The sequence below is a fragment of the Anguilla anguilla genome, chromosome 12 (genome assembly GCF_013347855.1).
Source record: "Anguilla anguilla isolate fAngAng1 chromosome 12, fAngAng1.pri, whole genome shotgun sequence".
NCBI classification, from domain to species: domain Eukaryota; kingdom Metazoa; phylum Chordata; class Actinopteri; order Anguilliformes; family Anguillidae; genus Anguilla; species Anguilla anguilla.
Genome location: NC_049212.1, coordinates 41,320,685 through 41,464,573, shown reverse-complemented (window position 1 = coordinate 41,464,573; position 143,889 = coordinate 41,320,685). Strand labels below are relative to the sequence as shown.

The window sequence follows — 143,889 nt, the reverse complement described above, 5'->3', positions numbered from 1 at the left end:
TTTTCAATTTTGAACCCACAGAGAGGTAATCTGGCTATCAGGACCACCGCAAAAGCTGATATACAGATGGATAAAAGCCAGGTAAAAAGCAGTAATTTCACAACCTTTTGAGGTGTGACGATGGAGTGGTAATTGAGTGGCTTGCATATGGCGACATACCTGTCATAAGCCATCACTGTTAATGTAGTAAATTCACAGGGAATGTAGCTGTACAATACAAAAATTTGGCCCAGACAAGCTTCATACGAAGTGACACTCAAGTCAGATGAAAGGTCCACCAATATTTTAGGATAAAATGCAGAGGCACCCCATAGCCCGTTTATACACAAGTTACAGAGAAATATAAGCATGGGCTCATGGAGCGTTTTCTCCAAAATAATTGTCACAATCAAAGTCAGGTTTACTAAAATTGTAAAAAGATAAACAATATGAATTACAGCAAAGTAAGCCTGCTTGCTTGACTTAAACTCATTCAGTCCTTGTAGAACAAACAGTATTTTAGTTGAATTCTCCATGGTAATTTAATAGTAGGAAAAAACAGAAGATCAGCAATAAGCAGACTGCTTGTTCGTACAAGCGCTTGTGGTCTTCCTATTCCAAAATCATCTCTCTCTGATATTACCCATTCAGGATGCTTGCCATTTGATGCTTGTCATAATATAATCATTTCCTGATGTTCAAGCCAAGGGGCTGAAGACTTCATTTGGTTCCTAACAGTACAGAGAAAGCAACGCGCAGAAACATTTACTCTCTGTGCCCACTGTATCGGGCTTTATATCTGGATTGTGTAAATGGCCTTTGAGATTTGACAGCCAATCACCGACCTCACCGAATCTGCTTAATGAGTTGAAGTCCTGAGAGAGAAAAAGAGAAAAATAACACAAGCAAGAGTTAAATGTGATGATGATGAAATACTTTATTAACAGCATAAGTCAAGTGTTGTCCATTGCAAGACCAGCCTGCCCCGATTCTGCACTGCTCTAATTTAGAAGGGGCAGCCACATGTTTTTGAATTTTTTATTCAAGGCACAGTATGTATACAGTTCTCAGGGTTTTTTTAATCCTTTGTATGCTACAGTGTATTATAAACACTGTTGGTTGCCGCATGGAGAGAGAACGAGCGCACACACACAAACACAAAATTAAATAAATGACACCTTCACCCTCCCCCCTCACGGGGTCCAGACAAACACAATCAATTAAACAACAAACTAAAATAATAAAGACAATAAAGATCACTGCAACTGACAATGCAATCTAAATATTTTACTCTTTTGCGTGGATATGAACAGCAGCCTCAACACAGGGGAAAAAGAGACCCATTCCGGTTTGCATCTGTCTGGGTTTTCCCAACTCCAAATGCACCGTAAGGACGTTTTCATACATAAGGCCAACACAACCCATGGCCCGCAAAGTTTTGCGTAAAGGTAAAGAATAATGTACACCAAACAAGGCCACTAGACCGAGATAGGCTTAAATTACTTCTATACACCTATAGAAGTATATAGAAGAATATCTACATCTGTGCTGCGTCTAGCAATCCTATTGTTCTGCTGTTCAGAAATAATTTTAGTGCTGTTGTCACTTTTATGAAAACATATGTAGGTGGGATATTGCTTTTCAAAGAACAAACATTCACTTTAAAGAATGTCTTTTTCGGCTGCAAATCCTGAAGATTCTCTGGCGGATCTGGTTCAGTTTCAGACCATAGATGAGGGGATTCAGTATCGGTGGAACAACGAGGTACTCCACGGACATGAAATTGCGGAGAGCGTGCAGACGGCTGGTGGGACCATAGCGAGCGTACATGATGTCAAATATGACTGAGACTGTGAAGTTGATCAATGCGACTAAATGGGGCAAACAGGTCTGCATGAACTTATTCCGTTCTTCCTGCGATCGCACAGCGGCTTTGACAATATTAATATAAGAAATCAAGATCAGCACTACCTGTGAAACGTGAAAAACCGAGAGAATTGTCCCGTATACGTTGTTGCTAGTGGCGTCCACGCATGACAGCTTTACCACGGCCCAGGCTGTGCAATAAATCTTGTCGATGTTGAATCCACAGAGGGGCAGTCTGGCCACCAAACCCGCCACAACAACTGATTCACAGATGGACAAAAGCCAAGTTAAAATCAGCAATTTCATAACCTTCCGAGGTGTGATGATGGAGTGGTAACTGAGCGGCTTGCATATCGCGATATACCTGTCATAAGCCATCATTGCCAACGTCGTAAATTCGCAGCAGGAATAGCTGTATAATACAAAAATTTGACTCAGACAAGCTTTATACGAAGTAACACTCAAATCAGATGAAAGGTCCACAAGTATTTTAGGATAAAATGTACAGGCACCTAATATCCCATTTACACACAAGCTACACAGAAAAATAAACATGGGCTCATGAAGCGCTCTTTCCAAAATAATTGTCACAATCAAAGTCAGGTTCGCTAAAACTGTAAAAAGGTAAACGAGAAGAGTGAAAGCAAAATACGTGTGTTTGCTAGACATCGTCTCATTCAGTCTTTGTAGAACAAACACTATCGTAGTGGAATTATCCATGGTGGTTCTACAACAGTTGCGTATAAAGCACCGGGGAGATTCAGAGCAGTTCTTGTGCCAGTTTTTCCGGTGGCAATTTCTCCTGCACCGCAAACAGGGAAAGTACAGACGATCAGCAATAAGCAGACTGCTTGTTTGTACAAAGGCTTGTGGACTTCTTATTCCGAAATTATCTCGCTCTGGTATTACCTGTTCACAATGCTTGTCATTTGAATAAATTTCAATGAACTATATAGCTGAAATGTCCTACAAATTTTTTTTGAAATGAACATCAATAGCTTCATATATCAAAAAATAATATCACTTTCCGATGTTGAAGCCAAAAGGCTGACGACTTCATTTCGTTTCTAACAGTATAGAGAATGCAGCGCACAGAAAAATTTAATGCCTGTCCCCACCGTATCGGGCTTTATATCTGGATTGTGTAAATGGCCTTTGAGATTTGCCGGCTAATCACCGTCCTCTTCGAATCTACCTAATGAGCTGAAGTCCTGAGAGAGAAAAGTAACACAGGAAAGTGTTAAATATGATGATGATGATGATGATAATGATGAATTAGACCTACTTTATTAACTGCAAAAGAGGAAATTCACATTATCCACAGCGCGGGAGAGTACATTAAAATAGAGACAGGCTGCAAAGCACAGCACAAGAAAAATGAAAATAACGACTTAAAAAAACACAGGAGGTCAGGGCTGGCACAAACTCACAACTGTGTAGTACACACAATTTTAAGAAAAACACGTTTTGGAGATACACAAATACCAAGCTACTCACATATGCAAAGCACTGTGTAAAAGTCATATATTAAAATTAGCCCTTCAATTAAAAGTACTGATTTCAACATTCGCTGAATTTAGTTCTAAGAAGCAATATTGGCTATCTTAGCTCACACAAATTAAACAAACTGTATTCCAGTGCAATGCTACCTAATGCTACCTGAATTATTTTAAGCAACTGTGGTAAAAGCAAGGAAATATAAGCAATTGAATTAGCAATTGGATTGAGCTGCCGACGGCAATGCATGATTCCAGACATCATTTTCACAGCTATTGCAACATCCCTTTTAACACCTATTGCTACATCCCCTTTAACATTAAAATAAGAGACCTGTTGGCTGCATGGATCTGATGGAGTTTATTTTTGTTGTCTGCGGTCATGATTTGAGCAATTTAAATATATTTGATGCATATCAGACAACTTGAAGACTACTTAGTGAGCATCAAAAAACAATGTCATTCTATTATTTTATTCTTTTCTTTCACAGTTATCATACAGCAACTGTAAAAGCAAAATTAATTATTTGTGATTCTTTTCTTTGTTTTAATTGTCAGATGTACTTTTGTACATGAAAATTTTTAATAAAAAAAAATTGGAATCTCCAATGTCACTTGAACTTTGCAGAAGCATCCTCCATATACGGGCCCTGCTGCAAACTTAGGTGTGTGAAAACAATCCGTGATTTTCATCTGGAGCAAATGCCTTCCAGCCAGATGCTTCTTTTCATATCACAGTCACAATCATACACATGCGCAGAGCAAAAGTGGAAGAGGCCCAATCATACACATGCGCAGAGCAGGAGTGGAGGAGGCCCAATCGTACACACGCGCAGAGCAGGAGTGGAGGAGGCCCAACCATACACACTCGAAGAGCAGGAGTGGAGGAGGCCCAATCATACACACGCGCAGAGCAGGAGTGGAGGAGGCCCAATCATACACACTCGTAGAGCAGGAGTGGAGGAGGCCCAACCATACACGTGCACAGAGAGAGCAAACCACAGGCACCTGGAAGGCCAGCAGGAGTCGCTAGATCAATGAACAATGCTACACCCCTACTGACTGTATCCTGCTCATATCCTCTCATATCCATACCCATTATGCACCGCCCCGTGCAGCTGCCAACCACAGTCGGCACTGGCAGAGGCCAGATCTGATCCAAGATCGTGGTGCCCACTCATGTGCTGCAAGCCGCAGTCAGATGTATTTAAGGATAATGGTAATACTGCAAGTAATCCCTGTTCCTGGATTTTGGCTGAGTTGAATGTGGTTCCATTGTTTGTCTGAAAGCAATGGGTGGTCTAAGCTTCAAAACTTTGCTTGATGTTTTAAATTCTGAAACTTTTACACTTGTTTCATTTCGCTAAGATCTACAATGAGTCTTACGGTACTGAGCACAGACCCTCACTTCTGATGTTTCTGTGATACTGAAAAAAACAGTTCTGCATTCATCCTTCTTCTGACTTTTTCAGCGTGCTTCTGTCTGTCTGTCAGAACTGTATTTTGTCCCAGCTCTCGGAGCTGAGCTGTGGGAATGTAAATGACTAAATGGACTACATTTATATAGCGCTTTTATCCAAAGCGCTTTACAATTGATGCCTCGCATTCACCAGAGCAATTACGGGTCAGGTGTCTTGCTCAGGGACACTTCGACATGCCCAGGACGGGAGATCGAACCGCTCTTACCTCCTGAGCTACGTCGCCCCGTTAAGCTACGTCGCCCCGTTAAATGTCCCTCTTAAATGAATGATGTTGAGTCTCAGGATACTTGTGTTTTATTGTGACTTTCCATCAGACTGCTGTCAGTTGAGCATCCTTATTAGCTTTTAGTAGAGTAGTTGGAAGGTGTTCATCTTGTACTGTGCCAAATAGCCTCACAAAGTCAAACCAGGTCAAGGTCAAACCAGAATTTCTTTATTACATGCCCGCAGCATATTTCTGCTGGCAGTACCTACTAATTACATTTTAAAATCTTGGGACTTTTCCGGTGCAGTGCAATAATGTGCCCATATAAATGTGAATGGGAAATATTTATTTTTGATTATTTTCCATGATTATTTTTGTGATATTATTTTCAGCGTATCTAAAAAAGTCATTTAAAGCAGCCAAAACGACAGCATGCCCTGCTCCAAGGTGCCAAGACGAATCCAATAATAATGCAAATTATTTACATGTACAGTATAAGACCTAATATATATTAAACACTGTGTTGGGGAGTAGTTTAACTACATGTAGGTAAATTAGCAGTTTAATTGTCTTTTGCAGCAGTTTCTTGGTAACAAACTATATTCTAATTTGTGTAGTGGTCGCAGTTGTTATTATCTATTTCATAAGTTTGAGGTGCAGTTAAATACAATAAATACTTTTGGCCCTAAAATATATATTTTTCAAATCCCTTTGACCAAATAATCCTCCTCTTTCTAATCCTGATTGGTGAGAAGCACTCTGCTCCACTATAATTGCCAATGGTGAACTGCCAATTGCCACACATTGCTGGTTTTCCACACTGAGCTGTATAGTTTTTCTCCCCGTGTGCAAATAGAAGGCATTGCTCACGCCATGTCTGGGCGACATGATAATGATAATTTTTTACAACGTAGTTTGAGCTACATTTTTGAGTTCTTGAAGTTTTACATGCAATATTTCTGTTTAGGGTTACTTTGGTGCAGTTCAGCTTTCAGTATGATGTAATTGGTAGTTGTGCAGCAACACGTTCAGAGTAGTTTCCCCAGCACTGACTGAACACCAAATTCAAGTATTAATAACAGACCTCATTAAAAATATTGTTCTACGTTTCTGTTAGTGTATCAAAAATATACATCTTTTTTCAGTGATATTTTTGTAAATAGCTAAGAGAAAAAATAATTTAGGAGAAACACCAGAACATTCTGAGTTTTATTTTTTTCACTGCAACTTAAAATACTATCTACATATTTTACTGTCTTGAGTGGATTTGAACAAAAGGATTCTAACTGAAATGAGTCTAAACACAGGGAAAAACGAGACTCATTCCAGTTTGCATTTGTCTGGGTTTTCCAACTCCGAATGTGCCGTAATGACAGTGATTTTACACACAAGGCAAGGCAAAGCAAGGCAAGGGAACTCAACCCATGAGCCACAAAGTTTTGCGTATAACGAAAACATAATGTAAGCCAGACTAAGCCACTAGACCAAGAAGGGCCTATATTACTACCGGGAATATCTAAAACTGTGCTGCATCTTAGAGTCATTTTGTTCACGTGTTTAGAGATATTCCTTTTATCCTGTTGTCATTTTTATGAAAACATTTGTAGACGGGATATTATTTTTCCACCCTGGACAAAGTAGAAACATTCACTTTAAAGTACGACTTTTCTGGCTGCAAATCCTAAATATTCTCCGGCGGATCTGGTTCAGTTTCAGGCCATAAATGAGGGGATTTAGGATCGGTGGAACGACGAGGAACTCCACGGACATGAAATTGCGGAGAGCCAGCAGACGATTGGGGGGACCATAGCGAGCGTACATGAGGTCAAAAAAGACGGAGACAGTGAAGTTGGTTAATGAGATTAAATGGGGCAAACACGTCTGCATGAACTTATTCCGTTCTTCCTGCGATCGCACAGAGGCTTTGATGATATCAACATAAGAAATCAAGATCAGCACAACCTGTGCAACGTGAAAAACCGCGAAAATGGACCCGTACACGTTGCTGATCGTGGTATCCACACATGACAGCTTTACCACTGGCCAACCTGTACAATAAATCCTGTCGATGTTGAATCCACAAAGAGGTAGTCTGGCTATCAGGACCACCGCAAAAGCTGATTCACAGATGGAAAAAAGCCAGGTAAAAAGCAGCAATTTCATCACCTTCCGAGGCGTGATGATGGAGTGGTAACTGAGCGGCTTGCATATCGCGATATACCTGTCATAAGCCATCATTGCCAACGTCGTCAATTCGCAGCAGGTATAGGTGTATAATACAAAAATTTGACTCAGACAAGCTTTATAAGACGTAACACTCAAATCAGATGAAAGGTCCACAAGTATTTTAGGATAAAATGTACAGGCACCTAATATCCCATTTACACACAAGCTACACAGAAAAATAAACATGGGCTCATGGAGTGTTCTCTCCAAAATAATTGTCACGATCAAAGTCAAGTTCACGAAAATAATAAAAAGGTAAACAAGTAAAGTGACAGCAAAGTATGTGTGTTTGGTAGACATCGTCTCATTCAGTCTTTGTAGAATAAACATTATTGTAGTGGAATTTTCCATGGTAGTTTTGTAACAGTTGCGTATAAAACACCGGAGAGGTTCGGAGCTGTTCTTGCGCCAGTTTTTCCGATGATAATTTCTCCTGCACCACAAACAGGAATAGTACAGAGGATCAGCAATAAGCAGATGTCTGTATTGTACAAAGGCTTGTGGACTTCGTATTCCGAAATTATCTCGCTCTGATATGACCTGTTCACAACGCTTGTCATTTGAATAATTTTCAATGAACTATATAGCTGAAATATTCTACCAAATTTTTTGAAATTAACATCAATAGCTTCATATTTCAAAAAAATAATATCACTTTCCGATGTTGAAGTCAAAAGGCTGACGACTTCATTTGGTTTCTAACAGTACAGAGAAAGCAGCACGCAGAAAGTCTGAATGTCTGTCCCCACCGTATCGGGCTTTATATCTGGATTGTGTAAATGACCTTTGAGATTTGCTGGCTAATCACCGTCCTCTTCGAATCTACCTAATGAGCTGATGTCATGAGAGAGGATAATAACACAGGCAAGTGTTAAATATGATGATGATGATGATGAAATAGACCGACTTCATTAATCCCCAGTGTTTAATTTTAAAAGGGGAAATTCACATTGACCACGGCGCAGGACATTACATTAAATTAGAGACAGCCTACAAAGCACAGAATGAGGAAACATTAAAATAAAAAACTTAAAAAAAAAACACACCGGGGGTCAAGGGCTGGCACCAGCACACACCTATACAGTTCATACAATCTGAAGAAAAACACGTTTTCAACATGAAGAAATGCCAAGCTATACTCACACATGCAAAGCAGTGTCTACAAATCTTTCATTCAAATGAGCAAAATTGAGGCATTCTATTAAATGTATTGATATCAAAATTCCGCCAAGTTATAAGAAACAATATTTGCTATATTAGCTGACACAAATTAAACAAGCTGTATTCCAAAGCAATGCTACCCAATGCTTCCTAAATTATTTCAAGTGATGTGGCCCTGTGCGAGCACTCATACAGTATACTAATGGGGCAAACATATGTTTGGATATATCTGTAACATTTAATATTTGTTTAATGGGCCTCAATATTTTTGTTGGTAAATGTGCATGTTATATGCTGCTAGGGACATGTCCCCAAGGTGATAATGAGCCCAGTATTCTATGTATGTATGTATGTACATATGCATGTACGTATGTATGTATGTATAGAATTTATTTCACAATCAGTATATATTTTCAGTTGCAAATATAAAACAATGCCTACATTTTGTAAAATGAACTTGGCAACCAAGTACAAACATACCCATTCTGAAGTGTAAGTATTCACCACCGGTTTCATACATTCATTTAAATGTCTTATTCTTTGAGGCTAATTTTGTCATTTGACACTTTGATATGACACAAAGTTTGAATTACCACGTCAGATAGTAAGATGAAAAAAAAAAAACAGAGCCAAGTTGATTGAAATAATTTAGTAAGCATTGGATAGCATTGCTTTGGAATACACTTGTGTGAGCTAAGATAGCCAATATTGTGTCTTGTGACTTGGCCTAATTTTGATATCAATACTTTTAATGGCAGGCCTTTTGCATTTGTGGTACTTTATTTCTACCTAAATTACAAATATAATGCAATCTGGTTAGTATTGCAAATGGTACAACTGTCTTGCTTCATTTAAGCCATTTTCCAAGTCTCTGTGATGCTCACACCTGGGGTTATATGACCTTAAAATAGAACGCACCCTAAATTGGTGAGTATTGACCATATTCGCATCTGTGTGGCGGGAATTATTTGCTGAAAAAAGTCAAACCTTGTTTAAATTTCTTCAGTTGCATACAACAAACAGCTAGTCTTTTACAGTGCAAACTGGTAAGCTATCCAGTGTTGCCAACTTTCATGAGACAAATTAGCAACTTTGTTATCGAAAGTGAGCCAAAACGAGAGAATGATTGTGAACAGAGGATAGCTGAATTAATAAGTTTGCTCGTGTCATTGAATAATAGTAGCCCATCCATGGCCTAAATGTGAAAAAAGCAACATTACTTGTCACATTTCCAAACAAGCATTCAGGAAACAAAATAAACAAACCCTAAAAACCACAAGCTGTGACTTCAGATTTTTTTCAAGCATCTACAGCATTACATTACATTACGTTTATTTAGCAGACGCTTTTATCCAAAGCGACGTACAAACAGCATGCCCTGCTCCGAGGAGCACACGCTGCTGGTTCTCCACACTGAGCTGTATAGCGAGTGGTTTCCTCTGTGTGCACAAAGAAGGCATTACACACATGCAGGCCATGTCTGGGCAACATGATAATGATCATTTTTTTTACCAAGCAGTTTGAACTACATTTCTTTTGACTTATTGTGTTTTTACAAGCAATATTTCTATTTAGGGTCAATTTTGTGCAGTTCAGCTTCCAGAGTGGAGTAACTGGCTACTCTGTACAGCCACACTTTCAGAGTAGTTACCCCAACACTGATTGTACACCTAAATTCCAATAAAGTCCAAATAACAACAGACCTAATAAAAAAAAACATTGTTCTACATATCTATTACTATATCAAACATATACATCTTTTTTCAGTGATATTTTTCTAAATATCTAAGAGGAAAAACTAATTTGGAGAAACATAGGAACATTGTGAATTTAATTATAATCACTGCAACTGACAATGCAATCTAACTATTTTACTCTTTTGCGTGGATATGAACAGCAGCCTCAACACAGGGGAAAAAGAGACCCATTCCGGTTTGCATCTGTCTGGGTTTTCCCAACTCCAAATACACCGTAAGGACGTTTTCATACATAAGGCCAACACAACCCATGGCCCGCAAAGTTTTGCGTAAAGGTAAAGAATAATGTACACCAAACAAGGCCACTAGACCGAGATAGGCTTAAATTACTTCAATATACCTATAGAAGTATATAGAAGAATATCTACATCTGTGCTGCGTCTTACAATCCTATTGTTCTGCTGTTCAGAAATAATTTTAGTGCTGTTGTCACTTTTAAGAAAACATATGAAGGTGGGATATTGCTTTTCAAAGAACAAACATTCACTTTAAAGAATGTCTTTTCCGGCTGCAAATCCTGAAGATTCTCTGGCGGATCTGGTTCAGTTTCAGACCATAGATGAGGGGATTCAGGATTGGTGGAACAATGAGGTACTCCACGGACATGAAAGTGCGGAGAGCGTGCAGACGGTCGGTGGGACCATAGCGAGCGTACATGATGTCAAATAGGAATGAGACTGTGAAGCTGATCAATGCGACTAAATGGGGAAAACAGGTCTGCATGAACTTATTCCGTTCTTCCTGCGATCGCACAGCGGCTTTCACAATATTAATATAAGAAATCATGATCAGCACTACCTGTAAAAGGTGAAAAACCGAGAAAAAGTACCCGTATACGTTGTTGATTGTGGTGTCCACGCATGACAGCTTCACCACTACCCAAATGGTGCAATATATCTTTTCAATTTTGAATCCACAGAGAGGTAATCTGGCTATCAGGACCACCGCAAAAGCTGATATACAGATGGATAAAAGCCAGGTAAAAAGCAGTAATTTCACAACCTTTTGAGGTGTGACGATGGAGTGGTAATTGAGTGGCTTGCATATGGCGACATACCTGTCATAAGCCATCACTGTTAATGTAGTAAATTCACAGGGAATGTAGCTGTACAATACAAAAATTTGGCCCAGACAAGCTTCATACGAAGTGACACTCAAGTCAGATGAAAGGTCCACCAATATTTTAGGATAAAATGCAGAGGCACCCCATAGCCCGTTTACACACAAGTTACAGAGAAATATAAGCATGGGCTCATGGAGCGTTTTCTCCAAAATAATTGTCACAATCAAAGTCAGGTTTACTAAAATTGTAAAAAGATAAACAATATGAATAACAGCAAAGTAAGCCTGCTTGCTTGACTTAAACTCATTCAGTCCTTGTAGAACAAACAGTATTTTAGTTGAATTCTCCATGGTAATAGCAGGAAAAAACAGAAGATCAGCAATAAGCAGACTGCTTGTTCGTACAAGCGCTTGTGGTCTTCCTATTCCAAAATCATCTCTCTCTGATATTACCCATTCAGGATGCTTGTCATTTGATGCTTGTCATAATATAATCATTTCCTGATGTTCAAGCCAAGGGGCTGAAGACTTCATTTGGTTCCTAACAGTACAGAGAAAGCAACGCGCAGAAACATTTACTCTCTGTGCCCACTGTATCGAGCTTTATATCTGGATTGTGTAAATGGCCTTTGAGATTTGACAGCCAATCACCGACCTCACCGAATCTGCTTAATGAGTTGAAGTCCCGAGAGAGAAAAAGAGAAAAATAACACAAGCAAGAGTTAAATGTGATGATGATGAAATACTTTATTAACAGCATAAGTCAAGTGTTGTCCATTGCAAGACCAGCCTGCCCCGATTCTGCACTGCTCTAATTTAGGAGGGGCAGCCACATGTTTTAAAATTTTTTATTCAAGGCACAGTATGTATACAGTTCTCAGGGTTTTTTCATCCTTTGTATGCTACAGTGTATTATAAACACTGTTGGTTGCCGCATGGAGAGAGAGCGAGCGCACACACACAAACACGAAATTAAATAAATGACACCTTCACCCTCCCCCCTCACGGGGTCCAGACAAACACAATCAATTAAACAACAAACTAAAATAATAAAGACAATAAAGATCACTGCAACTGACAATGCAATCTAAATATTTTCCTCTTTTGCGTGGATATGAACAGCAGCCTCAACACAGGGGAAAAAGAGACCCATTCCGGTTTGCATCTGTCTGGGTTTTCCCAACTCCAAATGCACCGTAAGGACGTTTTCATACATAAGGCCAACACAACCCATGGCCCGCAAAGTTTTGCGTAAAGGTAAAGAATAATGTACACCAAACAAGGCCACTAGACCGAGATAGGCTTAAATTACTTCTATACACCTATAGAAGTATATAGAAGAATATCTACATCTGTGCTGCGTCTAACAATCCTATTGTTCTGCTGTTCAGAAATAATTTTAGTGCTGTTGTCACTTTTATGAAAACATATGTAGGTGGGATATTGCTTTTCAAAGAACAAACATTCACTTTAAAGAATGTCTTTTTCGGCTGCAAATCCTGAAGATTCTCTGGCGGATCTGGTTCAGTTTCAGACCATAGATGAGGGGATTCAGTATCGGTGGAACAACGAGGTACTCCACGGACATGAAATTGCGGAGAGCGTGCAGACGGCTGGTGGGACCATAGCGAGCGTACATGATGTCAAATATGACTGAAACTGTGAAGTTGATCAATGCGACTAAATGGGGCAAACAGGTCTGCATGAACTTATTCCGTTCTTCCTGCGATCGCACAGCGGCTTTGACAATATTAATATAAGAAATCAAGATCAGCACTACCTGTGAAACGTGAAAAACCGAGAGAATTGTCCCGTATACGTTGTTGATAGTGGCGTCCACGCATGACAGCTTTACCACGGCCCAGGCTGTGCAATAAATCTTGTCGACGTTGAATCCACAGAGGGGCAGTCTGGCCACCAAACCCGCCACAACAACTGATTCACAGATGGACAAAAGCCAAGTAAAAATCAGCAATTTCATAACCTTCCGAGGTGTGATGATGGAGTGGTAACTGAGCGGCTTGCATATCGCGATATACCTGTCATAAGCCATCATTGCCAACGTCGTAAATTCGCAGCAGGTATAGCTGTATAATACAAAAATTTGACTCAGACAAGCTTTATACGAAGTAACACTCAAATCAGATGAAAGGTCCACAAGTATTTTAGGATAAAATGTACAGGCACCTAATATCCCATTTACACACAAGCTACACAGAAATATAAACATGGGCTCATGAAGCGCTCTTTCCAAAATAATTGTCACAATCAAAGTCAGGTTCGCTAAAACTGTAAAAAGGTAAACGAGAAGAGTGAAAGCAAAATACGTGTGTTTGCTAGACATCGTCTCATTCAGTCTTTGTAGAACAAACACTATCGTAGTGGAATTATCCATGGTGGTTCTACAACAGTTGCGTATAAAGCACCGGGGAGATTCAGAGCTGTTCTTGTGCCAGTTTTTCCGGTGACAATTTCTCCTGCACCGCAAACAGGGAAAGTACAGACGATCAGCAATAAGCAGACTGCTTGTTTGTACAAAGGCTTGTGGACTTCTTATTCCGAAATTATCTCGCTCTGATATTACCTGTTCAAAATGCTTGTCATGTGAATAAATTGCAAAGAACTATATGGCTGAAATCCTACAAATCTTCAGATTGAATATAAAAACGTTAATATATCGAAAAATAATATAAACACTTCCTGATTTCAAGCCAAAGGGCTGAAGACCTCGTTTGGTTTCGAACAGTATAGAGAAAGCAATGCGCAGAAAGGTCGAATGCCTGTGCCCACCCTATCGGGCTTTATATCTGGATTGTGTAAACGACCTTTGAGATTTGCCAGCTAATCACCATCTTCACCGAATCTGCTTAATGAGCTGAAGTCCCGAGAGAGAAAACAAAAGAAAAATAACACAATACACAGCAAGAGTTAAATGTGTTGATTATGATGATGACATAATTTATTAATCCCAAAGAGGGAGATTCATACTTTTTTTTCATCCTCTGTATGCTACCATGTATCATATAGAGTGTGGTCTGCAAGTATTTGGGCAGTGACACAATTTTTGTTATTTTAGCTCTGTACTCCAGCACATTAGACTTTAAAGGAAAGGATGGATATGAGGTTAAAGTGCAGACTGTTAGCTCTGATTTGAGGATATTTGCAAGTTTACTGGGTGATCTGTGTAAAATTTATAGCCTTTTTAAATAAGTAGTCCCCCAATGTTAGGGGACCATAAGTAATTGAACAAATTAACATAATCTTGAAGAAAGTCATCATGCTTAGTACTTATCTTGCATTCCATGAGTGCCCAAAGTCTGCAACCCATAGACATCACCAGATTCTGGGTGCCCTGGTGATGATCTGCTAGGCCTGTACTGCAGCCTTCTTCTGTCCCTATTTGTTTCAGGGTTTTTTTGCCTTCAGTTTTGGTTCCTTTCCTTCTCCAGACCTCTCCTCTTTCCATCACTTTGGTTCAGGTTAAAAGTGCCATCTTTCCACCAATAGTGTACCTACAGCAGTGGCCTCCAACCCTCGTCCCGGAGAGCTACAGGGTCTGCTGGTTTTCACAGTGACTCCGCACTTCATGAATAAATTAGAGCAGTTGATTACACAGTTAACTCAACTGACCTGGTGTCTTGGGTCTCAATTATGTGCTGATTTTTAGGTGAAAACCAAAACCAGCAGACCCTGTAGCTCTCCAGGACCAGGGTTGGAGACCACTGACCTACAGGAACTGTTAAAGCAGCAATAATGGAACACAGTTGTACAAGTAGCCAATTTGGGTATAGCTTGTAACGTTTGTCTAAAGATAAATTCTTCATTTTCATATATATTTATTTTTCAGTTAGTAACGTATATAGTGATATACAGTGCTGTGAAAAGGTATTTGCTCCCTGAATGGTTTCAGATATTTACACAAAATATAACATTCAACAAAGGGAATCTGAGTAAACACAAAACATATTTTTAAAATCATTATTTCATTTATTCAGTGAAAAAAGTTATAAAACACCCATATGAAAAACATTATTGCCCCCTTAAACTTAACTGGTTGCACCACCTTTACCAGCAATAACTGAAACCAAATGCTTTGTATAATTTGATCGGTCTTGCACATTACTGTGGAGGAATTTTTGCTCACTCTTCTTTGCAGAACTGCAGAGTTTTCTCTTGTGTGGATTCAAATAGCAGCCTCAACACAGGGAAAACGAGATTCATTCCAGCTTGCATTTGTCTGGGCTATCTGAATTGACCATAAGGACAATGTTTTCATACACAAGGCAACATGACCTATGACCCATAATGTTTTGCTTAAAACTAAAACATAATATCAGCCAAACTAGTCTACCAGACCAAGATAGGCTTACATTACTAGGAACATCCAAAACAGTTCTGCATCTGTAAACCCTTTTGTTCCTTGCTGTCTACTGTTCATTTTTGTCATCTTGTCTTTTTATGAAAACATTTCTACAATAGGTGGGATAGTACACCGGTATCTCTGCTTGGTGTTTTCTGTTATGTCTCTTTCTGTGTATTCATAGCAGGGTGTGTATTGTGCATGCATGCATCACCAATGCAGTCAGTAAGTTTTTAATATTAAATATCACCCTTGTACAAAACACAAGAGCTGATGTTTGAATCAATTCAAATCACATCAGTGCAATAACATTTACTCTACAAATATGTGTGTGTGTAACGGCAAAAAAAACCCTTCAAATAGTGTTCCTTGCAGAATTATTCACATTTTGTGACATAATATGCTGCAGATTTGTTGTAACTTTCATTTAAATTCCATCTGATACTTTTAAAAGTGTGTCAATGATTTTTTCTGTGGATTATTAGGGGTCCAAGCAGCGAAGCTGGTGGAACCCTATTGTATCTGTTAGGATTATTATTAGGGGTCCAAGCAGCGAAGCTGGTGGAACCCTATTGTATCTGTTAGGATTATTATTATTATTATTATTATTCTTATTATTTTTCTCCGGTAAAAGTATCTGAGGCTCAGCAACCATAAGTCCTGGAGCGACCAAATTTGGCTGGTGGGTTTCTATGTGCCCCCACTACTCAGGCACTAAAAATCACGTACGTCGGTCAGATGGTGGCGCTATAACAAAGGGTTTTGCGTAAAAGGCCATAACTCCCACACCATAAGTCCGGTCAACACAAAACTTCATCAACATATGCATGTGAACGTGCTCTATACCTTTGCCATTGGGACCACCTGTGTCCGCCATATTGTTTGCCCGCCATTTTGACTTTTTAGTTGGGGCGTGGCAGTTTTCTCCGCTAAAATGTCTGAGGCTCAGCAACCATAAGTTGTAGACCAACTAAATTTGGTACGTGCGTTCCTGTGGCCCCCCACTACCCAGGCACTAAAAATCACCTATGTCGGCCAGATGGTGGCGCTATAACAAAGGATCATACTTTAAAAGGTCATAACTCCCACACCGTAAGTCAGATCAACACAAAACTTCATCGACTGATGCATCTGAATGTGCTCTACAACTTTCCTATTGGGAGCACCTATGTCCGCCATATGGTTTGCACACCATTTGGACTTTTTCATTAGGTGGGGTGCGGAAAAGCTGGAGCTCCAAATCCAAACGATTACGACATCGAGTAAACTTCTTTACGGCAAGCGACAACCAGTTTTCTCTAGTTTTTATCAGTGAAAGCACGGTCTGACACTGCCACCTAGCGTGCATGCTAAGATCGGCTACCCAAAGTTTCTTAGTAAAAGCTTTCTGAGAGGATGAATAATTACTTTTATTTGGCATGGATCCATTTGAAGACAGTATCGGGTGAGTTCGTTTAGTCTTTGAATCTGTCATTATGCTGAGAAACAGCTAAACCATTTTATTTATTGGTTGTGAGTTTCTGTGAAAACGCGCGAAAACACGCTGGTCTGATGAAACAATGACGGTAGCCTAATACATATATTGTCCGCTTCGTTCCGTTGCTATCATAACATAATGACCTACAGCTGCAGTTTCTCGCTGCATTTACTAATATTGAATATAAACAAATGACGCAATTTATGCTGTAAATCGTATCCTCAATTTAATCTCTAAATCGACTGTAAGTTTAGGGTTGTAACTAGGTAGTTGTTTCGTAGGTGACTTAACTCGTCTTAACTATTGCCGTAGGGTCTTGTTTTTTTCACTGAGGGGACGGTCTGACCGTCGGGAAGCATTGGAAGACAGTGACCGTGAGTTCGTTTAATTTTTATAATTTAAAAAAAAATAATTTTTTAGGTTCTGAGTTTCTGTGCAAACGCGCGAAAACACGCTGGTATAATGGAACAATGACGGTAGCCTAATACATATATAGTCCGCTTCGTTCCGTTGCTACCATAACATAACGACCTACAGCTGCAGTTTCTCGCTGCAATCACTAATATTGAATAAAAACAAAAGACGCAATTAATGCTGTAGTCTGCCAATGTCTAAATAAATAATACGGTCCATTTGAAGACAATATCGGATGAGTTCCTTTAGTCTTTAAATCCGTCATTATGCTGAGAGAAATCGTATTCTCAATTTAATCTCTAAATTGACTGTAAGCTTAGGGTTGTAACTAGGTAGTTGTTTCGTAGGGGACTTAACTCGTCTTAACTATTGCATAGACTGCGTTGTTGCTGTTCTTGTTTGTGTTAGTGTTAATCAGTTTAACCTACAGGGTCCAAGTTGAACCATACAATTGTTCCCTGCACTTAAAACGGTAGGCTGCTGCCCTCTAGGGTTTTCGATATACTTGTCCCTGGTTATGGTTATACATTTTGTTGTACGTCGCTCTGGATAAGAGCGTCTGCCAAATGCCTGTAATGTAATTTAATGTTCCGTAGCAACAAGATAAACCCCACGTTAGCCCTAAAATATGCCAATACAGCAGTGAAAACGCTGCTCACTGAATAACGACATAAACGAGACAAAGTTTTTTTTCAAAATTATGCCATGTCATTTTACATTCAATATCTAGGACTAAACATTGAATAAATATACAATCTTACCATTGGTTTTACGCGTAGAGATGTCCCTTTTGCGACTGAGTGGTCATATATTGTCTTGGACAATCCGTTTGTGATTCCTGTTGCTTACGGCGTTGTCGCCGTTTTTCGTACAATCTGGCTTGAATGACAGTTCATTTATTCAGTAGGTGAGAGTATAAGCTTTCTAACGATGTATAACATGCATGATTTTTCATTTGGAATAGCGTTTTATAGTTCAGCGCAACGGAATATTTTCTTATCGCATTCACTGTGGCGTAGCATAAAAGACGATTCACCTAACTAAACGTTGTCAACGATTTTCATAATTTCTTGTAGAGTACTATTATTATTGAGGACTTCATGGCTTAGCTAAGCAATTTCTTTGCTGATAGACCTATCTGAAACCGTTTTCTGACGCAAAACAGAAGCGGATAGGACTTTGTCATTGATTTTCTGTCTCTATACTAGGCTACTAAACACAGATAAAATGTCATGTTGCTATGTAAGTATTACTGCTCAAAATATTTCGGTTATATACGTTCTTTTCGTTATATACCTTCTTTTTGAAATTGGGTGTCTTTAAATAGGTTAGTGGTATTATATAATGTGGATTTTTCACACTGCAATGTAAGCGTTAGTGTAATAGTTTTTGTGACCCATGGAACAGTGATTACGAGAGTGTTGGAACGTTGCTAAAATGTGGTGGACGGTTGAAAATTATTTTCGTCCCATCTCCATCCGTCATTAGGCTATGCTGAGAAATAGCTAAACCATTTCTATTGATAGTAATTGAGTTTCTCTGCAAACGCGCGAAAACACGCTGGTATAATAAAACAATGACGGTAAATATAGCCTATATATGTAGTCCGCCTCATTCCGTTGTTACCATAATATAACAAACTTTCTTGTGTCTACAGCTGCAGTTTCTCGCTGCAATTACTATTGAATATAAACAAAAGACGCAAATGCTGTAGTCTGTCAATGTCTAAATAAATAATAAGGGATTCTTCGCGCAGCACGCATGCTAGCAGGAATGTCCAGTTGATTTTTCGTTTCGTTTTTTTTAATGTCGTATTTATTAGGCTATATGAAATATGTATTATTATCCTATCTGTCTCTGAGGCGCTCTGAAATGTGCATTCTCTGCTAAGCTGAGCAATGGATTGGTATATGTGTCTGACATAGTGTTGCACAGTACACCGACACTTCAGCACTTTTTCGGTACTTAAAAAAAAAAAAAAAAAAGAAACGGTTCGATATTAGTATTTTCCGACGTTCGGTAGTTTTGCGTCAAATGTAAAAGCCAGGGACATGAGTCTCCCGCATTACCGATTGAGAGGATGAAAAGTTATGATTTGTCAGAATCTTCGCTAGATGGCAGTAGCAACTAAGGGTGGCAAGTGAGGTGACCTGTGCTTGTGCATTTTTCGTGGTTGATTCAGCGCAAGCTTAGACTCAGTTCACTTCAGTAGCAATACCTGTTCTTATTTGTAAATATTTTCTTATAGGAAGATGCTGTATTGTTATTGAAATGTACTGTTTTTATATATATTTTAAAGTGAAAGACCTGTTTACAGATAATTCACTTTACAATTGTTAGATTTTTGAAATATATTTAATATAGTTTTCTATGGTTTAGTGCTGTAACACTACTGTCCTATGCTTATTGATATGTTGAACAGGCTTCAACTTAAAGGTTGTTAATAAACAGGGTTTTTAATAAACCGTGAATTCGAAAATGAGGTCATCCCTTGTGGACATTATGTTTCTGATCTATTAAGGTATTTTCAGTATCGTTAGGTACCGAGTATTGAATCAGTATCGTTTCAGTATCAATTATCGTGATACTACACCTGGTATCGGTATCAAAGTCAAAATTTTGGTATCGTGACAACACTAGTGACGCCTTTTTTAGTTGCGGCGCAGAAACACTGCAGCTGTGCATACACGCCGGACCATCTAAGTGTTACGACATGCCATCTAAGTGTTACAACATAGTAAAAGCCTTTACAGGAAGCGGCCAGGACACATCCATGGGGACGTAACTAAGTCATCCGACAGCGTCTCTTAGCACAAAATTGGCCGTAAGTCATCAATATTTCATACGATCATCGTGATATTCAGTAGATATGTTGGGTGAAGGCGTATGATCATGAGGACAAAGCCATTTTAAAATCGCTCCATAGGGGGCGCGATGCTGCCAATGCTTGGACCCCTTCCAACGCCGCTTGCGGCTTTAATTCTTATTATTTTTCTCCGCTAAAAGTGTCTGAGGCTCAGCAACCATAAGTCCTGGAGCAACCAAATTTGGCAGGTGGGTTTCTATGTGCCCCCACTACTCAGGCACTAAAAATCACGTACGTCGGCCAGATGGTGGCGCTATAACAACGGGTTTTGCGTAAAAGGCCATAACTCCCACACCATAAGTCCGATCAACACAAAACTTCATCAACATATGCATGTGAACGTGCTCTATACCTTTGCCATTGGGACCACCTGTGTCCGCCATATTGTTTGCCCGCCATTTAGACTTTTTAGTTGGGGTGTGGCAGTTTTCTCGGCAAAAATGTCTGAGGCTCAGCAACCATAAGTTGTAGACCAACCAAATTTGGTAGGTGGGTTCCTATGGCCCCCCACTACTCAGGCACTAAAAATCACCTATGTCGGCAAGATGGTGGCGCTATAACAAAGGATCATACTTTAAAAGACCATAACTCCCACACCGTATGTCAACACAAAACTTCATCAACTGATGCATCTGAATGTGCTCTACAACTTTCCTATTGGGAGCACCTACGTCCGCCGTATGGTTTGCACACCATTTGGACTTTTTCATTAGGTGGGGTGCGGAAAAACCGGAGCTCCAAATCTAAACGGTTACGACATCGAGTAAACTTCTTTACGGCAAGCGACAACCATGGCGACGCAAGTAATCCGACATCGTAGGTCTAGTTTTTATCAGTGAAAAGACGGTCTGACAGTGCCACCTAGCGTGCATGCTAGGATAGGCTACCCAAAGTTTTTCAGTAAAACCTTTCTGAGAGGACGAATAATTACTTTTCTTTGACATGGATCCATTTGAAGACAATAACAGGTGAGTTCGTTTACTCTTTAAATCCGTCATTATGCTGAGAAACAGCTAAACCATTTTATTTATGGGTTCTGAGTTTCTGTGCAAACGCGCGAAAACACGCTGGTATAATGAAATAATAACGGTAGCCTAATACATATATAGTCCGCTTCGTTCCGTTGCTACCATAACATAACGACCTAGAGCTGCAGTTTCTCGCTGCAATTACTAATATTGAATATAAACAAAAGACGCAATTCATGCTGTAGTCTGCCAATGTCTAGATAAATAATACGGTCCGTTTGAAGACAATATCGGGTGAGTTCGTTTAGTCTTTAAATCCGTCATTATGCTGCGTGAAATCGTATTCTCAATTTAATCTCTAAATTGACTGTAAGCTTAGGGTTGTAACTATGTAGTTGTTTCGTAGGTGACTTAACTCGTCTTAACTATTGCTTGTATTTGTGCATGGACTGCGTTGTTGCTGTTCTTGTCTGTGTTAGTGTTAATCAGTGTAACCTACAAGGTTTAAGTTGAACAATGCGGTTCTTCCCTGTCTTAGAACGGTAGGCTGCTGCCCTCTAGGGTTTTCGACACACTTGTTCCTGGTTATGGTTATACATTTTGTTGTACATCGCTCTGGATAAGAGCGTCTGCCAAATGCCTGTAATGTAATGCAATATTCCGTAGCAACAAGATGAACCCGACATTAGCCCTAAAATATGCCAATACAGCAGTGAAAATGCTGCTAACTGAATGACGAAATAAGCGAGACTAACTTTTAAAAAAAAATTACCACGTCATTCTACAGTCAATATCTGGGACTACACATTGAATAAATATATAATCTTACCATTGGTTTTACGCGTAGAGATGTCCCTTTTGCGAATGAGTGGCCATATATTGTCTTGGATAATCCGTTTGTGAAATGTCGGATTTTTTCTAAAATAGCTGTGCGTAATACCACACCTGTTGCGTACGGCGTTGTCGTTCTTCTTAGTCCAATTTGGCTTGATTGACAGTTCTTTTATTCAGTAGGTGAGATTATAAGCTTTCTAACGATGTATAACATGTCTGATTTTTCTTTTGGAATAGCGTTTTATAGGTCAGCGTTACTAGAACTCATCTCATCTGCCAATGTCTAAATAAATAAATTAAACGGTAGGCTTCTTTGCGAGCAGCACGCAATTCGCGAGTTGATATTCAGTCTTTCTTCCGTTTTTTCTCAATGTCGTATTTATTATTTGAAATGTGCATTCATGTGTTATTATTCTATCTGTCTCTGTGGCGCTCTGAAATGTGCATTCTCTGCTAAGCTGAGCAATGGATTGGAATATGTGTCTGAGGTAGTGTTGCACGGTATACCAAAACTTCAGCACTTTCTCGGTACTTAAAAAAAAAAAAAAAAAAAAACGGTTTCGTATTTGAATTTTCCAACGTTCGGTAGTTCTGCGTCAAATGTAAAAGCCAGGGAAATGTGTCTCCCGCATTACTGATTTAGAGGATGAAAAGTGTAGTTTGTCAGAATCTTCGCTAGATGGCAGTAGCAACTAAGGTTGCCAAGTGAGGTGACCTGCGCTTGTGCATTCTCTTCCCTGATACAGCGCGAGCTTTGACTCAGTTCACTTCAGTAGCAATAGGTGTTCCAATTTGGAAATATTTTATTATAGATAGATGCTTTATTGTTATTAAAATATGCTGTTTTTAAATCTATTTAAAGATGAAAGACCTGTTTTAAAGAGTATTTACTTTACAACTGTTTAATTTTTGAAATATATTTAACATATTTTTCTATTGTTCAGTGTTGTAACACTATAGGCCTATGCATATTAATATGTTGCAGAGACTTCAACTTACAGGTTGTTAATGAACCAGGTTGTTAATAAACCATGAATTAGAAAATGAGGTCAACCCTTGTGGACATTACGTTTCTGATCTATTAAGGTAATTTCAGTATCGTTAGGTACCGAGTATCGAATTAGCACCGTTTAAGTTTCAAGTATCATTTCAGTATTGAGTATCGTAATACTAAACCTGGTACCAGTGTCAAAGTCAAAATTTCGGTATCGTGACAACACTAGTGTGACGCCTTTTTTAGTTGCGGCGCAGAAACACTGCAGCTGTGCATGCACACCGGACCATCTAAGTGTTATGACATGCCATCTAAGTGTTACGACATAGTAAAGGCCTTGACGGGAAGCGGCCAGGACACATCCATGGCGACGTAACTAAGTCATCAGCCAGCGTCTCAGCACAAAATTGGCCATAAGTCATCTATTTTTTATACGATCATCATGACATTCAGTAGATATGTTGGGTGAAGGCGTATGACCATGAGGACAAAGCCATTTTAAAATCGCTCCATAGGGGGCGCGATGCTGCCACTGCTTGGACCCCTCCCAACGCCGCTTGCGGCTTTAATTTGATATTGTATTTGTACTGGTTGATTTGTGTTTGTGTGGTACATGTTGCTTCTGAATAAAAGGAATGTAGGACAAGAGTGAATTTGATTGTAATTTTTTCCTGTTGCTAATGTTTTTTTTTTTTGCAATGATGTCAATGTCCATATGCAGTCTTATTTAATTTTCAGGAAGTTACTTTAATTAATTTTTACATTTCTTTCTCTGGTGTTGATCTTTTGAAGTATTACTGGAAACAATTCTTCCATTTATCCACCAATTCTTTTCCCAATATGTTATCAAAAATTTCCTCTATCAAATGTGTTGAATATCCATGCGCCTGGACAGTGTGCACATAAGCAATATATATGCAGTTTGAGACTAAAATTGTGTAGGCTACTGTGTGCGAGACAATTAAACTCAGTCGTACCAGAGTTTTCAAACAGAATCACAATAAATATTAATCCATCTTACTGTTGAATTATGTCGGTAGTAAATGAGACAACTGAACTGATAACAATTCAATGCCCATATATCAGCTCGAAATGTAAAATTCAATCAAGCACAGTATTCATTTCAGATTCTCAGGCGGATCTGACTCAGTCTCAGGCCATAGATGAGGGGATTTAGGAGCAGTGGACACCCAAGGATGAGATGGCAATGGCAGGTTCAATAAGTGACATTTATTGACCAATGAGCACACAGGAAGAGCTCCTTATAGGCAGTCCAAGAGAACTCTGAACTGTCTGATACATCCATCTTTTATTGGTAACAATCTGAATCCTCACACATTGGGCACGCTCATAGAATGTGTCCACCAATAACTTCTCTCCACTGTGATCTTCAAACACAACTTTCCGCTGATTACCTCATCTGGCCTTAAAGTAGCTGTGCCTGTCTGCACAATGCGTCATAGGATAGAGAGAAAAGAATGATAACAAAGAGTAGGTTTCCCCAACACTGACTGAACACCAAAATTTAAAAACCTAAATAATGGATTACTAAAAAAAAAAAAAAAAAAAAAAAAAAAAAAATTTAAACATTGTTGTCATTTGTATAGGTGGTGATATTTTTGTAAATATCTAAGAGACTGACTAATTTTGGAAAAACTCAGGAACATTATGGATTTTATTGTTATCACTGCAACTTAAAATGTAATTTACACTTTTTATCCTCTTGAATATGAATAGCAGTCTCAACACAGTGTAAAAAAATGACTCATTCCAGTTTGCATCGGTCTGGGTTTTCCCGCTCTGAATATATTATACGTGCCATGTTTTCATACACAAGGAAACAGCCCATACCGCACAAAGTTTTGTGTGAAACTAAACAAGACCAGGTTAAAACCTAGTATACGGCTGGACCTAACACACGTGATCTGGCCGATCTGGTGTAACTTCATAACTTGGCCGACCAATAGTGTAACTTCATCACTCAGTCACAGACATTTGCATTTGTAATGTAAACCAAACAAGACCACTAGAGCAACACAGGCTTCTATTACTTCCGGGAATGTCTGAAACTGTGCTGCATCTTAGAATCCTTTAGTTCTGCTGTTCAGATAATTATTGTATTGTTGTCATCATATTGTTGGAGGGGAGATATCGATTGTCCTACCTGAACAAAGTACAAACATTCACTTTAGAGCGCGTGTTTTCTGACTTCTCATTCTAAAGATTCTCTGGCGGATCTGGTTCAGTTTCAGGCCATAGATTAGGGGATTTAGGAGCGGTGGAACAATGAAGTGCTCCAGGGACATGAAATTGCGGAGAGCAAGCAGACGGTCGGTGGGACCATAGCGAGCGTACAGGAGGTCAAAAAGGAAAAAAAATGAGAAGCTGGTCAGTGCGATTAAATGGGGCAAACAGGTCTGCATGAACTTACTCCGATCTTCCGGTGAACGCACAGAGACTTTTATGATATTAACATAGGAAATCATGATCAGCAATACCTGTAAAAAGTGAAAAGTCATGAGAATGAACCCGTATACGTTGTTGATTGTGGTATCCACACATGACAGCTTCGCCACTGCCCAAATGGCGCAATATATCTTTTCAATCTTGAATCCACAGAGAGGTAATCTGGCTATCAGGACCACCGCAAAAGCTGATATACAGATGGATAAAAGCCAGGTAAAAAGCAGTAATTTCACAACCTTTTGAGGTGTGATGATGGAGTGGTAATTGAGTGGCTTGCATATGGCGACATACCTGTCATAAGCCATCACTGTTAATGTATTAAATTCACAGGGAATGTAGCTGTACAATACAAACATTTGGCCCAGACAAGCTTCATACGAAGTGACACTCAAGTCAGATGAAAGGTCCACCAATATTTTAGGATAAAATGCAGAGGCACCCCATAGCCCATTTACACACAAGTTACAGAGAAATATAAGCATGGGCTCATGGAGCGTTTTCTCCAAAATAATTGTCACAATCAAAGTCAGGTTTACTAAAATTGTAAAAAGATAAATAATATGCATAACAACAAAGTAAGCCTGCTTGCTTGACTTAAACTCATTCAGTCCTTGTAGAACAAACAGTATTTTAGTTGAATTCTCCATCGTAATAGTAGGAAAAAACAGAAGATCAGCAATAAGCAGACTGCTTGTTCGTACAAGCGCTTGTGGTCTTCCTATTCCAAAATCATCTCTCTCTGATATTACGCATTCAGGATGCTTGTCATTTGATGCTTGTCATAATATAATCATTTCCTGATGTTCAAGCCAAGGGGCTGAAGACTTCATTTGGATCCGAACAGAACAGAAAAAGCAACGCGCAGAAACATTTACTCTCTGTGCCCACTGTATCTGGCTTTATATCTGGATTGTGTAAATGGCCTTTGAGATTTGCCAGCTAATCACCGTCCTCACCGAATCTACTTAATGAAATCCTGAGAGAGAAAAAGAGAAAAATAACACAAGCAAGAGTTAAATGTGATGATGATGAAATACTTCATTAACAGCTTAAGTCAAGTGTTGCAAGACCAGCCTGCCCCGATTCTGCACTGCTCTAGTTTAGGAGGGGCAGCCACATGTTTTTAAATTTTTTATTCAAGGCACAGTATGTGCCATACAGTTCTCAGGCTTTTTTCATCCTTTGTATGCTACAGTGTATTATAAACACTTTTGGTTGTCGCATGGAGAGAGAGCGAGCGCACCCACACAAACACAAAATTAAACAAATGACACCTTCAGCCTCCCCCCTCACAGAGTCCAGAAAAACACAATAAATTAAACACTACCTCAGGAAAAATCGGACTCCGTATTAACACCAAAAAGACGAAGCTCATGGGCATCAACACAGACACACCTGAGTTTTTACAGATAAATGGCCAGGACATCAATGAAGACCAACAACTTTATCCACCTAGGAAGCACCGTAGATGACAGAGGAGGCACTGATGCAGACGTTATGTCTCGATTAAATAAAAGCAGAGCTGCCTTTGCCATTTTAAAGCCAGTATGGAGATCAAATAATCTCTCACTCAAAACCAAAATAAAACTTTTCAACTAAAACATCTATTCTTCTATATGGCTCGGAATGCTGGATAATCACAAAAGAAATAACAAAAAAAAAAAAACCTTCATCCACAAATCCCTCAGAATCATCCTGAAAATCAGATGGCTCATGAGAATAAAAAAGCAAGACATTCGAGACCACTGCAACCAGGAGGACATCATGGTGCCAGAAAAAGGTGGAACTGGATTGGACACTGCCTGTGGAGAACATCACAATCAATCCCAAAAAGAGGCCTTATACTGGACCCCTGAGGGGAAGAGGAAAAAAGAATGACCAGGCGACAAACGGCTGAAGCAGAGCCACAGGACAGACTCGGGCACAGGTGGAAGGAAGCATCCAAAGTGGCCCAGGACCGGAAGAGATGGAAAATGGGAAAGTTGTTTTTTGATTATTCTCCATAATTATTTTCCTGATATTATTGTCAGTATATTTAAAAAAAAACGACATTTAAAGCAGTCAAAATTATGACCTGCTCTGCTTCGAGAGGCTGAAAGGAATCCACCTCCAAATCATTTAAATGTACAGCACCTCATATGTACTAAACACCAAAATTTGAAAGTCTAAATAACAACAGACCTTGTTAAAAAAACATTGCACTCAGGGATGCACCGAAATTTTTGACCGAATGTGTGTGTTTTTAAAAACATTTTTTTATTGTAACAAAAGTATAGAAGTAAATGTGACGCTGTTTCGTTGCTCTCCTGCGGCTATTGATGACGCATTCAAACAGTGCCGGTGAATTCAGTGTCCTCGAAGCGAACTGATTCCCCTGTCCGTGCACGCGCATCTCACGCTTTGACTTTCATTTCAAACAGCGCCTTTTTGTGTGCATTTAGAACGGCTAATACACGCAGCATGTAGCTAGTAGCCTATTTATACAGTTATTAGGTATTTTACATTTCCCTTGATTTGTCAACAATCGACATTGACTTATGTTTTGAAATTACGTTAGGTAGAAATGAAATATATATTCCACCGTTAGGCTACAGGTGAACATTTGTGGTTGGAAATCATGTTGGCTGAATGATGTGTGTTTTCTCTGTTTATTTGTTTTTTTAGTTATTGTATTCTTGTATTGTACAAAGGAAAATAATAAAGATCTTGAATTACCTCCCAAAAAGAATTTCACTGAATATTATTCTAGTATATCAGCTTTCTGTGGAACACTCCTTGCCCTCCATGTTCATTACCCCCAAACCAAATGCACATATGTGGCATATCTGGTCTCCAATGCATACTTTATAAAGCATTTTAGGCAGGTGTCAACTGGCTAATATGCACAGAGAAATGCGTTATCCTGGCTGAAGGAAATGGATCCCCACCCACTCTATACTGACAAGGAGGATCATAGCCATCAAATTCACACAGGTGGCATATCTGGTCTCCACGGGTATACTCTATAAAGCATGTTATGCTGGTGTCAATAGAGAATACAATAATATACATAGGGAGGCATTATCCTGGCTTGAAGAAAATTGTTCCCCATCCATCTTTTATTGATGTTTTTATTTTTTTGGTTTGTTGGTTACCAGTTTAAACATTACATTTAATGGTGGTTTTTTATTTATTTATTTATTTATTTTCAGTTATTGTATTCAGTATTTGGTATTCGGCCAAGTGTTTCCTTATTTTCAGTTTCGGCCAAGAATTTTAATTTTGGTGCATCCCTAATTGTACTACTTATTTACTCCTATATCAAAGATATATATTTGGATGACATTTTTAGAAGTATCTAAAATGAGGACTCATTTTGGAAAAACACAGGAACAAACTAAGAATTTTATTTTTTCGCACTGCAACAAATAGCAGCCTCAACACAGGGAAAAAAGAGACTTATTTCAGCTTGCATCTGTCTAAGCTATCCAACTCTGAACCGCTCAAGCGGACAATGTTTTCATACACAAGGCAACATAACCCATGACCCACAAGGTTTTGCGTAACACTAAAACACAATATCAGCCAAACTAAGCCACTAGCCCAACATAGGCTTACATTACTTCTGGGAATATCTAATATCTGCTTCTGAGAACCTTATAGTTCCTTACTGTCGACTGTTCACTGATCATTTTTGTCATCTAGTCATTTTTATGAAAACATTTCTGCAGCAGGTGGGATACTGCATTTGTTCCTCTGCTAGGTGTTTTACATTATTTATCTTTCTGTGTACTCACAGAAGGGTGCGTATTGTGCATGGATGCATCACCAATGCAGTCAACATGTTTAAAATAAAAATAACACCCTTGCACAAAACACAAGAGCTGATATTTGAAACAATTCAGATCATATTCGTTCACTCTACAAATGTGTGTGTGTGTTATAATGGGAAAAAACCCAATGAAATACTGTTCCTTGCTTAATTATTCCCATTCTGTGACATAATTTGCTGTAGTTTTGTTGTACTTTCCGTTAGTCTTAAACTGCGTGGTTTAATATGTTTCTATTAAAGTATGATTTATTTTCTGTGGATTATTTGATATTTTATTTGCACTGGTTGATTCATATTTGTGTGGTTCATGTTGCTTCTGCTAAAAAGGAATGTGGGAGAAGAATGAATTTGGTCATAATTTTATCCTGTTGCTAATGAGTGTTTTTTTTTTTTTTTTGCAATTATGTTGATGTCTATATGAGGTCTTATTTCATTATCAGGAAGAAGTTTTGTTCATTAACTTTTAATTTTGAAGTTTAATAAATAATCATTTTCCTCTAAGTTATAATTTCAAATTTTTTCTTTCTCTGATGTTGATTGCTTGAAAAATTCAGGAAAACAATTTTTCCATTTTCCACCAAACATTTTTGTCCAATATGTTATCAAATATTTTCTCTTTGAAATGTTCACTTCACAAGAAAAATTAACCTATTAATAAAGATGTAGGTAGTAAATTAGATGACTCGACTGATAACAATTCAAATGTCAATATATCACCTCGAAATGTAAAATTCAATCAAGTACAGATTTTTATAAAAATCTATGTTTTCCAGCCTTGACAGGAAAGTAGTCACAATATTCATTTCAGAGCATGTATTTTATGGGTGGAAATTCTAAAGATTCTCCGGCGGACCTGGTTCAGTCTCAGGCCATAGATTAGGGGATTTAGGAGCGGTGGAACAAGGAGGTACTCCAGGGACATGATACTACGAAGTGCGTGCAGACGGTCGGTGTGACCGTAGCGAGCGTACATGAGGTCAAAAAGGAATGCGATCGTAAAGGTACTCAATGCAATTAAATGGGGCAAACAGGTCTGCATGAACTTACTCCGATCTTCAGGAGATCGCACAGAGACTTTTATGATATTAACATAGGAAATCAAGATCGTCACTACCTGTGCAACGTGAAAAGCCGAGAGAATGGTCCCATATACATTGTTGATAATAGTATCCACACATGACAGCTTCACCACTGCCCAAGCTGTGCAGTAAATCTTTTCAATTTTGTATCCACAGAGGGGTAGTCTGGCTATAAGGGCCACCACAATAACTGATTCACAGATGGATAAAAGCCAGGTAAACAGCAGCAATTTCACAATCTTCTGAGGCGTGATGATGGAGTGGTAATTGAGCGGCTTGCATATCGCAACATACCTGTCATAAGCCATCACTGCTAATGTAGTGAACTCACAGAATACATAGCTGTATAATACAAATATTTGGGCCAGACAAGCTCCATACGAAGTAACACTCACGTCAGATGAAAGGTCCACCAATATTTTTGGATAAAATGTAGAGGCACCGCATATTCCATTTACACACAAGTTACAGAGAAATATAAGCATGGGCTCATGGAGCGTTTTCTCCAAAATAATAGTCACAATCAAAGTCAGGTTCACTAAAATTGTAAAAAGGTAAACAAGTTGAGTAACAGCAAAGTATGTGTGTTTGCCTGATATTGTCTCATTCAGTCCTTGTAGAACAAACAGTATTTTAGTTGAATTCTCCATGGTAGTTTAATAGCTGGAAAAGTACAGAAGATCAGCAATAAGCAGACTGCTTGTTTGTACGAAGGCTTGTGGACTTCCTATTCCGAAATCATCTCGCTCTGATATTACCCATTCACGATGCTTGTCATTTGATGCTTGTCATAATATAATCGTTTCCTGATGTTCAAGCCAAGGGGCTGAAGACTTCATTTGGTTCCTAACTGTACAGAGAAAGCAACGCGCAGAAACATTTAGGCTACTGTCTGTGCCCACTGTATCGGACTTTATATCTGGATTGTGTAAATGGCCTTTGAGATTTGCCAGCTAATCACTGTCCTCACCGAATCTGCTTAATGAGCTGAAATCCTGAGAGAGAAAAATAGAAAAATAACACCGACGAGATTTAAATGTGATGATGATGATGATGAAATAGACCTGCTGAATCCCCAAAAGGGAAATTCACACTGTTGCCAGCACAGAACATTACATTAATATAGAGACTCAGAGGACAAAGTACAGAAACCTTTAAAAAAAGAACAACTTTAAAAGTCAAACAAACAAATAGGGGGTTGGTGCTTCCCACAACGCGCAACTGTACAGTTTATACAATGCCCTTAAAAATAGGATGTATGTATGTATTTAGCATGCATGAAAAGTGGTTTGTATAACGCATATGTTACGAGTTTGATTTTGCGCTTATCTTGCGTGAGTGTTTCGTCTTTCTGGTTCATCATTTGACTGGCCGTTTCTGTCTCTGGTCACTCGATTTGAAAAAGGCATCATCTGCCCCCAACCAGTAGAGACTAGCTCTTTGAACTCGTGCTTTGTATAGTGATTGCTTTGTTCAACTTCATGTATGTGACCTTATTTTTTTGTTTGATTCCAATTCCCGTCTAGCCCCACTGCTTTGTTTTCTGATTAGATCTCTTGTATGACCACTGACTCCTTCCCTTCGACTCCGATTCTTGCCTTAGCTCTTCTAGTTTGTTTGCCCCGTGATCGTGTTTCTGACCATTCACTCTCATACTTGATTCCGATTCTTGCAAAGCCCCTCCGCTTTGTCTGCTGTTTGGGTTTTTTGTTTGACCAATTGCTTGTTCTTGATCTCAACTCTCGTTTTGCTCTCTGCTGGCGCTCCGGCCAGTTAGTGCCTTCCCAGCTGGACCACAAATACTTCCATAGGGACACACGTTTGTTATTTTGCATTTATAAATGTTGAAGGTACTCTGGGTGGAGATTTAGCACTCCATTGTGGGTACGCTATTCAGACTTTTGGTTTCAGACTATCGGCTAACTGTCTGAAGTTCAGTGTTTAAAGCCGCCTCATGCCCAATACCCTTCGAAGACCAGCCAGCTTTCAATTAGATTTGGATAGGCTGATATGGACTGGAGTTACTGGTAGTTTGCAGTACATTTCTCTTAGTCATTTCCCTTACATATTTGCAATATGACCATTTTGTTAATTCCACATTTCTACATAGCTAACTGAGTTGGCTAACATTAGTATCAACTCAAACCAGATGCCTTATTTAAAGTGACAATCTGTTCGAGAATAAAGCTGAGCTGGGTGCTAAATTAGCAATCAGAACAAGAAGAATAAAACAAAAACAAAGGAGATTTCATCAAACAGGGCATAAAGGCTGAAGGAACATATGAGGAAGCGTAATAAAATAATAACAATGCTAATCCATACTGCCGTATTCTTTTAGTTTTCTCCTGCATGACGTTTTCCGAAATCAGACATCAGACATCAGACAATCAGACTCTGCTCCACATACCCGGCTTTATTCTGATCATTATAATATATTGATGAACTCGATGGCAATGTAAATAACGGTAACGTTAAGGCCAGTTCAGATCAATAATTCGCAACGAGGCGAAACGGTTTTAGAATGTTGCAGAGATTGCAGCAATGCGAACTGGCTAGTAGCAGAGCCGTTGCCTGCCCTGAGGTTTTAAAAGACCGTCCTTGTCAAATCGCCAAGTGTAGTTTTAGAACGTTTACAATCAGACGTCTGGGAATTTTGCAAGTTGCACCCAGTCTCGTTGCGAATCATTGATCTGAACTGACCTTAAGTTAGCTACACTGCAACGTTGCAAGGTAGCATTGCATTCGAGAGACGGTTTGCGAGGTCGGTACCGGTCGGTAGCGTTAGCTAGCGTTTTTTCTAATTGTTAGCTGACATGAGATTGTGTTAATTACATTAGCTAGCTAGCTAATGCAACGTTACCTGATATGAGAGATGGATACTGTGTGCAGCGTTGTCTAAACTAATGTTGTCTTTCTTGACATGGTCCGGTAGCTAGCGTTAGCTGTGCAAATAGCTATGTAATTTAGTAGTTACATTGTCAATAAATGTAATACGAAATCTACATCAACAAATAATATGATCTCTCATGTTACACAAAAACTTTTTAGGGTTCCATAACTCCCCCAACCCCTCCTTTCTCTGTTATTGTAACGCATGCAGACACCGGAAAAAACAGTACGCCGCTCACACACAAGTGAGTTGAAGAGCCAGCCTGTTGTGTTAGTTCCGCCTACCCTCTCAGGCGGACCAACCGCTGATGGGTGATGAAAAACGCGTCACTAACTGTGCGCCGCTTGTGATTTTTTCCCAGGAATGTTGCCACAGACATTAAGTTTTTTAATCATGAATTATGATAATAATTGTATAAATTAATATAAAAATAGGCTCAATCACCATTGTGTTACCTAATGCAGTGATAGATAGTGACTTAAAAGATATTTATTTTAATGAAAATCTTCGAGATTATTACTTTAAACTTTGATGCTAGCAATCAGTAGATTACCAAAACAACCACAATGTACTAGATAGTTCTATTTATGTCAAATATATTACTAACTAGAAAAAATTGCTTGGAGCTAGCTGGCAAGTACTAATTTTATTATTTCTTCTCTTTAAAAGCTGTATAAATGGATGCAATGTAAATGCTATGGAAAAGTTGTGTAAGTTTCTTTGAATAAGAGCGTCTGCTAAATGCCTGGAATGTAAGGTAAAGTCTGTGAAAACTCGTTTCCCTGTGTGGGGGCCGCAGGGACGATGCCGGATGCAGTCTAGCAAAGGCAATAGGGGGCGCGTGCGTGTTTATGAATCGCAATGCAGATGTTCCAAAACCACACCCCTTAGTTATGGTGATATTCCAGGGCGCCATGAATCAATTTAATTGGATAATGTATTTTCGTGCGGCATGATCGATGATTATACAGCTTTTATTTATTTACTTTTTTTACTTTAGACTAGTTACTGTTGCTGCAACGCTCTCCATAATACTGCTGTTTGTGTTAGTTAGCAAGCGTCTTTTTTTGAGATAGTGTCTTCTGTTTTCTTTGGTCGCGTTGAACAAAGCATAGACAACTAACCCCAAATGGTTGTGACTTGACTGATAAAACTCAAACATAAAGACGCTGCTCAAGCCGTTGTTGACTGCTCCACAGCCTAGGCTTCATGCTAGTAAGAAATAAAAGCATATATGATTGCCAAAGCCTGACTGTTCGTGCTTACACATAAATAACATTGCATATCATGGGCTATTACAACTCGAGCCCCCATAAAACATTTCTACTAAATGTGAATCACTGGCGTATGGCAAAATGGAGATAGTAAGCTGCAGTGGAGTGCAGTACATACAGGCAGGCTCCCTGTCTAACAGTCAAATGGTATCTGTAGAAAAATACATTTGTTTTCTGAAATAAAGACTAGATACCTGCATTTAAGGAAGCAATTTAACATGCCTGACTAATCGGAAAACACCTGCGCAGCAATTTGTCCCAAACGTTATGGTGCCCTGAAATGGGGGAATGTGTTTAAAAGTGCTGTAATTTCTATGACTTGCCTGTTTCTGTAAAAAGAAACAGTATGGTACCCGTAGAAAATTAATATTAAACCGACTACTTTATAATTAACCAGCTAATTAGCTTTTCACATTTTTCAATTTCTTCACCTTGTTGAGGAAATGTCGAGTTTGATTGCTTAGATGGTGTTTTCCTGCTGTTGACGAACTGACCAAACAACGCTCTCATCTGTGCGAATGAATGTTGTTCCAATGAAACTGCTTTGCAGAGGCTTAGAACTGTAGTCAACAGCTAAGGGACGTGGTTACAGCAGTAGTCGGTTGCGGGGGGAAAATCACGCGTGGCAAATGCTCTTTTCTTGATTGTGTTACAAGCTCAAAATTATGCATGGGGCTCAGACTGGCGTAACACATTTATTTTCTTTGTTAAAGATAAATAATATAAAATATTATCAGGGCGTGTATTTAACCTGAATTGATCTGATCACTTGCATCATATACTGACAAATTTTCTAGAATCACAAAGCTACCAATGCGATGCTTCTCTTAAACAAAACAAATAATGACTCTAACTCGTATACAATAACCTGTAATCAGACATTCATAGCATCAAGTTCACTGCTCTTTGGTTTACAGATCAGATAAAGGTAATATAAGTAGGCTATTCCTTAGTGAAATAGATATTTTTTTAAAACTGGTACACTCTTCTTTTTAAAATAACAGATAACCTCTTAATGTGACACACTCTGTGCCCTTACTGCGTGACACCCTGCACTCTTTCTGTATGAAAACCAGGCTATACTAAGGGGCAGAATATGTCATAGAATTATACAGGCTATCACATTAATCTCGTATTGTTCATATTAATCTCCATTAGTCTACGGATGCTATCACATTAATCTATAGTTATTAATATGAATCTCCATTAGTGTACTGGTGACAGGTTGATTCACTAACTACCGATATGTAGACCTACAGAACAAGTACCCATTCAGCTCGTCACGGTACTCATTGTTGCTATGTTACGAACTGCACCGATACACATAGCACGAGAACCCCTCGCCTCGTTTGCTAGGCGAGCCTAGCTGCAGTGATGTGCTACTATAAACCAAGCTATCAGTTAGCTAAGATAGAACCAAAATGAATTCATTATCTACGGCAAAAAAGACTATTAGTGCTCTAGTCTGCTAACGCTGATAATAAAAATACAAGCAGAGGCTTATTTTACATTCATTCCTCAGTGATAGTACTGCATTTTCTTTGGTGAATGCAACGTTAACATGACTCGTTTCGTCAGCAATCGCCATTTTACTGTCGTTGCTAGTCTAACGTGGTGATGCTAAACTACGGTCAAACTCAGCATTTCCTTTCTTAATGATTACCGTTACTATTCATTCAAGTTTACAATGTCATTACATTATTAGATGGTATTTATGGTCCACTTACCTGTGTAAAAGATAATACAAAATATTATCCGAGCGGGTATTTCACCTGCAGTGAACCGATCACTCGCATACTGACGAAGTTTCTAGAATCACGATGCTACCAACGCGATTCTGAAATACTAGTCTCATTGCGCCCTCTGTTGGCCAGGCGTAAGTAGACCATCTTTTACCAGTAATGACGTAACAAAAAAATAAAAACTAGCTACATGCTTGATTTACTGAAAATATTTTCGCTGCACCTGTTTCAGTCACTAGCTTACATGAGTAGGCTACTCTTTGGCATGACTAGAATTAATTTGGCAAGCTGATATCAAATGATTTTGCACCTCCCGATGGTCACCTTGTCGACATACAAAACATTAAATAAAAACAATATAAAGTGAAGTTTAAAAGCTAAGAAGGGGAAATGAAAAAGGCAAATAAAAAGTTGGCACATTCAAAAAATATGATCAAATTTTATTAAGGTCCACGGGGTCCATAACCATTCAAAACAAAATTGTTGTTATCAATCAGGGTGAAATTTTGGATAGTTTCTTAATTTTTTATGATGTGGAGCAATTTTCAGTTAACATCTGAACAAATTAACAGAAGTTCTCAGCACCCAGAGTGACACTGCAGGATAATGGTATAATCCCAGAGTGTTGGGCTTAGAAGTAGCAGATTCTCACGCAGGGCAATGTCACTATATCTCCGGGAAAGCTACTTAACCTGCAGGCCTACTGCCGCAATGAATATCCATCAGTATGAATGGACGGTAAAAGTAACATGTTAGTTGCCGAGTAGGCCTAATGTAAGCTGAGTTAGTTGCGTTATAGGCTATATATCACTTTGACAGTCATAAATATTTAAATGTGAACTCCCTTTCAATGTCTCCTTTATTCAAGCTGTGGAAATTTCACAAAATATGAAACCGCATAGGCTATATTACGCAATTTACAAAAGCCATTGGTATATTTGGGTAAGAGAATTATTCTACGCACATTTTCTTAAAGCAATACCTACAGTTGGAATTCTTGTGGAAAACCCCTCCTCAAATCGCACTGCCAGGGCCATGGTAGTGGTTGAACAGTTTTTAGGACTAATGCTTGTGGTCGGCGGCTGACAGCAGCACGTGCTGGGCAGCTGTGCCGGAGGTAGTCTAATAGGCTACACACAATTCGGGCTCTACGTCTTTTCGTTCGGTTCAGCGTCGTCGTCCAATTGTCCCTTGTTCATTCACTAACTAAATCATAATTCCATGAGTAAAAATAAATGTGTGCGATACGCAGTCTACTTTTAGGATACACAGAGGTATTTTTTTTACAGCATATGATTATTTTTCATTTTGATTTATTGAATATCACATTAATTCACTTTCTTACGGATGATATAGGCTAGTATTTGTAATTTAACAGCGAAAGGTCACCGTTGGATATAGGATACATTCGTTTTTAACATCCAGGCGCTCGGAAGGTGCGCGCCTGACCATTTATCTGCGCGTGGAAGACCTAACGTAGGACACGGATTGCGGTTTTTAACCATGAAGCAGTTTCACTGTGCAAATACCGAGGCTAAAATTGTACAGGCTACAGTCTGCCAGGCACGTACCTGTATGTGCGAGAGAATGAATTAAAGTAGGCTATACAGGGTTTGCAAACGGAATTACTTCACAAGAAAAATTAATCCATCTTCATGAAGATGTAGGTAGTAAATGAGACGACTCAACTGGTAGCAATTCAAACGCCTATAGCTATATCAGCTCCAAATGTAAAATTCAATCACTCGCGGATTTTCAAAAAATCTATCTTTTCCAACCTGGACAGCAAAGTAGACACACTTCTTTATTTCAGAGCATGTATTTTCTGGATGCAAACTCTAAAGATTCTCCGGCGGATCTGGTTGAGTCTCAGGCCATAAATGAGGGAATTTAGGAGCGGTGGAACAATGAGGTAGTCCAGGGACATGAAATTGCGGAGAGCCTGCATACGGCTGGTGGAACCATAACGAGTGTTAAAGAGGTCAAAACCGAGTGCGATGAAGAAGTTGGACAGTGATATTAAATGGGGCAAACAGGTCTGCATGAACTTACTTCGTTCTTTCGGCGATCGCACACATGCTCTGACGATATAAATATAGGAAATCACAACCAGCACTGATTGGCAACTGTGATAAAACATGAGAATGTACCCGTATATGTTGTTGATAGTGGTGTCCACGCATGACAGCTTTACCACGGCCCAGGCTGTGCAGTAAATCTTTTCGATGTTGAATCCACAGAGGGGCAGCCTGGCTACCAGGGCCGCCACACCAGCAGATTCACAGATGGATGAAAGCCAGGTAAAAACAAGCAATTTCATCACCTTCCGAGGCGTGATGATGGAGTGGTAATTGAGCGGCTTGCATATCGCGATATACCTGTCATAAGCCATAATTGCTAACGTAGTATATTCGCAGTATACGTAGCTGTATAATACAAAAATTTGACCCAGACACGCTTTATACGAAGTAACACTCATGTCAGATGAGAGGTCCACCAATATTTTAGGATAAAATAAAGAGGCACCAAGTATACCATTTACACACAAGTTACACACGAATATAAGCATGGGCTCATGGAGCGTTTTCTCCAAAATAATTGTCACAATCAAAGTCAGGTTCGCTAAAAGAGTAAAAAGGTAAACAAGAAAAATGAGGATGAAGTATGTGTGTTTGCTTGACACCGTCTCATGCAGTCCTTGTAGAAAAAACAATATTTCAGTTGAGTTCCCCATGGTACTTTTATAGCAGACGTGTAAAAAACGCCGGAGAGGTTCCGAGATGTTGTTGCATCGCCTTTTCCGGTGATAATTTCTCCTGCATCGCAAACAGGAAAAGTACTGACGGTCAGCAATAAGCAGTCTGCTTGTTGGTACGTAGGCTTGTAGCCTTCCTGCTCCGAAAACACCAAGCTCAGATATTACGTGTCCACAATGGTTGTCGTTTGAATAAATTACAACGAACTATAAGGCTGAAATCCTCCAATTGCTCTTGAAATTAACATGAATACTTTCATATTACGAAAAATAATATTAAAAGTTCCTTATGTTCAAGCCAAAGGGCCGAAGACTTCATTTGGTTTCTAACTATATAGAGAAAGCTACAGGCAGAAACATTTAATGCCTGTGCCCACCGTATCGGGCTTTATATCTGGATTGTGTAAATGGCCTTTGAGATTTGCCAGCGAATCACCGTCCTCACCGAATCTGCTTAATGAGTTGATGTCCTGAGAGAGAAAACTAGAGAAAAATAACACATGCAAGAGTTAAACGTGATGATGATGATGATGATATAGTTATATATATAGTTTCACCAGTGCAGAACATTACATTAAAATAGAGACTTAGAAGACATACAAAGCACATCCTAAGCAAACATTAAAATAACAACTAAAAAACAGACACTCTGACAACTGTACAACTGTACGAATAGAATGTGTGTACTCCGCATGCATGAAAAGTGGTTTGTATAACGCATATATGTCCACGGTTCAGTACCTGTTGCCTTACAAATAAGACTCTTATGAGCATACCGTAAAACTGGCACAGGGCTGTAGTGCTATAAGATTGCACCGGAATGCCATTCTGGCACTTATTTTTAATAGTAAAAAAAAGGTCATTTAAAAATGAACAACAAATTGTCAAAGCATCAAATAAAATCAATAAATGATATTAGGCCTATTTCCCTCGACTAATAAATTGTCTTAAAAATGATTTCATAGGGTATTTCATTCATGTTAACCCCACAGATAGGTCTACACCTGCGACCACCATCCGTGAGCCTTTATTCAACTTTTAAATATAGACGGTAATTATCGTTCTACATCCTAATGTGCTGTTGGCATGTTTTGAGATTTTTGGTATTTAGTTAATTGCATTTGTTCAGGGTAAACTTAAATTTTTTTTTTTTTTAGAAAATTTGTCCTTGTTTTTAAAATGCTCCATTTCGCATTTCTATATTTAACAGTGTACCATATAGTGTGCTTTTAATTACAGTTTTGATATAGCCCAATAAAACATGCATGTTATAAAGACACGTGTCCATCCCATCTTTTTACTTTTTTGTTGCACTTAATTTCAATGTAGCATTCTGTTGATCGCTGAAGTGATATATTGTATTCAGTTTTTAACTCATTCTACCTACTGTCTGGCACCTACAGCGCAGCCTGTCGTTTATCGGAACTAATTGGCTGCTTTTGAAGGTGACGTCATACAATACTGCGCTCTGGCACAAAAAAAAATAAAAATTAAAAAATAGCACTACACCACTGCCTAGAGGACATGATTTGACTCTACATGCCAGCTCAACCACTCCACACTGTTTCACTGGGAAAACTTGCCCTCCCTGCCATCCGGGTGAAAGGTTCTCGCTCGCTGCCAAATAAATATAATGCAATGTAAATCTTTCGGTATCAATTCGCTCAAATTCTCTCCATAACTCAGTTCAGCCCCCTCTCATGAGCAATTACTTAATTCAGTCTCTTTTCAATATCAGTTTTCTCAAATAACACCAATTCCACAATCTATGTGGTGTTTGTATTCAATTTATATGGATAATACTACGGGAAAATAATTACTATAGAGTATGAACATGGATTTTGCAAGTAATGAATGACTGACAACAGAATTATTTTTAAAATCTATATTTAGATTCTTTGATTTTCTATGTTTCTGACTTTTCACGGTAAAAAAGTTAAATTATCATTTTCATAAGAATTTATAATCCGTAAAATTAATTTCAACAGTCTCTGAAACTACTGCAAACCAAAAATGCTTTACTCACCGAGGTACAAGTTTATGTGAAACAAAATAAATGCTACAGAAAAAAAAACAACATATGCTTGCCATTACCATTTCTTTGTCTAGGAACCCCAAGGATGAGATGGCAATGGCTGGTCCAATAAGTGACATTTGTTGACCAATCTGCACACAGGGAGAGTTTCTGAAGGGCAGTCCAAGACGCAGTCCTGAACTGTCTGATACATCCATCTTTAATTGGCAAGAATCAGAATCCCCACACATTGGGCACGCTCATAGAATGGGTCCACCAATACCTTTCACCACTGTGATCTTCAAACACAACGTTCAACCTCATCTGGACTTGAGGTGGCTGCAGCTGTCTGCACAATGCGCCATAGGATAGAGAGAAAAGGATGATAGCAGAGACTGAACACCAAAATTCAAAAAGTTAAATAACAACAGACCTCATTAAAAACATTGTTCTATATATTTATTGCTTTATCAAAGATATATATATATATATATATATATATATATATATATATATAGGTGATATTTTTGTAAATATCCAAGAAAAGGACTTAAGAGACTAAGCGTAAAAAAGAGACTCGTTCCAGTTTGCATCTGTCTGCTTTTTCCCGCTCTGAATGTACTATAAGTGCCATGTTTTCATACACAATACAACGCAACCATTACCCCACAAAGTTTCGCGTGAAACTAAAAAAATAATGTGAACCAAACCAGGCCACTAGAACGAGATGGCTTCTATTACTTCCGGTAATATCTACAACTGCGTGGCATCTTTGAATCCTTTAGTTCTGCTGTTTATAGATAATTATTGTATTGTTGTCATTTTTATGAAAACATTTTTTGGGGGATATTGATTTTCCGATCTGAACAAAGTTCGAGCCGGCCGTACCAACAAACATTCACTTCAGAGTATGTGTTTTCTGGCTGCACATTCTAAAGATTTTCCGGCGGATCTGATTCAGCCTCAGGCCATAAACTAGGGGATTTAGGAGCGGTGGAACAATGAGGTAGTCCAGGGACATGAAATTGCGGAGAGCATGCAGACGGTCGGTGGGACCATAGCGAGTGTACATGAGGTCAAAACCTTGTGCGATGAAGAAGTTGGACAGGGCAATTAAATGGGGCAAACAGGTCTGCATGAACTTACTTCGTTCTTTCGGCGATCGCACACATGCTCTGATGATATAAATATAGGAAATCACAACCAGCACTGCTAGTGAAAGTTGAATAGCCATGATAATGTACCCGCATATGTTGTTGATAGAGGTGTCCACACACGACAGCTTTACCACGGACCAGGCTGTGCAGTAAAGCTTTTCGATGTTGAATCCACAGAGGGGCAGTCTGGCTATCAGGCCCACCACAACAACTGATTCACAGATGGATGAAAGCCAGGTTAATAACAGTAATTTCATCACCTTCCGAGGCGTGATGATGGAGTGGTAATTGAGCGGCTTGCATATCGCGATATACCTGTCATAAGCCATCACTGCTAACGTACCATATTCGCAGTACACGTAGCTGTATACTAGAAAAATTTGACCCAGACACGCTTTATACGAAGTAACACTTAAGTCAGATAAAAGGTCCACCAATATTTTAGGATAAAATATGGAGGCACCAAGTATACCATTTATACACAAGTTACACAGGAATACAAGCATGGGCTCATGGAGCGTTTTCTCCAAAATAACTGTCCCAATCACAGTCAGGTTCGCTAAAACAGTAAAAATGTAAACAAGAAGAATGAGGATAAAGTATGTGCGCTTGCTTGACACTGTCTCATTCAGTCCTTGTAGAAAAAACAGTATTTCAGTTGAATTTCCCATGGTACTTTTAGCGCAGATGTGTAAAAAACGCCGGGGAGGTACCGAGATGTTCTTGCATCGCCTTCTCCGGTGATAATTTCTCCTGAAGCACATACAGCAGAAATACAGACGGTCTGCAATAAGCAGTCTGCTTGTTGGTACGTCGGCTTGTAGGCTTCCTATTCCGAAATCACCAAACTCGGATATTACGTGTTCACAATGGTTGTCGTTTGAATAAATTACAACTAACTATAAGGTTGAAATCCTCCAACTGCTCTTGAAATGAGCATAAATACTTTCATATTTCAAAAAATAACATACAAATGTCCTGATGTTCAAGCCAAAGAGCTGAAGACCTCGTTTGGTTTCTAACAGTATAGAGAAAGCAGCGCGCAGAAAGATTGAATGCCTGTGCCCACCATATCGGGCTTTATACCGTCCTCACCGAATCTGCTTAATGAGCTGTCCTGAGAGAGAAAACAAGAGAAAAATAACACATGCAAAATGTGATGCTTATATAGTTAATTAATCCTCAATAGGGAAATTCCCATTGTCACCAGTGCAGAACATTGCATTAAAATAGAGACTTAGAAGACATACAAAGCACATCCTGAGAAAACATTAAAATAATGATTTAAAATGACAGGCACAGGGGATCTGACAACGGTAACTACAGAACTACACAACACCCTTAAGAATAGAATGTGTGTACTCTGCATGCATGAAAAGTGGTTAGTATAATGCATATACACCGATCAGCCTCAACATTAAAACCACTTGCCTAATATTGTGTAGGTCCCCCTTGTGCCGCCAAAACAGCTCTGACCCGTCGAGAGTTTTTAAAATCATGTGGAAATAATTCACCCTCTAACAATATCTTAGCTTTTTATAGCCCTGTAGCGACAAATCATTTAATAAACTACCAATAGTCTAATAACTCCCAATAATGTAATCCATTTCAAATTTTTTATGTAATAAAAAGCCATAATGTAATATGTAGTAGTCGTAGTAGTAGGCTAGTAGTAGTAGTAGTGTACTTTATTGATCCCTGGGGGGCATTTGCACTGTTGCAGCATCAAAGACAACAAAGTTACACAATCAGATACAAATTTAGAGTAGATACAAAATATCAGATACAAATATACAGTAGATACAAATATATACAGAAATCCAAATACACCAGAGGACACCTTCAGAGGTGGAGTCCATGCCTCGATGGGTCAGAGCTGTTTTGGCGGCACGAGGGGGACCTACACAATATTATGTAGGCGGTTTTATTGTTGTGGCTGATCGCTGTATGTCCACAGTTCAGTACCTACTGCCTTGCAGATATGACTCTTATGAGCATACAGACAAAAATACACAACATTATATTCAGGGCAGAGAGTTTGCTATTCAGTTTGCAGTGACACAGTTATAAAAGGCTGTACAGTTACTTGCTGCACCCGTTTAGATTGAAATACACTGGTTCAGGATCCGATTTATATTTGAATGGTATACAAAAGACAACAACATGAGCACAATCCGGGGTTGTTATTATATTTGAGGGTGTGATTTGAGTGTATGAATTCAGGGTGTGGTTTCTAAGAAGAACATACATTATAAACAAAGTGATTATTTGAAAGTGTAGTAATATACACATACAAATCAAGAAAGCTTATCTACTTAAGTAGATAACAAGAATGTTAACTGATGAAAATAAAATGACTGCAATACAGCTATATTTAAAAGGCATCTTATTGTGAATCTGAACATAGCAATAACATTTATACAGTGCTATAACTATGCTAACCTGCAGTAGCCACTTAGATGCAAACTGTAGCAGGTGTGGAAGAACATGTTGTTTAATCATTGTTTTACATTATATACTCAAACATATAAGTGATTAGGAATATATTCTTTTAACAGTTTTCATGTATCATAACTGTCAGGGTTCTGTGTTTTCCCTGTCTTTCCTTGTTGGGCCGCCAGATGGCGGCACTTCTGTTTTGTGTCCTGCTCCCCCTGTTTAATTGTATTATTGTTCAATTATTGCTTTTTGGTTGTCTCGTTTTCCCTTCCCCCTCTGTGGCCTGATTGTTCATTGTGCCCTCCTGTGTCTCGTCAGTGTTGTGTCTATTTAAGTTTCCCTTCTCCCTGACTGAGGTGCTGGATCCTTGTTGGTTGTTTGTTAGTGCGTGCCTCTGATCGTGTTCCTGCCCCGTGTGTTCCTGCCCATGTTCTGTTTTCAACGTGCTTTTGGTCTTTTGTATTTTCTTGTTTCCTGCGTTTTTTGAAGTGTTTCTTTGTTTTGGTGAGTTGCCCTGCGAGGCTTTTTGTTCTCTTTTTCTCCTGGAGTTGTTTTTGTCTTTGTTCATCCTATTTTGGAGTTTTGTGTTTTTTCCCCTCACTCTGCGTTTGGGTCCATTCCCTCGCCCACCCTGACAGAAGGATCCAGCCACTTCTGAACCCAGCTGAGTTTTTTTTTTCCTTCTCTTCCCCCCCCCCCCCTCCCGTTTCGAGGTTTTGTTTTTTAGTCATGCCACCGGTGTGGAGCAAGCCGGTGGTGGCTGGGGGGACCTCCGGGCCAAGTCCTGCCGTTGGGCAGGCCCCCCTGTCCAGTAGACAGTGGGCGGACAGACTCTTTGACACATGCCAGGGGTCGCGCCCACTTTTGGACTACGCGAGGGAGTTCCGCGCTGTAGCCGCACAGGCGGACCTGCCGCAGTCTATAGTGTGCCAGTTGTTCAGGGACAACATGAGGGGACCCCCTCCACGGCGGGCTAATTTACTCTGGCCTGGAGGGGTGTTGTGACTTTGAAGTCCTGTTTGCAACGGCACTCCACTGGGAGGAGTATCTCCGGGGGGCCGCGGATATGCCCCCTCTGGCAGAGAGGTACTCCCAGCCCAGTGCACCGGAGCCCGCCGTCCCTCAGGAGCTGCTCTGCCCGCTGTCCCGCAGGGGCCACCACCGCCTGCTCCGCCCGCTGTCCCGCAGGGTCCGCCTGCTCTGCCCGCTGTCCCGCAGGGGCCGTCTGCTCTGCCCGCTGTCCCGCAGGGGCCGCCTGCTCTGCCCGCTGTCCCGCAGGGACCGCCTGCTCTGCCCGCTGTCCCGCAGGGGCCGTCTGCTCTGCCCGCTGTCCCGCAGGGGCCTCCAGAGCCGCCTCGAGCCCCGGAGAGACCTCCAGAGCCGCCTCGAGCCCCGGAGAGGCCTCCAGAGCCGCCTCGAGCCCCAGAGAGGCCTCCTGCGCCGTCTGGAGTACCACTTCCCAAGTGGTACTCCAAATACCGTACCTCCGCTCGGCCAATAGCACACTTCTTTGGGTTAGCCGTGAGCCCTGCCTGCCTTAAGGATTCAAGCACTGCCCCCACATGCTGCAAATGCTGCTCCCAGCTCCTGGCTGTGCTCCATTTTGTCTCCTCTGTGCAGTGTGTTTAATTTGAGCCCCCCGCATGGGCCACCACTGTGGCAAAAGAGTGCCACCCCTCCTAAACCAAACACGCTCACGGGAGACACTGTTTTCGTTTCTAGCACTTCCGTGCTATTTTATTTAAGCTCTTGGCTTGTCTTCGTACAATCAGTAACAACAGGGCTTTTTTTTCTCGCCGTCTTCTCACCGGCGCTCCTCTCACTTCCTCCGGCTTCCGGTCATGCTTTTAAAAACCCCAGGCTCACTGTTGAAAGCAATCAGAGGCAATCAGCGCAATTAAACAATTAACAATTATCGGCGCTGATTACCTCCAGCTGACAGTTGTGACGAAGGGTCCGAGAGCCGCTCCTCTCACTCTCTCTCTCTCTGCAGCCGACGCTCAAACCACGCCCACCCCACCACAATGCTCTTTATTAAAATGCTTAAATCTCAAGCATGAGATAATGAAATGTGCTTTGAGATACTTTATGCTGTGACAATTCAGGACAATTCCATCAACAGGAGATGGCCCCCCCGTCCAACTTTCTTTCTCTCAAGGTGCAGACTAACTGGGCCCAGAGTCTTATCTTAGTTCTGCTAGCAAACTAAAATGTCAAGGTTGCAAGAAAAGAAAATGTCTGTGTTAATTATGAAGAAGAGGTAATGTCTGAAATGTTTTTTTTGCAGGAGAAGTGTGGCACGCAACCAAGTGCAGAACATAAAAGAGAAGATTCCCTATTACATTACATTATAGGCATTTAGCAGACGCTCTTATCCAGAGCGACTTACACAACTTTTACTTAGCACTTTACATTGTATCCATTTATACAGCTGGATATATACTGAAGCAATGCAGGTTAAGTACCTTGCTCAAGGGTACAACGGCAGTGTCCTTACCCGGGATTCGAATCTACGACCTTTTGGTTACAAGCGCAGTTCCTTACCCACTGTGCCACACTCCGTCCTATTAAAAGCGTGCAGTTTCTTTGTTATGTTGAGATCGTTGCAGTATGCCGGGGATCTCGTCAGTCCACACATACTGTCCTTGTGCTCCGGCAGACTCTGTATTAAAGCGCTTGTGATTTGAATTTATCCTTGCTTTCAGTGGTGAGTGTTTTAATCCAACATGTGTGAAATTCACCAACCAAATCTGCTGAGGAAATGGCAAAAAGGTTTTCCTCCACAAAGGCTTAAACACTCACTGTAGTAAGCTAGGCAGCTATGCTAAAAAGAATACACAGGATGCTGCCTTCTTGTATGGTCTGCACATGCACGTTGTACGGTCTGTGCATGCACGCTGTAATGCAATTATAAACGTAGACTGCATCACAAATTTATTTAATCATGTATTTAATTTTTATATATTGGTTTTGTTTTACTTATAAATGGTAAATTTATAGTGCTTTTATCCAAAGCGCTTTACAATTGATGCCTCTCATTCACACACACACACACACACACACACACACACCAACGGTGAAAGGCTGCCATGCAAGGTACCAGTCAGCTTGTTGGGAGCAATTAGGGGTTAGGTGTCTTGCTCAGGGACACTTCGACATGCCCAAGGTCGGGGATCGAACCGGCTACCCTCCACAAACCTCTAACAAACTTTTGACCCACTGAAAATCTGATAAAGTACAAAAAAGCTTAAATAAATCTGTCTCTTAGCTATTATTTTGAAATGACCTCTTATGGAAATAAAGTAGATACCCTACTTGACTTAACAAAGAAAATGTATGATAACACAAAATGTGGAGTTGTGAAAAACTGAGTTTGAATATCTTTAGCCTAGGTGTATGTAAACTTTTGGCCTCAACTGTACATAGCAAATATATCTTTTAATTTATGTGACTGGGACATAATCTTTAAATATATAACCTATAAGGAAAACAAAACCAATATATAAAAATTAAATACATCAGAAAATAAATTATATATATAAATAAATTCATGTGATGCAGTCCACGTTTATAATTGCATTACAGCATGCATGCACAGACCGTACAACGCGCATATGCAGACTATACAAGAAGGCAGCATCCTGTGTATTCTTTTTAGCATAGCTGCCTAGGTTACTACAGTGAATGTTTAAGCCTTCTACAGTTTGAATCTAAGTGGCTACTGCAGGTTAGCATGGTTATAGCACTGTATAAATGGCTGATAATGTTATTGCTATGCTCAGATTCACTATAAGATGCCTTTTAAATATAGCCTAACTTTATTGCAGCCATAGTTAATTTTCATCAGGTAACATCCTTGTTATCTACTTAAGTAGATAAGCTTTCGTTTTTGTAAGTGTATATTACTACACTTAAATAATCACTTTGTTTATAATGTATGTATATACCATTTACTTTTTAGCAACCACACCCTGAATTCATACACTCAAATAACTATAATAAATAAATATCATAACAGCCCCAGATTGTGCTTATATTGTTATCTTGGTAAATGGACTGCATTTATATAGCGCTTTTATCCAAAGCGCTTTACAATTGATGCCTCTCATTCGCCAGAGCAGTTAGGGGTTAGGTGTCTTGCTCAAGGACACTTCGACACGCCCAGGGCGGGGTTTGAACCGGCAACCCTCCGACTGCCAGACAATCGGTCTTACCTCCTGAGCTATGTCGCATCTTTTGTATGTCATTAAAATATTAACCGGATGTTCGGATTCTGTGTATTCTTACCGATACTCCAATGTAACAGCAAGAGATCCTGAACCAGTGTATTTGAATCTAAACAGGCGCAGCAAGTAACTGTACAGCGTTTTATAATTGTGTCACTGCAAACTGAATAGCAAATTGTCTGCCCTGAATAAAAAGTCCTGTGTTTTTGTCTGTATGCTCATAAGAGTCATATCTGTAAGGAAACAGGTACTGAACTGTGGACATATATGTGTTATACAAACCACTTTTCATGCATGCAAAGTACACGCATTCTATTCTTAAGGGCGTTGTGCAGTTCTGTAGTTACAGTCGTCAGATCCCCCGTGCCTGTCCTTTTAAGTCGTTATTTTAGTGTTTTCTTAGGCTGTGATTTGTATGTCTTTAAAGTCTCAATTTTAATGTAATGTTCTGCACTGATGACAATGGGAATTTCCCTATTGAGGATTAATTATCTATATAAGCACCATCATCACATTTTGCATGTGTTATTTTTCTTTTGTTTGCTCTCTCAGGACTTCAGGTCATTAGGCAGATTCGGTGAGGACTGCGATTAGCTGGCAAATCTCAAAGGGCATTTACACAATCCAGATATAAAGCCAATACGGTGGGCGCAGACATTAAATGTTTCTCCGTGTTGCTTTCTCTATGTAGTTAGAAACCAAATTAAGTCTTCAGTCCTTTAGCTTGAACATAAGGACATTTTATATTAATTTTCGAAATATGAAGGTATGTATGTTAATTTCAAGAGCAGTTGGAGGATTTCAGCCTTATAGATCGTTGTAATTTATTCAAACGACAACCATTGTGAACATGTAATTTCCGAGCTTGATGATTTCGGAATAGGAAGCCTACAAGCCTACGTACCAACAAGCGGTCTGCTTATTGCTGATCGCCTGTACTTTTCCTGTTTTCGATTCAGGAGAAATTATCACCGGAAGAGCCGATGCAAGAACGTCTTGGAACCTCCACGGCGTTTTTTACACGTCCGCTATAAAAGTACCATGGGGAATTCAACTGAAATACTGATTTTTCTACAAGGACTGAATGAGACAGTGTCAAGCAAGCGCACATACTTTATCCTCATTCTTCTTGTTTACATTTTTACCGTTTTAGCGAACCTGACTGTGATTGGGACAGTTATTTTGGAGAAAACGCTGCATGAGCCCATGCTTGTATTCCTGTGTAACTTGTGTATAAATGGTATACTTGGTGCCTCCATATTTTATCCTAAAATATTGGCGGACCTTTTATCTGACTTAAGTGTTACTTCGTATAAAGCGTGTCTGGGTCAAATTTTTCTAATATACTGCTACGTGTACTGCGAATATGGTACGTTAGCAGTGATGGCTTACGACAGGTATATCGCGATATGCAAGCCGCTCAATTACCACTCCATCATCACGCCACAGAAGGTGATTAAATTACTGTTATTTGCCTGGCTTTCATCCATCTGTGAATCAGTTGTTGTGGTGGGCTTGATAGCCAGACTGCCCCTCTGTGGATTCAACATCGATAAGCTTTACTGCACTGCCTGGGACGTGGTAAAGCTGTCGTGTGTGGACACCTCTATCAACAACATATGCGGGTACATTCTCATGGCTCTTCAACTTTCGCTAGCAGTGCTGGTTGTGATTTCCTATATTTATATCATCAGAGCATGTGTGCGATCGCCGAAAGAACGAAGTAAGTTCATGCAGACCTGTTTGCCCCATTCAATCGCTCTGTCCAATTTCTTAATCGCACACGGTTTTGACATCATGTATGCTCGCTATGGTCCCACCGACCGTCTGCATGCTCTCCGTAATGTCATGTCCCTGGACTACCTCATTGTTCCACCCATCCTAAATCCCCTAGTTTATGGTCTGAAACTGAACCAAATCCGCCGGAGGATCTTTAGAATGATAAGTCCGAAAACACATGCTCTAAAGTGAATGTTTGTACTTTGTTCAGGCAGGAAAATCAATATCCGCCTACAGATGTTTTCATAAAATGACAACAATACAATAATTATTCTAAACAGCAGAACTAAAGGATTCAAAGATGCCACACAGTTTTAGATATTACCGGAAGTAATATTAGCCTATCTTGTTCTAGTGGCCTGCTTTGGTTTACATTATGTTTTTTACTTTCACGCAAAACTTTGCGGGGTATGGGTTGCGATGCCTGGTGTATGAAAACATGGCCCTTATAGTACATTCAGAGCGGGAAAACCCAGACAGATGCAAACTGGAATGAGTCACTTTTTTATCCCGTGTTGAGACTGCTATTCATATTCAAGAGAGTAAAAAAATGTTGATTACATTTTAGGTTACAGTGATAAAAAGAATTATTAATGTTCCTGTGTTTTTCCAAAATGAGTCTTTCTCTTAGATATTTACAAAAATATCATAAGGCAATAAATATATAGAACAATGTTTTAATGAGGTCTGTTGTTATTTAACTTTTTGAATTCTGGTGTTCAGTCGTTGTTGGGGAAACCTAGTCTCTGCTATCATTCTTTTCTCTCTATCCTATGACGCATTGTGCAGACAGGTGCAGCCACCTCAAGGCCAGATGAGGTAATCAGCGGAAAGTTTTGATTGAAGATCACAGTGGAGAGAAGTTATTGGTGGACACATTCTATGAGCGTGCCCAACGTGTGGGGATTCTGATTCTTGCCAATTAAAGATGGATGTATCAGACAGTTCAGGACTGCGTCTTGGACTGCCCTTCAGAAACTCTCCCTGTGTGCAGATTGGTCAACAAATGTCACTTGTTGGACCAGCCATTGCCATCTCATCCTTGGGGTTCCTAGACAAAGAAATGGTAATGGCAAGCATATTTGTTTTTTTCTGTAGCATTTATTTTGTTTCACATAAACTTGTATCTCGGTGAGTAAAGCATTCTTGGTTTGCAGTAGTTTCAGAGACTGTTCAAACTAATATTTCGGATTATAAATTCTAATAAAAATGATACTTTAACTACAGTGAACATAAACTGTCATGGTTCTGTGTTTTCCCGTCTGTGTTTCCTTGTTAGGCCGCCAGATGGCGGCACTTCTGTTTTGTATCTCTTTTGTTTTGTTTAATTGTATTATTGTTTTCAATTATCCCATTATTGTTTGCTGAGTGTCTCGTTTTCCCTTCTCTCTCTGTGGCCTGATTGTTCATTGTGCCCTCCTGTGTCTCGTCTGTGTCTGCCTATTTAAGTTTCCCGTCTCCTGAACTCAGTGCTGGATCCTTGCTCGTTGTTGTTGATTGTGTCTGGTTGTGTTCGGTCGCGCATGTTCCTGCCTTGTGTATTCCTGCCCACCTTCTGGTTCCCTTGTGTTTTTGGATTTTCTGCTTTTTCCTTGTTCCTGTGTTTTGAAGTTTTGAAGTTTGTCTGTGTTTTTGAGAGTTGCCCTGCGAGGCCTTTTGTTCCCTTTTTCTAAAGTAAAGTCTTTTGTTCTGGTCTTTTGGAGTTTTGAGTTTTTCCCCCTCCGCATTTGGGTCCTAACCCACGCACGCACCGTGACATAAACAATAAGAATCTAAATGTAGATTTTTAAAATAATTCAATTGTCAGTCATTCATTACTTGCAATTTCCATATTTATACTATATATTAATTATTTTCCTGTAGTATTATTTATAAAAATCGAATGCAGACACCACATAATTTATGGAATTGTTATTTGAAAAAACTGATATTGAAAAGAGACTGAATTAAGGAATTGGTTATGAGAGGGGACTGAATTGAGGGAGTAATGTACAGAATTTATTTGAGCGAATTGATACTAAAAGATTTACATTGCATTATGTTTATTTGGCAGACACCTTTATCCAAAGCAACATACAATAAGTGCATGCCGAAGGTCGTTAGCACAACTGCAAAACACAGGTCCGATAAGGTATGATACTCATTATGTAGCACTCATCCATACCCACAATAGAGTCCAGTTCACACAGTAAGCACAGGGGAGGTCGAAAAAGTTTTGGTAGGTCAAACTGGAAGACATGACAGCGAGCTACATCATCAATATAAGTGCTGGATGGAGATACAAATGTAACATGAAAGTGCTAAAAGAACAAGATAAAAGGATACAAGTGATAAGAGTGATCCTAGATTGGGAGTGCCCTGCAGAGTAGTGACAGTTAGTCCAGGTGCAGTCTGAAGAGATGTGTATTCAGACCATGGCGTAAAATGAGCAGGGATTGAGTGGTTCACAGAGGAATGGAAAGTTCATTCCAGCACTTGGGAGCTCGGATGGAGATCTGTGGTGGGGACGAGCGAGAACCTTTCACCCGGATGGCAGGGAGGGCAAGTTGTCCCAGTGAAACAGAGTGGAGTGGCTGAGCTGGCATGTAGGGTTGAATCATGTCCTGCAGGCAGTGGTGTAGTGCTATTTTTTTTCAGCGCCGGAGCGCAGTATTGTATGACGTCACCTTCAAAAGCAGCCAATTAGTCCAGATAAACGACAGGCTGCGCTGTAGGTGCCAGACAGTAGGTAGAATGAATTAAAAATCGAATACAATGTATCACTTCAGCGATCAACAGAATGCTACATTGAGATTAAGTGCAAGAAAAAGTAAAAAGATGGGATGGACACGTGTCTTTATAACGTGCATGTTTTATTGGGCTATATCAAAACTGTAATTACAAGCACACCATGCGGCACACTGTTAAACAAAGGAATGTGAAATGGAGTATTTTAAAACAAGGACACGTTTTCTTCTTCTAAAAAAAAAAAGAGTTTATCCTGAACAAATGCAACTAACTAAATACCAAAATCTCAAAACATGCCAAAAGCACATTAAGTGATGACTAACGAGAATTATCGTTCGTATTTAACAGTCGAAGTCACACAGACGGTCGTAGGCACGGATGCAGACGATTTGATTGCATGTAGTTAGTCACACAGACGAGTTTAAGACAGGACAGCGCAGGATTGGAGAAGAATGCGGCGATGTAGACCAGCCAGTTTGAGAAGACAGTGAGAGAAGCCGAGTGCAAGATAAGCACCGTCCAGAACTACGGCGCAACTTGGCGAAATACATTTTTTGTTGATTAACGCGCATGGCAGTTGGTTGAAAATAGTTACTTCATGCTACAATCATGATAACGGCAATGACTGCTGTGAAGTTTAGGTAGCAAACAACAAGTCTGAAGCATTTCGACGCAATGTACATATAAATACGCTCAGATCGCCTAGTTTCACTCGCTGTGGCCAAGCGGAATCGATATAAATATATAACGTTAAAAGATTTAATTAAAAAATCTTCTACTGTGAGTGTTGCCGTTTATTGAGGGCGTGACGGAAAATTTCGGTGCGACTGACTGTAATCGAATGTTTTTCACATTTACCATTCGATTGAGCAAGTAGCCTACCATTCACAGTACATTTTTGCTGTGAGATTGTGCTACCTATTTTACACGAACCTTGCACGGCGATCAATAAAGGCTAACAGCACAGTACCACTTACTTCTTGTCACTTGTACCACCACTGTAATGAATTAGAAAAAAGGCTACAAACTACCTTTTCTATGAGAAATGTGTTCGTACTACATAGACTATGGCAAGTCCTCACCCCTGTAACGTTATTTGTTATCCTCTGAGTGTCCATACATCTGTATCGGTGGTTGTAGCTGTGTGTTCTTAGCACCTACTCATCCGTGCAGGACAGCATCCGTACGCGCTAACTAGGTTAACAAAAGTAGGCGATCCGTACGTGCTAACTAGGTTAGCTAAAGTAGGCGAAACGCGAACATGTTAGGGTTAGCTAAAGTAACGTTAGGCGATAAAGCTGTGCTTAGAAATGTCATTGTTTCTTTTCAAGTCTAATGTGCTGGAGCCAAAACGTCCAAAAAAGTGTCGCCAACCAAATACAGTTCAGGCCAAAAGTTTACATACACCTAGGCTAAAGACATCGACACTCAATTTTTCACTCAACTCCGCACATTTCATATTACCATACATCGCCTTTGTTAAGTTAATTTCGGTATCTACTTTATTTGCGTTGATGAAAGTAGGAGCCCACTTGACAACCCCAATGACGTGTCTGGACAGCCTTTCTCAACATCGGAGTAGCGTAGGTCAGTGTTTAAGTCTTCCATCACCACCGGGAGCACGGGAGTTTTAAGAGGTGGCACTTTGGATTTTAACATCACGTCCTGTGTATTTGAAAACATTCATCCTGGAATCATCCAGTGACTGCCGTGAATAGAATGGCTGACAACAAGGGAAAGACCATGTGACTGCTGGAAAGACAGCTGACAGGAGGAAATAGACCCCAACTGGGGCAGGCATGGGCCAGCTACCCATGTCAGCAGGATCCAATACTTCTTAGTATTTCGGAGACACCCGCTAATGGCTACGAACAGAACTAAAGAAAGAATACCCCTAGAGTCTGCTAGAGTGGGGGTGGAAGAAGACTCATGGACAGATAATATTGCTATAGACCCAGGAACGGAAAAGACCATGAGGAAGACAAGCACTCAAGAACCATGTGCATCACCAGCATCCGAGAAAAGGCTTCAGGTCTGTTCCTGTGGCTGGAGGAAAATAACATCTTCAAAGGGCTTGAAAATACATCAAGGAAAGAAAGGGTGCTTGAGGAAGGGAAAACAGGGACCTCGCATTGATAAGTAGTTCCTGAGAAGTCAATCAAGTCAGTCGAATGAAGTCCAGCGACTGGAGTCTCACCAAAGTTCGCAGGACATCAGCCCCCCTGAGGAAGGAAACTCAAGCACAGTGACGGAGGCAGAGGAATGTATGGAGTCCATCCAGCTAAGAAAACCAGCAACGGAGAGAAAGATCAGCGGAAGCAAACCCCGGGTGAAATGGCCTGGAGCCTCGGAGAAGTAAGAATGGGAGACCATAAATGCAGACCTGACCAGTGTCCTACAGGGGATGAGGGGAACAGTTGAAAGAAAGCTTGACAAGATGGGGGACATCATCTATGGCTACGGAGCAGAACGATATGGAATAAGGAACAAAAAGGAAAAGGTACCAGCATTGGAAAGCAAGTCCAGACGACAACAGGAGATGGAACACCTGATCAGGGAGAGAAGGCAGCTCAAGAAGCAGTGGAGAAAGGCTTCTGATAGTGAGAAGGAGGGCATCACCATTCTCCAGGGAAACATCAAAAGCCGTTTAGCAACCCTGAGACGAGCAGAGAACCTGCGGAAATCATGAAAAAAGAACGAACGAGCAAGATCACGTTTCTTCAAGGACCCCTTCAAGTTCGTGAAATCACTTTCCACCGAAGAAAAGGGAGGAAACCTGAAAACATCAAGGCAGGAGCTGGACGAGCATCTGGAAAGAATGTATGTGGATGATAAGAAGAACGTGCAGACAGCTATTCCAATGGACATCCCACCAATCGAACAACCTGAGCACCAGATGGACATTAATCCTCCAAAGTGGAGTGAGGTGGAGCAGGCAGTAAAGCGAGCAAGAGCATCATCAGCCCCAGGGCCAAATGGGGTTCCGTATCGACTCTACAAGAGTGCTCCTGATGTTCTTCGCTTCCTGTGGAGGCTAATGCGAGTGGCTTGGGAGAAGGGAATCATACCCAAAGCATGGCGCAGGTCAGGAGGAGTCCTGATTCCGAAAGAGAAGGAATCCACGGATATCAGCTAATTCCGCCCTATCAGTCTCCTCAATGTAGAGGGTAAGATTTTCTTCAGCGTTATAGCTCAGAGGATGACCAGCTATCTGAAGAGAAACAACCTTGTGGATACAACAGTCCAAAAAGCAGGCATCCCAGGGTTCTCTGGATGCCTCGAACACACCAGCATGATTTTGTCAGGCTGCGTGGGGGGGTTTGGACCCAAATGCAGAGGCAAAAATGCAAAAACTCAAAATGAAGGGAACAAAAAACTTTACTAACAAACGGGAACAAAAGGGAACAAAAAGCCTCCCAGGGCAACCTTCAACAAACGAAGGCAAACAAACATAAGAACAAAGAAAATCCGGAAAATACAAACGCGGGGGAACCAGAACATGGGCAGGAAGGCATGGAGCAGACTTGAGGAGGGGAGCACAGAACAACCAGACATAACCGCAAGAATCCAGCACCTGAGTCAAGGGAGGGGGAAACTTAAATAGAACACACTGACGAGACACAGGAGGGCACCATGAACAATCAGGCCACGGAAGGGGAAGGGAAAACGAGACAGCCAGAAAACAATGATTGGACAATTGGAAACAATCATACAATTAACACAGGGGGAGCAGGACACAAAACAGAAGTGCCGCCATCTGGCGGCCCAACAGGGAAAACGCAGACCGGAACGCAGGACCATGACAGATTTGGCATCAAATCCAGACGGCTAAGAAAGAGAAGAGTGATCTACATGTCATTTTCCTTGACCTTGCCAATGCATTCGGATCTGTCCCTCACAGTTTCCTCTGGGCATCCTTTGACTTCTTCAGGATACCAGAGACCATTACAAACTTTGTCAAGGCCTATTTCCAAGATCTGCAGCTCTGTTTCACCATGTCAGACTTTACCACCACGTGGCACCGCATGGAGATTGGCATAATGGCAGGGTGTACTATCTCCCCATTGGCTTTCACCATGGCGATGGAAGTCATCATAAGGGCCTCCAAGTGGGTGGTGGGTGGCGAGCGGCTGAAATCTGGAGTCCGTCTACCACCCATCAGGGCTTACATGGATGACATGACAACCATGACAACAACAGCACCTTGCACCAGGCGCCTTCTAGGGAAGCTTCAAGAGAACATCACTGGGGCCAGAATGAAATTCAAGTCATCCAAATCAAGAAGCATCTCTATAATCAAAGGTAAACTGACGAAACAAAGGTTCTTCATCGATCAAGAACCTATCCCAACTGTCTCAGAGAAGCCAATCAAAAGTCTTGGAAGATGGTATGACTCAAAACTGAAGGACACTGATCAGGCACACGAGCTTAGGCAAGAAATCACTAAAGGTCTGGAGAACATCGACCGATCTTTGCTGCCTGGTAAGCTGAAAATCTGGTGCCTGCAGTTTGGGTTACTACCTCGCCTTATGTGGCTACTAACCATGTATGACATCACCCTCACAAGAGTCGAGAAAATGCAAAGGACGATCAGCTCTTATGTGAGAAAATGGTTAGGTGTTCCTCTATGCCTGAGCAGCATAGGCTTGTATGGTCAGGGGCTACTCCAGCTGCCTCTCTCTAGCCTCACAGAGGAGTTCAAATGCGCTAAAGTGAGACTAGAGATGACCCTGGCAGAATGAAGAGACACTGTGATCCGAGCTGCTGCCCCAACCCTGGCAACAGGAAAGAAGTGGATGGCTAAGAATGCGGCACAGCAGACAAAATTTGCTCTCCACCATGGTGACATCGTGGGCCAAGTCCAACATGGAAGAAGTGGCTTGGGGCTTGGCGGAAAACGACCTTGCTGGAACAAGGCATCCTCACTAGAGCGGCGGAAGTTGGTCGTGGCCGAAGTCCGCCGACAGGAGGAGTCGAGTAGGTGTGCCAAGGCTGTGTCGCAAGCTAAACAGGGCCAGTGGATGAGATGGGAGAATGTGGAAAAACGGAAGATCAGTTGGAAGGACATGTGGGAGATGGAGTCGAGCAGGATAAGTTTCCTCATTCGAGCAAACTACGATGTCCTTCCTACCCCTAAAAATCTCAACCAATGGCTGGGCAAAGATCCATCATGCCCCCTGTGTTCAACACCAGCTACACTTAGACACATCCTCGCTGGGTGTAAAGTGAGCCTCTCCCAAGGACGGTACACCTGGAGACACAATCAAGTGCTCAAGTGCCTGGCAGCAACTCTGGGAAGCAGGAGAACAACGAACAATGCCTTGCCGCCCAGAACAACCAACCCAGTCATGCCAATTGCCTTTGTTCGGGAAGGGGAACAACTGAAGATCCCACCAAGGGCCAGGTTTGGACAGCTGGAGGTAGCCCGGGACTGGCAGATGCTGGTGGACGTAGGCCAACGGCTTACAGTTCCATCAGAGATAGCCATCACCAACTTGAGGCCTGATCTGGTCCTGTGGTCCAACTCTCAGCGCATGGTGTACTTTGTGGAGCTCACAGTCCCTTGGGAGGATGCTGTGCAGGAAGCCTTCGAAAGAAAGAAACTGCGATATACAGAGCTTGCAGCAGAGGCAAAACAGCGGGGCTGGAGCGCAAAGATCTGCCCTGTAGAAGTTGGATGTCGGGGCTTCGTGGCAACATCAACTATAAGACTGATGAGGGACCTGGGAGCGGACAAGCCCTACGCCAGGCCATCAAGGAAACATCAGGGGTGGCAGAGCGGAGTAGCCAGTGGCTCTGGCTGAAGAGAAAAGACCCCAGCTGGTCTCCCAAATAAGCCGGCTAGGCAGATGCAGAGGGGGGTGGTTCTGGGACGCCAGAACGCACCGCTGAGCCTACTGGAGACGTCGTGGGCCCAGTCAGCGAAACGTTGATGAAAGTAGGAGCCCACTTGACAACCCCAATGACGTGTCTGGACAGCCTCTCTCAACATCGGAGTAGCGTAGGTCAGTGTTTAAGTCTTCCATCACCACCGGGAGCACAGGAGTTTTAAGAGGTGGCACTTTGGATTTTAACATCACGTCCTGTGTATTTGAAAACAAGCATAAGAGCTCATTTCAAAATAATAGCTGAAGACAGATTTATTTCAGATTTTATGTACTCTCAGATGTTCAGTGGGTAAAAAGTTTTTTGTTTTTTTTTAGTATTTGGTGGCATTGCCTTTAGATTGTTACAACTTTGGAGGTATGCTTAGGATCATTGCCCTGCTGGAAGTGCCAGTTGCGGCCAAGTTTTAACTTTCTAGCTGATGACTTGAGGTGTTGCTTCAGCATTTGTAGATAATCCTCCTTCCTCATGATGCCATCTACCTCAAGGAGCACATCAAGGCAACATCAAGGTCCTGCAGATTCCTCCTATACAACATCAGGAGGATTCGACCATACCTGACGACGCACTCCACCCAGCTGCTCGTCCAGGCTACGGTGACCTCTCGCCTTGATTACTGCAACTCTCTCCTTGCAAACCTGCCAGCTTGTGCCATACAGCCACTACAGATGATTCAGAATGCCGCTGCCCGGCTCATCTACAACCTCCCCAAATTCTCCCACGTCACTCCTCTGCTGCGATCACTTCACTGGCTACCGGTCGCTGCCAGGATCCGATTCAAAGCCCTGACCCTTGCCTACACTGCCGCCAACAGGACAGCCCCCATCTACTTGCAGGACATGACTCAATTCTATGTGCCTGCTCGACCACTCCGCTCTGCAGCAGCAGGGCGTCTTGTAACCCCTCCCACCCGCCCAAAGGGATCACAGAGCTTCTCCACCCTAGCTCCCCAGTGGTGGAACGAACTCCCCATCCCTCTCCGAACCTCCCCCTCACTATCCATCTTCCGCCGTGGCCTGAAGACTCATCTCTTCAGACTATACCTAGAATAACCACCACCATGCTGTGTATATATATATATTAAAAAAAAAAAAAAAAAAAAAAAAAAACCCTTTTCCTTGTCACTTGTTACATGTTGCCCCATCCCTGCACTTCTTGGTAAATTGTATTTGTCCTAATACTCTAGCTTAATCTTCTGCCTAGTTTGGCTTTGCAGATGTTAGACCAGGATAGTGTTCATTGTTCTCAGCTAGAAATAGCTGTACAAAATAAGTAATTGTACCTTACTGAACCCGTGTTCAGCAGTTGTCTACGATCATGAAAATGCACTTCTTGTACGTCGCTTTGGATAAAAGCGTCTGCCAAATGAATGTAATAATCTATTTTCTGAAGTGCACCAGTCCCCAGCAAAACACCCTGTGGCACCGATCGGTTTGTGGGAGAGGTTCAGGGCAGTCTGAGGACCAAGCCTACTAGTTAAGTAGGCACACGCACCTAGAGTGTATCAGTAATTAATCCAGGTATTTAAAGTGTGCTTTCTGCCCAGTAGGGGTCTGTGACCGAGAGAGACATGAACCAAGAGAGAGAGAGAGGAACGTACTAGCAGCGGAAAAGGCTGGAAAGTGTTGTGTAGTTTTATTATTTTGTCTTTGTTATTTTACTTTGTTGTGTTGCTTTATGTTTACCCCGATCCTGTGAGGGTGAAGGGCGAAGCTGTTTTTGCTTGTTTTGTAGTGAATTAATTCCCTCTTTCTCCAAAGTGTTTAATGAAGTTCGGAATATCCTGGATTCTCGTATCTCTCTGTGTCAAACTCTTCTGTTCAGAAAAGCAGTGTGTCACAGTGTGTGGCGACATAGCTCAATAGGTAAGAGCGGTTGTCTGGCAGTCGGAGGGTTGCCGGTTCAATTCCCCGCCCTGGGCGTGTCAAAGTGTCCGTGAGCAAGACTCCTAATCCCTAATTGCTCCCAACAAGTTGATTGGTGCCTTGCATGGAAGCCTTTCACTGTTGGTGTGTGTGTGTGTTTGTGTGTGTGAGAATGAGAGGCATCGATTGTAAAGCGCTTTGGATAAAAGCGTTTTATATATAAATCCAGTCCAATTAACATTTACCCCTACAACATGATGCTGCCACCCCCTTAGATGAAAAGCCTCACCCTTTTTCCATACATAGTGGATTTTCCAGTGATTATGAATATGAATATTGCAAGTAATCAATGACTGACAATAGAATTATTTTAAAAATCTATATTTAGAATCTTTATGATTTTCTATATTTCTGACTTTTCATTGGAAAAAAGTTAAATTATCAATTTCATAAGAATTTATGAACAGTAATATTAGTTTCTAAAACTACTGCAAATGCACAAATGGTTTACTCACCGAGGTACAAGTCTATGGGCAACAAAATAAATGCTACAGAAAAAACAAATATGCTTGCCATTACCATTTCGTTTTCTGTGAACCCCAAGGATGAGACGGCAATGGCAGGTTCAATAAGTGACATTTATTGACCAATCTGCACACAGGGAGAGCTTCTGAAGGGCAGTCCAAGATGTAGTCCTGAACTGTCTCATACATTCATCTTTTATTGGCTACAATCAGAATCCCCACAAGTTGGGCACGCTCATAGAATGTGTCCACCAATAACTTCTCTCCACTGTGATCTTCAAACACAACTTTCTACTGATTACCTCATCTGGTCTTGAGGTGGCTGCACCTGTCTGCACAATGCGCCATAGGATAGGCAGAAAAGAATGATAGCAGAGACTATGTTTCCCCAACTGACTGAACACCAGAATTCAATAACTTAAATAACGGACCTCACTAAAAACATTGTTCTAGGTGATATTTTTGTAAATATCCAAGAGATGGACTAATTTTGGAAAAACTCAGGAACATTATGAATTTTATATTTATCACTGCAATTTAAAATGTAATCTACATTTTTTACACTCTTGAATATGAATAGCAGTCTCAACGCGGTGCCTTTTAAATATAGCCTAACTTTATTGCAGCCATAGTTAATTTTCATCAGTTAACATCCTTGTTATCTACTTAAGTAGATAAGTTTTCGTTTTTGTAAGTGTATATTACTACACTTAAATAATCACTTTGTTTATAATGTATGCATATACCATTTACTTTTTAGCAACCACACCCTGAATTGATACACTCAAATAACTATAATAAATGAATATTATAACAGCCCCGGATTGTGCTCATATTGTTGTCTTTTGTATGTCATTAAAATATTAACCGGATGTTCGGATTCTGTGTATTCTTACCGATACTCCAATGTAACAGCAAGAGATCCTGAACCAGTGTATTTGAATCTAAACAGGCGCAGCCTGTACAGCGTTTTATAATTGTGTCACTGCAAACTGAATAGCAAACTGTCTGTCCTGAATAAAAAGTCCTGTTTTTTTGTCTGTATGCTCATAAGAGTCATATCTGTAAGGAAACAGGTACTGAACTGTGGACATATATGTGTTATACAAACCACTTTTCATGCACGCAAAGTACACGCATTCTATTCTTAAGGGCGTTGTGCAGTTCTGTAGTTACAGTCGTCAGGTCCCCTGTGCCTGTCCTTTTAAGTCGTTATTTTAATGTTTTCTTAGGCTGTGATTTGTATGTATTTAAAGTCTCAATTTTAATGTAATGTTCTGCACTGATGACAATGGGAATTTCCCTTTTGATGATTAATTATCTATATAAGCATCATCATCACATTTTGCATGTGTTATTTTTCTTTTGTTTGCTCTCTCAGGACTTCAGGTCATTAGGCAGATTCGAAGAGGACTGCGATTAGCTGGCAAATCTCAAAGGGCATTTACACAATCCAGATATAAAGCCAATACGGCTGTTGCTTTCTCTATGTAGTTAGAAACCAAATTAAGTCGTCAGTCCTTAAGCTTGAACATAAGGACATTTTATATTAATTTTCGAAATATGAAGGTATGTATGTTAATTTCAAGAGCAGTTGGAGGATTTCAGCCTTATAGATCGTTGTAATTTATTCAAACGACAACCATTGTGAACATGTAATTTCCGAGCTTGATGATTTCGGAATAGGAAGCCTACAAGCCTACGTACCAACAAGCAGTCTGCTTATTGCTGATCGCCTGTACTTTTCCTGTTTTCGATTCAGGAGAAATCATCACCGGAAGAGCCGATGCAAGAACATCTCGAAACCTCCACGGCGTTTTTTACACGTCCGCTATAAAAGTACCATGGGGAATTCAACTGAAATACTGTTTTTTCTACAAGGACTGAATGAGACAGTGTCAAGCAAGCGCACATACTTTATCCTCATTCTTCTTGTTTACATTTTTACTGTTTTAGCGAACCTGACTGTGATTGGGACAGTTGTTTTGGAGAAAACGCTCCATGAGCCCATGCTTGTATTCCTGTGCAACTTGTGTATAAATGGTATACTTGGTGCCTCCATATTATATCCTAAAATATTGGTGGACCTTTTATCTGACTTAAGTGTTACTTCGTATAAAGCGTGTCTGGGTCAAATTTTTCTAATATACAGCTACGCGTACTGCGAATGGGGTACGTTAGCAGTGATGGCTTACGACAGGTATATCGCGATATGCAAGCCGCTCAATTACCACTCCATCATCACGCCTCAGAAGGTGATGAAATTACTGTTATTAACCTGGCTTTCATCCATCTGTGAATCAGTTGTTGTGGTGGGCATGATAGCCAGACTTCCCCTCTGTGGATTCAACATCGATAAGCTTTACTGCACTGCCTGGGACGTGGTAAAGCTGTCGTGTGTGGACACCTCTATCAACAACATATTCGGGTACATTCTCATGGTTGTTCAACTTTCGCTAGTAGTGCTGGTTGTGATTTCCTATATTTATATCATCAGAGCATGTGTGCGATCGCCGAAAGAACGAAGTAAGTTCATGCAGACCTGTTTGCCCCATTCAATCGCTCTGTCCAATTTCTTAATCGCACACGGGTTTGACCTCATGTACACGCGCTATGGTCCCACCGACCGTCTGCAGGCTCTCCGCAATGTCATGTCCCTGGACTACCTCATTGTTCCACCCATCCTAAATCCCCTAGTTTATGGCCTGAAACTGAACCAAATCCGCCGGAGAATCTTTAGAATGATAAGTCAGAAAACACATGCTCTAAAGTGAATGTTTGTACTTTGTTCAGGCAGGAAAATCAATATCCGCCTACAGATGTTTTCATAAAATGACAACAATACAATAATTATTCTAAACAGCAGAACTAAATGATTCAAAGATGCCACACAGTTTTAGATATTACCGGAAGTAATATTAGCCTATCTTGTTCTAGTGGCCTGCTTTGGTTTACATTATGTTTTTTTAGTTTCACGCAAAACTTTGCGGGGTATGGGTTGCGATGCCTGGTGTATGAAAACATGGCCCTTATAGTACATTCAGAGCGGGAAAACCCAGACAGATGCAAACTGGAATGAGTCACTTTTTTATCCCGTGTTGAGATTGCTATTCATATTCAAGAGAGTAAAAAATGTTGATTACTTTTTAGGTTACAGTGATAAAAATAATTATTAATGTTCCTGTGTTTTTCCAAAATGAGTCTTTCTCTTAGATATTTACAAAAATATCATAAGGCAATAAATATATAGAACAGTGTTTTAATGAGGTCTGTTGTTATTTAACTTTTTGAATTCTGCTTTTCAGTCGTTGTTGGGGAAACCTAGTCTCTGCTATCATTCTTTTCTCTCTATCCTATGACGCATTGTGCAGACAGGTGCAGCCACCTCAAGGCTAGATGAGGTAATCAGCGGAAAGTTTAATTAAATTAAATCACAGTGGAGACAAGTTATTGGTGGACACATTCTATGAGCGTGCCCAATGTGTCAGGATTCTGATTGTTGCCAATTAAAGATGGATGTATCAGACAGTTCAGGACTGCGTCCTGGACTGCCCTTCAGAAGCTCTCCCTGTGTGCTCATTGGTCAACAAATATCACTTATTGGACCAGCCATTGCCATCTCATCCTTGGGGTTCCTAGACAAAGAAATGGTAATGGCAAGCATATGTTTTTTTTTTCTGTAGCATTTATTTTGTTTCACATAAACTTTTACCTCGGTGAGTAAAGCATTTTTGGTTTGCAGTAGTTTCAGAGACTGTTCAAACTAATATTTCGGATTATAAATTCTAATAAAAATGATACTTTAACTACAGTGAACATAAACTGTCATGGATCTGCGTTTTCCCGTCTGTGTTTCCTTGTTGGGCCGCCAGATGGCGGCACTTCTGTTTTGGTAAATGGTAAATGGACTGCATTTATATAGCGCTTTTATCCAAAGTGCTTTACAATTGATGCCTCTCCTTTGCCAGAGCAGTTAGGGGTTAGGTGTCTTGCTCAAGGGCACTTTGACACACCCAGGGCGGGGTTTGAACCGGCAACCCTCCGACTGCCAGACAATCGCTCTTACATCCTGAGCTATATTTCCCCTGTTTTGTGTCCTCTTTAATTGTATTATTGTTTCCAATTATCCCATTATTGTTTGCTGGGTGTCTCGTTTTCCCTTCCCTCTCTGTGGCCTGATTGTTCATTGTGCCCTCCTGTGTCTCGTCTGTGTCTGCCTATTTAAGTTTCCCGTCTCCTGAACTCAGTGCTGGATCCTTGCTCGTTGTTGGTTTGTTGTTGATTGTGTCTGGTTGTGTTCGGTCGCGCATGTTCCTGTCTTGTGTATTCCTGCCCACGTTCTGGTTCCCTTGTGTTTTTGGATTTTCTGCTTTTTCCTTGTTCCTGTGTTTTTTTGAAGTTTGTCTGTGTTTTTGAGAGTTGCCCTGCGAGGCCTTTTGTTCCCTTTTTCTAAAGTAAAGTCTTTTGTTCTGATCTTTTGGAGTTTTGAGTTTTTCCCCCTCCGCATTTGGGTCCTAACCCACGCACGCACCGTGACATGAACAATCAATAAGAATCTAAATGTAGATTTTAAAAATAATTCAATTGTCAGTCATTCATTACTTGCAATTTCCATATTTATACTATATATTAATTATTTTCCTGTAGTATTATCTATATAAATCGAATGCAGACACCACATAATTTATGGAATTGTTATTTGAGAAAACTGATATTGAAAAGAGACTGAATTAAGGAATTGGTTATGAGAGGGGACTGAATTGAGGGAGTAATGGACAGAATTTATTTGAGCGAATTTATACTAAAAGATTTACATTGCATTACGTTTATTTGGCAGACGCCTTTATCCAAAGCAATATACAATAAGTGCATGCCGAAGGTCATTGGCACAACTGCAAAACACAGGTCTGATAAGGTACGATACTCATTATGTAACACTCACCCATACCCACAATAGAGTCCAGTTCACACAGTAAGCACAGGGGAGGTCGAAAAAGTTTTGGTAGGTCAAACTGGGAGACATGACAGCGAGCTACATCATCAATATAAGTGCTGGATGGAGATACAAATGTAACATGAAAGTGCTAAAAGAACAAGATAAAAGGATACAAGTGATAAGAGTGATCCTAGATTGGGAGTGCCCTGCAGAGTAATGACAGTTAGTCCAGGTGCAGTCTGAAGAGATGTGTATTCAGACCATGGCGTAAAATGAGCAGGGATTGAGTGGTTCACAGAGGAATGGAAAGTTCATTCCACCACTTGGGAGCTCGGATGGAGATCTGTGGTGGGGACGAGCGAGAACCTTTCACCCGGATGGCAGGGAGGGCAAGTTGTCTCAGTGAAACAGAGTGGAGTGGCTGAGCTGGCATGTAGGGTTGAATCATGACCTGCAGGCAGTGGTGTAGTGCTATTTTTTTTTCAGCGCCGGAGCGCAGTATTGTATGACGTCACCTTCAAAAGCAGCCAATTAGTCCAGATAAACGACAGGCTGCGCTGTAGGTGCCAGACAGTAGGTAGAATGAATAAAAAATTGAATACAATGTATCACTTCAGCGATCAACAGAATGCTACATTGAGATTAAGTGCAAGAAAAAGTAAAAAGATGGGATGGACACGTGTCTTTATAACGTTTATCCTGAACAAATGCAGCTAACTAAATACCAAAATCTCAAAACATGCCTGTTGAATCGGCTAAACGTTGTAAAACTCTCAAGGCATGGACGACAAGAATATAGTTGCATAGCGTTTACTGAAGTTAACTTGCAAAACACAACAGACGGAATCACAACGCAGTAATCATTAGGGACATGCTTTCTTCCTGGACGGCGCCATCTTAGTTAAAGTGCGCATGTTCCAGGCGCGCGCCTAATAGGCTCAAATGTGCAGGGAACGTGCACTGACAAACGTAACCCCAATACATCACACCCCTTCCCCCCCACTTTAGGCCTGAAAGCGCCGAGGATGAACTCGCTGGCGGGTTGGCCGTTGGGGTTGAGCAGGGAGAACTGGGAAATCAGCCACAGCTGGAGAACTGGGAGGCGCCTGCGGCAGGGGCTGAGTCTTTTCTTGAGTAGCCTCAACCTGTGTGAGGTCTGACACTGGCAAGCTTGTGTGATAGTATTCCAAGGGCCATTCCAGTACACCACTGGCAGAAACAGGTGCTGCATCAGGAGCTGGGGACATCCGTCCCCTGAGCTGGTCCACATGGCGTCTGTGCACTTGGCCATCTGCTGTTTGTACTCTGTACGACAGTGGTCCTGTAGCCTCCACGACTGCTCCCGGTACCCATTTTGGGCCTCCTCCATAGTGTCGCATATGTACAGCCTCTTTCCTTGAACTGCCACAGCGTACCTTGACTTTTACTTGCGGCCTTTTCTTGTTTTTCTTGCATTTCCGCCCCAAAATCTGGGTGAAGGCGATCAAGGGCCGTGGTGAGGTGGCGACCCATCAACATTTCAGCTGGGCTCTTTCCAGTGGCTGAGTGTGGCGTTGTGTGTTGGGCCAGGAGAAATCGAGCCAGCCGTGTCTGCCAATCTCCCTTCAGGATTCTTCCTAATGCCTCTTTCGTTGTTTGCACCATACGTTCCGCTTGCCCATTGGATGAGGGGTGGTAGGGCGCCACCGTTACATGCCTGATGCCGTTTCTTTCCATGAATCCTTTGAATTCCGCCGAGGTAAAAGCTGTGCCGTTGTCCGACACAATTACATCAGGCAAACCGTGGGTTGCCAGCAGCTGGCGCAGTGTGGTGATCACTGCAGCGGATGACATGGAATTCATCAACGCCACCTCCAACCACTTTGAATGTGAGTCCACCACAATAAGGAAGACCTTCCCCTGGAATGGGCCAGCGAAGTCGACATGAAGTCGGGACCACTTCCTTGAGCTCCACTCCCAGGGATGCACAGGTGTTCTCGGAGAGTTATGTCGTGACATCTGGCATGTAGAACATCTCTTCACCACCTCCTCCACCTGAGCATCTATGCCCGGCCACCACACGTAGCTGCGCGCAAGACCTTTCATGCGCACAATGCCGGGATGTGCGTCATGGAGTAGTGCCAGCACCTCCTCCCTTGCCAGTACTGGAACCACCACCCCATTGCCCCAGAGCACACAGTTCTTGTGAGCAGACATTTCATGGTGGCGCGAGAAAAAAGGACTGAAACGCTTGTCACTGTTTCCATCTGGCCAGCCCTGCAAGATCCATCTCAACACACGGGAGAGGACAGGGTCTTTCACCGTGAGGGCTGCTATCTTCTCAGCATGCACCGGAGCGTCTGGAACGGCCTCTAGCAGTAAGACCTCAAGCGGCTGTGGAATTTCCGTAGTGGTCGAAGGCAACGGCAAGCGGCTGAGGGCGTCTGCATTGGCCACCTGCCTGCCAGGCCAGTAACACAGCTCATACTGGTAGGCGCCCAGAATCAGACTCCACCGCAGCATGCGAGGGGAGAGGACCTGGGGCATCGGCTTGGAGTGATGCAGCAATCCGAGCAAGGGCTTATGATCTGTGTGGACCACAAATGGCCGGCCAGACAAGTATTGGTGGAATTTTTTGACAGCAAAGACGACAGCTAGTGCCTCCTTGTCCATTTGGGCATAATTTCGTTCTGTCGAGGTCAGGGTGCGTGAGGCAAAACACACAGGTGCTTCCCGGCCATCTGGCTCAACATGACTCATCAGTGCCCCAAGCCCATAGGGCGAGGCATCGCACACCAGCACCAGTGGCTTCTTTTCATCATAATGTGCAAGGATGCCATCAGCCTGCAGTAGCAGCTTAGCTTGCACATAGGCTGTTGTATGCTCTTCGGTCCATCTCCATGCTGCCGACTTGTCCAGTAAGCGGTGCAGCGGCTCAAGGACAGTGGCTTTATTGGGGAGGAAACAGTTGTAAAAATTCAGCAAACCCAGGAAAGCCTGGAGCTCGGTCTTGTTGCTTGGCGTGGGAGCGTTCCGAATAGCCGCCACCTTCTCACCCGTTGGACTTATTCCATCTTTTGTCACCCGAAATCCGAGGTATTCCACTTCAGGGACTGCAAAGCTGCATTTTTCTTTTTGGAGTCGCAACCCACTCTCGGCAAAATGGCGTAGCACCTCATCAAGGCGTGCATCATGCTCATCTTGTGTCCGGCCTGCAATGAGTGTGTCATCAAGGTAGGGCTTCACTCCTGGAATACCTGCTAGTAGTGTATCCATAAATCGTTGAAAAATGGAAACAGCTGTACACACTCCAAACTGTAAGCGCAAGGCATGGAGCAGACCACGATGTGTGTTGATGGTCAGTAATTCCGCTGCGTCATTGTCCAACAGGAGCTGTTGGTAAGCTTGTTTCAGATCCAGTTTCGTGAAAACCGTACCACCGGCTAGAGCTGCAAAGAGCTCACTCACAGTGGGTAGTGGGTAGACATCTGGCTTAACAGCTGTGTTGACGGTGCAACGATAGTCGCCACACAGCCTAAGGCTACCATCCTTTTTTGTGACTGGTACTATCGGAGTGGTCCACCTTGAGTGTTTCACTGCCATGAACACACCTTGCTCGACTAAGCGATCTAAAGCCTCGTCTACCTTTGACCGCAATGCAAAAGGCACCGGACGAGCTTTGAAAAACTTGGGTGCTGTGTTAGGATCCACTTCAATTGAGACAGGAGGACCCCGACAAGCCCCAAGCTCCTCAGCAAAAACTTCAGCATACTTTGCCAATATAGCCGCTGTGGACTGCTGGCGGACCTGGTACACACCTGTAACCTCTATGCCCAAGGCGCCAAACCAGTCACATCCAAGCAAACTGGTCCCGCGACCTTGAATCACCAGCAAGGGCAAGGTGCACTCCATCTTCTGGTATTTCACGTCAACAAGCACCTTACCTAACACGCTGAGGGGTGCACTCGACCACTGTTTCAGAACACAGTCGTCGCTGATTAATTGAGGGGTTCCTTCAGGCCAGAGGAAATGAAATGTGTCTTCACTTATCAATGAACAAGCGGCTCCAGAGTCCACTTCCATTTTCAGTTTCCTACTGTTGATTGTGACGGTGGCATGGTATGGCACTTTCTTCTGAGGTACTTCATGCTCAGTCACACAGTTGATAAGATAATTACCCTCAGTTTCCACACCTGGATAATCAGTTTGCTGAGGTTGCACTTCAACTACACACATTTCATGTTACCATACATCTCCTTTGTTAAGTTAATTACGGAATCTACTTTATTTGCATAAGAGCTCATTTCAAAATAATAGCTGAAGACAGATTTATTTCAGATTTTATGTACTCTCAGATGTTCAGTGGGTAAAAAGTTTTAACTTTCTATCTGATGACTTGAGGTGTTGCATTTGTAGATAATCCTCCTTCCTCATGATGCCATCTATTTTCTGAAGTGCACCAGTCCCTTTTTCAGCAAAACACCCTGTGGCACCGATCGGTTTGTGGGAGAGGTTCAGGGCAGTCTGAGGACCAAGCCTACTAGTTAAGTAGGCACACGCACCTAGAGTGTATCAGTAATTAATCCAGGTATTTAAAGTGTGCTTTCTGCCCAGTAGGGGTCTGTGACCGAGAGAGACATGAACCAAGAGAGAGAGAGGAACGTACTAGCAGCGGAAAAGGCTGGAAAGTGTTGTGTAGTTTCATTATTTTGTCTTTGTTATTTTACTTTGTTGTGTTGCTTTATGTTTACCCCGATCCTGTGAGGGTGAAGGGCGAAGCTGTTTTTGCTTGTTTTGTAGTGAATTAATTCCCTCTTTCTCCAAAGTGTTTAATGAAGTTCGGAATATCCTGGATTCTCGTATCTCTCTGTGTCAAACTCTTCTGTTCAGAAAAGCGATGTGTCGCAGTGTGTGGCAACATAGCTCAATAGGTAAGAGCGGTTGTCTGGCAGTCGGAGGGTTGCCGGTTCAATCCCCTGCCTTGGGTGTGTCAAAGTGTCCGTGAGCAAGAATCCTAATCCCTAATTGCTCCCAATGAGTTGATTGGTACCTTGCATGTAAGCCTTTCACTGTTGGTGTGTGTGTGTGTGTGTGTGTGTGTGTGTGTGTGTGTGTGAGAATGAGAGGCATCGATTGTAAAGCGCTTTGGATAAAAGCGTTATATATAAATCCAGTCCATTTAACATTTACCCCCACAACATGATGCTGCCACCCCCTTAGATGAAAAGCCTCACCCTTTTTCCAGTGATTATGAATACGAATATTGCAAGTAATCAATGACTGACAATAGAATTATTAAAAAAATCTATATTTAGAATCTTTATGATTTTCTATATTTCTGAATTTTCATTGGAAAAAAGTTAAATTATCATTTTCATAAGAATTTATAAACAGTAATATTAGTTTCTAAAACTACTGCAAATGCACAAATGGTTTACTCACCGAGGTACAAGTCTATGGGCAACAAAATAAATGCTACAGAAAAAACAAATATGCTTGCCATTACCATTTCATTTTCTGTGAACCCCAAGGATGAGATGGCAATGGCAGGTTCAATAAGTGACATTTATTGACCAATCTGCACACAGGGAGAACTTCTGAAGGGCAGTCCAAGACTCAGTCCTGAACTGTCTCATACATTCATCTTTTATTGGCTACAATCAGAATCCCCACAAGTTGGGCACGCTCATAGAATGTGTCCACCAATAACTTCTCTCCACTGTGATCTTCAAACACAACTTTCTACTGATTACCTCATCTGGTCTTGAGATGGCTGCACCTGTCTGCACAATGCGCCATAGGATAGAGAGAAAAGAATGATAGCAGAGACTATGTTTCCCCAACTGACTGAACACCAGAATTCAATAACTTAAATAACGGACCTCACTAAAAACATTGTTCTACGTATTTGTTGCCATATTATATATATATATATATATATATATATATATATATATATATATATATATATATATTAGGTGATATTCTAATCTAATCTAAGAGACTGACTAATTTTGGAAAAAATCCGGAACATTATGAATTTTATATGTATCACTGCAATTTAAAATGTAATCTACATTTTTTACTGTCTTGAATATGAATAGCAGTCTCAACACGGTGTAAAAAAAAAAAGAGACTAATTCCAGTTAGCATCTGTCTGGGTTTTTCCGCTCTGAATGTACTTAAAGTTCCATGTTTTCATACACAAGGAAACACAGCCCATACCCCGCAAATTTTTGCGTGAAACTAAAAAATAATGTAAACCAAACAAGGCCAATAGAACAAGACAGCCACATATTACTTCCGGGAACATCTAAATCTGTGCTACATCTTAGAACCCTTTAATCCTGCTGTTCAGAGATTGTAGGCTATTGTTGTCATCTTTATGAAAACATTTGGAGGGGGGATATTGATTTTCCTACCTGAACAAAGTACAAACATTCACTTTAGAGCACGTGTGTGACGGTACGGGTGCTGGGACCCAGGTGCAGAGTGGAAAAAACACGAAACTCAAAGGGGAGAAAATTAACAAAGACTTTACTTACAGAAAGGTAAACACACGGAACAGAAAAGGACACGAAGGGCAAAAACACAAACTCAAAAAATCTAAATAAGGCAAACAAACAGGGAACAGAAAGGACACGAAGGGCAAAAACACAAACTCAAAAAATATCTAAATAAAACAGAAAACAAGAGGAACTCACAAACATGGGCAGGGCAGAACACAGGCAGGTAGCAGACAAGGGCAGGTCAAACAAAACACAAGTCAGAACAAACACAGGCAGGTACATACGCTTGAAACCAACAGATATCGGGAACAAACACAGGCAGGTACATACGCTTGAAACCAACAGATATCGGGAACAAACACAAGGAACCAGCACCCGAGTCAAGGGAACAGAGAACTTAAATAGACAGGGGTAACAAGACACAGGTGAACTCAAAAAACAATCGAACCAGAAGGAGGGGATAAGACAGGTGGGAACAATGATGGGATAACGAGACAATGAAACAATCATACAATTAACAGGGGGGGAGCAGGACACAAAACAGAAGTGCCGCCATCTGGCGGCCCAACAGGGGAAACACAGACAGGAAAACAGGACCATGACAACGTGTTTTCTGGCTGCACATTCTAAAGATTTTCCGGCGGATCTGGTTCAGTCTCAGGCCATAGATTAGGGGATTTAGGAGCGGTGGAACAATGAGGTAGTCCAGGGACATGAAATTGCGGAGAGCCTGCAGACGGTCGGTGGGACCATAGCGCGTGTACATGAGGTCAAAACCCAATGCGATGAAGAAATTAGTCAGTGCGATTAAATGGGGCAAACAGGTCTGCATGAATTTACTCCGTTCTTTCGGCGATCGCACACATGCTCTGACGATATAAACATAGGAAATCACGACCAGCACTGCTAGTGAAATGTTAAAAACTATGAAAGTGTACCCAACTATGTTGTTGATAGAGGTGTCCACACACGACAGCTTTACGACGGCCCAGGCTGTGCAGTAAATCTTTTCGATTTTGAATCCACAGAGGGGCAGTCTGGCTATCAGGCCCACCACAACAACTGATTCACAGATGGATGAAAGCCAGGTAAATAACAGTAATTTCATCACCTTCTGAGGCGTGATGATAGAGTGGTAATTGAGTGGCTTACATATCGCGATATACCTGTCATAAGCCATCATTGCTAACGTGGTATATTCGCAGTTTGTGTAGCTGTATAATACAACAATTTGACCCAAACAAGCTTCATACGAAGTAACACTTAAGTCAGATAAAAGGTCCACTAATATTTTAGGATATAATATTGAGGCACCAAGTATACCATTTACACACAAATTACACAGGAATACAAGCATGGGCTCATGGAGAGTTTTCTCCAAAATAATTGTCACAATCAAAGTCAGGTTCGCTAAAAGAGTAAAAAGGTAAACAAGAAGAATGAGGATAAAGTATGTACGCTTGCTTGACACTGTGTCACTCAGTCCTTGTAGAAAAAACAGTATTTCAGTTGAATTCCCCATGGTACTTTTATAACAGCTGTATAATAAACGCCGTGGAGGTTCCGAGATGCTCTTGCATCGGCTTTTCCGGTGAAAATTTCTCCGGCATAGCAAACAGGAAAAATACAAACGGTCAGCAATAAACAGACTGCTTGTCTGCACATAGGCTTGTGGGCTTCCTATTCCGAAATCCCCTAGCGGATATTACGTGTTCACGATGGTTGTCGGTTGATGAAATTACAACGAACTATGAGGATGAAATCCTCCAATCGCTCTCGAAATAAACATAAATAATTTCATATTTCGAAAAATAATGTAAAATGTCCTGATGTTCAAGCCAAAGCGCTGAAAATTCTGTTTGGTTTCTAACTGTATGGAGAAAGCAACGCGCAGAAACATTGATCGTCTATGGCCACCGTATCGGGCTTTATATCTGGATTGTGTAAATGGCCTTTGAGATTTGACAGCTAATCGCAGTCCTCTTCCAATCTATCTAATGAGTTGAAGTCCTGAGAGAGAAAACGAGAAATATAACGCTGGCAAGAGTTAAATGTGATGATGATGATGATGATGTAGTTAATTAATCCTCAAAAGGGAAATTGACATTGTCACCAGAGCAAAGCATGACATTAAAACAGAGACTTAGAAGACATACAAAGCACAACTTAAGAAAACATTAAAATATCGTCTTTAAAAAACAGATACAGGGGGTCTGACAACTGTAGATTAGTGTAACTGTTCAACGCCCTTAAGTACAGTATGCATGTACTCTGCATGTATGAAAAGTGGTTTGTATAACGCATATATGTCCACAGTTCAGTACCTGTCGCCTGAGAAATATGACTCTTATGAGCATACAGATAAAATATGCATCTGTTGCATTGCATTAGGCCTTGTTTTAGACTGCTCTCAATGGGTGGGGTGGCGGGTGGTGGTGATGGTGGTGGTCACACATTTTGGGCGGGGGATTTTTTATTTACTGTTTGCCATACAGTTTACAGTGATGCAGAATTATAAAAGGCTGTAGAGTTACATGCGGTGCCCATTTAGGTTGTACTACACTGGTTCAGGATCTCTTGCTGTTACAGTGGGGTTTCGGTAAGAATACACAGAGTCCGAACATTCGGTTCATATTTTAACGACGTACAAAAAAGTACGACACGAGCACAATCCGGGGCTGTTATTATATTTGAGGGTGTGATTTGAGTGTATGAATTCAGGGTGTGTTTTCAGGGTGTGGTTGCTAAAAAAGATAGGGATATATACAAACATTATAAACGAAGTGATTATATGAAGGTGTAGCAATATACACATACAAATAAAGAAAGAGTATCTACTTAAGTAGATAAGATGCTCTGAAGATGCATCTTTTCAGACTGTACCTGGACTAACTGTCACTACTCTGCAGGGCACTCCCAATCTTTGGATAAAGTTGTCTGCCAAATAAATGTAATGCTATTTAAATCTTTTAGTATAAATTCTGTCATGTTCTGTGGTTTGTCTGTGTTTCCCTGTTTGGGCCGCCAGGTGGCGGCACTTCAGTTTTTAGTTCTGTCTTTTTACCCCGTTTAATTGTATTATTGTTTAAAATTATTATATTATTGTTTTTGGGTTGTCTCGTTTTCCCTTCCCTCTCTGTGGCCTGATTGTTCATTGTGCCCTTCTGTGTCTCGTCAGTGTCGTGTCTATTTAAGTTCCCTTCACCCTGACTCAGGTGCTGGATCCTTGTTTGTTTGTGTGTGCCTCTGATTGTGTTTCTGCCCTGCGTGTTTCCTCCTGAGAGTAGCTTCCTGTGTTCTTGCCCACCTTACGTTTTTACGTGCTTCTGGATTTTTGGATTTTCTTTGTTTCCTGAGTTTTGAAAATTTACTTTGTGTTTTTTAAGAGTTGCCCTGCGAGGCCTTTTGTTCCGGATTTGTTCGTTCTGTTTCTTAAGTAAAGTCTTTGTTCCTTATCGTTTGGAGTTTTGAGTTTTTTCCCCTCACTCTGCGTTTGGGTCCTAACCCCCCACACACCTGACAAATTCGCTCAAATAAATTCTGTCCATAACTCAGTTCAGTCCCCTTTCATATCCAATTCCTGAATTCAGTCTCTTTTCAATATCAGTTTTCTCAAACAACACTAATTTCATAAATGATGTGGTGTTTGTATTCAATTTTCATAGCTATTATGGGAAAATTATTAATATATAGTATGAATATGAATATTGAAAGTAATCAATGACTGGCAATATAATTAGTTTTAAAATATATATTTAGATTTTTAATGATTTTCTATGTTTCTGACTTCACTGTAAAAAAGTTAAATTATCATTTTCATTAGAATTCATGATGCGTTATATTCGTTTGAACAGTCTCTGAAACAACTGCAAAACAAAAATGGTTTTCTCACCGAGGTACGAGTTTATATGAAATGAAATAAACTGTTATAGAAGAAACAAACATGCTTTTCATTACCCTTTCTCTTTCTGGGAAACCCAAGGATGAGATGGCAATGGCAGGTTCAATAAGTGACATTTATTGACCAATGAGCTCCTCATAGGCAGTCCAAGAGAACTCTGAACTGTCTGATACATCCATCTGTTATTGGCTACAATCAGAATCCCCACAGTTTGGTCACGCTCATAGAATGTGTCCTTCAATAACTTCTCACCTCTCTGATCTTCAAACAAAACTTTCTGCTGATTACCTCATCTGAACTTGAGGTGGCTGCGTCTGTCTGCACAATGCGTCATAAGATAGAGAGAAAAGAATGATAGCAGAGACTGTTTCCCCAACACTGACTGAACACCAACATTCAAAAAGGTAAATAACAACAGACCTCATTAAAAACATTTTTCTACATATTTAATGCCATATTAATGAAACATATATATGGTGATATTTTTGTAAATATCTAAGAGAAACACAGGAACATTATGAATTGTATTTTTATCACTGCAGTTTAAAATACAATCTACATTTTTTACTCTCTTGAATATGAATAGCAGTGTCAACACAGTTTGCATCTGTATGGGTTTTCCAGCTCCAAATGTACAATAAGGGCAACGTGTACATGCACAAGGCAACATAACCCATGCCAAACAAAGTTTTGCGTCAGACTAAAAAAAAGTAATGTAAACCAAACAAGGCTACTGTACCCAGATGGGCTTATATTAATTCTCGGATCTAAAAATGTGCTGCATCTTGGAATCCTTTAGTGTCGCTGTTCAGAGATTATTTTTGTCCTGTAGTCATTTTTATGAAAACATTTGTAGGGGGATATTGCTTTTCCTGCCTGGACAAAGTACAAATATTCACTTCAGAGCATGTGTTTTCCGGTGGCAAATCCTAAAGATTCTCCGGCGAATCTGGTTCAGTCGCAGGCCATAAATTAGGGGATTTAGGAGCGGTGGAACAATGAGGTAGTCCAGGGACATGAAATTGCGGAGAGCATGCAAACGGTCGGTGGGACCAAAGCGAGTGTACATGAGATCAAAACCCAGCGCGGTAAAGAAGTTGGACAGTGTAATTAAATGGGGCAAACAGGTCTGCATGAATTTACTCCGTTCTTTCGGTGATCGCACACATGCTCGGACGATAAAAATATAGGAAATCGCGATGTACAATGCTAGCAAAATTTGAAAAACAATGAGAACGGACCCGACTATGTTGTTGATAGAGGTGTCCACACATGACAGCTTTACCACGGACCAGGCTGTGCAGTACATCTTTTCGATGTTGAATCCACAGAGGGGCAGTCTGGCTATCAGGCCGACCACAACAACTGATTCACAGATGGATGTAAGCCAGGTAAATAACAGTAATTTCATCACTTTCTGAGGCGTGATGATGGAGTGGTAATTGAGCGGCTTGCATATCGCAATAAACCTGTCGTAAGCCATCACTGCTAACGTAATATATTCGCAGTATATGTAGCTGTATACTACAAAAATTTGACCCAGGCACGCTTTATACGAAATAACGCTCAAGTCGGATAAAAGGTCCACCAATATTTTAGGATACAATATAGAGGCACCAACTATACCATTTACACACAAGTTACAAAGGAATACAAGCATGGGCTCATGGAGCGTTTTCTCCGAAATAATCGTCACAATCAAAGTCAGGTTCGCTACAAGAGTAAAAATATAAACAAGAAGAATGAGGATGAAGTATGTGCGTTTGGTTGATACTGTCTCATTCAGTCCTTGTAGAACAAACAGTATTTCAGTTGTATTGTCCATCGTACTTTTATAGCAGATGTGTGAAAAACGCCGGGGAGTTTCCGATGTTATTGCATCGGCTTTTCTGGTGATAATGTCTCCTGAATCGCAAACAGGAAAAGTACAGACGGTCTGCAATAAGCAGACTGCTTGTTGGTACGTAGGCTTGCAGGCTTCCTATTTCGACATAATCTAGCTCGGAAATGACATGAAATGTTCACAATGGTTGTCGTTTGAATAAATTACAACGATCTATAAGGTTGAAATCCTCCAACTGTCCTTGAAATTAACAAACATCTTCATATTTCGAAAAATAATATAAAAATGTCCTTATGTTCAAGCTAAAGGACCGAAGACGTAATTTGGTTTCTAACTATATAGAGAAAGCAACACGCAGAAACATTTAATGTCTGCGCCCACCGTATCGGGCTTTATATCTGGATTGTGTAAATGCCCTTTGAGATTTTCCAGCCAGTCACCGTCATCACCGAGTCTACCTAATAAGCTGATGTCCTGAGAGAGAAAACAAGGGGAAAATAACCCTGGCAAAATGTGATGATGATGCTTATATTGTTAATTAATCCTCAAAAGGGAAATTCCCATTGTCAGAACATTACATTAAAATAGAGACTTTGAAGACATACAAATCACAGCCAAAGAAAACATTAAAATAACGATTTAAAAAGACAGACACGGGATCTGAAAACTGTAACTACAGAACTGCACAACGCCCCTAAGAATATAATGTGTGTACGTTGCATGCATGAAAAGTGGTTCGTATAACGTATATATGTCCACATCTCAGTACCTGTTGCCTTACAGATATGACTCTTGAGCATACAGACAAAATACATCTGCTGCATTGCCACAGTTTTGGGGAGGGGGACTTTCTCCATTCAGGGCAGAGTGTTTCCCATACAGATTGCGGTGACACAATTATAAAAGGCTGTGCGGTTACTCCCTGCGCCCGTTTAGATTGAAATACACTGGTTCAGCATCTCTTGTTGTTACATTGGGGTATCGGAAAGAATACACAGTCCGAACATCCGGTTTCTGTTTCAAGGACATACAAAAGGCAACGACATGAGCACAATCCGGGGTTCTTTTTATATTTGAGGGTGTTATTTGAGTGTGAATTCAGGGTGTGTTTGCAGGGTGTGGTTGCTAAGAAAGAAGTGGTGTATACATACATTATAAACAAAGTGATTGTTTGAAAGTCTAGTAAGATACACATACAAATAAAGAAAGCTTATCAACTTAAGTAGATAACAAGGATGTTAACTGATGAAAATAAATAATGACTGCAATAAAGCTATTTTTAAAAGGCATCTTATTGTGAATCTGAACATAGCAATAATATTATCAGCCATGTATACAGTGTTATAACTATGCTACCCTGCAGTAGTCACTTAGATGCAAAGTGTACAAGGCTTAAACACTCACTGTAGTAAGCTAGGCGGCTATGCTAAAAAGAATACACAGGACGCTGCCGTCTTGTAATACACTTATAAACGTGGACCGCATCACGTGAATATATTTTCTTATGTATTTTATTTTTATATATTGGTTTTGTTTTTCTTATAGATGATATGTTTAAAGATTACGCCCAGTAGTTTATATTGAAAGATATATTTGATATGTACAGCTGAGGCCAAACGTTTACATACACCTAGCCTAAATATATTCAAACTCCGTTTTTCACAACTCTGCACATTTCATGTTATCATACATTTCCCGTGTTAAGTCAATAAAGACATCTACTTTATTTCCATAAAAGGTAGTTTCACAATAATAACTAAGAGACATATTTATTTCAGCTTTTGTGCGCTATATCAGATTTTCAGTGGATCAGAAGTTTGCTAGTATTTGGTGGCATTGTCTTTAGACTGCTTAGCTTGAATCAAGCGCTTGGAGTAGCCTTCAACAAGCACATAATGATCTCAAAATGATCCTTAGTATACCTTCAAAAGTTGTAACAAAATGACTTAAAGACAACAACGTGAAAGTATTGGAGTGGCCATCACAATGCCCTGACCTGAATCCCATAGAAAATTTGTGGACTGAAAAAGCGTGTCCGAGCCAAGGCCCACAAACCTGACTGAGTTACACCAGTTCTGTCAGCAGGAATGGGCAACAATATATATATATATAATACCTAAAAGCAGAAATAAATCTGTCTCTTAGCTATTATTTTGAAATGAGCTCTTATGGAAATAAAGTAGATACCTTAATTGACTTAACAGAGGAAATATATGGTAACATACATTAATATTGTAGCTTGTTCTTCTGCCTAGTTGGCTTGGTAGAGGTTAGGTCAGAATTGTGTTCACTGTGTGAACTAAACCATGTTCTTTGCTAGAAATAGCTGTACGAAATGAGTATTGTATCTTATTGAACCTGTGTTTTGTAGTTGTCCATGACCATGAAATGCACTTTTGTATGTCGCTGTTGATCACTTAATTGTGATGTTGGCATGTTTTCCGCTTTTGGTATTCAGCTAGGGCCTAATTGCATTTGTCCTGCATAAAACCGTTCAAACCTGCGCATGTTTAAAATTTCAGAGCGTGGACTATGTTGGAAGTCGCGTCAGTAACTCCGCCCCCTAATTTGCCTGGAAACCCGTATATTGCAAGACAAAAACAATATGGTGGAGACGGCGTCCTTAACGAAACAATGGCATGGGGCTGGAGGGAACAAGTGGATAAAGTAGGCGCCGACACAAAATCCAGGAAACATTACGCATCGTTTGAAGAAGGGGAAACACTGAGCATAGCCAGATTTAAGTTTCGTCGCACTGAAGCCCGCTGATGTTTCCTGGATGCCATTTCTTTATTGACTGCAGTTGTTCAGCCAGGAGTCACGGGTATGTTACTGCAGTAATTAGGGGTCCAAGCAGCGAAGCTGGTGGAACCCTATTGTATCTGTTAGGATTATTATTATTAGGGGTCCAAGCAGCGAAATTCGAATTCGAAAATGAGGTCAAGTGTGTATTTATGTGTTATTATTCTATCTGTCTCTGAGGCGCTCTGAAATGTGCATTCTCTGCTAAGCTGAGCAATGGATTGGAATGTGTGTCTGACGTACTGTTGCACAGTATACCGAAACTTCTGCACTTTTTCGGTACTTGATAAAAATGAACGGTTCGCTATTTAAATTTTCCGACGTTCGGTAGTTTTGTGTCAAATGTAAAAGCCAGGGAACTGTGTCTCCCGCATTACTGATTGAGTGGATGAAAAGTGTAATTTGTCAGAATCTTTGCTAGATGGCAGTAGCAACTAAGGTTGGCAAGTGAGGTGACGTGCGCTTGTGCATTCTTCGTGGTTGATACAGCGCAAGCTTAGATTCAGTTCACTTCAGTAGCAATAGCTGTTGTAATTTGTAAATAATTTATTATAGGAAGATGCTGTATTGTTATTGAAACATGCAGTTTTTAGATATATTTTAAAGTGAAAGACCTGTTTAAAGTTAATTTATCTTACAACTGTTTAATTTTTGAAATATATTTAATATAGTTTTCTATGGTTTAGTGTTCTAACACTATAGGCCTATGCTTATTGATGTGTTGAACAGGCTTCAGCTTAAAGGTTTTTAATAAACCGTGAATTTGAAAATAAGGTCAACCGTTTTGGACATTATGTTTTTGATCTATTAAGGTCAGATCAGTATCGTTACGTACTGAGTATTGAATCTGTAGCGTTTCAGTATTGAGTATCGTGATACTAAACCTGGTATCGTTATCAAAGTCAAAATTTTGGTATCGTGACAACGCTAGTGTGACACCTTTTTTAGTTGAGGCATGGAAGCGCTGCAGCTGTACATACACACCGGGCCATCTAAGTGTTACAACATAGTAAAGACCTTTACGGTACGCGGCCAGGACACATCCATGGCGACACAACTCAGTCATCCGACAGCGTCTCCGCACACAATTGGCCATAAGTCATCAAGGTTTTATACAATCATCATGATATTCCGTACATATGTTGGGTAAAGGTATATGATCATGAGGACAAAGCCATTTTAAAATCGCTCCATAGGGGGTGCGATGGTGCCAATGCTTGGACCCCTCCCAATGCTGCTTGCGGCTTTAATTTAAGAATGTTTTCATTAATTTGTAATATGTTTCTTTTCTGTTCCTTTTGTAGAAGCAGTGTAGCTGTTTTAGTTTGTGCAAATTTCGCAACGGGAACAACTAATCTTTAAGACTGATGTCTCTATTTAGCCAATATACTGGATTGCTCTCTGTACTCTAGGATCTAAAGACCTATGGATTGGTACCAAACTGCTGCTGCAAAAGGTTTTGCATTACTGCTTTCTGAATACACCCAAGTTTTAATCTTCGGATTAGTTTAAAATCGATAAATCCAAAGATTAAAACTTGTTAGGTAAAAGCTGTTCCTTTTTGTAATTCTGGCTGGTTGTGTTATCAATTGGAGAGGGGACCTGCATTACACCTGAGGTACATGCTTTCCCTTGGTGTTACAATAGGCCTAATTGTTTTAAAAAACTCAATTTAAGTTCTCGCTCGTCCTGAACACAGACTATCACCAACCTAGCTCCCAAGTGGTGGAATGAACTTCCCATTCCTCTGTGAACCACTCAGCCCTTACTCATTTTACGCCATGGTCTGAAGACACACCGCTTCAGACGGTAGCTGGATTAACTGTCACTACTCTGCAGGGCACTCCCAATGTAGGATCACTCTGATCACTTGAATCCTTCTATCTTGTTCCTCTAGCTTCTTCATATTACACTTCTATCTCCATCCAGCACTTATTTTGAATTTACAGCGTAATCTAGATGTTGTATCTCACTGTCATGTGTCTCAGTTTGACTTACCATAACTTTCTGACCTAGCCTATGCTTACTGTGTGAACTAGACTTGTTTTTCATCACTATGGATGACTGTTATACACTGTAATGAGTATTGTACCTTATTGGACCTGTGTTTAGTTTTTTTGTTCCAATGACCTTCAGCATGCATTCATTGTACATTGCTTTGGATAAAGCTGTCTGCCAAATAAATGTAGTGCAATGTAAATCTTTTAGTATCAGTTCGCTCAAATTCTGTCCATTACTCGCTCAATTCAGTCCCCTCTTCTAACCAATTCCTCAATTCAGTCTTTTTTCAATATCAGTTTTCTCGAATAACACCAATTCTATAAATTATTCAGTGTTTGTATTTTATTTATATAGATGATACTATGGGGAAATAATTCATATATAGCATGAACATGAATATTCCAAGTAATCAATGACTGACAATGAAATTATTTTAATAATATATATTTAGTTTCTTGTTTATTTTCTATGTTTCTGACTTAAATGATCATTTGCAGTATAATTTATAATCAGTAATTTTAGTTTTTAGATCTACTGCAAACCACAAATGGTGTACTCATGAGGTACAAGTTTTTATGAAACAAAATAAACTGCTACAGAAGAAACATCCCATGCTTACCATTACCCTTTCTTTTTCTGGGAACCCCAAGGATGAGATGGCAATGGCAGGTTCAATAAGTGACATTTATTGACCAATGAGCACACTGGGAGAGCTCCTCATAGGCAGCCCAAGAGAACCCTGAACTGTCTGATACATCCATCTTTTATTGGCAACAATCCAAATCCCCATACGTTGGGCACGCCCGTATAAATGTGTCCACCAATAACTTCTCACCACTGATCTTCAAACACAACATTCCGCTGATTACCTCATTTGGCCGTGAAGTGTCCAAAATTCAAAAAGTTAAATAACGGACCTCATTAAAAACATTGTTCTACATATTTATTTCCACATATAAATTCATACGGTGATGTTTTTGTACATATATAAGAAACTGACTAATTTTGGAGAAACATTATGAGTTTTATTTTTATCACTGCAACTTAAAATGTAATCTACCTTTTTTACTCTCTTAAATATGAATAGCAGTCTCAACACGGGCGGAAAAGAGACTCATTCCAGTTTGCATCTGTCTGGGTTTTCCCGCTCTGAATGTACCATACGGGCCACGTTTTCATACTCAAGGCAACACAGCCCCATACCCCACAAAGTTTTGCGTGAAACTAAAAAATAATGTAAACCAAACAAGGCCAATAGATCACAAGAGAGGCTTATATTACTTCTGGGAATGTCTAAAACTGTGCTGCATCTTAGAATCCTGTAGTTATTCTGTTCAGAGAATTTATTATATTGTTGTTATTTTTGTGAATACATTCGTAGCGGGGATATTGGTTTTCCTGGTTGAACAAAGTACAGACATTCACTTTAGAGCATGTCTTTTCTGGCTGCATATTCTAAAGATTTTATGACGGATTTGGTTCAGTCTCAGACCATAAACTAGTGGATTTAGGATCGGTGGAACAATGAGGTAGTCCAAGGACATGAAATTGCGGAGACCATGCAGACGGTCGGTGGGACCATAGCGCGTGTACATGAGATCAAAACCTTGTGCGATGAAGAAGTTGGACAGTGCGATTAAATGGGGCAAACACGTCTGCATGAATTTACTCCGTTCTTTAGGCGATCGCACACATGCTCTGACTATATAAACATAGGATATCACGACCAGCCCTGTTAGTAAAACGTTAAAACATATGCAAATGTACCCGAATATGTTATTGATAGTGGTGTCCACACACGACAGCTTTACTACGGCCCAGGCTGTGCAGTAAATCCTTTCGATCTTGAATCCACAGAGGGGCAGTCTGGCTGCCAGGCCGACCACACCAACAGATTCACAGATTGATAAAACCCAGGTAAATAATAGTAATTGCATCACCTTCTGAGGCGTGATGATGGAGTGGTAATTGAGCGGCTTGCATATCGCGATATACCTGTCATAAGCCATCATTGCTAACGTGGTAAATTCGCAGTTTGTATAGCTGTATAATACAAAAATTTGACCCAGACATGCTTTATACGAAGTAACACTCAAGTCAGATAAAAGGTCCACCAATATTTTAGGATAAAATATAGAGGCGCCCAGTATACCGTTTGCACACAAATTACACAGAAACACAAGCATGGGCTCATGGAGCGTTTTCTCCAAAATAATCGTCACAATCAAAGTCAGGTTCGCTACAAGAGTAAAAATGTAAACAAGAATAAAGAGGATGACGTATGTGTGTTTGCTTAACACTGTCTCATCCAGTCCTTGTAGAACAAACAGTATTTCAGTTGAATTCTCCATGGTTCTTTTATAGCAGATGTGTGGAAAACGCCGGAGAGTTTCGGAGATATTCTTGCATCGGCTTTTCCGGGGATAATTTCTCCTGCATCGCAAAAAGGAAAAATACAGGCGATCAGCAATAAGCAGGCTGCTTGTTGGTAGGCTCCATACGCTTGTAGGCTTCCTATTCCGAAATCATCAAGCTCGGAAATTACATGTTCACAATGGTTGTAGTTTGAATAAATTACAACGATCTATAAGGCTGAAATCCTCCAACTGTCCTTGAAATTAACAAGCATCTTCATATTTCGAATAATAATATAAAAATGTCCTCATGTTCAAGCTAAAGGACCGAAGAGTTAATTTGGTTTCTAACTATATAGAGAAAGCAACACGCAGAAACATTTAATGTCTGCGCCCACCGTATCGGGCTCTATATCTGGATTGTGTAAATGCCCTTTGAGATTTTCCAGCCAATCACCGTCATCACCGAGTCTACCTAATAAACTGATGTCCTGAGAGAGAAAACAAGGGGGAAATAACACTGGCAAAATGTGATGATGTTGATTATATTGTTAATTAATCCTCAAAAGGGAAATTCCCATTGTCAGAACATTACATTAAAATAGAGACTTTGAAGACATACAAATCACAGCCTAAGAAAACATTAAAATAACGATTTAAAAAGACAGACATAGGGGATCTGACAACTGTAACTACAGAACTGCACAACGCTCCTAAAAATATAATGTGTGTACGTTGCATGCATGAAAAGTGGTTCGTATAACGTATATATTGTAACCCGAATATTTGGAAGAGGCTGTTCTCCAAGTCTCGGTCTAGACGAAGGTGTAATGAACTGGGCTACAGTGAGTATCGTCAGGTATAACATTTAATGGAAGTAGCCAACATGGCAGGAGCAGTAGCACATCAGCATGTTACAAACACCATCATCCTTCCCCAAAACTAACCATCCCAAGATGTGTTCCCTAATTAAGGTCCCAGGGGGAACACAAGAGGGGGAACTTAAATATTTAATGAAGACTGAATACAATATATGTATAAATGGAAATGTATAGACTTAAGAGTTCAATGTAAATATTTCAGTATTACCAGTTACAAAAATGACAATTAAGATTTAAATAATACACATGACTGATACAAATAAAGGTTACAATATGTCCACATCTCAGTACCTGTTGCCTTACAGATATGACTCTTGAGCATACAGACAAAATACATACTGCTGCATTGCCACAGTTTTTGGGAGGAGGACTTTTTCATTCAGGGCAGAGTGTTTCCCATACAGATTGTGGTAACACAATTATAAAAGGCTGTACGGTTACTCCTTGCACCCGTTTAGATTGAAATACACTGGTTCAGCATCTCTTGTTGTTACATTGGGGTATCGGAAAGAATACACAGTCCGAACATCCGGTTTCTGTTTCAAGGACATACAAAAGGCAACAACATGAGCACAATCCGGGGTTCTTTTTATATTTGAGGGTGTTATTTGAGTGTGAATTCAGGGTGTGTTTGCAGGGTGTGGTTGCTAAGAAAGAAGTGGTGTATACATACATTATAAACAAAGTGATTGTTTGAAAGTGTAGTAAGATACACATAAAAATAAAGAAAGCTTATGAACTTAAGTAGATAACAAGGATGTTAACTGATGAAAATAAATTATGGTAAATTGACTGCATTTATATAGCGCTTTTATCCAAAGCGCTTTACAATTGATGCCTCTCATTAGCCAGAGCAGTTAGGGGTCTTGCTCAAGGACACTTCGATATGCCCAGGGCGGGGTTTGAACCGGCAACCCTCCGACTGCCAGACAATCGGTCTTACCTCCTGAGCTATGTCGCCCCACCCCAATTATGACTGCAATATAGCTATATTTAAAAGGCATCTTATTGTGAATCTGAACATAGCAATAACATTATCAGCTGTGTATACAGTGTTATAACTATGCTACTCTGCAGTAGTCACTTAGATGCAAAGTGTACAAGGCTTAAACACTCACTGTAGTAAGCTAGGCGGCTATGCTAAAAAGAATACACAGGATGCTGCCATCTTGTATGGTCTGCACATGCGTGTTGTAATACACTTATAAACGTGGCCCGCATCACGTGAATATATTTTCTCATGTATTTTATTTTTTATATATTGGTTTTGTTTTCCTTATAGATTATATATTTAAAGATTACGCCCCAGTAGTTTATATTGAAAGATATATTTGATATGTACAGCTGAGGCCAAAAGTTTACATACACCTAGCCTAAAGATATTCAAACTCCGTTTTTCACAACTCTGCACGTTTCATGTTATCATACATTTCCCGTGTTAAGTCAATAAGGGTATCTAATTTATTTCCATAAAAGGTAGTTTCACAATAATAACTAACAGCTTTTGTGCGCTATATCAGATTTTCAGTGGATCAGAAGTTTGCTAGTATTTGGTGGCATTTTCTTTAGACTGCTTAACTTGAATCAAGTGCTTGGAGTAGCCTTCAACAAGCACATAATGATCTCAAAATGATCCTTAGTATACCTTCAAAAGTTGTAACAAAATGGCTTAAAGACAACAAAGTGAAAGTATTGGAGTGGCCATCACAAAGCCCTGACCTGAATCCCATAGAAAATTTGTGGACTGAACTGAAAAAGCGTGTCCGAGCCAAGGCCCACAAACCTGACTGAGTTACACCAGTTCTGTCAGCAGGAATGGGCAAATATATATATATATACATATACATAATACATAAAAGCAGAAATAAATCTGTCTCTTAGCTATTATTTTGAAATGAGTTCTTATGGAAATAAAGTAGATACCGTAATTGACTTAACAGAGGAAATATATGGTAACATACATTAATATTGTAGCTTGTTCTTCTGCCTAGTTGGCTTGATAGAGGATAGGTCAGAATTGTGTTCACTGTGTGAACTAAACCGTGTTCTTTGCTACAAATAGCTGTACGAAATGAGTATTGTATCTTATTGAACCTGTGTTTTGTAGTTGTCCATGACCATGAAATGCACTTTTGTATGTCGCTTTGGATAAAAGCATCTGCCAAATAAATTTAATGTAAAATGAAATGCGTGGAGTTGTGAAAAATTGAGTTTGAATGCCTTTAGGTGTATGTATACTTTTGGCCTCAGCTGTAAGTATTTGGACGGCGACACATTTTCTGATGTTTTGGCTCTAGCGCATTAGACTTGAAAAGAAACAATGAATAAGTGCAGTCTGCTAGCTATGATTTTAGAGTTTTTGCACCCTTACTTGTTGATCACTTAATTGTGATGTTGGCATGTTTTCCGCTTTTGGTATTCAGCTAGGGCCTAATTGCATTTGTCCTGCATAAAACCGTTCAAACCTGCGCATGTTTAAAATTTCACAGCGTGGACAATGTTGGAAATCGCGTCAGTAACTCCGCCCCCTCACTTGCCTGGTAACCCGTATATTGCAAGACAAAAACAATATGGTGGAGACGGCGTCCTTAACGAAACAATGGCATGGGACTGGAGGGAACAAGCGGATAAAGTAGGCGCCGACACAAAATCCAGGAAACATGACGCATCGTTTGAAGAAGGGGAAACACTGAGCATAGCCAGATTTAAGTTTCGTCGCACTGAAGCCCGCTGATGTTTCCTGGATGCCATTTCTTTATTGACTGCAGTTGTTCAGCCAGGAGTCACGGGTATGTTACTGCAGTAATTATGGGTCCAAGCAGCGAAGCTGGTGGAACTTTATACGGGCACGCCCGTATAATGTGTCCACCAATCACTTCTCACCACTGATCTTCAAACACAACTTTCCGCTGATTACCTCATTTGGCCGTGAAGTGTCCAAAATTCAAAAAGTTAAATAACGGACCTCATTAAAAACATTGTTCTACATATTTATTTCCACATATAAATTCATACGGTGATGTTTTTGTACATATATGAGAAACGGAGAAACATTATGAATTTTATTTTTATCACTGCAACTTAAAATGTAATCTCCTTTTTTTACTCTCTTAAATATGAATAGCAGTCTCAACACGGGCGGAAAAGAGACCCATTCCATTTTGCATCTGTCTGGGTTTTCCCGCTCTGAATGTACCATACGGGCCACGTTTTCATACACAAGGCAACACAGCCCCATACCCCACAAAGTTTTGCGTGAAACTAAAAAATAATGTAAACCAAACAAGGCCAATAGATCATAAGAGAGGCTTATATTACTCCTGGGAATGTCTAAAACTGTGCTGCATCTTAGAATCCTGTAGTTATTCTGTTCAGAGAATTTATTATATTGTTGTCATTTTTGTGAATACATTCGTAGCGGGGATATTGGTTTTCCTGGTTGAACAAAGTGCAGACATTCACTTTAGAGCATGTCTTTTCTGGCTGCATATTCTAAAGATTTTATGACGGATTTGGTTCAGTCTCAGACCATAAACTAGTGGATTTAGGATCGGTGGAACAATGAGGTAGTCCAAGGACATGAAATTGCGGAGACCATGCAGACGGTCGGTGGGACCATAGCGCGCGTACATGAGATCAAAACTTACTGCGATGAAGAAGTTGGACAGTGCGATTAAATGGGGCAAACACGTCTGCATGAATTTACTCCGTTCTTTAGGCGATCGCACACATGCTCTGACTATATAAATATAGGATATCACGACCAGCACTGCTAGTGAAACGTTAAAAACTATGAAAATGTACCCGAATATGTTATTGATAGTGGTGTCCACACACGACAGCTTTACCACGGCCCAGGCTGTGCAGTAAATCTTTTCGATGTTGAATCCACAGAGGGGCAGTCTGGCTACCAGGCCGACCACAACAACAGATTCACAGATCGATAAAACCCAGGTAAATAATAGTAATTGCATCACTTTCTGAGGCGTTATGATGGAGTGGTAATTGAGCGGCTTGCATATCGCGATATACCTGTCATAAGCCATCATTGCTAACGTGGTAAATTCGCAGTTTGTATAGCTATATAATAAAAATATTTGACCCAAACAAACTTCATACGAAGTAACACTCAAGTCATATAAAAGGTCCACCAATATTTTAGGATAAAATATAGAGGCGCCCAGTATACCGTTTACACACAAATTACACAGAAATACAAGCATGGGCTCATGGAGGGTTTTCTCCGAAATAATTGTCACAATCAAAGTCAGGTTCGCCACAAGAGTAAAAAGGTAAACAAGAAGAATGAGGATAAAGTATGTGTGTTTGCTTAACACTGTCTCATTCAGTCCTTGTAGAACAAACAGTATTTCAGTTGAATTCCCCATGGTACTTTTATAGCAGATGTGTGAAAAACGCCGGAGAGTTTCGGAGATATTCTTGCATCGGCTTTTCCGGGGATAATTTCTCCTGCATCGCAAACAGGACAAATACAGGCGATCAGCAATAAGCAGACTGCTTGTTGATAGGCTCCATAGGCTTGTGGGCTTCCTATTCCGAAATCACGAAGCTCGGATATTATGTGTTCACAATGGTTGTCATTTGGATAAATTACAACGAACTTTAAGGCTGAAATCCTCCGCTGTTTTTGAAATTTATATAAATACCTTCATATTTCGAAAAATCATATAAAAACGTCCCGCTGTTCAAGCCAAACTGCTGAAGACTTCGTTTGGTTCCTAACTGTATAGAGAAAGCAAATACGCAGAAACATTTAATGTCTGTACCCACCATATCGGGCTTTTTATCAGGATTGTGTAAACGACCTTTGAGATTTGCCAGCTAATCACCGTCCTCACCGAATCTGCTTAATGAGCTGAAGTCCTGAGAGAGAGAAATAGAAATATAACACTGGCAAGAGTTAAATGTGATGATGATGTTGATATAGATTATTAATCCTCTAAAGGGAAATTCACATTGTAACCAGCGCAGAACATTACATTAAAACAGGGACTTAGAACACATACAAAGCACAGCATAAGAAAACATTAAAATATTGACTTAAAAAGCAGACACAGGGGGTCTGACAACTGTAGATACACAACTGCACAAAGCCCTAAAGAACAGTATGCGTGTACTCTGCATGCATGAAAAGTGTTTTGTATAACGCATATATTTTCACACCTGACGCCTTAAAAATTTCTCTTATGAAGAAATATGCATGTGGTGCATTGCAGTAGCCCCGGTTCTAGACTGCTCTCTGGGTGGTCGTGGACACACATTTTGGGAGGGGGACTTTTTATTTACTGTTTGGCATACAGTTTACAGTGACCCAATTAGAAAAGGCTGTAGGGTTACTTGCTGTGCCCGTTTAGGCTGTCCTGCACCGGTTCAGTAGCCTATCTCTTGCTGTCACAGCGGGGTATTGGTAAGAATACACACAGTCCATACATCCAGTTTATATTTTAATGACATACAAAACAAAACAACATGAGCACAATTCGGCGTTGTTATTATATTTGAGGGTGTGATTTGAGTGTATGAGTTCAGGATGTGGTTGCTAAAAAGGAAGGGGTGTATACATACATTATAAACAAAGTGATCATTTGAAAGTGTAGTAATATTCACATACAGAAAGCTTATCTAGCCTACTTTAGCAGACAATGATGTTAACTGATGAATATAAATTCTGAATGCAATATAGCTATATTTAAAAGGCATATTACATTACATTACATTACATTACAGGCATTTAGCAGACGCTCTTATCCAGAGCGACGTACAACAAGTGCATTGGTTCACGGCGTAGAGGTGCAAAAGAAACACACTAGAGTGAATATTAATTTGAATCTATACATAGCAATAACATTATCAGCAATCTATGCAGTGCTATAACTAGACTAACCTGCAGTAGCCACTTAGATGCAAACTGTTGCAGGCTTAAACATTCACTGTAGTAAGCTAGGCGGCTATGCTAAAAAGAATACACAGGACGCTGCCCTCTTGTATGGTCTGGCCATGCGCGTAGCAACGCACTTATAAACGCAGACCACATCACATGAATTTATTTTCTTATGAATTAAATTTTTATATATTTCATTTAAAATTGGTTTCGTTTTTCTTATAGATTATATATTTAAAGCTAACGTCCCAGTATATATTAAGGGATACATTTTATAGGTACATCTGCATGAACGGATGGTAGCCTAAAAGAAAATGTATCATGCTAGCCCGACTCATCTACAACCTCCCCAAATCCTCCCACGTCACTCCTCTGCTGCGATCACTCCACTGGCTATCAGTCACTGCCAGGATTCGATTCAAGGCCCTGACCCTTGCCTACACTGCTGCCAACAGGACAGCCCCCATCTACTTGCAGGACATGGCTCTGATTCTATGTGCTTGCGCGACCACTCCGCTCTGCGGCAGCAGGGCGCCTTGTAACCCCTCCCACCCGCCCAAAGGGATCACAGAGCTTCTCCACCCTAGCTCTCCACCCACCTCCCTCTTCCCTCTCCGCAGATGACTTTCTAGCCGCCTTTGAAGGAAAGGTGGCTACAATCCGAAACTCCTTCACCCATCCAGTGAGCCCCCCAACCCCCCAGGACAAACCCACAGCCACACTGACCTCCTTTGAAATGCTGGAGGACTCCGATGTATTACAACTCATCACCTCTCATCGCGCAACCACCTGTCCACTTGACCCCATCCCATCTGAAGTTCTCCAATCCATCTCCAGCGAGCTCCTTCCCTATCTGTCTTCCATTGTTAACTCCTCTCTCTCCTCTGGTCATGTTCCCTCTGTTTTTAAGATGGCTCGTGTTACCCCACTACTCAAAAAACCCACCTTAGACCCCTCCGATGTAACAAATTATCGACCCGTATCGCTTCTACCCTTTCTGTCCAAAACCCTTGAACGAGCAGTTCTTAAACAATTAACCTCTTTTCTCCATCAGAACAACCTGCTAGACCCTCACCAGTCTGGCTTCCGATCCGGGCACTCAACAGAGACTGCGCTCCTAGCTGTGACGGAGGCACTTGCCACTGCAAGAGCCTCACGCCTTTCCTCTGTCCTGATCCTTCTTGACCTGTCTGCAGCTTTTGACACGGTCAACCATAAAATACTCCTCTCCACCTTGGCTGGGATGGGAATTGCCGGGACTGCCCTGTCTTGGTTCGCTTCCTATCTTGCAGATAGGACCTACCATGTCACCTGGAAGGGGTCTGCCTCTGCCTCTCATCCACTTGTTACGGGAGTGCCGCAGGGATCTGTACTGAGTCCTCTGCTGTTCTCCTTATACACCAGATCTCTTGGTTCAGTCATTAATTCACATGGTTTTTCCTATCATTGTTATGCAGATGACACACAACTCTTCTTTTCTTTCCCCCCCTCGGCCACACAGATCAATGATAAGATCTCTTCCTGCCTGGCTGACATCTCCACCTGGATGGCCAGCCACCATCTGAAACTCAACCTCAACAAAACTGAGCTGCTCTTCTTCCCGTACAAGGCCTCCTTGCTTCGTGAACTCTCAATCACGGTTGATGGCACCACAGTGACTGCCTCTCACTCTGCCAAGAGCTTGGGGGTGGTCCTGGATGACCAACTGGACCTCAAGGAGCACATCAAGGCAACATCACAGTCCTGCAGATTCCTCCTATACAACATCAGGAGGATTCGACCATACCTGACGACGCACTCCACCCAGCTGCTCGTCCAGGCTACGGTGACCTCTCGCCTTGATTACTGCAACTCTCTCCTTGCAAACCTGCCAGCTTGTGCCATACAGCCACTACAGATGATTCAGAATGCTGCTGCCCGACTCATCTACAACCTCCCCAAATTCTCCCACGTCACTCCTTTGCTGCGATCACTTCACTGGCTACCGGTCGCTGCCAGGATCCGATTCAAAGCCCTGACCCTTGCCTACACTGCCGCCAACAGGACAGCCCCCATCTACTTGCAGGACATGACTCAATCCTATGTGCCTGCTCGACCACTCCGCTCTGCGGCAGCAGGGTGTCTTGCAACCCCCCCCCACCCGCCCAAAGGGATCACAGAGCTTCTCCACCCTAGCTCCCCAGTGGTGGAATGAACTCCCCGTCCCTCTCCGAACCTCCCCCTCACTATCCATCTTCCGCCGTGGCCTGAAGACTCATCTCTTCAGACTATACCTAGAATAACCACCACCACGCTGTATATATTAAAAAAAAAAAAAAAAAAAAAAAAAAAACCCTTTTTCCTATCACTTGTTACATGTTGCCCCATCCCTGCACTTCTTGGTAAATTGTATTCGTCCTAATACTGTAGCTTATTCTTCTGCCTAGTTTGGCTTTGCAGATGTTAGACCAGGATAGTGTTCATGTTCTCGGCCTAGTTGGCTTTGCAGAGGTTAGGTCTGAATAATGTTCACTGTGTGAACTAAACTGTGTTCTTGGCTAGAAACAGCTGTACAAAATAAGTATTGTACCTTACTGAACCGGTGTTTAGCAGTTGTCTATGACCATGAAATGCACTTTTGTACGTCGCTTTGGATAAAAGCGTCTGCCAAATAAATGTAATGTAAGTTGCCATGCAGTTGAAGACGTGTCAGTCGCGTTATAGGCTATATATCGCTTTGAGAGTCATACATATTGAAATATGAACTCCCTTTTCAAAGTTTCCTTTATTCAAGATGTGTACATTTCTAAATATATCAAAATGCATATTTTAGGTCATTTACAAAGCTATTTTGTATATCCGGAGATAGAAACATGCACATTTTCTTGAAACTATGCATACAGCTGGGTTTTTGTTAAAACCTTCTCCTATAATCGCACTACCTGGGCCATGGTAGTGGTTGAACAGCTGGTAGGACGATTGCTTGTGGTCGAGGCCGCGGTCCGGTGAGTTCTGCAGCTGACAGCTGCACGGGCTGGGGAGCTGTACCGGAGGAAATGCACACAAGTCGTCATCTACGTCTTTTCGTTCGGTCCATGTGTCCCTTGTTAATCAGCTAACTCAGTCCTATTTCTATGAGTTAAAATAAAAATGTATTCGATACGCGTTCTACTTTTATGATATACGGTGTTCTTTATAGTATAAGCATTTTATTCTGTCGCATTTCGTTTTCACGTTCATTCATTTTTCTTACAGACGATATAGGCTTGCATAGGCCATTTAACAACGAAAAGGTCACTTGTTGGATATAGGATACATTCAAACTGATTTTGCTCTATTATTGATACGATATATTGCATTTGACATTATTACGTCTTTTCTGACATAATATACAGCACTATGAAATACAGAGGCTCCAAAGTCGCACGCCTAAACCGTTATCTGCGCTTGGAAGACGTAGGACAAGAGTTGACCCTCGATTTCCACCGGAGCTGATCGCGGAAACTCTGGAGTCTAGACCAGTGGTCTCCAACCCTGGTCCTGGAGAGCTACAGGTTCTGCTGGTTTTTGTTTTCACCTTAAAATCAGCACCCTATTGAGACCCAAGACACCGGGTGAGTTGAGTTTCAGAAGCGTCCCAGAAGCGGCTCTCCACTCTGCTCCGGTGGAAATCGGGGAACCACGAGTCAAAAGTTACGTGTTCGATACCTGTATGATATACGACGTCCGTTTCATCACTGGATGTATTTACATTTTCTGATCTATTTAATTTTTATTCATTTAATTTAACATTGATTTGGGTTTTCTTATAGATGATATAGGCTATTTAATGATGAGGTCATAGTAGGATATAATAAGGGATCTATTTGATACGTACTCGGATATATTCACTTTTATGCTGCTGTGATTATGATATTGCATATTGTTTTTTTTTTTTTGTTGACATCTGTAGCTACCAAATGTGACTGGAATATTTTTTCCTCATTTGTGAAATATTTTCTAATTCAAACGTGTTTAACATCCAGGCGGAAGGTGCGCGTCTAACCATTTATCTGCGCTTGGAAAACCTAGCGAAGGATTGCGCTTTTTAACCATGAAGCAAACACCGAGGCAGAAATTGTACATGCTACTGTCTACCAGGCACATAGCTGTATGCACGGGAATTTTTTTGGAGGCAGCTCTTTTCAGTTAACAAAGCCACATAACTAAAGGACAGACCCAAATGAGAATTTTAACTGAAGAACTTCAAATGATCTTCAGTCATTTAGAAGAAGACATGGCAAGAAAACAATGAAGTATATAATCTTTAATTCTTTCAAGACAAAAGTATAGTATATGCTTTTTGATAAAGCATTTGAACATCCACTATTCTCTAGGGGTAAAAGTCCCGGTCCGAGCGGGTGTCTGATTTGTGGTGGGCTGGTGCTGTCTGTCGGTGTCGCCTCTGACACTTTCCTCCCACACTGTAGCCGGTTCAGCACAACCAGCAGAGAACGCTAGAAGTTGCAGTAGGTGTGGTGGGTGTACAACAGGCTGAGGCAGCAGTAAGGCTGCTAACATTAGCTAGCTCAGCTTCTTCAGCTAACGTTACACCTGGTGTAACGTCAGCTAGAGTGAGAGCACCTATTATCAACCAACTTCGTTCGACAGACAGGAAAACGTAAACTGATTTGAAACTATATTAAAAAATAGGCGAAATATCGGTAACAACCTGTACCTATTTATGTAGGAAAAATATCCTCGTTATCCTCCAGTAGTTCTTTTAAAAAAAAAGTATTTTAGCGATTTTTTTAATGTGCCGGCAAATAACTCAGAGGTGGTCCAGCGCTAGGTTTTGGTTGCTAAGAGGACGTGTATCGACCACCCCATATAAATAAATGGAACTTGACATAAATTTGCTAGTACAGGCTACTGTATACGTGTCCTGTCTTGCGTATTTGAGGTTAATATGAGAAAGGGTGGTCGCTGGCATGTCTAGGAATCCGTACATATTACTATTGTAACCCAAGTTGCAGGATGCAAAATGACCGTTAGGAAAGCAGTTTGAAATTAAGAAGCAACGTCTGCGCCATTGGATTTAATGGGTCGCGGTGAGATGATTCATAGCGTGCTGCATGTCTTAAAGTTGATATAGTAAATAAGGCTGTATTACTATATCAAAACCTAACCAAATTGATATGTATGAAGTCGGTTTTTTACATTTAGACAATTTATTATGTGTATTTTTACAGGACTTACATTTAGATAGGTAACAACGTCCAGTTCTCTCTAATGAATACGAAGTAAATACACTATGGTTAGGGTGGTCGATAATAGGTGCTCTCACTCTACTCGTTGCTCCTCCGTCGTGGAGTCTCTGGCTGCTGTTTTATTAAAGAATTTCGTCAGTTTAGGCAAACTTTCCTTAAACTGGGCGTCTTCCTTCTTCCTCTTTCTCTTCTCAAATCCACTTTGAAAACGCTTTATGGTAACGATAGTGACTCTCTGCCTCTGATGGCAACTCGAATTTCTACGTCATTGATTAGGCGCAAATGCAGGAAAGTCCAGATGGAATAGTCCATTAAATGTGAAATGTGGGTGATAATAAATATTGGCAAATATAGATATTTAATCGGATAGGCCCACATTTACATGTAGATATATACAAATAAATTACAGATTATCATTCGTTTTAAGCGACAAGAAAAGAAAAATGTTTAAAACAAAAATTTACGAGGCCCCTTCGGCGGACGTGGCCCCAAGCAATTACCTACCTATGGGCTATGGTAAAACCGCCTATGGTATGTGTGCGAGAGGGTGAATTAAACTAGGCTATGCAGGGTTTGCATCACTTCACAAGAAAAATAAATCCATCTTCATGAAGATGTAGGTAGTAAATGAGACGACTCGACTAATAATTTAAACGCCCATATATCAGCTCCAAATGTAAATTTCTATCAATCACAGATGTTAAATATTTTCCAACCTGGACAACAAATTAGACAATATTCATTTCAGAGCATGCATTTTCTGGCTGCAAATGTTAAAAATTCTCCGGCGGATCTGATTCAGTCTCAGGCCATAAATGAGGGGATTTAGGAGCGGTGGAACAACGAGGTAGTCCAAGGACATGAAATTGCGGAGAGACTGCAGACGGTCGGTGGGACCATAGCGCGTGTACATGAGGTCAAAAGAGAGTGCGATGAAGTTGTTGGTCAGTACGATTATATGGGGCAAACAAGTCTGCATGAATTTACTCCGTTCTTTCTTCGATCGCACACATGCTCTGACGATTGGAACATAGGAAATCACGACCAGCACTGCTAGTGAAACGTTAAAAACTATGAAAATGTACCCGAATATGTTATTGAGAGTGGTGTCCACACACGACAGCTTTACCACGGCCCAGGCTGAGCAGTAAATCTTTTCGATGTTGAATCCACAGAGGGGCAGTCTGGCTACCAGGGCCGTCACAACAACAGATTGACAGATGGATACAATCCAGTTAAATAATAGTAATTGCATCACTTTCTGAGGCGTTACAATGGAGTGGTAATTGAGCGGCTTGCATATCGCGATATACCTGTCATAAGCCATCATTGCTAACGTGGTCATTTCGCTGTTTGTATAGCTGTATAATAAAAAAATTTGACCTATACAAGGTTTATACGAAGTAACACTCAAGTCAGATAAAAGGTCCACCAATATTTTAGGATAAAATATAGAGGAGCCCAGTATACCGTTTACACACAAATTACACAGAAATACAAGCATGGGCTCATGGAGCGTTTTCTCCGAAATAATTGTTGTAATCAAAGTCAGGTTCGCCAAAAGAGTAAAAAGGTAACCAAGAAGAATGAGGATAAATAATGTGTGTTTGCTTAACATTGTCTCATTCAGTCCTTGTAGAACAAACAGTATTTCAGTTGAATTCTCCATGGTACTTTTATAGCAGATGTGTGAAAAACGCCGGAGAGTTTCGGAGATATTCTTGCATCGGCTTTTCCGGGGATAATTTCTCCTGCATCGCAAACAGGACAAATACAGGCGATCAGCAATAAGCAGACTGCTTGTTGGTAGGCTCCATAGGCTTGTGGGCTTCCTATTCCGAAATCACGAAGCTCGGATATTACGTGTTCACAATGGTTGTCATTTGGATAAATTATAACGAACTATAAGGCTGAAATCCTCCAACTGTTCTTGAAATAAATACATTCATATTTCGAAAAATAATATAAAAATGTCCCGATGTTCCAGGCAAACCGCTGAAGACTTCGTTTGGTTCCTAACTGTATAGAGAAAGCAAATACGCAGAAACATTTAATGTCTGTGCCCACCGTATCGGGCTTTCTATCTGGATTGTGTAAACGACCTTTGAGATTTGCCAGCCAATCTCCGTCCTCACCGACTCTGCTTAATGAGCTGAAATCCTGAGAGAGAGAAATAGAAAAATAACACTGGCAAGGGTTAAATGTGATGATGATGTTGATATAGTTTATTAATCCTCAAAAGGGAAATTCACATTGTAACTAGCGCAGAACATTACATTAAAACAGGGACTTAGAACACATACAAAGCACAGCATAAGAAAACATTAAAATGTTGACTTAAAAAGCAGACACAGGGGGTCTGACAACTGTAGATACACAACTGCACAAAGCCCTTAAGAATTGTATGCATGTACTCTGCATGCATGAAAAGTGTTTTGTATAACGCATATATTTTCACACCTGACGCCTTAAAAATTACTCTTATGAAGAAATATGCATGTGGTGCATTGCAGTAGCCCCGGTTCTAGACTGCTCTCTGGGTGGTCGTGGACACACATTTTGGGAGGGGGACTTTTTATTTACTGTTTGGCATACAGTTTACAGTGACCCAATTAGAAAAGGCTGTAGGGTTACTTGCTGTGCCCGTTTAGGCTGTCCTGCACCGGTTCATAGCCTATCTCTTGCTGTCACAGCGGGGTATTGGTAAGAATACACACAGTCCATACATCCAGTTTATATTTTAATGACATACAAAACAACACAACATGAGCACAATTCGGCGTTGTTATTATATTTGAGGGTGTGATTTGAGTGTATGAGTTCAGGGTGTGGTTGCTAAAAAGGAAGGGGTGTATACATACATTATAAACAAAGTGATCATTTGAAAGTGTAGTAATATTCACATACAGAAAGCTTATCTAGCCTACTTTAGCAGACAATGATGTTAACTGATGAATATAAATTCTGAATGCAATATAGCTATATTTAAAAGGCATATTACATTACATTACATTACATTACAGGCATTTAGCAGACGCTCTTATCCAGAGCGACGTACAACAAGTGCATTGGTTCACGGCGTAGAGGTGCAAAAGAAACACACTAGAGTGAATATTAATTTGAATCTATACATAGCAATAACATTATCAGCAATCTATGCAGTGCTATAACTAGACTAACCTGCAGTAGCCACTTAGATGCAAACTGTTGCAGGCTTAAACATTCACTGTAGTAAGCTAGGCGGCTATGCTAAAAAGAATACACAGGACGCTGCCCTCTTGTATGGTCTGGCCATGCGCGTAGCAACGCACTTATAAACACAGACCACATCACATGAATTTATTTTCTTATGAATTAAATTTTTATATATTTCATTTAAAATTGGTTTCGTTTTTCTTATAGATTATATATTTAAAGCTAACGTCCCAGTATATATTAAGGGATACATTTTATAGGTACATCTGCATGAACGGATGGTAGCCTAAAAGAAAATGTATCATGCTAGCCCGACTCATCTACAACCTCCCCAAATCCTCCCACGTCACTCCTCTGCTGCGATCACTCCACTGGCTATCAGTCACTGCCAGGATCCGATTCAAGGCCCTGACCCTTGCCTACACTGCTGCCAAAAGGACAGCCCCCATCTACTTGCAGGACATGGCTCTGATTCTATGTGCTTGCGCGACCACTCCGCTCTGCGGCAGCAGGGCGCCTTGTAACCCCTCCCACCCGCCCAAAGGGATCACAGAGCTTCTCCACCCTAGCTCTCCACCCACCTCCCTCTTCCCTCTCCGCAGATGACTTTCTAGCCGCCTTTGAAGGAAAGGTGGCTACAATCCAAAACTCCTTCACCCATCCAGTGAGCCCCCCAACCCCCCAGGACAAACCCACAGCCACACTGACCTCCTTTGAAATGCTGGAGGACTCCGATGTATTACAACTCATCACCTCTCATCGCGCAACCACCTGTCCACTTGACCCCATCCCATCTGAAGTTCTCCAATCCATCTCCAGCGAGCTCCTTCCCTATCTGTCTTCCATTGTTAACTCCTCTCTCTCCTCTGGTCATGTTCCCTCTGTTTTTAAGATGGCTCGTGTTACCCCACTACTCAAAAAACCCACCTTAGACCCCTCCGATGTAACAAATTATCGACCCGTATCCCTTCTACCCTTTCTGTCCAAAACCCTTGAATGAGCAGTTCTTAAACAATTAACCTCTTTTCTCCATCAGAACAACCTGCTAGACCCTCACCAGTCTGGCTTCCGATCCGGGCACTCAACAGAGACTGCACTACTAGCTGTGACGGAGGCACTTGCCACTGCAAGAGCCTCACGCCTTTCCTCTGTCCTGATCCTTCTTGACCTGTCTGCAGCTTTTGACACGGTCAACCATAAAATACTCCTCTCCACCTTGGCTGGGATGGGAATTGCCGGGACTGCCCTGTCTTGGTTCGCTTCCTATCTTGCAGATAGGACCTACCATGTCACCTGGAAGGGGTCTGCCTCTGCCTCTCATCCACTTGTTACGGGAGTGCCGCAGGGATCTGTACTGAGTCCTCTGCTGTTCTCCTTATACACCAGATCTCTTGGTTCAGTCATTAATTCACATGGTTTTTCCTATCATTGTTATGCAGATGACACACAACTCTTCTTTTCTTTTCCCCCATCGGCCACACAGATCAATGATAAGATCTCTTCCTGCCTGGCTGACATCTCCACCTGGATGGCCAGCCACCATCTGAAGCTCAACCTCAACAAAACTGAGCTGCTCTTCTTCCCGTACAAGACCTCCTTGCTTCGTGAACTCTCAATCACGGTTGATGGCACCACAGTGACTGCCTCTCACTCTGCCAAGAGCTTGGGGGTGGTCCTGGATGACCAACTGGACCTCAAGGAGCACATCAAGGCAACATCACAGTCCTGCAGATTCCTCCTATACAACATCAGGAGGATTCGACCATACCTGACGACGCACTCCACCCAGCTGCTCGTCCAGGCTACGGTGACCTCTCGCCTTGATTACTGCAACTCTCTCTTTGCAAACCTGCCAGCTTGTGCCATACAGCCACTACAGATGATTCAGAATGCTGCTGCCCGACTCATCTACAACCTCCCCAAATTCTCCCACGTCACTCCTTTGCTGCGATCACTTCACTGGCTACCGGTCGCTGCCAGGATCCGATTCAAAGCCCTGACCCTTGCCTACACTGCCGCCAACAGGACAGCCCCCATCTACTTGCAGGACATGACTCAATTCTATGTGCCTGCTCGACCACTCCGCTCTGCGGCACCAGGGTGTCTTGCAACCCCCCCCCACCCGCCCAAAGGGATCACAGAGCTTCTCCACCCTAGCTCCCCAGTGGTGGAATGAACTCCCCGTCCCTCTCCGAACCTCCCCCTCACTATCCATCTTCCGCCGTGGCCTGAAGACTCATCTCTTCAGACTATACCTAGAATAACCACCACCACGCTGTATATATAAAAAAAAAAAAACCCTTTTTCCTATCACTTGTTACATGTTGCCCCATCCCTGCACTTCTTGGTAAATTGTATTCGTCCTAATACTGTAGCTTATTCTTCTGCCTAGTTTGGCTTTGCAGATGTTAGACCAGGATAGTGTTCATGTTCTCGGCCTAGTTGGCTTTGCAGAGGTTAGGTCTGAATAATGTTCACTGTGTGAACTAAACTGTGTTCTTGGCTAGAAACAGCTGTACAAAAGTATTGTACCTTACTGAACCGGTGTTTAGCAGTTGTCTATGACCATGAAATGCACTTTTGTACGTCGCTTTGGATAAAAGCGTCTGCCAAATAAATGTAATGTAAGTTGCCATGCAGTTGAAGACGTGTCAGTCGCGTTATAGGCTATATATCGCTTTGAGAGTCATACATATTGAAATATGAACTCCCTTTTCAAAGTTTCCTTTATTCAAGATGTGTACATTTCTAAATATATCAAAATGCATATTTTAGGTCATTTACAAAGCTATTTTGTATATCCGGAGAGAGAAACATGCACATTTTCTTGAAACTATGCGTACAGCTGGGTTTTTGTTAAAACGTTCTCCTATAATCGCACTACCTGGGCCATGGTAGGACGATTGCTTGTGGTCGAGGCCGCGGTCCGGTGAGTTCTGCAGCTGACAGCTGCACGGGCTGGGGAGCTGTACCGTAGGAAATGCACACAAGTCGTCATCTACGTCTTTTCGTTCGGTCCATGTGTCCCTTGTTTATCAGCTAACTCAGTCCTAATTCTATGAGTTAAAATAAAAATGTATTCGATACGCGTTCTACTTTTATGATATACGGTGTTCTTTATAGTATAGGCATTTTATTCTGTCGCATTTCGTTTTCACGTTCATTCATTTTTCTTACAGACGATATAGGCTTGCATAGGCCATTTAACAACGAAAAGGTCACTTGTTGGATATAGGATACATTCAAACTGATTTTGCTCTATTATTGATACGATATATTGCATTTGACATTATTACGTCTTTTCTGACATAATATACAGCACCATGAAATACAGAGGCTCCAAAGTCGCACGCCTAAACCGTTATCTGCGCTTGGAAGACGTAGGACAAGAGTTGACCCTCGATTTCCACCGGAGCTGATCGCGGAAACTCTGGAGTCTAGACCAGTGGTCTCCAACCCTGGTCCTGGAGAGCTACAGGTTCTGCTGGTTTTTGTTTTCACCTTAAAATCAGCACCCTATTGAGACCCAAGACACCGGGTGAGTTGAGTTTCAGAAGCGTCCCAGAAGCGGCTCTCCACTCTGCTCCGGTGGAAATCGGGGAACCACGAGTCAAAATTAAGTTACGTGTTCGATACCTGTATGATATACGACGTCCGTTTCATCACTGGATGTATTTACATTTTCTGATCTATTTAATTTTTATTCATTTAATTTAACATTGATTTGGGTTTTCTTATAGATGATATAGGCTATTTAATGATGAGGTCATAGTAGGATATAATAAGGGATCTATTTGATACGTACTCGGATATATTCACTTTTATGCTGCTGTGATTATGATATTGCATATTGTTTTTTTTTTTTTGTTGACATCTGTAGCTACCAAATGTGACTGGAATATTTTTTCCTCATTTGTGAAATATTTTCTAATTCAAACGTGTTTAACATCCAGGCGGAAGGTGCGCGTCTAACCATTTATCTGCGCTTGGAAAACCTAGCGAAGGATTGCGCTTTTTAACCATGAAGCAAACACCGAGGCAGAAATTGTACATGCTACTGTCTACCAGGCACATAGCTGTATGCACGGGAATTTTTTTGGAGGCAGCTCTTTTCAGTTAACAAAGCCACATAACTAAAGGACAGACCCAAATGAGAATTTTAACTGAAGAACTTCAAATGATCTTCAGTCATTTAGAAGAAGACATGGCAAGAAAACAATGAAGTATATAATCTTTAATTCTTTCAAGACAAAAGTATAGTATATGCTTTTTGATAAAGCATTTGAACATCCACTATTCTCTAGGGGTAAAAGTCCCGGTCCGAGCGGGTGTCTGATTTGTGGTGGGCTGGTGCTGTCTGTCGGTGTCGCCTCTGACACTTTCCTCCCACACTGTAGCCGGTTCAGCACAACCAGCAGAGAACGCTAGAAGTTGCAGTAGGTGTGGTGGGTGTACAACAGGCTGAGGCAGCAGTAAGGCTGCTAACATTAGCTAGCTCAGCTTCTTCAGCTAACGTTACACCTGGTGTAACGTCAGCTAGAGTGAGAGCACCTATTATCAACCAACTTCGTTCGACAGACAGGAAAACGTAAACTGATTTGAAACTATATTAAAAAATAGGCGAAATATCGGTAACAACCTGTACCTATTTATGTAGGAAAAATATCCTCGTTATCCTCCAGTAGTTCTTTAAAAAAAAAAAGTATTTTAGCGATTTTTTTAATGTGCCGGCAAATAACTCAGAGGTGGTCCAGCGCTAGATTTTGGTTGCTAAGAGGACGTGTATCGACCACCCCATATAAATAAATGGAACTTGACATAAATTTGCTAGTACAGGCTACTGTATACGTGTCCTGTCTTGCGTATTTGAGGTTAATATGAGAAAGGGTGGTCGCTGGCATGTCTAGGAATCCGTACATATTACTATTGTAACCCAAGTCGCAGGATGCAAAATGACCGTTAGGAAAGCAGTTTGAAATTAAGAAGCAACGTCTGCGCCATTGGATTTAATGGGTCGCGGTGAGATGATTCATAGCGTGCTGCATGTCTTAAAGTTGATATAGTAAATAAGGCTGTATTACTATATCAAAACCTAACCAAATGGATATGTATGAAGTCGGTTTTTTACATTTAGACAATTTATTATGTGTATTTTTACAGGACTTACATTTAGATAGGTAACAACGTCCAGTTCTCTCTAATGAATACGAAGTAAATACACTATGGTTAGGGTGGTCGATAATAGGTGCTCTCACTCTACTCGTTGCTCCTCCGTCGTGGAGTCTCTGGCTGCTGTTTTATTAAAGAATTTCGTCAGTTTAGGCAAACTTTCCTTAAACTGGGCGTCTTCCTTCTTCCTCTTTCTCTTCTCAAATCCACTTTGAAAACGCTTTATGGTAACGATAGTGACTCTCTGCCTCTGATGGCAACTCGAATTTCTACGTCATTGATTAGGCGCAAATGCAGGAAAGTCCAGATGGAATAGTCCATTAAATGTGAAATGTGGGTGATAATAAATATTGGCAAATATAGATATTTAATCGGATAGGCCCACATTTACATGTAGATATATACAAATAAATTACAGATTATCATTCGTTTTAAGCGACAAGAAAAGAAAAATGTTTAAAACAAAAATTTACGAGGCCCCTTCGGCGGACGTGGCCCCAAGCAATTACCTACCTATGGGCTATGGTAAAACCGCCTATGGTATGTGTGCGAGAGGGTGAATTAAACTAGGCTATGCAGGGTTTGCATCACTTCACAAGAAAAATAAATCCATCTTCATGAAGATGTAGGTAGTAAATGAGACGACTCGACTAATAATTTAAACGCCCATATATCAGCTCCAAATGTAAATTTCTATCAATCACAGATGTTAAATATTTTCCAACCTGGACAACAAATTAGACAATATTCATTTCAGAGCATGCATTTTCTGGCTGCAAATGTTAAAAATTCTCCGGCGGATCTGATTCAGTCTCAGGCCATAAATGAGGGGATTTAGGAGCGGTGGAACAACGAGGTAGTCCAAGGACATGAAATTGCGGAGAGACTGCAGACGGTCGGTGGGACCATAGCGCGTGTACATGAGGTCAAAAGAGAGTGCGATGAAGTTGTTGGTCAGTACGATTATATGGGGCAAACAAGTCTGCATGAATTTACTCCGTTCTTTCTTCGATCGCACACATGCTCTGACGATTGGAACATAGGAAATCACGACCAGCACTGCTAGTGAAACGTTAAAAACTATGAAAATGTACCCGAATATGTTATTGAGAGTGGTGTCCACACACGACAGCTTTACCACGGCCCAGGCTGAGCAGTAAATCTTTTCGATGTTGAATCCACAGAGGGGCAGTCTGGCTACCAGGGCCGTCACAACAACAGATTGACAGATGGATACAATCCAGTTAAATAATAGTAATTGCATCACTTTCTGAGGCGTTACAATGGAGTGGTAATTGAGCGGCTTGCATATCGCGATATACCTGTCATAAGCCATCATTGCTAACGTGGTCATTTCGCTGTTTGTATAGCTGTATAATAAAAAAATTTGACCTATACAAGGTTTATACGAAGTAACACTCAAGTCAGATAAAAGGTCCACCAATATTTTAGGATAAAATATAGAGGAGCCCAGTATACCGTTTACACACAAATTACACAGAAATACAAGCATGGGCTCATGGAGCGTTTTCTCCGAAATAATTGTTGTAATCAAAGTCAGGTTCGCCAAAAGAGTAAAAAGGTAACCAAGAAGAATGAGGATAAATAATGTGTGTTTGCTTAACATTGTCTCATTCAGTCCTTGTAGAACAAACAGTATTTCAGTTGAATTCTCCATGGTACTTTTATAGCAGATGTGTGAAAAACGCCGGAGAGTTTCGGAGATATTCTTGCATCGGCTTTTCCGGGGATAATTTCTCCTGCATCGCAAACAGGACAAATACAGGCGATCAGCAATAAGCAGACTGCTTGTTGGTAGGCTCCATAGGCTTGTGGGCTTCCTATTCCGAAATCACGAAGCTCGGATATTACGTGTTCACAATGGTTGTCATTTGGATAAATTATAACGAACTATAAGGCTGAAATCCTCCAACTGTTCTTGAAATAAATACATTCATATTTCGAAAAATAATATAAAAATGTCCCGATGTTCCAGGCAAACCGCTGAAGACTTCGTTTGGTTCCTAACTGTATAGAGAAAGCAAATACGCAGAAACATTTAATGTCTGTGCCCACCGTATCGGGCTTTCTATCTGGATTGTGTAAACGACCTTTGAGATTTGCCAGCCAATCTCCGTCCTCACCGACTCTGCTTAATGAGCTGAAATCCTGAGAGAGAGAAATAGAAAAATAACACTGGCAAGGGTTAAATGTGATGATGTTGTTGATATAGTTTATTAATCCTCAAAAGGGAAATTCACATTGTAACTAGCGCAGAACATTACATTAAAACAGGGACTTAGAACACATACAAAGCACAGCATAAGAAAACATTAAAATGTTGACTTAAAAAGCAGACACAGGGGGTCTGACAACTGTAGATACACAACTGCACAAAGCCCTTAAGAATTGTATGCATGTACTCTGCATGCATGAAAAGTGTTTTGTATAACGCATATATTTTCACACCTGACGCCTTAAAAATTTCTCTTATGAAGAAATATGCATGTGGTGCATTGCAGTAGCCCCGGTTCTAGACTGCTCTCTGGGTGGTCGTGGACACACATTTTGGGAGGGGGACTTTTTATTTACTGTTTGGCATACAGTTTACAGTGACCCAATTAGAAAAGGCTGTAGGGTTACTTGCTGTGCCCGTTTAGGCTGTCCTGCACCGGTTCAGTAGCCTATCTCTTGCTGTCACAGCGGGGTATTGGTAAGAATACACACAGTCCATACATCCAGTTTATATTTTAATGACATACAAAACAAAACAACATGAGCACAATTCGGCGTTGTTATTATATTTGAGGGTGTGATTTGAGTGTATGAGTTCAGGGTGTGGTTGCTAAAAAGGAAGGGGTGTATACATACATTATAAACAAAGTGATCATTTGAAAGTGTAGTAATATTCACATACAGAAAGCTTATCTAGCCTACTTTAGCAGACAATGATGTTAACTGATGAATATAAATTCTGAATGCAATATAGCTATATTTAAAAGGCATATTACATTACATTACATTACATTACAGGCATTTAGCAGACGCTCTTATCCAGAGCGACGTACAACAAGTGCATTGGTTCACGGCGTAGAGGTGCAAAAGAAACACACTAGAGTGAATATTAATTTGAATCTATACATAGCAATAACATTATCAGCAATCTATGCAGTGCAATAGCTAGACTAACCTGCAGTAGCCACTTAGATGCAAACTGTTGCAGGCTTAAACATTCACTGTAGTAAGCTAGGCGGCTATGCTAAAAAGAATACACAGGACGCTGCCCTCTTGTATGGTCTGGCCATGCGCGTAGCAACGCACTTATAAACGCAGACCACATCACATGAATTTATTTTCTTATGAATTAAATTTTTATATATTTCATTTAAAATTGGTTTCGTTTTTCTTATAGATTATATATTTAAAGCTAACGTCCCAGTATATATTAAGGGATACATTTTATAGGTACATCTGCATGAACGGATGGTAGCCTAAAAGAAAATGTATCATGCTAGCCCGACTCATCTACAACCTCCCCAAATCCTCCCACGTCACTCCTCTGCTGCGATCACTCCACTGGCTATCAGTCACTGCCAGGATCCGATTCAAGGCCCTGACCCTTGCCTACACTGCTGCCAACAGGACAGCCCCCATCTACTTGCAGGACATGGCTCTGATTCTATGTGCTTGCGCGACCACTCCGCTCTGCGGCAGCAGGGCGCCTTGTAACCCCTCCCACCCGCCCAAAGGGATCACAGAGCTTCTCCACCCTAGCTCTCCACCCACCTCCCTCTTCCCTCTCCGCAGATGACTTTCTAGCCGCCTTTGAAGGAAAGGTGGCTACAATCCGAAACTCCTTCACCCATCCAGTGAGCCCCCCAACCCCCCAGGACAAACCCACAGCCACACTGACCTCCTTTGAAATGCTGGAGGACTCCGATGTATTACAACTCATCACCTCTCATCGCGCAACCACCTGTCCACTTGACCCCATCCCATCTGAAGTTCTCCAATCCATCTCCAGCGAGCTCCTTCCCTATCTGTCTTCCATTGTTAACTCCTCTCTCTCCTCTGGTCATGTTCCCTCTGTTTTTAAGATGGCTCGTGTTACCCCACTACTCAAAAAACCCACCTTAGACCCCTCCGATGTAACAAATTATCGACCCGTATCGCTTCTACCCTTTCTGTCCAAAACCCTTGAACGAGCAGTTCTTAAACAATTAACCTCTTTTCTCCATCAGAACAACCTGCTAGACCCTCACCAGTCTGGCTTCCGATCCGGGCACTCAACAGAGACTGCGCTCCTAGCTGTGACGGAGGCACTTGCCACTGCAAGAGCCTCACGCCTTTCCTCTGTCCTGATCCTTCTTGACCTGTCTGCAGCTTTTGACACGGTCAACCATAAAATACTCCTCTCCACCTTGGCTGGGATGGGAATTGCCGGGACTGCCCTGTCTTGGTTCGCTTCCTATCTTGCAGATAGGACCTACCATGTCACCTGGAAGGGGTCTGCCTCTGCCTCTCATCCACTTGTTACGGGAGTGCCGCAGGGATCTGTACTGAGTCCTCTGCTGTTCTCCTTATACACCAGATCTCTTGGTTCAGTCATTAATTCACATGGTTTTTCCTATCATTGTTATGCAGATGACACACAACTCTTCTTTTCTTTTCCCCCCTCGGCCACACAGATCAATGATAAGATCTCTTCCTGCCTGGCTGACATCTCCACCTGGATGGCCAGCCACCATCTGAAGCTCAACCTCAACAAAACTGAGCTGCTCTTCTTCCCGTACAAGACCTCCTTGCTTCGTGAACTCTCAATCACGGTTGATGGCACCACAGTGACTGCCTCTCACTCTGCCAAGAGCTTGGGGGTGGTCCTGGATGACCAACTGGACCTCAAGGAGCACATCAAGGCAACATCACAGTCCTGCAGATTCCTCCTATACAACATCAGGAGGATTCGACCATACCTGACGACGCACTCCACCCAGCTGCTCGTCCAGGCTACGGTGACCTCTCGCCTTGATTACTGCAACTCTCTCCTTGCAAACCTGCCAGCTTGTGCCATACAGCCACTACAGATGATTCAGAATGCTGCTGCCCGACTCATCTACAACCTCCCCAAATTCTCCCACGTCACTCCTTTGCTGCGATCACTTCACTGGCTACCGGTCGCTGCCAGGATCCGATTCAAAGCCCTGACCCTTGCCTACACTGCCGCCAACAGGACAGCCCCCATCTACTTGCAGGACATGACTCAATTCTATGTGCCTGCTCGACCACTCCGCTCTGCGGCAGCAGGGTGTCTTGCAACCCCCCCCCCCACCCGCCCAAAGGGATCACAGAGCTTCTCCACCCTAGCTCCCCAGTGGTGGAATGAACTCCCCGTCCCTCTCCGAACCTCCCCCTCACTATCCATCTTCCGCCGTGGCCTGAAGACTCATCTCTTCAGACTATACCTAGAATAACCACCACCACGCTGTATATATTAAAAAAAAAAAAAAAAAAAAAAAAAAACCCTTTTTCCTATCACTTGTTACATGTTGCCCCATCCCTGCACTTCTTGGTAAATTGTATTCGTCCTAATACTGTAGCTTATTCTTCTGCCTAGTTTGGCTTTGCAGATGTTAGACCAGGATAGTGTTCATGTTCTCGGCCTAGTTGGCTTTGCAGAGGTTAGGTCTGAATAATGTTCACTGTGTGAACTAAACTGTGTTCTTGGCTAGAAACAGCTGTACAAAATAAGTATTGTACCTTACTGAACCGGTGTTTAGCAGTTGTCTATGACCATGAAATGCACTTTTGTACGTCGCTTTGGATAAAAGCGTCTGCCAAATAAATGTAATGTAAGTTGCCATGCAGTTGAAGACGTGTCAGTCGCGTTATAGGCTATATATCGCTTTGAGAGTCATACATATTGAAATATGAACTCCCTTTTCAAAGTTTCCTTTATTCAAGATGTGTACATTTCTAAATATATCAAAATGCATATTTTAGGTCATTTACAAAGCTATTTTGTATATCCGGAGAGAGAAACATGCACATTTTCTTGAAACTATGCATACAGCTGGGTTTTTGTTAAAACCTTCTCCTATAATCGCACTACCTGGGCCATGGTAGGACGATTGCTTGTGGTCGAGGCCGCGGTCCGGTGAGTTCTGCAGCTGACAGCTGCACGGGCTGGGGAGCTGTACCGGAGGAAATGCACACAAGTCGTCATCTACGTCTTTTCGTTCGGTCCATGTGTCCCTTGTTTATCAGCTAACTCAGTCCTATTTCTATGAGTTAAAATGAAAATGTAGGCTGTTTGATGCGCATTCTACTTCAATGATATACGGCGTTGTTTACAGTATAAGCATTTTTTTTTGTCGCATTTCATTTTCACGTTCATTCATTTTTCTTACAGACGATATAGGCTTGCATAGGCCATTTAACAACGAAAGGTCACAGTTGGATATAGGATACATTCAAACTGATTTTGCTGTATTATTGATACGATATATTGCATTTGACATTATTACGTCTTTTCTGACATAATATACAGTTCCATGAAATACAGAGGCTCCAGCGTCGCACGCCTAAACCGTTATCTGCGCTTGGAAGACGTAGGACAAGAGTTGACCCTCGATTTCCACCGGAGCTGATCGCGGAAACTCTGGAGTCTAGACCAGTGGTCTCCAACCCTGGTCCTGGAGAGCTACAAGTTCTGCTGGTTTTTGTTTTCACCTTAAAATCAGCACCCTATTGAGACCCAAGGCACCGGGTGACTTGAGTTAACTGTGTAATCAACTGCTCTAATTGATTCATGAAGTGCAGAGTCACTATGAAAACCAGCAGACCCTGTAGCTCTCCAGGACCAGGGTTGGAGACCACTGGTCTAGACAATGCTTGCGATTCCACCAGACGCGCCGCAGCGCGTTTCAGAAGCGTCCCAGTCTATTTTTGACGAAGCCGCTTCTGGGACGCTTCAACTAGTAGAAGAAATGGGTAGGCAGTCCCACTTTCCCCCCACTACGACGCCCCTGGCAGATTCCGGATCGTATATGAATGTATTTTTAACAACTAAAACTATAGGTCGGAGTGTAGCACAGTGGGTAAGGAACTGGGCTTGTAACCGAAAGGTCGCAGGTTTGATTCCCGGGTAAGGACACTGCCGTTGTACCCTTGAGCAAGGTACTTAACCTGCATTGCTTCAGTATATATCCAGCTGTATAAATGGATACAATGTAAAATGCTATGTAAAAAGTTGTGTAAGTTGCTCTGGATAAGAGCGTCTGCTAAATGCCTGTAATGTAATGTAATGTAAAACACAGCCACAAATCTTTGATCCATGTCGTTCATAACTGGACTTAACTGTATTAACTTTGTCTGTAGGCTACAGCACAACAAAGTGCTGTAACAACAATAAACGCAATTCAAACAGACATAAAAAGAAACCATTTAACTACGTAGCCTGGTTACCCATGGTAGAAGCACAAAAATCAAGGAAATATTACCAAATCAGGAAGTCAACAAAATCGGGCAGACAAAACACTCCGCCTCTGAAACGCCGGAACGCGAATCAGCCGCACCCGGTGGAAATCGGGGGAACCACGAGTCAAAATAAAGTGACGTGTTCGATACCTGCATGATATACGACGTCCGTTTCATCACTGGATGTATTTACATTTTTCTTATAGATGATGAGGCTATTTAATCATAGGGCGGCATAGCTCAGGAGGTAAGAGCGATTGTCTGGCAGTCGGAGGGTTGCCGGTTCAAACCCCACCCTGAGTGTTTCGAAGTGTCCTTGAGCAAGAAACCTAACCCCCAACTGCTCTGGCGAATGAGAGGCATCAATTGTAAAGCGCTTTGGATAAAAGCGCTATATAAATGCAGTCCATTTACCATTTTAGGTCATAGGAGGATATCATAAGGGATCTATTTGATACCTACTCGGATATATTCACTTTTATGCTGCTGTGATTATGATATTGCATATTGTTTTTTGACAATCTATAGCTACCAAATGTGACAGGAATATTTTTCCGCATATGTGAAATATTTTCTAATTCAAACGTGTTTAACATCCAGGCTGAAGGTGCGCGTCTAACCATTTATCTGCGCTTGGAAAACCTAGCGAAGGATTGCGCTTTTTAACCACGAAGCAGTTTCATTGTGCAAACACCGAGGCAGAAATTGTAAATGCTACTGTCTACCAAGCACATACCTGTATGTGTGCTAGAGGATGAATTAAAGTAGGCTGTACAGGGTTTGCATCACTTCACAAGAAAAATGAATCCATCTTCATGAAGATGTAGGTAGTAAATGACGACTCGACTGATGACAATTTAAACGCCCATCAGCAATGTAATTTCTATCAATCACAGATGTTAAATCTTTTCCAGCCTGGACAACAAATTAAACAATTTCATTTCAGAGCATGTATTTTCTGGCTGCAAATTCTGAAAATTCTCCGGCGGATCTGGTTCAGTCTCAGGCCATAAATGAGGGGATTTAGGAGCGGTGGAACAATGAGGTATTCCAGGGACATGAAATTGCGGAGAGCCTGCAGACGACTGGTGGGACCATAGCGAGCATACATTATGTCAAAAACGAGTGCGATCAAGAAGTTGGTCAGTGTGATTAAATGGGGCAAACAGGTCTGCATGAATTTACTCCGATCTTCCGGTGATCGCACAGAAACTTTTATGATATTAACATAGGAAATCAAGATCAGCACTGCTTGTAAAATGTGAAAACACATGAGAATGGACCCGTATACGTTATTGATCGTGGTATCCACGCATGACAGCTTCACCACTGCCCAAGCTGTGCAATAAATCTTTTCAATGTTGAATCCACAGAGGGGTAGTCTGGCTACAAGGGCCACCACAATAACGGATTCACAGATGGATAAAAGCCAGGTAAACAGCAGCAATTTCATGACCCTCTGAGGCGTGATGATGGAGTGGTAGTTGAGCGGCTTGCATATCGCGACATACCTGTCATAAGCCATCATTGCTAATGTAGTGAATTCACAGAAAACGTAGCTGTATATTACAAAAATCTGGGCCAGGCAAGCTTCATATGAAGTAACACTCAAGTCAGATGAAAGGTCCACCAATATTTTAGGATAAAATGTAGAGGCACCAAATATCCCATTTATACACAAGTTACAGAGAAATATAAGCATGGGCTCATGTAGCGTTTTTTCCAGAATAATTGTTGTAATCAAAGTCAGGTTCACTAAAACAGTGAAAAGGTAAACAAGAAGAGTGAGGAAAAAGTATGTTTGTTTGCTTGACACTGTCTCGTTGAATCCTTGTAGAACAAACAGTATTTTAGTTGAATTTTCCATGGTAGTTTTATAGCAGGAGTGAGGTTCCCAGATGTTCTTGCGTTAGCTGTTCCTGCTCCTGCACGTCAAACAGAAAAATATGAACAATGATAAGATTGCCTGTTTGTACGGCTTGCAGATTTCCTATTCAAAAATCATCTAGCTCGAATATTATTTGTTTACAATAAAAAAATTCACATTTGAATTAAATGCAAATAACTATGTGGTTGAAGTCCTACAACAATTCAAAAAATAACATCAAAACTTATTTTGCTGACATTCAAGGTGAAGAGCTGAAGTCCCTTCATTTGGTTTGTTTCTGACTGTACAAAGAAAGCAACAAGCTGAATGATTTAATGTCGATGTTCACCGCGTCAGTCTTTATATCTAGATTGCGTTAAGGGCCATTGAGAATTACCAGCCAATTAACGGCGTGTACACCGCGTCGTGCGCAGTGGCGTGCACTGCACGGACTCTCTAAGGGACAGGGGAAAAAGAAGGACAAAAAAAGAGACCATTAAGCAAGACTGTCTGTCAGTGGCATGTATAGTGATTAACCATCACTTTATGAAGTACTGAGGTTTTACGAATGAAACTATCACTTCAGGGTGCCATTATTCCTCCATCATTGGACTCATCACAGTGATTTTAATAAAGGCCCTTGGTTGCTATGAATGGGTAAACAATCCTAATAATCATGCTGTTCACTCTTACTCGCATTTTAATACACTTTATTAATTTTATATGTTGTTTTCTCAATAAAGCATTCTGGCAAATCTTCACACCCACACATTAGTTTTTTTTCTATCTTTTCATCTTCTACTCTACACATTCAGTAACATATAACATTCATTATTTTAAAGCTCATGTAGTGGGGAAAAAAATAAAAGAAGTTGCACTTTTTGCCATCTGGGTGAATGGTTCTTGCTCATCTCCCCAGTGGTGGAACAAACTTTCCATTCCTCTACGAACCACTCAGTCACTGCCCATTTTCCACTATGGTCTTAAGACTAATCTCATCAGACTGAAACTCGACAAACTCTAACAGTACTCATCTGTGGGGCCACCCCCAATCCCAGATCACTGTCTTATATCACTTGTATGTTGATCTTCTAGCCCTTTCATATTACACTTGTATTTTCATCTAAAATGTGTGTTGCATTTGTAATAAATCAGTGTTGTAGCACATTATCATATCTCTTGTAATCATGCCTCACTTCTAGTTTGGCTTGCCATAACTTTACTGACTTAGCCTTTGCTTTTACTGCATGAACTAGCCCTGATGTTACCAAAGCCACGTTTCCACCAAAAGTGGAGTCCCAGGAACTACTTTTCAAGGAACTAAAAGGTTCCGTCATCCCATGGTTGTCTGCGTTTCCACCGCGGTCTATAGTCCCGCGAAGATTAGGCAAATTAGCCCACTGACGTATGAAAAAGCAACGTTGTCGTCGTTCCATCTGTCCTATGATTTCTTCTGTAACCCCATACTACCACGAAGTAGCCTACATTATTTTCTAATAACCGGGACAGCCCGGAGGGGTTTATTCCACTTATATACAACGGGTTACCAACAATGATTATATATGGTTACTTTCGTATTTTTTTTTTTTTTAATCGATTTAATCACCTGAAATTGAAATATTCTTCTGCAGCCGGGCATATTTTACCGTTGTCAAGCAAAACTGTCATTGGTAGTTGAACTTTGACCGTTGTTATGCAACAAATAGGATATAACAGGCCAATAGTCAGATTGTAACTGTTTTATATATCCTCTCAAACACATTCATTATGTTTTTATGCGAACATTCGCTTTCATGTCTTGACATCCGAAGCGACAGAATGCATTCACAACTGGCAACAGCAGCAGAAAACATGCACACGTTGTAAACAATTTGCTGTTTGATTACTTTCTCATCGTCAATTCCATATAGGCTAATCGCAAAATGACAAGAATAGAACGAAAACTCGGACTTGCGTGAACATTTAAATTAGTAGTGGTACAGCCACCGTTTGCTTTCCTTCGAAGTTACTGCTAGCCGAGCAGCGAAGTGTGCCCTCCAGATGCGAACCATGCACCGTAAATTAGTCCATAGTCTTCCTGGTCTTTTCGTGGAATTGAAGAATGGCAGTAAAATGGAGTAAAATTACGGCAGTCTGAAAAAGCTAAAGGGACGATTACTAGAATGAACCTGTTATTTTACCCTGAAAAAAAGTGCGGAAGGTGATTTCCAGTTTGCTTTTACTGTATCACCAATGTGAATTACGCAGAACTATTGCATACCTCACAACTGTATCAAAGGTTTTGAGTCAATTACAACGGGCTAACAAAGAAAATCCGGAAGAAAATATTCAGCAACCAAATTAATCCGTTTGAATGTTTTGGTAGCCTACGTAATATGCTGTCCCAGCACGAATGCTTTTTATAAAAAAAATGTATAAAACAATACTAAAGCAAGAAAAGTGTTAGGATTGCGTGGGGGGTTTGGACCCAAGTGCAGAGGAAAAAATGCAAAACTCCAAAATGGAAGAACAAAAAGACTTTACTTGAAAGGGGGGAACAAAAGGGAACACAAAGCCTCTCAGGGCAACCTTAAACAAACAAGGAAAACAAGAAAAAACAAGGAACAAGGAAAAATCCAAAAACACTAGAAGATCAGGGCATAGGCAAGAACACAAGGAGCAGAGACTTACAAACAAACAATCTCATGTTACCACATAATCACAAGGATCCAGCACCTGAGTCAAGGGAGGGGGAAACTTAAATAGAACACACTGACGAGACACAGGAGGGCACCATGAACCATCAGGCCACAGAGAGGGAAGGGAAAACGAGACAATTGAAAACAATGATTGGACAATTGAAAACAATCATACAATTAACACAAGGGGAGCAGGACACAAAACAGAAGTGCCGCCATCTGGCGGCCCAACAGGGAAAACGCAGACAGGAACACAGGAACATGACAAAAAGAACAGAAGAGCACACCTTATAATTCCAAGACGTTGGCAGGCTATAACCAAAACTAGGCTACTGCGCTGCATAACATACAAGCTTGATTTGAAGTTATTATGAAAATAAATTGGTTTGCGGCTGCATATTTTTAAACATGGCGGCTGAAAATAAACACAAAAAAATGCTGCGAGTAATGCTATGTAAAATAGTTGTGTAAGTCGCTCTGGATAAGAGCGTCTGCTAAATGCCTGTAATGTAATGTAATGTAATGTACTCGACCAATCAGAAATGTTCAGCGCTGCAAGCTCCACCCAAAAGGTTCCTGTACTTTCGGAAAGTACTATCCCCCGAGCAGGAACTCTTTGGGGGGTAAAATAAAGCCCCCAGAACTAAATTTAGACCCTAGTTTCTGCGGTGGAAACACTGAGTTCCTCAAAAGGTTCCTAGTTCTGAGGTAAAGTTGTTGTAAAACATGTTTTTGTTGAGATATCATTTTTTTCCTGTACCATGAATTACACTAAATAAAAGTTTCTGTCATATTTTTAAACAGATTACGGTAAGTGTTTCAATTAGTTTTTATATATTATTTTGTTTATTCTTATTCATTTATTTTACTGTGAGGTCATTGTCCATGTGAGGTCTTTTATTCTCAGAAATAAACTGTTCTGTAATGAGTCCTGCAAAGAAGGGAAAATGAAAATTGAAAATAAAAAGTAGGCACATTCAAAAAATATGATTACATTTTATTAAGGTCCATAAGGTATTGGATTTTGGATGAGGTGACTGACTTACCCAGTCAAGAACATTCCTGTTTTTGTTCCTGAAAACTCCTTGGTTGCTTTAGCAGTATATTTGGGCTCTTTGTCCTACTTCAAGGTGAAGCTCCGTCCAATTTGAAGCACTTGGTTTAGATAACGGAATTGCACTGCAGTCAAATTTATAACTGCCTCAGACCAGTCGTATGGATGGTGTCTGTCTGCACCTGATCCACTTGTTACAGGAGTGCCACAGGCATCTGTACTGGGGCCTCTGCTGTCCTCCACTTACACCAAATCTTTCGACTCTGTCATTAATTCACATGGCTTCACTTGTTACCGTTATGCTGATGCTACACAATTCTTCTCTGTCCTTTCCTCTGCCATGCAGATTAATTGGAGAATATCTGCCAAATTGGCTGACATCTCAACGTGGATGACCAGGCATCACCTGAAGCTCAACCTCAACAAGACTGAGCTGCTGTTTATCTCTCACAAGACCTCCCTGCTACGGGAGCCCTACGTCGCTGTCGATGGTACCACAGTGACTGCCCCTGACTCTGCAAAGAGCCTGTGGGTGGTCCTGCATGATCAGCTGGACTTCATGAAGCACATCACAGCAACATCACGGTCCTGCAGATTCCTCCTGTTCAACATCAGGAGGATTCAACCATACCTGACCACGTCCTCTACCCAGCTGCTTGTTCAGGCCAAGGTAACCTCCTGTCTAGATTACTGCAATGTAAATCTTTTAGAATCAGTTCGCTCAAATAATTTCTGTCCATTACTCCCTCAATTCAGTCCCGTCTCATAACCAATTCCACAATTCAGTCTTTTTTCAATATCAGTTTTCTCAAATAACAACAATTCCATACATTATGTGATGTTTGTATTGAATTTATATAGATGATACTATGGGGAAATAATTAATATATACCATGAATATGAATATTCCAAGTAATCAATGACTGACAATAGAATTATTTTTAAAATATATATTTAGTTTCTTGATGATTTTCTATGTTTCTGACTTAAATTATCAGTTGCAGTAGAATTTATAATCAGTAATATTAGTTTCTAAATCTACTGCAAACCACAAATGGTTTACTCATGAGGTACAAGTTTATATGAAACAAAATAAACTGCTACAGAAGAAACATCCCATGCTTACCATTACCCTTTCTTTTTCTGGGGACCCCAAGGATGAGATGGCAATGGCAGGTTCAATTAGTGACATTTATTGACCAATGAGCACACTGGGGGAGCTCCTCATAGGCAGCCCAAGAGAACCCTGAACTGTCTGATACATCCATCTTTTATTGGCAACAATCCGAATCCCCACAGTGTCCACCAATAACTTCTCACCACTGTGATCTTTAAACACAACATTCTGCTGATTACCTCACGTGGCCTTGAAGTGTCCAGAATTCAAAAATTTAAATAATGGACCTCATTAAAAACATTGTTCTACATATTTATTTCCATTATGTTTTTGTACATATCTAAGAAACTGACTACTTTTGGAGAAACATTATGCATTTTATTTTTATCACTGCAACTTAAAATGTAATCTACATTTTTTACTCTTTTAAATATGAATAGCAGTCTCAACACGGGCGGAAAAAGAGAGTCATTCCAGTTTGTAATATAACCTTCTCTTATGTTCTAGTGGCCTTGTTTGGTTTTGCGTGAAACTAAAAATAATGCAAACCAAACAAGGCCACTAGAACATAAGAGAAGGTTATATTACTCCCGGGAATGTCTAAAACTGTGCTGCATCTTTGAATCCTTTAGTTAATCTGTTCAGAGATAATTATATTGTTGTAATTTTTATAAATACATTTGTAGCCGACATATTGATTTCCCTGGCTGAACAAAGTACAGACATTCACTTTAGAGCATGTCTTTTCTGGCTGCATATTCTAAAAATTCTCCGGCGGATCTGATTCAGTCTCAGGCCATAAATGAGGGGATTTAGGAGCGGTGGAACAACGAGGTAGTCCAGGGACATGAAATTGCGGAGAGCCTGCAGACGGTCGGTGGGACCATAGCGAGTGTACATGAGGTCAAAAGCGAGTGCGATGAAGTTGTTGGTCAGTACGATTAAATGGGGTAAACAGGTCTGCATGAACTTACTCCTTTCTTTCTTCGATCGCACACATGCTCTGACGATTTGAATATAGGAAATCACGATCAGCACTGCTTGTGAAATATAAGAACACATGAGAATGTACCCATATATGTTGTTGATAGTGGTGTCCACGCATGACAGCTTTACCACGGCCCAGGCTGTGCAGTAAATCTTCTCGATATTGAATCCACAGAGGGGCAGTCTGGCTACCAGGGCCGCCACGACAACTGCTTCACAGATAGATGAAATCCAGGTAAAAAGCAATAATTGCGTCACCTTCCGAGGCGTGATGATGGAGTGGTAATTGAGCGGCTTGCATATCGCGATATACCTGTCATAAGCCATTATTGCTAACGTAGTATATTCGCAGAATAGATAGCTGTATAATACAAAAATTTGACCCAGACAAGCTTTATACGAAATAATACTCAAGTCGAATGAAAGGTCCACCAATATTTTAGGATAAAATATAGAGGCACCAAGTATACCATTTACACACAAGTTACACACGAATACAAGCATGGGCTCATGGAGCGTTTTCTCCAAAACAACTGTCCCAATCAAAGTCAGGTTCGCTAAAAGCGTAAAAAGGTAAACAAGAAGAATGAGGATAAAATATGTGTGTTGGCTTGACTCTGTCTCATTCAGTCGTTGTAGAAAAAACAGTATTTCCGTTGAATTCCCCATGGTACTTTTATTGCAGACGTATAAATAATGCCGGGGAGGTTCCGAGATGCTTTTGCATCGGCTCTTCCGGTGATATTTTCTCCTGCATCGCAAACAGGAAAAATACAGACGATCAGCAATAAGCAGACTAATTGTCTGTACATAGGCTTGTAGGCTTCCTATTAAGAAATTATCTAGCTGGGAAATTACGAGTTCACATTGCTTGTCATTTCGATAAATTACAAAGAACTTTAAGGCTGAAATACTGCGACTGTCCTTGAAATGTAAATAAATACCTTCATATTTCGAAAAATAATAAAAGTTTCAAAATGTTCAATCCAGTGCGCTGAAGACTTCATTTGGTTGCTAACTGTAAGGAGAAGGCAACGCGCAGAAAGATTTAATGTCTGTCCCCACCGTATCGGGCTTTATATCTGGATTGTGTAAATGACCTTTGAGATTTGCCAGCTAATCACCGTCCTCGCCAAGTCTACTTAATGAAGTCCCGAGAGAGAGAAAAAGCACTGGCAAGATTTACATGTGATGATGATGATGATGATGATGATGATATAGATATAGTTTATTAATCCTCAAAAAGGAAATACACATTGCCACCAGCGCAGGACATTGCACTAAAAAGAGATACATTTTTTAACTTTCTGGAATATGAATAGCAGTCTCAACACGGGGAAAAAGAGACTCATTCCAGTTTACATCTGTCTGGCCATTCAAGCTCCGAATGTACATAAGGACAATGTATTCATACACAAGGCAACGCAACCCATGCATGAAACTAAATAATAATGTCAACCAAACAAGGCCACTATACTAAGAGGCATGTATTACTTATCAGCATGTCTAAAATTGTGCTGCATCTCAGAATATTTTAGTTTCGCTGCTCAGAGATTATTTTTGTCCTGTTCTCATTGTATGAAAACATTTGTCGGTTGGAAATGGCTTTTCCTGCCTGAACAAAGTACAAACATTCACTTTAAAGTATGTATTTTCTTGCTGCAAGTCCTGAAGATTCTCCTGCGGATCTGGTTCAGTCTCAGGCCATATATTAAGGGATTTAGGAGCGGTGGAACAATGAGGTAGTCCAGGGACATGAAATTTCGGAGAGCCTGCAGACGGTCGGTGGGGCCATAGCGAGTGTACATGAGGTCAAAACCTAGTGCGATGAAGAAGTTGGTCAGTGCGATTAAATGGGGCAAACAGGTCTGCATGAACTTATTCCGTTCTTTCGGCGATCTCACACATGCTCTGACAATATGAATATAGGAAATCACGATCAGCACTGCTTGTGAAGCGTGAAAAACCATGAGAATGTACCCGTATATGTTATTGATAGTGGTGTCCACACATGATAGTTTTACGACTGCCCAGGTTGTGCAGTAAATCTTTTCGATTTTGAATCCACAGAGAGGCAATCTGGCTACCAAGGCCGACACAACAACTGATTCACAGATGGATGCAAGCCAGGTAAAAACCAGAAATTTCATCACCTTCTGAGGCGTGATGATGGAGTGGTAATTGAGCGGCTTGCATATCGCGATGTATCTGTCATAAGCCATCATTGCTAATGTAGTAAATTCGCAGTATAAGTAGATGGATAATACAAAAATTTGACCCAGACAAGCTTCATACGAAGTAACACTCAAGTCGGATGAAATGTCCACCGATATTTTAGGATAAAACATAGAAGCACCAAGGACACCATTTACACACAAGTTACACACGAATACAAGCATGGGCTCATGGAGCGTTTTCTCCGAAATAATTGTCACAATCAAAGTCAGGTTCGCCACAAGAGTAAAAACGTAAACAAGTATGAGGATGAAGTATGTGTGTTTGCTTGACACTGTCTCATTCAGTCGTTGTAGAACAAAAAGTATTTCAGTTGAATTTCCCATGGTACGTTTATTGCAGATGTGTAAAAAACGCCGGGGAGGTTCCGAGATGTTCTTGCATCGCCTTTTCCGGTGATACTTTCTCCGGAATCGTTAACAGGAAAAGTAAAGACGATTAGCAATTACCAGACTGCTTGTTTGTGTGCTTCATATTACGAAATCATCTAGCTGGGATATTACGTATTTGTATTTCTTGTCATTTAAATAAATTACGAAGAACTATAAGGCTGACATACTGCGACTCTCCTTGAAATGAACATAAATATCTTCATATTTCGACAAATTAATATAAATATTTCCAGATGTTCATGCCTCAGCGCCGACGACTTCGTTTGGTTTCTAACAGTATAGAGAAAGCAGCGCGCAGAAAGATTGAATGCCTGTGCCCACCATATCGGGCTTTATATCTGGATTGTGTAAATTACCTTTGAGATTTGCCAGCTAATCACCGTCCTCTTCGAATCTGCTTAATCAGCTGAAGTCCTGAGAGAGAAAACAAGAGAAAATAACACATGCAAATGTTAAATGTGATGATTATATAGTTTATTAAACCTCAAAAGGGAAATTCACATTATCACCAGCCAGGACATGAGACTTTGATGCACAGCATCAAAAAACATTAAAACTACGACTTAAATAAATAAGACACTAGGAGTCGGACAAGTGTACAATGCCCTTTAGAACAGAATGTGTGTACTCAGAATGCATGAAAAGTGGTTTGTATAACACATTTATGTCCACAGTTCAGTGGGTCAAAAGTTTACATACACTTTGTTATTATTTGGTGGCATTGCTTTTAGATTGCTTAACTTGAATCAAACGCTTGGGGTAGCCTTCCACAAGCTTCTCACAATACTTTGCCGGAATTTTTGCCCATTCTTCCTGACAGAACTGGTGTCAGTCAGTAAGGTTCAGTTCAGTCCACAAAATTTCTTTAGGATTCAGGTCAGGGTTTTGAGATGGCCACTCCAATATTTTCACTTTGTTGCCAAGCCATTTTGTTACAACCTCGTGGGATGCTTAGGATCATTTTCCTGCTGGAAGTCCCAGTTGCGGCCAAGTTTGAACTTTCTAGCTGATGTCTCGAGGTGTTGCTTCAGCATTTCTAGATAATCCTCCTTCCTCATGATGCCATCTATTTTCTGAAGTGCACCAGTCCCTTTTCCAGCAAAACACCCCCACAACATGATGCTGCCACCCCCATGCTTCACAGTTGGGATGGATTTCCTCGGATTTAAAGACTCACCCTTTTTGGCTGACCGCAACAGCGGGGCCAGCCCTACAAACGCCAATGTCTGTGAGTGACTGACTGAGTGATGAAGGTACACCATTGGTCGGCTGGATCACGTGTGTTAGGTCCAGCCATATACTAGATTTTAACCGGGTCGTGTTCCTCCATACATAGCACTGATCATTATGGACAACTGTTCAATTTTTGTTTAATTTTTTTTTTGTTTAGAACAGAGAACACTCCTCTGAAAAAGGCTAGGTCTTCGTCCTGGTGGTCAACTGCAAACTTGATTCTGGCTGTTTTTTTTGCCAGTTTTGCCAGTTCCTTGCGTGACAGCCTTTCGGGCCATGGCGATGTAGGATTCTCTTAATGGTGAATGTGGATACTTTGGTACCTGATGCCTCCATGTCCTTCACTAATTCCTTTGTTGTTGTCTTGGGGTTCAGTTGAACCTTTCGAACCAAAGTTCGTTCAGCCCTGGGAGTTAATTTGTGCCTCCTTCCTGAACGATGCAGTGTCTGTGTGGTCCCAAGATTTTTATATTTGCATACAATCGTTTGTACAACTGCTCTGGGTACCTTCAGTTGTTTGGAAATTGCTCCTAAGGAGGAACTGGACTTGTGAAGGGCCACAATTTTATTTCATAGGTCTTGGCTGAGTTGCTTGGATTTTCACATGGTGTCATGTGCAAAATGTCAGTGGCTCTAAAGGTAGGCCCTTAAATACAGCGACAAGTGCCAATTAACTCCCAATTATGACAATTGGCCAATCAGAAGCTTCTAAAAAGTCATTACATAAATTTCTGGAATCTTCCAGACTGTTTAAAGAGACAGCCACCTTGGTATATGTAAAATTTTGACCCACTGGAATTCTGAAATAGTGTATTAAAGCTGAAATAAATCTGTTTATAATAAATTGTTTTAAAATTACCTCTGATGTGAACAAAGTAGATGCCCTAATTCAGTGGTTCCCAACCTCAGTCCTGGAGTACCCCTGTGTATGCTGGTTTTCGTTCAAACCACAATTGCAATGCCAGAATTTGAACAAGTACATTTTTCTTAATTAGGTGCTTTTCAAGTTTAGAGGGATTATTAACCCACCTAAGCCACATCATGTCAAAAATAGCCATGAACAATAAAGTTCCCATATTCATATTGTGCTTTATTGCAACCAGTTACATAGAAGAGGTAACAGACTTTTTGGACCAATTGAAAGACTGAGATTAATCAGTAGACCCCTGAACATGTTTAATTTTCTGAAATTTATTGACACAATGTAGGTTTGGCTCATTATAATTTGCTTTGTCTTTGAATTCTTCATTATCTTCCAGACGGTTAGTTTTAGTGGGAAGGTGTCCACACTGACCAATTTGAAGTCTATTGACTCACCTCAGTCTTTACTTTGATCCATTAAAAATAATTTACCTTTTAATGTAATTGTATGCAAATGTAGCACAATAAGCACAGTACGGACATGGAAATTTTATTCTTCATGGAATGCTTAGCTATTTCTGACATAATGTGGTTGAAGAGGGTAAAAAATCCCTCTGAACACAAAGAGCACCTAATTAAGAAAAATTAACTTGTTATAATTCTGGAATTGCATTTGTGGTTGGAAAGAAAACCAGCATACACAGAGCTACTCCAGGACCGAGGTTTGAATATCTTTAGCCTAGGTGTATGTGAACATTTGGCCTCATCTGCATACAATGTGGTCTATAAGTATTTGGACGGCGATACAATTTTTAATGTTTAAGCTATGTGCTTTAGCACAGTAGATTTGAAGATAAACAATGCGTATGAGCTTAAAGTGCAGACTTGAAGCTGTGATTTTAGGGTATTTGCACCCTTATTGGTTGATCCATGTAGAATTATAGCCATTTTTATAAGTAGACCCCCCATATTAGGGACCATTAGTAACTGAACAAATTAACATAATCTTAAATAAAGCCAATATTGTTTTTTACTTTGCTGCAAATCCCTTGCATTCCATGACTGCCCAAAGTCTGCAACCCATAGAAATCACCAGATTCTGGGTATTGTTTCATCCCAAATCCACCCACAATACAATACAATGACAATGGCAACATGAATTTGAGCGCAACATAAAATCCCTAGTGCCCGTAAGAAAACAAAGTGCAAAAGTAATTTCCCCCAGCATACTATTAACAAACACTTTTATTATAAAGACACAAAAACAGAAATGCAAAACTATAATGGACAAACAATTGCAGGTGTTGGACAAAACAGGAGCAAACAGTTGTAGGTGCTGGCACAACAGGTAAGGCCAAAGCAGGGCCTACAGAAAACTACTAGCCCTAGTCTACAAAAAATAGTCATTGTTCTTCCAAAGAAAACAAGAAATGGTGAGTCTTTTGCAGGTTTTCTACTCTGACCTAAAACCTAACAAAACTTGCACCTAATGGAAAATGAACATTCACCATCCAACACCACACAAAAACACAAAGAAATAACCAAAAGGAAAACCAGAAGTCTACAACATTGTGCAGGATCCAACCACAACCTTCTCCTCAAAAACTTCCATCTTTTCTAGCTGCAGCAGGCTTATGTAGGGCCACAGGCAGGTGACGCCAATCAGGCAATTAGCAGCTTGTTGAGGTGGAGCACATTACAGGCATTTAGCAGACGCTCTTATCCAGAGCGACTTACACAACATTTTACACAGCATTTACATTGTATCCATTCATAGAGCTGGATATATACTGAAGCAATGCAGGTTAAGTACCTTGCTCAAGGGTATAACGACAGTGTCCTAGCGGGGAATCGAACCTGAGACCTTTAGGCTACAAGACCAACTCCTTACCCATTATACTACACTGCTGCCCAAGTAGGGAGAGAAGCACAGATCACATGCAGGGGGTTAGTTTCAGCACCTGCACATGACAGTATCGTCTCTGGTGGTGATCTGCCAGGCCTGTGCTGTAGCCGTCTTATGGCCTTATTTGTATCAGGGCTTTTTGCCTTCAGTTTTGTCTTCAGCAAAGTGAAATGTATGTTCCATTAGATTTTGGACGATGTGACTGACTTACCCAGTCAAGAACATTCCAGTTTTTGTCCCTGAAACAAGCAGTGTATTTGGGCTCTTTGTCCTACTTCAAGGTGAAGCTCCAACCAATGAGTTTTGAGGCACTTGGTTTGATTGGAGCAGGTAGACGTTAATTTACCTTTCAGAATTCACCCTGCTGCTGCTGTCAATCACATCATAATAAATTGTTACTTCTCTGCAGGGCACTCCCAATCTAGGATCACTCTGATCACTTGTATGCTTCTATCTTGTTCTTCTAGCTCCTTCATATTACATTTGTATCTCCATCCAGCACTTATTTTGCACTTGTAGCATTATCTTGATGATGTAGTTTGCTGTCATGTCTCCCAGTTTGACTTACCAAAACTTTTTCAACCTAGCCTGTGCTTCCTGTATGAACTGGACTTGATGTTTGTGGCTATTGATGACTGTTATATACTGCAATGAGTAATGTACCTTATTGGACTGTGTTTTGTAGTTGGACCTTCAGCATGCACTTATTGTGCATTGCTTTGGATAAAGGTGTCTGCCAAATAAATTTAACGCAATGTAAATTTTTTAGTATCAATTCGCTCAAATAAATTCTGTCCATTACTCCCTCAATTCAGTTCCCTCTCATAACCAATTCCTTAATTCAAATAACACCTATTCCATATATTATGTGGTGCTTGTATTCACTTTATGTAGATACTACTAAGGGAAAATAATGAATATACAGTATGAATATTGCAAGTAATCAATGACTAACAATAGAATTATTTTAAAAATCTATATTTGTGTTTCTTTATGATTTTCTATGTTTCTGACTTTTCACTGTAAAAAAAAATAAAATTATAATTTGCATTATAATTTATGATAAGTAAAATTAGTTTGAACAGCCTCTGAAAGTAATGCAAACCACAATTTTTTTACTCACTGAGGTACAAGTTTGTATGAAACAAAATTAACTGCTACACAAACTGCTTCTTTTTCTGGGAACCAAAGGATAAGATGGCAATGGCTGGTTGAATAAGGGACATTTATTGACTAATGTGCACATAGGGAGTGCTTCTGATAAGCAGTCCTAGAGAACTCTGAACTGTCTCATACATCCATATTTTATTGGCAAAAATCAGAATCCCCACACGTTGGGCATGCTCATAGAATGTGTCCACCAATAACTTCTCACCACTGTGATCTTCAAACACAACTTTCCACTGATTACCTCATCTGGCCTTAAAGTAGCTGAACCTGTCTGCACAATGCGTCATAGGATAGAGAGAAAAGAATGATAGCAGAAACTAGGTTTCCCCAACACTGACTGAACACCAACATTCAAAAAGTTAAATAACAAACCTCATTAAAAACATTGTTGTATATATTTATTGCCATATCAAAGATCATTATTAACAATTATTTTTATCACTGGAACTTAAAATGCTATCTACATTTTTTACTCTCTTGAATATTAATAGCAGTCTCAACACATGGGGGGAAAAGAGACTCATTCCAGTTTACATCTGTCTGGCCATTCCAGCTCCGAATGTACATAAGGACAATGTATTCATACACAAGGCAACGCAACCCATGCGTGAAACTAAATAATAATGTAAACCAAACTAGGGCACTAGACCAAGACATGCTTATATAACTTATCAGAATGTCTGAAATTGTGCTGCGTCTCAGAATCTTTTAGTTTCGCTGTTCAGAGATTATTTTTGTCCTGTTCTCATTTTTATGAAAACATTTGTCGGTTGGATATGGCTTTTCCTGCCTGAACAAAGTACAAACATTCACTTTAGAGCATGTCTTTTCTTGCTGCAAATCCTAAAGATTCTCCGGCGAATTTGGTTCAGTCTCAGTCCATAAATGAGGGGATTTAGAAGCGGTGGAACAATTAGGTAATCCAGGGACATGAAATTGCGGAGAGCCTGCATACGGGTGGTGGGACCATAGCGAGTGTACATGAGATCAAAACCGAGTGCGATGAAGAAGTTGGCCAGTGTGACTAAATGGGGTAAACACGTCTGCATGAATTTACTCCTTTCTTTTGGCGATCGCACAGATGCTCTGACGATATGAATGTAAGAAATCACGATCAGCACTGCTTGTAAAGCGTGGAAAACCATGAGAATGTACCCGTATATGTTGTTGATTGTGGTGTCCACACATGACAGCTTTACCACGGCCCAAGCAGTGCAGTAAATCTTTTCGATGTTGAATCCACAGAGGGGCAGTCTAGCTACCAGGGCCGTCACGCCAACTGATTCACAGATGGATGAAAGCCAGGTAAAAAGCAACAATTTCATCATCGTCCGAGGCGTGATGATGGAGTGGTAATTGAGCGGCTTGCATATCGCGACATACCTGTCATAAGCCATCATTGCTAATGTAGTAAATTCGCAGTATACGTAGCTGTATAATACAAAAATTTGACCCAGACAAGCTTCATACGAAGTAACACTCAAGTCAGAGGAAAGGTCCACCAATATTTTAGGATAAAATATGGAGGCACCAAATATTCCATTTACACACAAGTTACACAGGAATATAAGCATGGGCTCATGGAGCGTTTTCTCCAAAATAATTGTCACAATCAAAGTTAGGTTCGCAAAAATAGTAAAAAGGTAAACAAGAAGAATGAGGATGAAGTATGTGTGCTTGCTTGACACTGTCTCATTCAGTCCTTGTAGAACAAACAGTGTTTCAGTTGAATTCCCCATCGTACTTTTAACGTAGATGCATACATTAACAATGGTGACGTTCCGAGATGGTCTTGCATCGGCTTTTCCGGTGATAATTTCTCCTGCATCGCAAACAGAACAAGTACAGACACAATAAGCAGGCTGCTTGTTTGTATATAAGCTTGTGTGCTTCCTATTCCGAAATCACCTAGCTCGGATGTTGCGTGTTCATTTTCACATTGTTTGTCAGTTGAAAATCACGAAGAACTATAAGGCTGCAATCCTGCAACTCTTCTTCAAATTAGCATAAATATCGTTATATTTCGAGAAATAATATAAAACTTTCCTGATGTTCAAGCCAAGGGTCTGAAGACTTCATTTGGTTTCTAACTGTATAGAGAAATCAGCACGCGAAGATTTAATGTCTGTGTTCACAGCGTAAGGCTTTATATGGTTGTGTAAACCGCCTTTGAGATTTGCCGGCTAATCACCGTCCTCTTCGAATCTGCCTAATGAGCTGAAGTCCTGAGAGAGAAAATCGAGAAATAACACTGGCAAGAGTTGAATTCAATGGTGATGATGCTGATATAGTTTATTAATCATCAACATGGAATTTCACATTGTCACCAGCGCACTTTTCATTCAGGGCACAGTGTGCAGTTTGCAGGCTTTTTTCATGCTTTGTATGCTAAACTGTATGATATACAGCTAAACTGTATGATATAGATTGTGGTCTGTAAGTATTTGGATGGCGATACATTTTTTTGATGTTTTGGCTCTAGCACATTAAACTTGAAAAGAAACAATGAATAAGTGCAGTCTGCTAGCTCTGTTTAAATGGTATTTTCACCCTTACTGGTTGATCCATGTTTTATAAATTATAGCCTTTTTTCTAAGTTGTCCCCCCATGTTAGGGAACCATTAGTAACTGTACAAATTAACACATAAAGCCACCATGCTTAGTACTTGGTTGCAAATCTCTTGCATTCCATGACTGCCCAAAGTATGCAGCCCATAGAAATCATCATATTCTGGGTATTGTTTCGTCCCAAATCCACCCACAATACAATGACAAGGACAACATGAATTTGAGCGCAACATAAAATCCTTTGTGCCCATAGCAAAACAAAGTGCAAAAGATATTTTCCCCAACATACTGTTAACAAACACTTTTATTATGAAGACACACAAAAACAGAAACTCGAAACTATAATGGACAAACAATTGCAGGTGTTGGACAAAACAGGAAACGGAAAACAGGGCCTTCAGAAGACCACTAGCCCTAGTCTGCAACAAATCGTTATCGTTCTCCTGAAGAAAACAAGAAAAGGAGTAAAAACTTGGACGCAACCCCACAATTTTTCAATCTTGACTAAATTTGAGTTGCTCGTCTGTTTTTTTTTTTTAAATGTATTTTATATTTGTCTGAGCTCGTTCCAGTTTGTTGGCATTATCTCTTTGTTTTTCATTAATTGCATGCGCTTTTGCCAGTGGATACCAATGCTTACCAATGGTTTAAATCTTGTGGTAAACCCTCTGTATTTACTCTGGTGAAGTCTTCTCTTGATTGTTGACTTTGACACAGATACGCCTACCTCCTGGAGGGTATTCTTGATCTGGCCAACTGTTGTGAAGGGGTTTTTCTTCACCAGGGAAAGTATTCTTCTGTCATCCACCACAGTTGTTTTCTGTGGTCTTCTAGGCCTTTTGGTGTTTCTGAGCTCACCAGTGCGTTCTTTCTTTTTAAGAATGTACCAAATAGTTGATTTGGCCACACCTAATGATTTTACTATCTCTCTGATAGTTTTTTTTTCAGCCTAATGATGGCTTGCTTCACCGACAGTGACAGCTCTTTGGACTTCATATTGAGAGTTAGCAGCAACAGATTCCAAATGCAAATGCCACCCTTTAAATCAATTCTAGACCTCAATTCTAGAGTTGGAACATTTCCAAAATGTGGTGTATGTTTGAATATTGTTTTAATGTTGTCCCATCCCCATACAAGAAAACATTACATAATGTAGAGTACAGAAAAACATACGAGAGTTAATGATTACACATTTAGGTACTTTACAACATTGTGTGATAATATTTTTGCAATATGTTTTATTCTCATATCAATGTTTCATCTTAAAACATCATAAGGGGCACATTTATATGGTTCATAATGGACAAAAAGCATTTTATTCATTTTTGGAGAGATTTTGGATATGTTTCTGGACCCCTAGATATTTTAGACCACTGTACTGACGGAAAGCCTGTAATTCCCACTTGAAAATGACACAAAAGTGAGTTTCTTAAGTCAAAACAGTTGATTTGTAGTGAAATACATGATTATGTTGTGATTTAAAGCAATACATAATTTAGACATTTTGGATAGATTTGGAGACACTAGGTACAATGCTTACTTTTTGCTTCATAGAACTTTAGTAGTTCTGCATATCCACCCTTAGATTTTATGCACTTGTGGTCAAGGATTTTTTGGTCCAGGAAATATATAGTTTAACCTGTTTTATATATGGGATCTCTCAGTATTTCATTGCAAACTAAATAAGAACAAATTAATTTTTGATTTGTTGCCTAGACAGTTGCATTTGTGGCACTTTATTTCTTCCAAAATTACAAATATAAACTAATCTAAGTATTGTAAATGGTAGAAATGTCCTTCTTCAATTGAACCATTTTTCAAGTCTCTGGAGTTTTAAATAGGGTAGCCTACCCCTTAAATGGGCAAGGATTGGGCAGATTTGGCATGCACGCAAAGGGATTAAGGTACTGAGCACTGAACCTCACTCACTTCTGATGCTTCTGTGATACTGAAAATACCGTTCTGCATTTATCCTTCATCCGGTCCTTTTAGGACTTAACCAGAGCGTGTCTGAGTGTCTGTCAGAACTATAATTTGCCCCAGCTCCTAGAGTTATGCTTTGAGAAGGCCCCTCTTTGCTGAAGACAAAGCAAAGCCATTATACCAAGATAGGCTTATATTACTTCTGGGAATATCTAAACCTGTGCAGCATCTTAAAATCGTTTTGTTACGCTGTTCAAAGACCATTTTTGGCCTGTTGTCGATTTTTATGAAAACATTTGTACGGGGGTGTTGCTTTTCCAGTCTGAACAAAGTACAAACATTCACTTTAGAGCATGTCTTTTCCGGCCGCAAATCCTAAAGATTCTCCGGCGGATCTGGTTCAGTCTCAGTCCATAAATGAGGGGATTTAGGAGCGGTGGAACAATTAGATAATCCAGGGACATGAAATTGCGGAGAGCCTGCATACGGCTGGTGGGACCATAGCGAGCGTACATAAGGTCAAAACCGAGTGCGATGAAGAAGTTGATCAGTGCAATTAAATGGGGCAAACAGGTATGCATGAATTTACTCCGTTCTTTCGGCGATCGCACACATGCTCTGACGATATAAATGTATGAAATCACAACCAGCACTGCTTGTGAAGCGTGAAAAACCATGAGACTGTACCCGTATATGTTGTTGATAGTAGTTTGCACACATGACAGCTTTACCACTTCCCAGGTTGTGCAGTAAATTTTTTCGATGTTGAATCCACAGAGGGGCAGTCTCGCTACCAGAACAGTCACACCAACTGACTCAAGGATGGATGAAAGCCAGGTAAAAATCAGCAATTTCATCACCGCCCGGGGCGTTATGATGGAGTGGTAATTGAGCGGCTTGCATATCGCGATATACCTGTCATAAGCCATAATTGCTAAGGTAGTAAATTCTAAGTGTATGTAGCAGGATAATACAAAAATTTGACCCAGACAAGCTTTATACGAAGTAACACTCAAGTCGGATGAAAGGTCCACCAATATTTTAGGATAAAATATAGAAGCACCAAGTATACCATTTACACACAAGTTACACACGAATATAAGCATGGGCTCATGGAGCGTTTTCTCCAAAATAACTGTCCCAATCAAAGTCAGGTTCGCTAAAATCGTAAAAAGGTAAATAAGAAGAATGAGGATGAAGTATGTGCGCTTGCCTGACACTGTCTCACCCAGTCCTTGTAGAAAAAACAGTATTTCAGTTGAATTCCCCATGGTACTTTTATAGATGTGTAAAAAACGCCGGGGAGTTTCGGAGTTCTTGCATCGGCTTTTCCGGTGATACTTTCTCCTGCATCGCAAACAGGAAAAGTACAGACGATCAGCAATAAGCAGACTGGTTGTTTGTACAAAGGCTTGTGGACTTCCTATTCAGAAATGATCTATCTCGGATATTACGTGTTCACAATGCTTGTCATTTGTATAAATTACGAAACACTAAGGCTGAAATCCTCCAAATGTCCTTGAAATGAACATGCAAACCTTCGTATTTCGAAAAATAATATAAAACTTTCCTGATGTTCAAGCCAAAGGGCTGAAGACTTCATTTGGTTTTTAACTGTATAGAGAAAGCAACACGCTGAAACATTTAATGTCTGTGCTCATCGTATCGGGCTTTATATCTAGATTGTGTAAATGGCCTTTGAGATTTGCCAGCCAATCACCGTCCTCACCGAATCTGCTCAATGAGCTGTCCTGAGAGAGAAAACAAGAGAAAAATAACACTGGCAAAATGTGATGATGATGAGGATGATGATGATGATGATGATGATGATGATATAGTTTATTCATCCTCAAAAGGGAAATCCACATTATCACCAGCGCAGAGCATTACATTAAAATAAAGACTTAGAAGACACATGGCACATTATACATTATAACACATGCAAATGTTAAATGTGATGATGGTGCTGTAGTTAATTAATCCTCAAAAGGTAAATTCACCTTGTCCCCAGCGCAGAACATAAATAGAGACTAAGAAGACATACAAAGCGCGGCATCAAAAATAAAATTAACGACATAAAAAAACAGACACTAGGGGTCTGACAACTACACAGCTGTACAACGGAATGCGTGAAAAGTGGTATGTATAACACACATATGTCCACAGTTCAGTACCTGTCGTCTTACAGGTGTGACTCTCGTGAGCATACAGGAAGAATAATGTACAAATTCTTTGACAAAGTAAAGTATTTAAAGTAGTTAACGTGCATCTTTCACCAAATGCTGCATTGCAGTAGACCCGGTTCTAGACTGCTCTGATTGGGGGACTTTTTATTCTGGGCACAACAAAAATGGCAAGTTACTCACACATACAAAGTCACTAAGTCATGAAGACTTGCAAAAGTACTGGTATCAAGCTAAGGCCAAGTTACATGCACATACATGCAAACACACATACATCGTAGGCAATCTAGACGGGGGGGGGGGGGATTTAGGGATTTATCACATAATTTGTGATGAGAAGCGCAGCGGACCTGGGTGTAACATTGCAAACTAACCCTTTAAGCCAGTGGTCTCCAACCCTGGTCCTGGAGAGCTACAGGGTCTGCTGGTTTTCATAGTGACTCTGCACTTCATGAATCAATTAGAGCAGTTGATTACACAGTTAACTCAACTCACCTGGTGTCTTGAGTCTCAATTGGGTGCTGATTTTAAGGTGAAAAAAAAAACCCCAGCAGACCCTGTAGCTCTCCAGGACCAGGGTTGGAGACCACTGCTTTAAGCAACTCTTTGGATTACGCTTATCTTTTTGTGAACATTTACAGTCTGATCAACATCTACTGTTTAGCGCTGGTGCTTTACTATATATATAAAACAATTGCTGAGACAAACTGTGGTGGCACAATAAACTATAACAGGCTGGCACCATCAGAAACTGAACACAAATCTTCTTGAGAAAGCACTTTATGTACTTGCTGATTTGACAGGCATCCAACAATCCTTCATTTACAAAATTATCAGCGATCTCCTTCAATTTCAGCTCCCGAACTCGCAAAGCGTGTAGCCTTCTCTCATGTTCCAGTTTTGATCTTCTGAGATCCACTTTTTGTGTTTATAAAGTTAATACAGCATAACCTTAGTCGTAGCAAGGACTCCCCTTTGCTGTCTTCCTCAGCTAGCTGGCTGACCTTTCAGTTTACACTGAACACATTTCCCAGCAGTCTTTGCATATCAGAAAATTAAAGTAGTACCAAAGAAATGACCACAAAGCTAATTTTTTGCATAAGGGAATAAAGTTATAAACACCTACCGTATGAACGACATTGCAATAATACGTTCTTTAATGTTATCATTTGCTCATGCTTTTAAAGAAGGCAGCCCAGTAAGCACAATTCAGCTCCAGTTTTATTCCATATGGCCTGTCTGTATCCTAGCTGGCTAGAAAACTGTGACATTGCGACCAAATGTAGCTGGTTAACCGAATGGCTAAATGGTATGGCATCATACATTCTATACACTAGGTGAAAGACCGGCTGGATTTGGTCCACAAACATCCATAAGAATGGCACACTTGCAAAAGCAGTAGTTTAAAAGTAATTGACAATTATTGGTTAACAAATAAGCGTGCATAAGAAATTAAAGTTTTGCTTGAGCCTTAAGTGGGATTCAATCCTGGGCCTCTACGGTCCCAAGGCAATGGCTTTTCCAGTGAGCCACCAACTAAGCAGCTGCATTGAGAATGATTGGCTGGCGTAGCTAAATGTCCAATGAGGAGACACATTGTTTGTGGGATTGGAGCATTTGTGATGATGTAATCAGGCAGGAAAAAGAAGAAGAAGAATGCCCTAAATTTGGGTCTTTATTGTACGGATGTGTGAAGTTGTTTGTGAATTCTGTCTGTTGAAATGTGGTCAGAAGGTAGAGAAATTAGTGTTTTAAAGGGCTGAGAGTCTGTGGTCATTGTGGATATTTCTTAAGGAAACCCTGAAAAGTGAAACAGTGATTCTTGACCTGAATTGTAATTAAATTTGAAATAATCCACTAAATTAATTTAAATTTAATAACTACACTAAGTACTTCCAACCTTATGCCAAACTCAAGAAGACTGAGCTGCTGTTCATCCCTCAGATGACCTCCCTGCCATGGGAGCTGCCGCCAGGATCAGGATCAAATTTCTGACCCTGGCCTACAATGCAGATGATAGGTTCTAGCTCGTCCCGACGACGCACCTTCCCCAACCTAGCTCCCCATTGGTGGAACAAACTTCCATTTCTCTACAAATCACTGGATCCCTGCCCATTTTCCGCTGTGGTCTGAAGACATCTCTTCAGACTGCACCTGGACTAACTGTCACTTCTCTTCAGACTGCACCTGGACTAACTGTCACTACTCTTCAGGGCACTCCCAATCTAGGATCCCTCGTGTCCTTCTATCTTGTTCCTCTAGCTCCTTCATATTACACTTGTGTCTCCATCCAGCGCTTATGTTGCACTTGTAGCATATGTAGCGTAATCTGGATGTTGTATCTCGCTGTCATGTCTCCCAGTTTGACCATAACGTTCTGACCTAGCCTATGCTTACTGTGTGAACTGGACTTCATGCTCATGGCTATGGATGACTCTTACACAATGAGTATTTTACCTTATCGGACCTGTGTTTTGTAGTTGTTCCACTGACCTTCGGCATGCACGTATTGTATGTTGCTTTGGATAAAGGCGTCTGCCAAATAAACGTAATGCAATGTAAATCTTTTAGTATCAGTTTGCTCAAATAAATTCTGTCCATAACTCCCTCAGTTCAGTCCCCTCTCATAATCAATTTCTTAATTCAGTCTCTTTTCAATATCAATTGTATCAAATAACACCAATTCTGTATCTATTATGTTTGTATTCAATTTATATTGATAATACTAAGGGAAAATAATGGAAATACATTATGAATGTGAGTATTGCAAGTAATCAATGATTGACAATCGAATTATTTTAAAAATATATACATTATTTCTTTACGATTTTTTGTTTCTGTCAAGACTTTTCACTATTAAAAAAAAGTGAAATTATCATTTGCATTACAATTTATAATCTGTAAAATTAGTTTCCACAGTCTCTGAAACTATTGCAGACCACAAATAGTTTATACTCAGAGGTACAAGTTTATATGAAACAAAATTACCTGCCACATAAGCTGCTGCTTTTTCTGGGAACCCCAAGGATGAGATGGCATTGGCAGGTTCAATAAGTGACATTTATTGACCAATGAGCACACAGGGAGAGCTCCTCATAGGCAGTCCAAGAAAACTCTGGAGAACTGTCTGATACATCCATCTTTCACAGGCAACAATCAGAATCCTGACACATTGGGCACGCTCATAGAATGTGTCCACCAATAACTTCTCTCCACTGTGATCTTCAATCAAAATTTTCTGCTTATTACCTCATCTGGTCTTGAGGTGGCTGCACCTGTCTGCACAATGCGTCATAGGATAGAGAGAAAAGAATGATAGAAGAGACTAGGTTTCCCCAACACTGACTGAACACCAAAATGTGTTAAGTAACAACAGGCCTCATTAAAAACATTGTTCTACATAGTTTTTGACATATTAAAGATAACTATTAACAATTATTTTTATATAGGTGATATTTTTGCAAATATCTAAGAGAAAGATTCATTCTGGAGAAACGTAGAAACATGAATTTTATTTTTATCACTGCAACTTAAAATGCAACCTACATTTTTTACTCTCTTGAGTATAAATAGCAGTCTCAACAGTCTGAGGACTCATTCCAGTTTACATCTGTCTGAGTTTTCCAGCTCCGAATGTACCATAAGTTTCCATACACAAGGCAACACAACCCATACTCCACGATGTTTTGCGTGAAACTAAAAAATCACGTAAACCGAACAAGGCCACTATACCAAGATAGGATGATATTACTTCCGGTAATATCTAAAACTGTGCTGCATTTTGTAATACTTTTGTTCCTCTGTTCAGAGAAAAAAATGTGTCCTGTTGTTATTTTTAGGAAAACATTTGTAAGGGGGGGGGGGGTGTTGCTTTTCCTGCCTGAACAAAGTACAAACATTCACTTCAGAGCATGTCGTTTCTGGCTGCATAATCTAAAGACTTTCCGGCGGATCTGGTTCAGTCTCAGGCCATAGATTAGGGGATTTAGGAGCGGTGGAATAATGAGGTAGTCCAGGGACATGAAATTGCGGAGAGCCTGCAGACGGTCGGTGGGACCATAGCGCGTGTACATGAGGTCAAAACCCAGTGCGACGAAATTGTTGGTCAGTGCGATTAAATGGGGCAAACAGGTCTGCATGAATTTACTCCGTTCTTTCGGCGATCGCACACATGCTCTGACGATATGAATATAGGAAATCACGATCAGAACTGCTTCTGAAACGTGAAAAACAATGAGAATGTACCCGTATATGTTGTTGATTGTCGTGTCCACGCATGACAGCTTTACCACGGCCCAAGCTGTGCAGTAAATTTTTTCGATTTTGAATCCACAGAGGGGCAGTCTGGCTACCAGGGCCGCCACAACAACTGATTCACAGATGGATGAAAGCCAGGTGAAAAGCAGCAATTGCATCACCTTCCGAGGCGTGATGATGGAGTGGTAATTCAGCGGCTTGCATATTGCGATATACCTGTCATAAGCCATTATTGCTAACGTAGTATATTCGCAGAATACGTAGGTGTATAAAAAAAAAATTTGACACAGACAAGCTTCATACGAAGTAACACTGAAGTCAGATGAAAGGTCCACCAATATTTTAGGATAAAATATAGAGGCACCAAGTATACCATTTACACACAAGTTACACACGAATATGAGCATGGGCTCATGGAGCGTTTTCTCCAAAATAATTGTCACAATCAAAGTCAGGTTCGCTAAAACAGTAAAAAGGTAAACAAGAAGAATGAGGATAAAGTATGTGTGTTTACTTGACACTGTCTCGTGCAGTCCTTGTAGAATAAACAGTATTTCAGTTGAATTCCCCATGGTACTTTTATAGCAGGTGTGTAAAAAAAGCCGAGGAGTTTCCGAGATGTTCTTGCATCGGCTTTTCCGGTGATAATTTCTCCTGAATCGCAAACAGGAAAATTCAGCAATAAATAGGCTGCTTGTTTGTACATAGGCTTGTGGGCTTTCTATTCCGAAATCACCTAGGTATATCACGTGTTCACAGTGCTTGTCATTTGAAAAAAATTACAACGGACTATACGGCCGAAATCCTACAACTGTTTTTGAAATCAACAGAAATACCTTTATATATCGAAAAATAATATTTAAATGTCCTTACGTTCAAGGCAAAGGCCCGAAGACCTCGTTTGGTGTCTAACTGTATAGAGAAAGCAACGTGCAGAAGGATTGAATGTTTGTGTCCACCGTATCAGGCTTTATATCTGGATTGTGTAAATGACCTTTGAGATTTGCCAGCTAATCACCGTCCTCTTCGAATCTTGCTAATGAGCTGAAGTCCTGAGAGAGATAACAAGAGAAAAATAACACATGCAATGTGATGATGATGATATAGTTTATTAATCCTCAAAAAGGAAATTCACATTGTCACCAGTGCAGAACATTACATCAAAATAAAGACTTACAGCACAGGCGCATGCATCCATGTGTGCATGCATCCACGCACACACCTTCGCGCAAACACGTGACCTCTTTTTTGGCTCATGGCCAACATTTCCACAATCTTTCTCAGCCTCCTTGGGCGAAAACTGTGGCCGCTATGGGGTGGGACACTTTTTGTGGACCAACCAACCGACCAACCGACAGACAGAGCTATGGAGCAGTGGTCGCAGCTAATAAATTAGGCAGTCAATATTATTATAGAAACATTCGGCACCACTTTACTGTACATTATATTAGTACATGAGCTTGCAAGACTGAAATGCACTGAGAAGTTGTGGTTTGCTAGTGAACATAATAGCCTATGTTTCACAAGCTAGCTATCGAGCCATCTTACTGACCAGTCCCAGCCAGCAAGCTAGACAGTAGATCAGTTGTAGGCCTACTGTAGCTTGCTAACTTTTACTAACAATACAATAAACAAGCACGAAACCGTCCAGACCCACGGCGCAACTTGGAAAACTATATAGCTAGCTAGCTATGGCACGTCCTCACCTCTGTAACATTATTTGTTGTCCTCCGTGTGTCCATACATCAGTATTGGTGGTTGTAGCTGTGTGTCCTTGGCTCCAATTCATGTGTGGAGGATAGCATCCGTACGTGCTAACTAGGTTAACTAAAGTAGGCGATCCGTACGCGCTAACTAGGTTAGGTAAAGTAGGCGAAACGCGAACATGTTAGGGTTAGCTAAAGTAACATTAGGCGATAAAGCTGTGCTTAAAAATGTCGTGCCGTACCACCTGCGCATGCGTCATACTAAACGTCCCTGAAAGGTCGTCCATGAGTGAGTGACCACAATTTGCCTTGCATAGCCTACGCCGCCAGTTCCTGCACGCAGTGGGAAAAATCAGTGGCACTCGACTGTAACATTATATGTAGCTAGCAGGCTAGCCACAACCTCTGACTGGTTGAAATTCTACAGTAAAATGTGCACGCTCCGTTCTGTTATGATAGCTAGCTACTATTAGCTACTGTTGTTTAATTGTGATAGACAAGTGAAATAGAAATGTGGTCAGTAACTCGGTAATTTGGTTGTCATGTAACGGGTACTGCCTACGGTTCCTAGCTATTCCTAGCCAGTGTTACGCCGATCACAAGCAAAATGCATTGTTGTGTAAAGCGATTGAAGACAGAAACAGCTAATATAATTCACTTGATTTATCTGCTTGCTTTGTCTTGAATGCCTGCATGGTACATAAGAGAAAGCTAAATATTTCATCCATTATACTACAATCGAATTACCGAGTTACCGACCACATTTCGATTTCACTTCCTTTAAACAGCAGTAGCTAGGAGTAGCTAGCCACCATAACACAAAATGGAGCGTGCACATTCGACTGTACAATTTAAACCAGTCAGAAGTTGTGGCTAGCCTTTAAGCTATTATGTTACAGTTGAGTGCCACCAAATATTTACAGTACAACTGTTCTACTGTCTAGCTAGGTGGCTGGGGCTAGTCAGTAAAATGGCTTGGTAGCTCGTGAAACATATAGTTATTTAGTTAGCTAGCAAACCACAACTTCTTAGTGCGTTTCTGTCTTGCTAGCTGCATACTCATATAATAAACAGTCATGCGTTGCCAAATGTTTCTATAAACATATTGACTGCCTTATTTATTACTTTAACTCGCAGAAATGTTAGAAAATAAATTATAAATGACCTTGTCACAATGAGTAACTTGCTTTCTTCCACAAAATCCTGTAGCTAGCCAGCTATGTCAGCTCCTCAGACAATCTGAAAGCTTTAGCAGAGTGCACCCCGCTGGTTAACGTCATTGCTCTGCGTTTACCGTGATCAGGGCCGGCCTGACCCAATAAACAAAGTAAACATTTGTTTAGGGCCCCGCGATTGGTGCAGGGCCCCCACCCTCCAGGATATATATAAATGTCAGGCAGGAAAAAGAAGAAGAAGAATCCCCTAAGTTTGGGTCTTTATTGTACGGATGTGTGAAGTTGTTTGTGAATTCTGTCTGTTGAAATGTGGTCAGAAGGTAGAGTAATTAGTGCTTTTAAGGGCTGAGAGTCTGTGGTCATTGTGGATATTTCTTAAGGAAACCCTGAAAAGTGAAACAGTGATTCTTGACCTGAATTGTAATTAAATTTGAAATAATCCAATAAATTAATTTAAATTTAATAACTACACTAAGTACTTCCAACCTTATGCCAAACTCAAGAAGACTGAGCTGCTGTTTATCCCTCAGATGACCTCCCTGCCATGGGAGCTCTCCGACACTGTTGATGGTACCACAGAGACTGCCTCTCAATCTACAAAGACCCTTCGGGGTGGTCCTG

At 40.8% G+C, this 143,889-nt stretch overlaps 18 protein-coding genes across 19 annotated transcripts in view; 2 read left to right on the top strand and 16 right to left on the bottom strand.

Annotated features, from left to right (window-relative positions):
* Window positions 1-1,046, bottom strand: part of LOC118209511 (olfactory receptor 1-like) — a 1,630-nt gene extending 584 nt beyond the window's left edge. Inside the window, exon 1 of the mRNA XM_035384839.1 lies at window positions 1-1,046. This exon is cut by the window's left edge and continues 584 nt beyond it. Coding sequence (XP_035240730.1) covers window positions 1-515 — 515 coding nt within the window. The 5' untranslated portion in view covers window positions 516-1,046.
* Window positions 1,047-1,553: 507 nt separating this feature from the next.
* On the bottom strand, window positions 1,554-2,646 carry LOC118209508 (olfactory receptor 8I2-like). Its single transcript, XM_035384837.1, has one exon. It carries the CDS (start codon window positions 2,563-2,565, stop codon window positions 1,636-1,638), a length of 930 nt encoding a protein of 309 aa, XP_035240728.1. The 5' UTR covers window positions 2,566-2,646; the 3' UTR covers window positions 1,554-1,635.
* A 3,816-nt stretch (window positions 2,647-6,462) lies between these two features.
* On the bottom strand, window positions 6,463-7,967 carry LOC118209507 (olfactory receptor 4S1-like). The gene has a single exon (XM_035384836.1). It carries the CDS (start codon window positions 7,602-7,604, stop codon window positions 6,675-6,677), a length of 930 nt encoding a protein of 309 aa, XP_035240727.1. The 5' UTR covers window positions 7,605-7,967; the 3' UTR covers window positions 6,463-6,674.
* Window positions 7,968-10,291: 2,324 nt separating this feature from the next.
* Window positions 10,292-11,772, bottom strand: LOC118209506 (olfactory receptor 2G6-like). Its single transcript, XM_035384835.1, has one exon. It carries the CDS (start codon window positions 11,582-11,584, stop codon window positions 10,655-10,657), a length of 930 nt encoding a protein of 309 aa, XP_035240726.1. The 5' UTR covers window positions 11,585-11,772; the 3' UTR covers window positions 10,292-10,654.
* A 303-nt stretch (window positions 11,773-12,075) lies between these two features.
* On the bottom strand, window positions 12,076-13,991 carry LOC118209502 (olfactory receptor 2G3-like). The gene has a single exon (XM_035384830.1). The coding sequence runs from the start codon at window positions 13,626-13,628 to the stop codon at window positions 12,699-12,701; it is 930 nt and encodes a 309-aa protein (XP_035240721.1). The 5' UTR covers window positions 13,629-13,991; the 3' UTR covers window positions 12,076-12,698.
* A 10,742-nt stretch (window positions 13,992-24,733) lies between these two features.
* On the bottom strand, window positions 24,734-26,565 carry LOC118209505 (olfactory receptor 10A6-like). Its single transcript, XM_035384834.1, has one exon. The coding sequence runs from the start codon at window positions 26,257-26,259 to the stop codon at window positions 25,330-25,332; it is 930 nt and encodes a 309-aa protein (XP_035240725.1). The 5' UTR covers window positions 26,260-26,565; the 3' UTR covers window positions 24,734-25,329.
* Window positions 26,566-30,198: 3,633 nt separating this feature from the next.
* On the bottom strand, window positions 30,199-31,368 carry LOC118209509 (olfactory receptor 52J3-like). The gene has a single exon (XM_035384838.1). The coding sequence runs from the start codon at window positions 31,150-31,152 to the stop codon at window positions 30,223-30,225; it is 930 nt and encodes a 309-aa protein (XP_035240729.1). The 5' UTR covers window positions 31,153-31,368; the 3' UTR covers window positions 30,199-30,222.
* Window positions 31,369-38,212: 6,844 nt separating this feature from the next.
* LOC118209187 (olfactory receptor 52J3-like) lies at window positions 38,213-38,800 on the bottom strand. The gene has a single exon (XM_035384346.1). The coding sequence runs from the start codon at window positions 38,798-38,800 to the stop codon at window positions 38,213-38,215; it is 588 nt and encodes a 195-aa protein (XP_035240237.1).
* A 10,853-nt stretch (window positions 38,801-49,653) lies between these two features.
* LOC118209094 (olfactory receptor 142-like) lies at window positions 49,654-52,080 on the top strand. The gene is made up of 2 exons (XM_035384233.1): window positions 49,654-49,765; window positions 49,959-52,080. The coding sequence occupies exon 2, from the start codon at window positions 50,041-50,043 to the stop codon at window positions 50,968-50,970; it is 930 nt and encodes a 309-aa protein (XP_035240124.1). The 5' UTR covers window positions 49,654-49,765; window positions 49,959-50,040; the 3' UTR covers window positions 50,971-52,080.
* An 11,159-nt stretch (window positions 52,081-63,239) lies between these two features.
* On the top strand, window positions 63,240-65,308 carry LOC118209095 (putative gustatory receptor clone PTE03). The gene is made up of 2 exons (XM_035384234.1): window positions 63,240-63,349; window positions 63,543-65,308. Exon 2 carries the CDS (start codon window positions 63,625-63,627, stop codon window positions 64,552-64,554), a length of 930 nt encoding a protein of 309 aa, XP_035240125.1. The 5' UTR covers window positions 63,240-63,349; window positions 63,543-63,624; the 3' UTR covers window positions 64,555-65,308.
* A 1,700-nt stretch (window positions 65,309-67,008) lies between these two features.
* On the bottom strand, window positions 67,009-70,778 carry LOC118209186 (uncharacterized protein K02A2.6-like). Its single transcript, XM_035384345.1, has 3 exons — window positions 68,132-70,778; window positions 67,720-68,021; window positions 67,009-67,059 (listed from the first exon to the last, which is right to left on the bottom strand). The coding sequence occupies exons 1-3, from the start codon at window positions 70,776-70,778 to the stop codon at window positions 67,009-67,011; spliced, it is 3,000 nt and encodes a 999-aa protein (XP_035240236.1).
* Window positions 70,779-72,726: 1,948 nt separating this feature from the next.
* On the bottom strand, window positions 72,727-75,069 carry LOC118210275 (olfactory receptor 2G3-like). 2 transcript variants are annotated; one of them, XM_035386308.1, is made up of 2 exons: window positions 73,809-75,069; window positions 72,727-73,148 (listed from the first exon to the last, which is right to left on the bottom strand). In XM_035386308.1, exons 1-2 carry the CDS (start codon window positions 74,724-74,726, stop codon window positions 73,137-73,139), a joined length of 930 nt encoding a protein of 309 aa, XP_035242199.1. In that variant the 5' UTR covers window positions 74,727-75,069; the 3' UTR covers window positions 72,727-73,136. The 2 variants fall into 2 exon arrangements, with proteins under 2 accessions (XP_035242199.1, XP_035242200.1); XM_035386309.1 differs by having other exon boundaries at window positions 72,727-73,154; window positions 73,815-75,069.
* A 14,407-nt stretch (window positions 75,070-89,476) lies between these two features.
* LOC118210095 (olfactory receptor 52J3-like) lies at window positions 89,477-91,746 on the bottom strand. The gene has a single exon (XM_035385966.1). It carries the CDS (start codon window positions 91,372-91,374, stop codon window positions 90,445-90,447), a length of 930 nt encoding a protein of 309 aa, XP_035241857.1. The 5' UTR covers window positions 91,375-91,746; the 3' UTR covers window positions 89,477-90,444.
* A 6,563-nt stretch (window positions 91,747-98,309) lies between these two features.
* Window positions 98,310-100,152, bottom strand: LOC118209054 (olfactory receptor 1509-like). Its single transcript, XM_035384175.1, has one exon. It carries the CDS (start codon window positions 99,783-99,785, stop codon window positions 98,856-98,858), a length of 930 nt encoding a protein of 309 aa, XP_035240066.1. The 5' UTR covers window positions 99,786-100,152; the 3' UTR covers window positions 98,310-98,855.
* A 14,163-nt stretch (window positions 100,153-114,315) lies between these two features.
* LOC118210150 (olfactory receptor 8I2-like) lies at window positions 114,316-116,147 on the bottom strand. Its single transcript, XM_035386088.1, has 2 exons — window positions 116,081-116,147; window positions 114,316-115,881 (listed from the first exon to the last, which is right to left on the bottom strand). Exon 2 carries the CDS (start codon window positions 115,821-115,823, stop codon window positions 114,894-114,896), a length of 930 nt encoding a protein of 309 aa, XP_035241979.1. The 5' UTR covers window positions 115,824-115,881; window positions 116,081-116,147; the 3' UTR covers window positions 114,316-114,893.
* A 4,512-nt stretch (window positions 116,148-120,659) lies between these two features.
* Window positions 120,660-122,796, bottom strand: LOC118210188 (putative gustatory receptor clone PTE03). Its single transcript, XM_035386149.1, has 2 exons — window positions 122,604-122,796; window positions 120,660-122,410 (listed from the first exon to the last, which is right to left on the bottom strand). Exon 2 carries the CDS (start codon window positions 122,326-122,328, stop codon window positions 121,399-121,401), a length of 930 nt encoding a protein of 309 aa, XP_035242040.1. The 5' UTR covers window positions 122,329-122,410; window positions 122,604-122,796; the 3' UTR covers window positions 120,660-121,398.
* Window positions 122,797-129,470: 6,674 nt separating this feature from the next.
* Window positions 129,471-131,559, bottom strand: LOC118210107 (olfactory receptor 2B6-like). The gene has a single exon (XM_035385983.1). It carries the CDS (start codon window positions 131,193-131,195, stop codon window positions 130,266-130,268), a length of 930 nt encoding a protein of 309 aa, XP_035241874.1. The 5' UTR covers window positions 131,196-131,559; the 3' UTR covers window positions 129,471-130,265.
* A 7,831-nt stretch (window positions 131,560-139,390) lies between these two features.
* Window positions 139,391-141,317, bottom strand: LOC118209284 (olfactory receptor 2G3-like). Its single transcript, XM_035384499.1, has 2 exons — window positions 141,261-141,317; window positions 139,391-141,041 (listed from the first exon to the last, which is right to left on the bottom strand). The coding sequence occupies exon 2, from the start codon at window positions 140,957-140,959 to the stop codon at window positions 140,030-140,032; it is 930 nt and encodes a 309-aa protein (XP_035240390.1). The 5' UTR covers window positions 140,960-141,041; window positions 141,261-141,317; the 3' UTR covers window positions 139,391-140,029.
* Window positions 141,318-143,889: the final 2,572 nt, after the last annotated feature.

Coding starts and splice junctions, on each gene's coding strand:
- LOC118209508 (XM_035384837.1), bottom strand. CDS start 2,565: ATGGATAATTCCACTACGATAGTGTTTGTTCTACAAAGACTGAATGAG.
- LOC118209507 (XM_035384836.1), bottom strand. CDS start 7,604: ATGGAAAATTCCACTACAATAATGTTTATTCTACAAAGACTGAATGAG.
- LOC118209506 (XM_035384835.1), bottom strand. CDS start 11,584: ATGGAGAATTCAACTAAAATACTGTTTGTTCTACAAGGACTGAATGAG.
- LOC118209502 (XM_035384830.1), bottom strand. CDS start 13,628: ATGGATAATTCCACTACGATAGTGTTTGTTCTACAAAGACTGAATGAG.
- LOC118209505 (XM_035384834.1), bottom strand. CDS start 26,259: ATGGAGAATTCAACTAAAATACTGTTTGTTCTACAAGGACTGAATGAG.
- LOC118209509 (XM_035384838.1), bottom strand. CDS start 31,152: ATGGAGAATTCAACTAAAATACTGTTTGTTCTACAAGGACTGAATGAG.
- LOC118209187 (XM_035384346.1), bottom strand. CDS start 38,800: ATGGCTTATGACAGGTATATCGCGATATGCAAGCCGCTCAATTACCAC.
- LOC118209094 (XM_035384233.1), top strand. CDS start 50,041: ATGGGGAATTCAACTGAAATACTGATTTTTCTACAAGGACTGAATGAG.
- LOC118209095 (XM_035384234.1), top strand. CDS start 63,625: ATGGGGAATTCAACTGAAATACTGTTTTTTCTACAAGGACTGAATGAG.
- LOC118209186 (XM_035384345.1), bottom strand. CDS start 70,778: ATGGAAGTGGACTCTGGAGCCGCTTGTTCATTGATAAGTGAAGACACA. Junction 68,022..68,131: donor GGCCGCAAGTAAAAGTCAAG/GTACGCTGTGGC, acceptor ACTGTCGTACAG/AGTACAAACAGCAGATGGCC. Junction 67,060..67,719: donor TCGGCGCTTTCAGGCCTAAA/GTGGGGGGGAAG, acceptor TCCCCACCACAG/ATCTCCATCCGAGCTCCCAA.
- LOC118210275 (XM_035386308.1), bottom strand. CDS start 74,726: ATGGGGAATTCAACTGAAATACTGTTTTTTCTACAAGGACTGAGTGAC.
- LOC118210095 (XM_035385966.1), bottom strand. CDS start 91,374: ATGGGGAATTCAACTGAAATACTGTTTGTTCTACAAGGACTGAATGAG.
- LOC118209054 (XM_035384175.1), bottom strand. CDS start 99,785: ATGGAGAATTCAACTGAAATACTGTTTGTTCTACAAGGACTGAATGAG.
- LOC118210150 (XM_035386088.1), bottom strand. CDS start 115,823: ATGGAAAATTCAACTAAAATACTGTTTGTTCTACAAGGATTCAACGAG.
- LOC118210188 (XM_035386149.1), bottom strand. CDS start 122,328: ATGGGGAATTCAACGGAAATACTGTTTTTTCTACAACGACTGAATGAG.
- LOC118210107 (XM_035385983.1), bottom strand. CDS start 131,195: ATGGGGAATTCAACTGAAACACTGTTTGTTCTACAAGGACTGAATGAG.
- LOC118209284 (XM_035384499.1), bottom strand. CDS start 140,959: ATGGGGAATTCAACTGAAATACTGTTTATTCTACAAGGACTGCACGAG.